Genomic DNA, 144,179 nt, shown 5'->3' with positions numbered 1-144,179 from the left:
TGCTCAATAAATTTTAATGACCAGAAGCCGCCAGAGCTTGGCACTCTGCTATTTGGCGTGTGATGATGCCCAACCCAAAGTCATTTGGTGAGTGCAAGGACCGGCCTTGGAGACTGAACTCCCTCCATCACTGCCCGGCTCTGTCTGTTCTCCGTGAAATTAGTGTAGGCAACGTGACACTGTAAAATGGCAAGTATTCTAAATAGAAACTTTTTAGCCTTTTGACAGTAGAACTTCATGTGAAAAACAGCTGATAAAAATATATTTCCATTTCCTGAACAGTGAGAGTAAAATTAAAATAATTTAATAAAAATTAAAACTAACAAGAAGTTAAGATGATGATTTTTGTTGCTGCCTGTTGGGTACATTGATAACACAATGGCTAATGAGGACTGCTCAATTTGCTTAGAAAAGTATTTTGGACTTTTTGCAGCAGTTTCTCATAAAACATAAGAGATATCAACAGCATTCTTCCTTTGTCCTATACTCCTTGGCTCCATTGTTATGAACCTCAGATCTCTTATTCTCTATTTATCTGGATATTTACACTACTAATACACACATTGCAATAACTACTCTCCAGGAAGTGCTACTAACCAGGCAATTGTCTAGGTTGCTGATTTCTAGGTTCTGAAATTACTGCTTGGTTTATTGATTGTGTAATGCAGAATTTAGAATATTGAATTTAAGTATGCTAACAAATACTTGTATAGAAGTTTCTCAATGAGAGAGACACTTCTCAACTCCCCCAGCATGCCCAACTCTTCTGGTCTCAGTCTTACCTACATCAGTTCCAGCAGTTTTCAAGTCTCCTGTTGGACCTGGAGGAATACTGATTAGTTGGAGAAAATAGGGAAGAATTGGAATGAAATCCCAGGAATGTACATGAAAGCAGAGGCATAATTTTATTTTTGCTGTAGACTTCCATGAGAAATTTTTCTATCAGGGCTATATTTTATCCATCAAATGTGTTAGGATGTAAAAAGGGTTGTGAACGGCCACTCCACAGTCCCTCTGAGTGAGATTTTGAACCACACATCTCATCCAATCACTTACCTTATTAAAATCATTCAAAAGCATCCTGTCACCTGTAGAAAAAATATCCAGTCTGCTTAGTAGGGTATAACTGTTAGTGACATGTCCCCTCCCCATCTCCCAATCTCATCTCCTACCACTCACCTTTTGGATTTTTATACTCATTATTAGCATCATGAGAGCCATAATTCATAATGGTGAGATACAAAGAGTTTGAAAGCCATGACGATTTGGGCATTGTGTTCTTGTACTCACAAAGGAGATATTTACAAATATAAGACAAAATTCTGTTGTGATTATTGGAATGTTTCCCAGATTTCTGAAAAATCAACCCAATCAGTCATTAGAAGGAAAAGCTCTAGGCAAACTTCTACAGAGAATGAGATTAAAAATCAGATCTGTGTCCATACAGGTGGTCAACAGACACATAAAAAGATGCTCAACATCACTCAGCATCAGGGAAATGCAAATCAAAACCACAATGAGCTATCACCTCACACCTGTCAGAATGGCTAAACTCAATAACACAACAGGTGTTGGCGAAGATATGAAGAGAAAGGAACCTGCTTTCACTGTTGATGGGAAAGCAAATTGATACAGCCACTGCGGAAAATCGTATGGATATTCCTCAAAAAGTTAAAAATAGAACTACTCTACAATCCAGCAATTGCACTACCACGTATTTACCCGAAAAATACAAAAATACTAATTCAAACGAATACATGCACCCCGATGTTTATAGCAGCATTATCTACAACAGCCAAATTATGGAAACAGCCCAAGTGTCCATCAATTGATAAATAGATTAAGAAGATGTGGTGTGTGTATGTACAATGGAATATTGCTCAGCCATAAAAAGGATGAAATCTTGCCATTTGCAATGACGTGGATGGAGCTAGAGAGTATGATACGAGGCAAAAATTCAGTCAGAGAAAGACAAATACCGTAGGATTTCACTCATGTGGAATTTTAAGAAACAAAACAAATGAGCAAAAGGGGAAAAAAGAGAGAGAGAGAGGCAAACCAAGAAACAGACTCTTAACTGCAGAGAACAAACCAATAGTTACCCCAAGGGAGGTGGGTGGGGGCACAGGTTAAATAGGTGATGGATTAAGGAGCACACTGGTTGTGATGTTGTGTGGAAATGTTGAATCTCTATATTGTATACCCAAAGCTGATATTACACTGTATGCTAACTAGCTGGAATTTAAGTAAAAACTTTAAAAAATAAATAAAAATCCAATCTTTGCCAGGTGCTAAGCAAATTTTTTGACACATATCTTCAAACTCATTTCAGAAGTGCTTGGAGCAAATGCAAGTTTCACCTTGTATCTATGGCGGAATAAAACTGCTACATATTATGAAAATCTGATCATAAATTTTAAACAATTTCATTAACATTCCTCAGATTTAGTCTAAGCATGTTGTAAACTTCCTCCGAGGTAAACTTATGTGATATTCAGTAAATTTCTCTGTAACATTCCTGTTGTAACTCAAATCTCTAAGTATATACTGTGTAGGGAAGTCTCATTGTCATGCCAAAGCGTTTCTTTGCATTAGTTTAAATTTTTTAGAAAAGAATTATAGCAAATAAAATTTTCCATTTTCTCCTTAAGATATCATCTGAGGTACAGTCAGCTGATATGTATTCTTGTCATTGATTGTAGATTAATGTGGCTTTTCAGTAAATTCGTGAAAATTCCTCAGATTATAGTTCTGGAGTCTCTGCCTGAACTGGAGTACTCTACTTCATGATCTTAAATAGTTCCTTGATTGCTTAAACTATCTACAAATAAAATGTTCAAAATGAAAACAAAGATATAGCTATATGTACTTTTTATTTACATTATATTTAAAATGTTAAAACTGAACTTTTAAAAATAGCAATGAAATGTTGATCAACATTAATGAATTTTCATTCCAAGTATTCTCTACCCTTCATATTATGTTTCAACATAGATTATTATATTTTAGTATTTACCATATTGGCTGCCATAGATTACTTCTAAACTCCACAATACTCAGATGAATTCTGCTAACAGTGAAGAGTTCAGCTAAGTTTTTCCAAGAGATTACAGTTGTAGAAAATTAATATTCCATTAGGTAAGTAGAATACAAGAGAAATTAAATGCAAGCAACAGGAATAAATGGATGCTACATCAACCAGAATAATAGACCTAAGGCTATTTTAATTCTAAAAATAGGTATTAAGAATGCAATTCTTTCGGAATCAAATCATAGCGACTTTAAGGCAAATTAAAGTATTATAAACTAGATTATGTCTGATTTTTCCAGTGTTAGAATGTTGTTGATAACCCACCTGTAGGCTGGGTACTACATAACATTAAATGATATGCATTTTTCCCATTCAAAAATTTCTGATTTTTAAAGATTTGCATAAAAAATATTTAGATGTCCACTTATGAGGTAAGCAAAAAAGACCCATAGTTTAGGGGCTAAGAGTGCCGTTTTTCAGAATAATAAATGCACAAATATATATTTTAAAAAGGAGAACAAAGGAGGGAAAGGAAAAGGGGTAGAAAAGCTTTTGCAAATTAGAGTAGTAGAATTTTTTATTACATAGTAAACTTGGAAGATGAGGTTAAGCAAATCTCAAATCTCCATAAGGTAAAGTAACAAAAAAGAGTGTGAAAATAGAACAGACTGGAGAATTACAAGATCTGTCCAGCACCAGAACATATAAATAAAGATATTTTGGGAAAGGAGAACAGTGGTGGGAGAGAGAGTTCACACAAAGAAGATGATGGAAAGGAAATAATTAACAAAAAATTATAATAATAACTCAGAAGTATTTCCCAGAAAATGAGAAACCACCGATCCTTGATTGAAAAACTCACAAAGGGGGCGCCTCAGTGGCTCAGTTGGTTAAGCGTCGGCCTTCAGCTCAGGTCGTAATCCCCAAGTCCTGGGATCGAGCCCCGAGTCAGGCTCCCTGCTCAGTGGGGTGTCTGCTTCTCCCTCTGCCCCTCACCCCATTTGTGCTCAATCTCTCTCTCTCTCTCAAATAAATACATAAAATCTTAAAAAAAAAGAAAAAACTCATAAAGTCTGAAAAAAAAGACTCACACCCAGACTTATCATCATGAAGCTCCTAACACTAGGAGCAAAGAGAAGTTCCTGCAAATGCCAGAGGACAAAACAGTTGACAGAGGGTCAATACCAGGCACTACTGCAAACACTTTATTTCTACCTCAGCAGCGAGTTGCTGTGAAACTGTGTGTGTGTGTGTGCGCGCACACGTTTGTGCTACAGTATAGTACCTCAGCTCTCAGGGTAGTGTGCTAACACCAGTGCCATACACTCTTATCCTATTTTATTACTATTAATTAATCTAAAACATGATTCTATTCGTAGAGGCTATTATGATTGCCGTTATACACTTGAGGAATCAACAGGACGGGGCAGTAATATCTTTCCAGTTGTCACCCAGCTAGTAAGGGGTGAAGCTGGGACCCAGACCCGAGCAGAATTCCTTCAAGGCTGTGAACCATCACATAATGAGGCATCCTTAACTTAGGGCATGAGGGAAGAGGCGTTCCCAGTAAATCGAAGAGCTAAAGACAGTATAAGAACTTTATGAAAAAATATATATAAAACAACTTACAAGAAAAAAAAACAACTTATAAGAAAATGTTTTAATAATCCTGTGACAAGGAGAGACTTATTACCAAGACACAAAACTCAGAAAGCACAAAGACAGATTTGGCTTCAAAAAAAGTTAAACCCTTCTTGTAACAAAAGGAAATTAACTAAACAACGAGACGCAATTTTTCAACTTGGAAACATCCTTCAACTTGAAAAAAAAGTAAAAGTCTAATAATAATCAGATCTATCCAACGTTAAGAAAATACTTTTCTACCCTGTATGTGGGAGTCCAAGTGAGTACAATGCAAATTGACAGTTTGTTTCAGAAACTTAATGGCATAAATCAACTATTAAACTTTTAATTTCTTTTTTTTTTTTTTTTTGGCAATGTGAAGGGTGAGAAATTACATGTGATATTTAATTATTTTATGTAATCTTAAACCAAATTACATAACTTTATTAACAAGTACAAATACGTCCTCGAGAAAAGGTCAAGGGTATAATAATACCCAGCAAAGGAAAAAGCGTGGCCTCCCTCGTCTGAAGTTAAAATCCCCTCATGCATTTTACTTATTACAGTTTGCTCTGCACTGAACTGTGTCCCCACAAAATTTACGGATTGGAACCCTCACCCCAATGTGACTATATTTGGAAATAGGGCCTTTAAGGAGGTAATTAAGGTTCCATGAGGTCTTAAGTGTGGGACCCTGATCGCGCAATATTAGTTTCCTCAGAAGAAGAGGAAGAGACCGCCGGAAAGCACAGAGACTAAACAGGTGTTTCAAAGGTTCTGCGAGGAAACAGAGCCCAGTGGGGGCTGCCAGGAGCTGGGGAGGAGGAGATGGAGAGATGTCGGTCAAGGATACAAATTTTCCCTTATCGGAAGAATGCCTTCTGAGGATGCAAGGGGCAGCTCGGTGACTTCGGTTAACAATGCGGTGTGTGTACTTGGGAGTTGCCGAGAGTACAACTTAAACATTCTCACCCCACACACGAACGAGGAATGACGTCTGTAAGGTGATGGGTGTGTTCATGATCTCGATGAGTGTTCCACAGTGTACGTGTGTATCAGATCGTCACCTGTACCCTTGACATATATACAATTGTATTTCTCAATTGTACCTCAGTTTTAATAGTAAAAGGTAAAAAATAATAATAAAAGCAGAAAAAGCCTCGTGTCTAAATAAAAAAATTTAAAAGAGACAACAAAATACAAAAAGAGAGAGATCTGTGAGGAAATGTAGCAAAACGTTGGCAAGGCTTTGGCGTCAGTCTCCGGACCTCGATCTGCCTCTGTGCTTGTCCACTTGTCAGCTTTGCAAGTCCGTAAACGCCTGTAGGCTTCAGTCTGGTTTCCCCCCCGGGAGAATGAGGATATGCAATTTCACATTATAGAACTGATATGAGGGGCGCCTGGGTGGCTCAGTCAGTTGGGCGTCTACCTTTGGCTCAGGTCATGATCCCGGTGGCCTGGGATCGAGTCCTGCGTCAGACTCCCGGCTCAGTGGCAAGTCTGCTTCTCCCTCTCCCTCTGCCCCTCCCCCTGCTCATGCTCTCTCTCTCTCAAATAAGTAAATAAATCTAAAAAAAAAAAGAAAAAGAATTGATATGAGGATTTTTTTAAATGATATTTCTAATGTACTTAGTGTAGGGTCTGCATGAAATACGTGCTCAATGGACAGTGGTTATTATGTCATGGCTTTTGCAAATCACTTTGTTTATGGGTTGAAACCCATGATCTCTATTTTCTCATTGATTCAAATGTACAGAACCTGGGCCTCAGTACCCCCAGTGAATCTATTCAAGGGTCGGGAAGAGGCGCCTGGGTGGCTCAGTCGGTGAAGCCTCTGCCTTCGGCTCAGGTCATGATCTCAGGGTCCTGGGATCGAGTCCCACATGGGGCTCCCTGCTCAGCGGGTAGTCTCCTTCCTCTGTCTCTGCCTGCTGATCCCTCCCCCCACTCATGCTCTCACTCTCTCTCTCTTTCTCAAATAAATGAATAAAATCTTTAAAAAGAAGCTACTGGGGCCCTGGAATCTCCACAGGAATTTCAGAAGCACCCACCAGGAGAGCACACAGATTAAATAAAACATAGTCCGGTTTGAACTGTAATTAGGGGGAATTGAATAAAATTCAAATAGGCTTACAGAAAAGACGTGGGCAGTGAGTCCCTGGCATAACCAGTGTGCGCTAAGTCCTTATTACGATACTTGCGGACAGCTCCTGGCCACTCCACCTCTACTCTGGTTTCCACTTCTGCCACCTGCCAGGTAAACATCCAAGTAGTAGATGCCCACGAAAACCTTCTGGCCCACGATTCTCTGCCGTGAGAGCTCATAGCAACCTCTGTTCTGCCCCCGAGCCATTCCTCCGCTCCGTCCTTCAGCGTCCCCGCCCGGCCTCCCATCTGTACCCCCCTTTCCCTGCCCGCCCTTCGAAAACCCTTGTTAAGGAAGATGGCGTCTGCTCTGTGTCTGCTCAGGCCTGATGGTTGTTGATGCCTTTCCTCTGGGCTGCCCCATTCCTCCTGAAGCAACTGTTTACTTGGCCTTTTAAAAGGCCTTTTAAAAAACATGCTTTATTATTTAAACAGATAACACCCTTCCCTCTCTTCCAGATCCCCACAAACCAATAAAACCCGTAAATTCAAATCAAGTATCCATTATTTCTTACCAATTACTAAGCACGAGTGTAATGCTTTGGGACCCTTCTGACTGACTAAAGAAACGATTTCCGTTATATTTTATGTAAAGAACACGCACGTGTTGGTAAGCACAGAAAACCAGAAGCTAGCAGAAAGGGAAAAGGAGTGGAGCAGTGCGCTTCATTCCTCAGGAAGGGCGGATATCGATAAGGTGCCATCATTCTGTTTTGTCTTCTGGGTGTGATGTGACTCTCTGGTCCTGCATCCTGATTTGGTTGTCATTTTCCATTGCATCTATGTTCCTTCTAGTTCTTTACTGGTTAGAATCTTTTAGGGTGCATCAGGAAAGATTCCCTTTTACGGCTAGAGTGACTTCTCCTTCCTTGTCCTGTGGTACTTAAGTTTCTGGAATTGGGAGGAGTCTTAAAATTTTGTTAGAATAAGCAAATGTTCTCAGTGTCTCCATATCCACTATATTTCCTTCTTTACGGAACGGAACTGCGTTCTTCAGTCTGGGGACTGTGCACATACCATGGGAAGAGGGGGAGAGGGATGTTATAAGTGTCATTTCAGAGTATACTGCAAACTGCCAGGGAAATACGGAGTTGTATTTTTTTTTTTCCCAGCTTGTCAATATTCCCTGAAAATATGAGTAGAAAGTATTATTTTCTATTAAAACAAATATGAATATACAATGGAACAGAAACAAAAATGTAAAAAGACTTTTAAGATAAACTAATAGCCATTAGCAAATTTGTTGCTTTTAAGTTCTAGAACTCCCCACATTCCCAGGGCACGTATTCGCCTCATTTGCCTTTAAGGGATGATCTGGACGGAAAGTGGAGGAAGCGTTTAAATAGTCTGTGTTTAGTGGTGTGAACAGTCCATTCTAGCAAGTGTTTAACTGAAGCCACAGAGTTGGTTTCTGCTTTGTTTTCATCAACAGTGCCAAAGGGCATAATTCAAATAAATGTTGAGAAAATGCTTAATTATTCCTCTCTCTCATTCTCATTGTTGCCATAATCAAGCAGTACTTATTAAGCCTTCATCTGCACAGTTCTGATTGAGGTATGTTATTTTTGTGATAAGCATTAAATAGCATCATTTGTGAATTGTCTGTAAAGAAATGGTTGAAGCAAAAAAAAAAAATCGTAATTTAATTTCCAGTTAGACTAGAAATTGTTCGTAGAGGAGATGAAGAATGCAACGTTGACCTTGAAGGACAATAATGTTCAAAACCCGGCACAGGGAGGGGCGGCAGGCTGACCTGGGGGAGAGAGCACAGACGTTGAGCAAGAACACACCAAAAAGAATAGGGACCCATTGGGCAGAGACAGAAGGGAGAAAACGAACATTGGCTGGGTACCTCAAGTCCTGGGCGTCTTCCCAGGTGTGTTTCACCCAATCCTCAAGACACAGGGGGCAGAGGGCAGTTGTGGTGGTGGAAATGATGTCCGCAGCTCTCTTCTCAGCCCCGTTGGTGTCCAGCCCAGATCCTAGGAAGCACAGGCTGCATGCACCCTTCTTTTGAGTTTCTTGTTGTCTCTCCTTAACCAGCCGCCATTCCCAAAGCCGCCTGTGGACTGCTTGTAAAGGCAGGGACTGTCCTTCCCATTCCTGTATCTCCCCGGTGGGGTGTTGAACTGTTTTAGCCAATGTTTGACACATAGTAGCTGCATGAGTGAATTTTCACACTCAAGATTCTAGGGTAAAAAGCTGTCTGTGCCAGACTCTTCCAAATCCACAATGTAAGCCTTCACATTTAGCCCACGAGCAATATGAATTACAGGTGTTCTCCAGTACTGTTCTCTTTCGGGTATTTCTCATTTATTTTTTAAATAAGATAAAACCAAGGCCAGGAACACTGTCTTAATATTAGAATTTCCAGCTGGTTTATGCTGATAAATGCCAGTAGCTCCACTTGTAAGAACTGTGAATTATCTTCTAGGAAGTCAATGGTAAGATAAGGAAGCAAAATTGTTGAAATGTATAAGTGATTTTTTCCATATTAGATTACTCGCTCATAACTTGGTCACATAAATATTATGTGAAAATGCCACCTTCTTCAGGAGGCCCTCCCTGACCATCCCATCTAGGTGACCTTGCTGGAGTCAATGGTGACATCCTATCTTTCCACAATGGTGGTAGCACTCAACGTGTTGGAATGAAATTAAGACTCACTGATTTCAGAATCAAATGAGTCATATAGCACCATTCATGTCATCCAAAATTTGCAGCTAAGGAAACTGAGAACCCAAGAGACAAAGTGAGTCTGACAAGGTTGGTGACTCCTACAAGTAGCAGAAGCAGCGTGCATCTCTGGTCTTCTGGCTCCGAGTTCCCCTCCCCCACCCCCCACCCCGACCTCACCTAGGTCCCCGTGATTTCTCCTCTTTTCTGCCTCTTCCCAGATCCAGTGTTCCTCCTTGCAAAATCAGGGTCCAACAGGAAACGAGAAGACATGACCAGATGGTATTTTAAGGGATTTTAAAGGACTACGTACAGTGCTGGGAGGGAAGTTACAGAACCAACAAGGAATCGTGAAGGACGGATAACAGCGGGCAGCGTTAGCACCCTCAGAGTAAGGGGGCAAAGAGACGAACTGTGGTTAGGGGGTGCTGGGAGAGGCAGGGCAGGGAGCAGAAAGGTCCAGACACTCAGAAGGACGCTGGGCTGGCAGAACCCCAGGAGCGAGCAGGAGGGCAAGGCAAAGAGGAAATGTCCATACCTCCCTCCTCCCTTGATCTGCGTGGGGAGACTTAATCTACAAGGGAATTAGGCCAACAGTGAATCTAAAGTGATTTTTATGTAGAAAGCAAGATTTCACTCTCACGATTTTTAATATTAAGAGGTTCTACCAGTTTAATTAGCCTTTTATTACCCAATTCATTTGCATTTCTCCCTGGACCTCAAGCTTCCGAAACTGCAAGGATGTTTTCCAAGTCACCCAACTAACCTGATGATGAAAACGGCTTTAGGTGCATGACCTCACAGAGGACACGCCACTGGAGGAGAAGGATGAGATGTTCCTTGTTTCTGTGAGAGCGGACTGTCTTGTCTCAATTCCTCCCGGTTGAGACCAGAAACATTATCAATCAAACTCGATACATCTTTTCCTTTGGGTGAAATACACACTCTGGAGGGCAGAGCACTCTGGGTCTAGTTTTCTTCTCTGCCCACTAAGCTCATTCTCAAGGATGAAGAATAACTAATTCCTGGTTAAGAAAAAGGATGGGGAGGCCCCTGAAAGGGTGACATTTTCTCCCTCTGTTGTCGGCATTCTGACAAGCTTCTCGGTGGTCACTTCTGTTTCCGTTTGCATTAGACAAATTTTTCATTTCAGGGATGTGTCCGAACTCCCAAAAGCATAGATAGAATTTTCCTTCAATCTGTTTTCTAGAAGATTCAACTTTCTGGACATTTTAGTAACCGTAAATGTTCATTGTTTAGGTTAATCGTATCACGAAGTGGGTTCAGTTACTCACAAACCCGACAGAATAAGTCAGGGCCTTGAAGTTTACAATTGTGAAAGCTTTTCCTGCTAATTGATGGTTACTGGTTGGGATACAGTGTAATTTGCCTGCTCAAAAAAGGTTTGAAGAAAGTGTGTAATTTGCTTTTGTATGTGGAAAGCGAGTACAAAAGAAAAGAATGCAGCTTACAGGCTCTCCATCAAAAACAGCTTTTTTTCAGAAAAGCTTTTCTTGTTTTTTTCCAGTAGCTAGGGGCTACTAGAAGTTTGAGATCTCTAGAAAATTAACCTAGCTCCCTGGCATCCAAATGTTTAACAAGACACGCTTAAGGAAAATATTGAGCCCTGAATACGTTTTTAACTCGAAGAGGAATAAAGCACCAAATTCCTCCATTTGTCACACCCGTGTGCTTACCTGGAGCTCTCTTTTGAGGATTTGTGGGCGTCTGCCTTGTTTGCTTTTTTGTTTTTGTTTTGTTTTGTTCTGTTTGCTTTTCGATATATCCCTTGGCTTTTCTCCATCTATTTCTTAGTACACCTCTCTTTCCTTCCCTTCTCTCAGGTCATGGGTTTGGTTCCTCGAAGATGTCGCGAGCACAGACATTTCCCAGCTATGCCTCGGAGCAGAGCGAAGAGACCCAGCAGTCTCTGTCCCGGTCAAGCAGTTATGGGTTCAGCTACAGCTCCAGCCTCATTCAATGACAGTCAGAGAGCCACTGCGACCGGAGAGACAGTCTGTCCGGACCTGCTGGTAGGGTCGCTGCACCCTCTGCCTCCTGGAAGACCAACTGCAGTCAAAATTGAAACGGGGCGGGTCTAGCCCCAATCCCAGTGGAAGGTTAAAAACTGGAGCTCTGCTTCCTTGACTCTGTGGCTACGTCCTTTATTTATTGAATTTCTTGGGGGTGGGGCGGGAATCTATGTTTTACAAAAATAGAATCCAAGTCGTATGAACAGTCATTTAAATGAAATTCTTTGGTTCTGACGGTAGCAGAAGCCTGGGCACCATGAGAAGTTGCCCACACCAGGTTGTGCGTGGCTGGTGGGCATGACCCCTCTCCTTGTGGCTCAGCCCTCCCGCCTGATGACAGGGTCTGTCGTTAGACATGAGGTCACCCACCACAGGCTATGTGGCTTGGAAGGTTTTGACGGGGACAAATCCTGCAAGGTCTACAAATGGCATCATAACCCTCCATATAAATAAGCCCCAGTGACAATTAAGGGAACCCGAGATTTAGAACACACTGTTGAGCGGGGCCCCGTAGCTCTGCTGTGTGTGTGCGCGCGTGTGCATCTGTAGACAAACAGAGATACGGGTATCGCTGTGTCCATCTGTAGCTAACAAGTATGTATCAAATGTGTGCTGAGGGTGACAGGATGTGCTCACTTACATTGTTGGAAACTGTAATTTGGTGCATTAACGTTAAGATTGTTATGTTGAAGAGCTATTTTTAAAATAGTGCTGTAAAAAAAAAAGGCTTCTTATTAGCAAAAGTGTTTATGTAGTCAAGTCTGCTCCTCTGACAAGTATAAATGATACATGAGAGGGAGGGACACACTCGAAAACGAAAACAAGAGAACGGGTCTAGCCGTCCTACGTGTCACGTCGCCACGCTGTCTTTCTGGTTAGCGCTCCCTTGTTGACAGTGTTTCTCTCTTTGGCCATCCCTCTGAGCTACGTGAGGAAGATCGGGTGTGACCACCCACCGGCTTCCATTTACCCTCGAGTAAAGAAAGACTTGAGATGAGAAACTGCGTTTCAAGAAAGAGATTATATATATATATATATGAACTCAGCTAATTTTGCATTTGGGAGAACAGTGGGCACAGGATTGGAGAAATTAATTAATTTAAGATTTTATAAATGCCATTCTCAAAGAGCCATTGGGCGCTTGTGATTTACTGTGTAACAAGAATTTGCTAGGCTTTACTTTCTTTCAAATGGACATGGGTTGGCTGGGATTATAAGAGAAAATGGATCAAATATGACTTTTTTCATCCCTGACGTTAGTGACAAACCTACCAAGTTTAAAGGGAAGTGAGTGGTTGACTTCCACGTGATCTAAAGAATTTGGCTAATTTAATTAGGGTCAACAAAGATATTTTTGTCCTTAATTTTGAAGTTTACTCAAGTAAAAATAAAAATTATTCTGCCTGAATTATGTGATGCCACATGCCTAAGATGGTGAGCTTGTAAATACTCCAAGGGGAATCTAAAGGACAGTGAGCCCAGATCGTATAAGATAAATGATTTTTTTTTCTTAATAGCAAAACTCTTTAACTTATTAGTCTGCTGAAGGGGTACCTGTTTTGCTGATCTGTAATAAGACTTTTTTTTTTTATCTTTATCCATAGCTCGAATGCAGACTGCAAATTCATTTCAGAGAATTACTACTGACTAGGAATGGTTCTGGGTCCCTCCTAGATAAATTTACACTTACAGCAACTACCTAGACTCTCTGAATCTCTCAGATAAGTATGAAAACCCCATCAAGATGCTAATCATAAGAGTTAATGTGGCTGTGAAAAATAATTATCTTAAGCTTTCAGGGATAAAAAGAAAATTACTCAAACTCTCTGCACTGTGAATCTTGCTGACACAGCAGAAAAGCAGATGACTGGTTCCTGATGATGATACAGCCTTCCCTAAAATCCCAGCTTGCGGGGTCACACGCCTCTAAATCACTTAGCATATTGGCGTTTGCTTCTGCAATGCCGTGCGCAAACCATACCGGAGCAACTCCCCGCTGAGACCATTGGCGCACAGCTCCTAGTGGTGCCACATCCAGAGCAAGCCTCTCGCCCGCTCACTCAGTCGAGCTGTTGCTTAGAGACCACAGTTTCTACATGGGACTTGTGGGGAAAGGCCCTCAGGGGTCCTGGTTCATGTCTCAGCTTCATTAATGTGCGAGAAGCACAGACAGCGAGTCCGGGGGTGGGGGGGGATTCTGCTAATTAGATGAGTCTGCTCTTGTGTCTGTTTGGTGGAAGACACAATACCTGCATGAAATTGCTTCCAGAACATCATTTTCTTGCGATCATTACCAGTGAGCATAACTGAGGAGATACCAAAGATGGGGCTAACCTTGGGCCAGTTCATTCTGAAAATAATGTCATTAGAAGAGTGTGTGAGAGAAATTTCCATCCCAAGTCTTTAACCCAGTCTCATCCCAATGAGGATAAGGCTATAAAGTCTCTTGTGCATTTTTGGTGATTTATTCTAGTATACTCCTCCATCTATACTTATAATTGTAGCTGAGTTAAAATTGCTAACCGAACAGATAGGAGAATTTATATTAGCCTAATACACTTGACATAAGGCAGTGTGCATTGTAATAAAAATGACAAGCAAATAAATCTTCTACAAAACCAAAGATGAAAGAAAGGTTACCATACCATTCTCCTGGAACTTCATAAAACCAATTTCATTGGAGCAATTAGAATGGATGTAGACACATATTCAATTTTCTTAAACTCATAGGTTTTTGACTGACAATGCCTCTACACTTTGAAAGTCATTTTTCTCCCTCAGAAATTTTTATCTTTCCTGCCATTGGGGTTGCTATGAACCAAAGACATCCTTTGGCTCCTTCTAAAGGTGACTCAGTTGGGGTTCCAACTGAGGCAGGTGAGTGAAGATGGTCACAGTTTCCATATTGGGTTAGAAGAGAGCAGTGGTGAAGGACCCAAACCCAAGTAATGGAGGCTCTTCTGAGAGCAGAGAAGGCCTGGAGGTGGTACACAGTTCACAGAAAGATGACACCGGGGGGGGGGTATTTTTTACATACCCAAGTTTTCTTCTGAAAATACTAATGCAATGGCACCCATGACCAACACCTGACATTATCTTTAAAATGTGGAAAAGTATAACATAACCTTGACCCAATAGTTTACCATACTGGTGGGGGAAAAAGAAAACACATCCTTCACTTATTCATTGAATGACGAATAGGCACTCAGAACTAATTTATTTATGCAGGTTGCAGATATTTATGAATCAATAGGTTCTGGCCACTGCCACAATATGAACTGAATGAAGTAAGAAATGTATATTTGCTTATATACTAGGGAAGACACTGTTTGATGGAGCATGTGAAATAAAGTGAAACCTATTTATTAAAAGTAAACCTCACTTTTTTCACCAAGTAGTAACTAGTACTCTAGTTGTACGATTGTACAATTGTACTTGTACAATTTTTCTCTGTCTTCATTGGGCAATTATGTTTGAAAATCATTTATCACCTATAAAATGGTCAACCACTAATACTTTCTGTCCAGTATAGAAACAATGGACTGATAAATAACATTACACTCTTAATAGTTTTTACAGATCCAATTTATTTATTGCATGTGGTATCTTTAGAGTAGATATTAACAACATAACCACAAAAACTGATGTCTGCCCCTCATTCTTTGGCCAATATCTCAGAAAACTTCGTAAAAACAAACAACAACAACAAAAAACCATGAGTATCCTAATCCCTAGATTATTTGAACCACTTACTCAAATCAACCATCAATGTTACAGTGAAAACAAGCTAAGCAAATTATATTATAAAAAAATTTGTAGTCCAGTTTTGATGATTATAACACAGCACCATTAATGGGCAATATACCTTCAGTGGGGCTGAGCTTTAGGCCTTTAACACATTATGTCTTATAACAAATATTATACTAAAAACTGCTCAAAGTGAAAATGATACACTTTTCTCCAATTCTATTAACATATCATGTCGATCAGTATCTTGCAATTTCAAATTACTTTATCAATCATTAACTATACTTTATAATTCCGCAACCTTGACCTTCTCCAAATAGATAAAAATGGCCACTGTATTTCCATTAATAATTGTAACACTAGGTGGTGTGCCACACAGATGAATTTCTAGTCTATGAAATGTGTGGAGGACAATTTCCCATGGAGGGGGCAGAGAAGAAGGACGGGACCCACTCAGGAGGGCAGCAATTTAGATAAAATTGTAAAGACTCCAATGAAATGTCCAAAGTAGCACTGAGACTCTACTTTCTTAACATTCTAACCTCAGTTTCATATCACAGACTCGGCCTTCTTGACCAGCTTCCCCTCGTACCAAGCATGCAATTGAAAGAAGACATGCCATGTTTTGAAGTGACCAGAGAAAGACAACACGTACCAATAAGTATGCTTCCTTGGGTTTAGTGAAAATTACTGAACATGAAAGAATGTGTAACAAAATCCCATGGTAAAATGTCTCTTTGGTGACATGAGGATCATTTCTGTGTTTCGAAATGAAGGTATCTTATCTGTGACCCTGGCTGGGGACTAAGTATGTCAGAAGAGAGCCACAGCCTCGTGCATGCATTCTCTATGAATGTATTTGCAAAATTAACCCGCATTTTTCTCCCTGGAACTACCACAAATCCTTACTTTCTTACTCGAGAATGTGAATCTTTGTTGTATCATTTCTACAATTACCACAACTTGTTGAGGCAGTAGCTAGTTTACAGACTCTCATGGAAGTATCATGAGATGTTGGACACATTTTCTAGATGGGCGGGATGCCAGCTAGCTCTGGAAGCAATCGTGTGGAATAAAGGTCCCACTTTACATTCTACTCAGGAGGAAACCCAAACCCATGAATGTTGTCATTTATTCAAAGGCAAAGAAAGAGGAACAGTTTTGCCCAATTCCAGGCTCCTGGTCCAGGATTTCCTCGGCTCCATTTTGTCTCCCATTTAGATGCAGTGGGAGTTGAGAAATGCCACATGGCCTCTAAATAAGTGGGCCCTTTCATAACATTTAAGTGTCTCCTCAGATTTTTCAGATGTTCCTAACCCTTCCTGGACTCATCACTAACTGTGTCAATAGAGAGGATTTATGAGACAATTCATTGGACTTAGAGGTCATGAGTGACTGGTATAAACTTTATTACTCTTACATTATCACCCAGTTCTTCGTTGGAAATTCAAACTTATTCTAAAGCGATAGTCAAACTAAAAAAAAATAAGTGTATATGTTTTGTATTCCTACTGATTCATCATATTGTAATTGTGATGATTATTTTGGGGACCTTTATCATTCTGTAGCACTTTGGCTTAATTCTTTATGGTGTTTGTCACAATGTGGTTAGGTAATTACATCAGGCTTACATTTTGTTTCATGTGAACTTCAAAAATGTTCCATTTTCAGCTGAAATTGGGAAATGACTTTTTTTTATAATAAAATAGGTTACATATCAAGTTTTTTTATACACTTCAGTAGACAAGTATTTAAATTAACTGAAGCCTAGATAAATAAGAAATCAGTTGAAATTACCAAGTAATATGAAAAACACATTTTACTCATGATTTTCATACACTTTTCCCTAGTTTAAGATTTTTCATATCTTGTAAACATTTAAAGGAGAGGAAAAATACATTTGTAAGAGAAATATTACAATGTCCTTCTAATAATTCTGTTTAATAAGTTTTTATTTTACCTCATCTTCTATGCCTACTACCCTATATTCCATATTCCAATTTTAAGAAGAATGAATAAATTTAAATTTTTTAATAGTTATTTGGGGCTAGTTTCAGTGGTTGATACAATTCACTTTCTCCATCTGTTCTCTACTTTTAGGATGATTTTAGACTTAAAGAGAGCATAAACTCAGCCCTTTTTTGTAGACAGAGAATCATGCATTGGGTGGAGCAAGGGTCTACCCTGACCCCGCAGTCGTGTTCACATCGGTATGTGATTGCTTCCTTAATTCACTCAAGTGATCCACAGCCTCATAAGACTTGCTTAATTTTTGGAAAACTGAGATTTAAAAGCCTAAGTTTGGGAAAAGAAGATTGAGATAATGACTTTTTTTTTTTCAAAAGTCACTACAGATTATCTCTTGAAGAAAACAATGTGAGAGGGTTTCTAAGGTGTTTTAATATTGTTAACTATTTGACAGAAGGGCTGAAAGGCAGGGAAAATGAAGAATAAAATGGCAGTAGCATCTTGATATTACATATAAATCAAAAATTAGCATGGTATAGGTCAATATGGAATCATGTGACTAATCAAATTCAGATTTACGTATCTATTGTATAATTCAAAGAACAATGCTTATTCTTATATATATGTATGTATGTATGTATGTATGTATCAGTGGGTTCAGTGGGGGAAAGGAAGCTCTAAATTTTTGTGAAGACCTAAAATAGAGAAGAGAGATTCCTCCCAGTTATAAAGCAGTCTGTATTACTTTGGCAAAGCAGGCAGAATATAAATCACAACAACGAATCCATCTACTCCCTGACAATAAATGAGCATAAAAGCCAGTGTCAACTTTATGGCAGATGACAGAACTCCCAGGACCTTTAGAGGCCCCTAGTATCTTCTCTGCACAAACCTAACACACACACACACACACACACACACACACACACACTCTTTTTTTTACTTTTGACCTACTCTGTATGTGCTACATTCGTTATCTTTTTCCTCGGTCCACCCAGAATTAGCCTACTTTCAAAATCCTTATTCTTATGGAATCTTCAAAATATATTAAATTATGTGTTATATGTTTGCTTTCTATAAATTCTTTTAAATTAATTTATATATACTTTGTGAAGTCTTCTATTGTGAAGGGATGTCATTTGTCATTGATTAGATATAATGTTTATGATTATTTTGATAAAAATAACTTTGGATGCTAGGCCCTTGTTAAGAAATAAAATATCCGTTACAAATTTGCTTCTATTGAAAGTTATATGATTTGACATACTTTATTTTTCATTACAATCTATTCCAGAAATACAGTAGTTTGGGGACGTCTGTACTTAAATACTAGTTGGGCCACCTTTGGAATGGAATGCAAAGGAATAGCTGTCCCTGGAACCTAAATGTGAATTTCTGGCAGAACAGAAAATATTATAAAAATGAGGCAATAATAAAATTAGGAAATTAAATTATTTTTAAATCTGTCTGTGTGATTTTTCCCCTTGGAAAGAACACGTGAAATACATAATATAAGAATTACTTTCTTCTGAATTCATAGTTTCTGTATCTCAATCCTTAATAGATACACCTAACAAATTGTTAGTAATGTCTGACTCATAATTCTAAGAAATTTACAACTGATATGGCTACAAAGAGGGTAATTTATAGTACTTTAAGTAATCCTCCATTACTGAAAAAAAAAGCAGTTCAAAAATACTAGTTTACACCACAACTTTGCATGACTGAGATTTTGAACATCTAAATAGATAGTTTTTACCCATGAGTTATTTAATATTGTTAGCACTATGATATTATATGATTTCATTATATTTTTATTATCATGTGATGAACTGTAACTATGTAATTAAACAGGATTCCAACAATCATAGTCCACTAACCTTTAAAATGCACTTATTCCTTCATTCCTTGGCTTGCTATTTTCAAAATAAAGTAAAAGAAGGCCCTTTATTATGTGTAGGAATACTGAGAATTTATTATGCATTCCCAGTGTTTTCCTAATCCTATGTTAAATAATTTTTACTAGGGCCACTGTGGCTTGGTGGAATTGTAGAATATTAATGTTGACAATGGCACTGGTGATCAACACTTTTATTTTCTAGTGAAGTGACATCCAGAGTTTTTAAGTGGCTTTCACAGTGTCACAAAACTCGAAAACAACTTTCCTTCCAGCACTGGGCTCGCCCTTTAACAACCAAAGATGATTACTGAAAATGAACATTTGGTAGACAAAGATTTCACCTCCAAGGTGAAATATGCACAGTCATGACCACACCAGATATTGATGACTTTATGATTTTCCATCCCATGGTATTGAACCTTAGTCACCTGGACTTAGACCTGTTTGCAGATACGTTCCCAGCGTCTGTTTCTCAAACTTTATCTTTAAATATTAGCTGGGCATTTGTTGTTGGTTCACTAGATTAATTTGTAAGGAGTATTTTTCCTTTTGTAGAGTCATGTCCTCCAGGAGAGCAAGAAGCTCCCACCTGTCTTGGACGAGCAGGGACGCCAGAGTGGGTAAGCAGGCCTGCTGCCAAAATGTCCAGCTGGGGTCGGTCTGGCCAAAGCATGAATTTGAAGCAAGCGCTGAAAACCGAGCGAGAGCTTTCAGTTCTATCAGCCAGTAGAAGTTTGGAACGTGAGGGGCAGTGAAGGGGCCCTTCTTTGCTTCTCCTGGATATGACTGTTTGGTGCCACTTTCATAATAAGTTGGTGAGGTGAACTTGAGGGATTTTTCTTCCTCTTTTTCTATTAAAATGGTGAGGACCATGAAAAGTGCAAAGGTGTGTGTAAGTTTGGAGCTGACATCAAAGAGGATTTTTAATAAATGCATGCTATAGGGCACAGCCTAGGAGCAATTCTGTTATTTTTGTAACGTAACGAAGAAAAACAAAACCAAAGAATCCCCTCAAATGGCAAAACTGCTATCTTTATTTCTAAATTAGTCAAGAAAAACATTAGACAAATTTACCTAATTTTCATATCCACATGGTGAATTAGAAAAATAAATGTTCGGGGCTCCTGGGTGGCACAGCGGTTAAGCGTCTGCCTTCGGCTCAGGGCGTGATCCCGGCGTTATGGGATCGAGCCCCACATCAGGCTCCTCCGCTATGAGCCTGCTTCTTCCTCTCCCATTCCCCCTGCTTGTGCTCCCTCTCTCGCTGGCTGTCTCTATCTCTGTCAAATAAATAAAAATCTTTAAAAAAAAAAAAAAAAGAAAAGAAAAAAGAAATGTTCGAGCAAGACCTAGATAGGATATCTAAACACTCATAGAAATACGAGTTATCCTATATGTAGGTGTTTCAGGCTGCTGCTTTACTATGATCTCCAAGGCCAATCACTAAATACTTACTGAGGGCTTGTTACCTACAAAACATGCGTAAAGGGCAAGCAGCGTCTCTTTGCTCTTGGTTCTTGCCTATTTTTAATTACTTTTGATACACATCTGTGTCAGGCAGGAGCTCTGACAGCAAACGGGTATTTGGCTTTCCACAGAAGACATGAGATGACTAGAAATAAGGGAGTTAGGGGAGGCAAGAGAGGCCAGCCTCCCCAGCTTCCTAAATCCCTTTCTCAAAGCTGTCTCTGGATTTTTCCTTCCCCCTTCTCCTCCTCTCTCTCCTCCTCTTCCTTCGCCTCCTCCTCCACCTCCTCCTCTCTCTTTCTCTTTCTTTCTGTCTCTCTCTCTTTCAAGAGTTAAGACTCTGCTTTTTTTAATCACAGGAAATTATAAGAGTTGTCTAACATAGCTCCAAAATTAGCTCCTGTTATTCAAATTGTATAAATGGTTTAAACCACCTTCTCTAAAATTCCCAACTCCTCTCTTGACACAAACTTGAGCATAGGACAAACATGCAGTCACCCACTTTTCTATGTGTGTGAATTACAGAGCTCTGTTCTACATACCTTATACTCTTCCGAGTATCTGCAAACTTCGGGTATAAGGTAGCCAAAAGAGAAAGTGCTATTTCAAGATTTAATTTAAAAACCATCCACTGAATCTTCTAAGTGGCAGGAATTCAAAATGAGCAAGAGTTGAGCCCTCCTCTAAGAAGCTCGCCATTTAGGGAAGAAGTATGCCTTTCATGTCATGAAGCAGGTACCATCGGTCTAGTGGTATTCAGCCAAAATCCCTTGACTTAGTAAACCCTTTCTTGTTCCAGGATCCATTAAAAATTTTGTTTTAGTTAGCCTGCTATTTTTGAGGTTTATGGTTTTTAGTGATTATATTTCAGAGAGCTAAACATAGAGACAGAGCTTGATGTCCAAAACAATAAGTACTAAAGCCACTAACCAGAAATAACCCTCACTCTCAGCAATATAATCTAAAGAAAAACATGCTCCAGAGGTATATTGTAGATCTTCTACTTGGGTCCCCTACCTCCTTCCCCACCACATCTGACCCTCTTTCTCAATACTGAGAGGGGATGGCATTTGAACAACTGAGATGGCATGAACCACTGAGAGCTCTGACCGGGAAACATAACTGACAGAATGAATTGTTATAAATTTAGAATTTGTAAATAGGATGTCTAGGTATTCGATGAGAAAGAACGCCCACTGCTACTTTTAATATTGTGCACAACCTAGACTGATATGGGTGCTATTAGATATCTCAGGTAAAATCGCATATTACATGGAAATATAATGCCATCCTCCATGTGACATTTCTTCTTCCTAGTTCTTCAACAGAGATATAAAATGTATAGAGATCCAAGAAGCATTATACCCCCAGAAATATATTATTGTGCTTGACATTTTAAACAATAACATTTGTATGTTTTATTTAACTGTGTGTTCAAGGTGAATTTATGAGTGCGATTTGGAGTGTGATCTCTCAAACAGTTCCGGTTACTGCTGATGACTCTTGAGTAAGGAGATCACATTTGTCCTTTTGGGTTCCTATCTAGATACTGTGTTCACCCTGAAGCTTAAATAACATACGATTCATACGATGATAACCGGTGGTTATTACTAATGGTTTTCCTAAATTGAAGGAGATGGTAAGGGGTTTGGAGTTGTTTGCTTGGTATTAGTCTAACTCAATAGAAATTTTCAACGCTACTCCCATTAACACGTGAAGAGAAACAGGGTTGAGTTTGAGAAGAAATTGTTGAATGATCTCTTTGAAAAGTTTTTTTATTTATGGCCATAGGTAGCGAAGAAATGATGAGGCAGCTCGGCCTTGGGTCCAGCTCTCGTGTAAAGTGAGTCACAGGCTCATGAGAGCGCTCCACTAACGACCACTGTGTAACAGTCCCACGGGATGTTTGGACCTTCCTTCTCAAGTCACCTTTCTGTTTTTGTTTATCTTTCCTTTTATCATGTCTTCTGTAGAAGCCAAACAGTAACTAATTATATACATAAAACACATATGTATAGGTGTTTCTTGATCATACTGTTAATGCCTTCCTTAGTTTATCTTATCCATAATTTTTCTAATTCTCATTTACCTTTTATGTGACTAATCCTTAAAATAAATTAATATTGAATACATGTGACCAGGGAAACACTTCCTTGTGACTTGCATTTCAATCCATTTTAGCAGAATCCTAAAGCAGCTCATCCAGCCTGGTGCTTCAGACCACATTCTGTGATGGATGGGTGTTGCTGACAGTTCCTCCGACTCAATTTTTGCTGATGGAGGAGACTTAACCCATCACTGTCTTCTTATGGTTTGAGATGGAATTTCTCCTTACTACCTTTTGCTTCTTTTTGGACTAAAAATTTTATGAGGCCTGATGTTGATCTGGACATAGTCAGGGGAACTGAGCATAATCTCATACTAATTTTCAGGTTGTACCCTACATTTGTGCTAAATTTTCAGATACCATAAATATTCTGTCAGGTGGATGTATGGTTTGTGAAAATGGGCCAAAGAGCAACATGGATCTGAGTCCAATGTCAGACCAGCCTAGTGAAGCTTCATAACGTCAGGAAAAAGAAACAGATCAGAAACCAAGGCACCAGAAACACATGTATTAAAACTACATGGGGAGGGGTGCCTGGTGGCTCAGTCAGTTAAGCGTCTGCCTTCCACTCAGGTCATGATCCTGGGGTCCTGGGATTGAGCCCCACATTGGGCTCCCTGCTTAGCAGGGAGCCTGCTTCTACCTGTTCTGCTCCCCCTGCTTATGCTCTCTCTCTGTCCATCAAATAAATAAATAAAATCTTTAAAAAAAAAAAAAGTACATGAGGACAGACTTGAAGGTTTAATGCTAACACATAAAGGGCTTGGAAAATGTCACTGCCTTGATTATAAGAAAAAGCTGGACAGATTAAAAATCATTGACTTCTCTTGTATCTATCAGAGAACTGAGGTTTCAAGGTTTCAAGGCAAACCCCCAAATCTGTAGAGACAGACACATCCAGAGAGCTACAGCAACCAGTATCTCCTTACCCAGCTGGAGCACTAGAACCCCAAACTCTGAGGAACACGTAAATGGTGAGCTGAGGAATTGCTGGCATATAATTGTAGGCAAGAGGATTGTGAGAAACTCATGGCGGCCATACCCTGAGAGGGACCCCACACTTCCATGGGCTCTCCCTCCAGGAAATCCACGAGATTCTCACCATGAGGACATGAGGAAGGTCCCCTCATGGTTCTGGCAAGGGAAGGGGCAGGGTCACCACTGTGAAATAAGCCAAGAGCCTTCTCAATAACAAAGACCCACTACCCTCCAGAGGAACAGACTTCACCAGAGCACAGGTCTCAAACTTAATCTGGGCTCCTGTGGTCTTCCTGTCTCACCTAAGGAATTAAAAAATAGTAATAATAACATAATCAACAGAGACCAGGCCTTCATGGAAATGGATTGAAAGCCTGACAACCAGGGATAGGAGTAAGGGGCAAAAGGGGAAACCAATTCCACTGGAGAAACGTTTGTGAATGTCACAGACCAAAGACACATCAAAAGCTGTAATAAGAAATTTTAATAACATTGAGAGCTCAAAATCTTACCTAGTCATCTGATTAAAGAATAATGGTCTTTTTCACTAGAAGTATTTTTGAATACCTAGGACAAAGGTTGTAATGAATAGGTGACTGAATCAGAAGGAGATCATCTTAAGAATGAATTTCCAGAAAGATTAAAAATCAGTTGGGATTCTTTAAATTTTGAAGAGTGAAGAAAGTTATCAGAGCTTCTCAAATTTTTATCTTACAAATATGGCTTGGCATCACTCTTCTGGGATTTGGAGAATTTTGCTTGACATTTTAAACTCAGGGGATGTTTTAAACTCATAATCCAGAAGGGACCTTTGCTTCTTTGGCCACATACATGTACAAGACAGGTGCTGCTTACTCATCGCTTTCTTCCTTTAATGTTTGTTTCTACACGTCAAGTGGTACTTAGTATAATTGTGTGACTTTTATTTTCTATTAAAACATGGACAAAGGTCAACTTCTTACCTGGAATTTTGGAGCTTATAGGTTACAAAGAAATTGATATTTTGTGTAAAAACACACCCGTCTAGACATGTTACTGTTTTAAAAATCAGTAAACTGGACTAAAGTTAAAGTAAAGAAAAATATGCAACATATCTGTTCTTTGGGAGATGGGTGAATCCTGATATCCACATCCAATCTCAACAACACTATTAAAAATGAACTGTTGGCCAACATTCCAGTACTACTGAGTGTTGATGTGAGTGTTGATGAATAGACAAACTTGTATTTGTCTATTCATCAACTTATTCAGAAACAACCCTGGATATATTTGGATACACCTGTAATAGATTCAGGTATGATATAAGGTCCTGAATTTATATTAAAGTCTATCTAAAATGTGCCATCCTGCTTGTGGACCACTGGAGTTGCCATATTTTCTCCCCATTTCCCAAGCTTTGGTGCCCTAGAACTATTATAAGTCACCCCATCATCTCATTCAAATCAATTAACTGTTTTTCTAGAACAGTCAACATCAGCTTCCAAAGATTACAACTAATACCCCCGACTCTTCCAGACACAAGCCCAAATATGATAGGCTTCTAACTGTTCTTTGTTCAGGGCACTGGGTAAACAATTTGCAATCTGGAACCTCATAGCCTTTTGTACTAGGGCATTTTCTAGACTTGATTCCAGGTTTTATGTTCTTTTGTCTTCATTTTTTTTTTCTGAAGGGAGACAAAGGATGACAGCTATGCAGAAAGGACCACTGCTTAATGACCCAAGTCAAGATTCTAGGGTAACTTTTTCAGGAAGTTAAGATTGTTGGGAATATCTGCCTCATCATAGAGAATCTGGAATCTAGGTCACTGGTGAAGAGTTTGAGATAAACTTAGGGTAAATACAAAACTATTAAGCTAAAAAGAGACAATTATTAGCTCTAGGTGAAACCAGAGTTCTGTAGGAGAGAAACATGATCATTTTTACTATTTGATGAGAAGAGTGTTGGCAAAGTCATAAAAACATAAACACCAAATACTGAAATAATCAAATTGTAATACAAATATTTTGGAAGGATGGGCACATGAGAAATGTATGCATGTGTGGGAGATCGTGGAGAAGGAAGCACCTGCATCAATGAACAATGTCTAAAATTGAAAAAAAACCCTAGGTATGATATAAGCATGCTATTCAGTGGGGGGGAAATGGAGAAGGGCAGGAAACAACTTTTTTTTTTTTTTTTTTTGCAAAAACCCCTCACATGCACTTTGATTTTGAACACGCACTTAGAAAATGCACGTATGTTGCATTGATATAGAAGTTATAAAGTGTCGGTGGCTTCAATTTTTTCTGCATTTAACTCTTTATGTTAATATTATTCTAGAGGACTTTTTCTCTACTATTCTTTGATGGCAAGTAAAACTAATGATGGTGAAACACTGCACTTTATTCATTCAAACAACAGAATTCAGTATGTTAGGTACATTGTGTGCCCTAAAAACCAGAGAATCTGAAATTACACATAAAACCGGAAAAAATGTTCTAAATAGGGTGACTATATAACTCATCATTCAAACAGGGACAATAGGCAATAAATGAGAATTAGCACAGACATTTATCACACATATCTCCAGATTAGGATTTTTATTACGGTACCTTACAACACAGTTAGTGCTTTGAATCTGAAATACTATGTAAACTAACCTTGAAGATTTGTAAAATTCCCTTAGAAATTCATTGCAGTGAATTTGAGAAGCCACAGTTCTACATATGGGTTACCAGCAATAGAAAAGTTAAAAATACTTTTTACGTTTCAGAAAAATGTATAAGAGCCTACAGACTTGACTTAGAATAATTCCAGTGAAAAGACCAGTGGAAAAGTATATTAATTTATGCAAAAGCCTGAATGGGAAGGTCAACACTTTCTAGGCACTATGTTCTAACAGTGGCCAAACTAATGATGATACTTAAATGTGTTATAGGTTTGCATCACTTTATATTTTTCAAAGATATTTTTCCACTATTGTGGAAAGAAGCTAAACATTGTACGCACAGTTTAGTGCTTCCACCTGAACTTTATAAACATCTGAGTTCTACAATACCTCCAATCTTATCTCATACAAGCAGTACAGAATATAGCACATTATTATAAATCAAGGAGAAGCACTTTGATTACAGCAATTTCTAATTACAATGTGGACTCTACCAATTTGGTAAATTACTGTAATGCAGCTGTAGGTGTGATTTAGGATAGTTCTATATAAACCAACATAACTTGAATATTCACAATGAAAGTAAACCTACGAAAGTTATTTTTATCTTCCTTTGTCTTGTATGTATAATATTTAGTAGTAAACTGACTTACTTAAAAATCCTATAAATTTAATATTTACCAACTAAAGAATACAGCCTCATCTACTGCCTTGCATCCATAAGCATAATTACAAGCTAATGACATTTCAGTTCTATTTTCTCAGTGTGCATAAACGCCTTTAAGTAATGTCTCAAGGTCTCTTCGATGATAATATAAGCAATACCTAGTCATCATGGGTTAATGTCATGTATTCTTTCCCCGACAAAACTGTATACTCTATAATGACTTTTAACAAACTTACTTAACTTGTCATCACACAGCAATTCCCTTTAATTGGTTACTTTAATGTAAATATTCAAATTTACATTTATGGCGTTCAAAGGAAACATAGATTTTTATGTAATATATTATATATCATCATAAATTATATATGTAAAAAAGAATCTTAGGAAGCATCTTGCTCCCTAAGTAGCACCTTTCAAAAAAGATTTAAAACATAATTTAATTCAATTCTGACCTTTTATTCTGTGGAGCTGTTTTGATCGGTTTCCTTAGTAACGACCAGAATAGTAGGTAGAACAGATTAGGGGGAAATGTATATGTACATATATATGTGTGTGTGTGTCACACACATACACACACACACACAATATACTATATCTACCATGTAGTATCTATATAGTAGGTAGAACATATATATATTAGGTAGAGTTATAAAACTCTAGCAAATTAGTAATAATATTAGACAATAATGAAAGTGCTTTGTTAATAAGTAAAGATGTCCAGGGAAAGAAAATTAGTGAGTAGAATTTCATCAGCATGAACAGCTGAGAGTGTAACAGGACCAGCGGCAGTGGGGGGAAAGTGGGGAGGGCAGAGATACTCCAGCAGGACTTAGAAGGGTTCCAAATGCCTGAAAAATCCTGAGCCCTGCAGAGAAAGAATACAGGAAGAAGAGGGACAGAGGATATAGTTCTCATAAATATTCTGAGTGGCAGATTAAAGAAAAAGTAAAACATTCATGGAAAAAGAGACTGGTTTAAAAGTCCTGCAGGGTCCACTGCAGAAGTCTCCCATGAGTGAAACCGCCAGGACAGTCGCATCTGGTTGTACTGAACACCCCGCCCCCCGTCATCTTCTCTGTTCAAGTGGGATTTCCATTTCCCCATATTGCATTGGTACAAATGCTTTCCTTCTCACCCATATTAGTCATTGAGAATTTGGAAACACCTCATGAGAAGTGGACATTTTTACTTTTTCCCTTCTGAGGCAGGCAGGGGCTCTCACAATTTCTGTAATTCACAGAATCACTGGACTATTGGGCGTGCATAGTAGTTAAAGCTATAGTCATAGAATATCCACTGACTCGCTTAAAACTGTAAATTACAGCTTCAAATCTGCCTACATAACAGGAGAATTTGGTTTGGGTTCTCTTAAAATCATCATAAAAATCTACAACTTTGATACTACCTGCAATTTTTGTGGTGATGTTGTAGAGATGAGTAATAAATATTTGAGACATGAATGATCGCTCTCTTTGGTAATGATCATTGTGGTTTCAAGATGGTCATGACCATTATGTGGCTTCAGAACTACTTTTCATTGTTTGACTCTGTCTAGAATTTGGACAATGGCAGGATGGCCACTAATTGCTCTGCAGTGATATCACTAGAGTTGTCTTTGGCCAAACTGTGAAGCAAGACAAGGTTCTCTCTCTATCGTCCCATTCTTTGTTCCCTGTTCCTCCTTCTCTATAGCCCCCCTCATGTTTCTACCACAACCCAAACCACACTTCCAACTAACATTCTTTTTCTTATATTCAGATTTCCCATAATTATTTTAAAAAAACAACTAATAATGCCTAGATGCCTGACTCTTTTGAGAGGATTTATATATTTAAAATAATTCTCAAAAGTAGAAACATTCAATATCAAAAACATTAAGTTATTATTGGACAATCTACTACACTTGCTCATAAAGCTAAGCCAGGGAGAGTGGCAAGAATTCCATGCAGAATCAGAGATTACCTTATTTGATAATAGAAAGGGAAGAGATTTCCCTGTCGCATTTATCTTCCTCTTGATCATTGATTCATTCTGCTGCCAACTACTCTTCTGGACAATGTGATATAGCAGATTTTAAAGTGAGGGAGAGAGAGAGCTAACCCAGATCAATCCACATATTCTCCTTTAAGCTGTCTAACAAGAGATGTTTTGGAATGGCATTGTAGTCCATGTTCACTGGTCACCAGCCCAGCTTCCAGGCCCCAACTCCCTCCTCTAATGATACTCTGAATTTCCCGGTAATGTGCTTTGGCCTCAGTCCTGGTTCTAGAGGTGAACCCTTAATTGACTTAAGCCATATCATCCTTTCCAGCCATGATGCCTGTTTAATGATGGACAAATAACCAAATTTGTTTGCTTTATCAGAGAAGTAAACTCTCTACCAGGCAAAAACAGGATTATGAATTGCCAAGAGTTGTTGAAAACACAAGGGAAATACGTGAATAAGAGTTAGGCTAACACCAATAAAGTGGATCCAACACCAGGAAAGGAGACCCAGAAACAGGTTTATGCCCATACTTAATTCTAGACATGACATTTAAACCTTGGTAAATAACCCTTGCCTGAAGCTTGATCTCCTGTGGATTGTTCCATTACATGACTCAGGAAGTTTCCCTTTATGTATACACTAATTAGAGTCAGGTTTTCCGAAATATTTCTGTTAAGAATCTTATTCTCCAGGTTATAAAGTATTTTTCTTATCAAATTAAATAAATTTAGCCAATTGGTATCCAGGGTAGGCACTGAATAGTGGGAAAAAATTATATAAAGATCTACATATATAACATTCATCATAAATTTGCTCAGATCAAGGAAAAAGCTTAGATTCTGGTCTTTGGCCTGTGAGAGAAGGTTGGGTAGTTGACATAAATATCCTCTCTTGCACCATCCGATGATTGATTGGTAGAGTCAGGATTTCTGTAATTGTTGGCTGCCTAGAAAGACAGTCAGAATGTCAATGATTCACTGCATTTCAGCAGCCAATAAAGATACTCAAAACAAATCTCTCCTTAAATCAACCACCATATAAGTCAAATTTCTATTATAATTAATTTCATAAAACATCATTGTACCGAACTTCCATGAGAAACCACATTTTTGACTTTCAGGGTTCAGAGTAAAAGATGCAACAGGAGACCACTGTAGATTATCACTTGCTATATTAGATTATGAAACACTTAGTCTTAGAACTCTCTCCCAATTTCCCAGGCTGTTTTGATAAGAACCATTAGTCTCATTTTCACATGGAAGTCTAGTATAGTATTTCCCATAGTGAGTACTCAATAATTTCTGTTGAATAAAAGCTTTAATAAACAACACTTTTAAAGTACACAGTGTCTTGTCTTGACAATAAGAATCTAAACACGATAAAAGAAATTAACAAAATAAACTGGCATTACTTTAAAGATGATGTTATATAATCATTAACATTCTCTACACTAATCAAGTCACTTTGACCACCTATATATGTAAGTGGCAGGAAATATGTAGGCATGGGTGAGAGAGAGAGAGAAATTCAGATGAAAAGAAGAAGAGAGAGAGGTCTTTTGGTGAGTAATCTAGAAACTGACAGTGGTTTTGGTGCTTGCAAGGGAAAAGCAAAAGGAAAGTTACAGTGCCACTGGTAATTCCAGAGCCTGTTGAAAACCCTGAAACAATCAAGTAGGTCTAGCTTCTTTCTTTTTCACAGTCCAACTATCTTTCTAATTATTGTTCAAAATATCATTATTCTACAAAAGTCTGAACAAGTTGAATACTTAATGTAGGAGTTGCAAATCTCCTTCCCTCCCCTGACATTCACAGCAATAAATGGGGCTTCAGATTAGCTTGAGTGGACAACAGCTAAGGACAAAGAGACCCCAAAACTGTGTATGATGGGACTGTGTTATCGCTTGCTGGAGGGGCAGATGAAACAAGGCAAGACTTCTTTAGTCTTTCCAGTTACCGTCAAAAAGCCAGCCACGAATTATTCAGAAAAAAATTTTTGTTGTGTAAAAAGTAATAGAAGAAAAAGTTAAACTGATAAATAAATAGGTAACAAACCTGAAGCACACATTTTAGATTGTCAGAAAATTTTTATTACTTGATGTTTTGGTCATGTAAAATTCAATTGCAAATAATGAAATTGAAGAGAAATGGATGTAATTTTAGATAACACTTGGGGAAATGTTTAGCTGTAAAATTTTGTAAACAGGGACGCCTGGGTGGCTTAGTCAGTTAAGCGTCTGACTCTTGATTTCGGCTCAAGTCATGATATCAGGGTCTCAGTGAGATGGAGCTCCGTGCTCAGCAGGGAGTCTACTTGAGGATTCTCTTCCTCTACCTACCCCTTTCCCCTACTCTCTCTCTCTCTAAAATAAAATAAATACATCTTTAAAAATAAATTTGTAAATAGAATCATATGTTAAAGAGAAAATCTGACCAATAGTGGAAGCAATGACCATGAAAGTAAAACAAACTGTTTCAAAGAGCCTCAATAAGAGAATATGTCAGAGAACAGGTGTTTCCTCAAACAGCGGATCCACTACATGGCCAGGTAATTGAAAGGAGAACAATAAGGTTGTCGACTGCAAAATGGACAGACTTTACAGGATATTACAATGCACAAAAGAGGGGAAATGACAGCTCTGTGAAAACTTACCTTATTCTGTGCATTCCAGGACTCTTTAAGTAGTTTTTTCTGTCTCCTTCTCCTGAGAATACACATTCAATAGAGGCATTAAGTTCTTACACTCCGGCTCTAGTGTTATTGCATACAGGATTACACCTTACCTGTACCCCAGCCCACACGCCCTCACAAATATGTTGAAGTTGCTTCATACATACCTACTCAAAATTCCCTTGACTTAACTCTTCATTTTTCACAGATGGTGAAGGCATCTAAATGGATATCCAGCCAGTGTATATTAGTAATTAATCTCAGTGAGCTTACTAAAGAATGGTTCATAGTGGATTATTGCATAAATGGCTTACTGCCTTCTCCAAATAATCTCAAGCTTAGAGGTTTCCCACAATTAAAAACTTCCTTTTCAACACCAACAGTGTAACTTCTTGGATGGCAGCAATGATAGAGTTAAGCTTTATAGAAACTTCCAGGTGTTTTACTAAACCTCCTCAATGGATTATTTCTTTTAGCTTTCATCAAGACCTCTATATTTAACTCAGATTGGGAAACTGAGGCAAGAGAGGAAGAGAAACTTGCCCTAAATCACGTGGTTAGTTAGTGGTAGTATCGGGATTTGAATCCACAGCCTTCCCTCGTGACTATTAGGCTCGCTGCTTCTGGTGCCATGTTGCCACAGTTCCATGGCCGTCTGGAGCCATGCTATTCCGGAAACTCTCCACCATTCCAATGGAAACTACAAAAACCTAACGTCAGGGGGACTCTTTGAAAATTCAAGAGAAAAGAGACTATTATAACTGAATGCACTGGATGAAACGACTCTACCCAAGTGCATGAAAATACTTATTATGGGAGATGATGACTATCTTTTTTTCCTCTCCCTAAAGAAAAGATTTTTATCAGACCACAGAGGAGATGAGTTAGATGCAAAAACGTAGGGTTTTTTTTTTTCCTTTATGCAAAAAGATGAAGTTGTAATTCCTTCATGGTTTAAAAACCAGCCAAGCTAGTCTCTCTCCAAGGAAAGGTTGTTCTGATGATGGACGTTGCTCTCTGCTAGTCGCTAGGAAATCTTCCTACTGTGTCGACATAATCACAAACTGATCTTACCCTGTATTTGTTTACTTAACGAAGAATCTTTTAGGCGATTAATCTATTTAATTTTTTGATGTGTAAGTTTATTATGTGAAAGTGATGTTTTCAGGTCTTTCATACAAATAATTTACTCCTGAAAAGAAATCTGTGAAGCAGATGCTATTACTATCCTCTTCTTACAAATGAAGAAACAAATCTATGACCTTGGATCTTAAATCCTCATTCACAAGGCTTGCTGTATCATAATATAGATTAACTTCCCCAAAGAGGTCCAAATATATATATTGTTTACATTAGACTAGAATATTCAATATGATGAAGAAAAGAGAACAAGAAATTCAGAGTCAGATGATCTGTGTTTAACTTGTGCTCAGCAATTTACCAGTTATTTGCATCTATAAAGTTCAGTCCTCTCCTCTGTAAAATAAAGACAGTAAACACTGGGGTTTGTTCTAGGTTGACCGACCATCTGGTTTGCTGGATTCTAAGGAGTTTCCCCACGTTGAGGGATTTTCAGTGCTGAAACTGGGAGAGTCCCAGGCAAAACAAAAGAGCCTATTTGACAACAAAAGAAAAAATAAGTGTCTAACATTTTGCACACTAAACATTAAATTTCTTCCTATAGACACACACGTCAATGTGTAGACTGTCTTTTGGCTCCTGCCACGCCTCACCAGTGCTACGCACGTCCACCAACCACGTTCATTTAACAGTGTTAGCATTCTGATCTCTAACTGGAGGCAACACAAACGGAGAGTAGAGAAAGTGTGGGAAGCGCCCCTGGACACACAGGCCATGGGGTACGGGGTGTGAGGGAAGGACTCCTTTTCGTTCCAGCACACTGTGATCTCCTCTGGCTTCTCCCCAAGTCAGCACATCTGAAGCAACAGGATTATATTAAATGGTCATGAAGACAGAGTTCTGAAGACTATTGTTTAAGCCCTGGGGTCATTTTTATAACATTTCCATTCTAAGTAACAACCACAAACTGATACGGGCAACAAGGTAGAAAGAACAAGCGCCTCTTCCTTTGTGATGTTTGCCCATGATTAGGCATTCAAGTCCACTAATCTTTTTATCACATTTAACCAAGTGGGACAATATATTCTACAGTTCAATTTAGCTATTCATGTAAAAGTGATGCATTTTCATGAAGCAAAATCCATCATGTCCAACATCTGTGACCCTCCGGAGAGCCGTGCTGTCACTCACTCTCTCCTACCACGTTGCCCATGTTCCCGGGTGCTCCTGCTGCCCCAGCCGCCCTCAGTGCATTTTTCATCAACCAGGGTGAAGCGGTAAAGAAATCCTTAGTGTCACTAACATCCTGGGTTCCTTCCCTCAATTTGCTAATTTGCTCAATTTCTGACCAGGGGAAGACTTGAGGGCAGCACATGATGGAGAGAAAGGGAAAACAACAGTTCTGTGTTTCAGTTTAATTAGACAAATGCTTATTGACCATTCATTATTTGGAAAGATTAGCGCTAAATGCTATCAAACACCAAGGAATGAATAAAACACAGTCCCTGTCACATCGAACAGAAGGGAGGACAGCACAAAAATGATGAAGCTACAAAGCAGGCTTCCAGGCACCTCAGAGAAGCACAATGTGATTCCGGATGGTGACATCATGTCCCTTTGCAGGGAGGAAGAACCAGGACAGACCTCCCAAAGGGGACATGTGTCCCACGCCTTGAATGAGCCACAGGAGGAAAGCCAAACATGGGGGAAACAGCACTTTGTTGGTACCCAAATGGGAAGAGCGCCAAGTGTGTTCACAGAATAAGACTTTCAGTTTTAACAAGATTTCTCAACATCGCGGGCAGTAAAGTAGAAAATATAAATGAACATTAGGTTGGGGTCCCACTAATTAGGTAGGAGTCAGAACAATGGGTGCCCTTGACACAGGGTTAATGAGTTTTAACATTATTCTGGTGGTAGTAGGAAGACAAGAAAAGGTTAAACAGGAAGGACACTAGCTTTTAGAAGAGCGCCCAGGAAAAGTCAGATGTGTTCGAAAGAAAGAGAGGAGACAGCTGGAGCTGGGAGCAGATTGGGAGAATTAACTAACATCCAGTGAGTTGTAATACAAGCTCCAAAGAGGTGAGACTGGGATATGGAGACGAGACAGAGAACCCTACCTGATATCCTATTAATTCGCATGCATGTGCGTGTGCGTGTGCATGTGCGTGTGTGTGTTTGGTAATATTGCTGGGGTAGAAGAGAAGAGGAGGTGGATGTGTTCCTTCCCTCCCGTAAGAAGAGAACACTTCAGTCGGAACACAAGAATAAAGAGTAATTTCAATTCAATATGATTACAGCTCAGATTATGACAAATACCTAGACAAGTGAGTTGGTGAACAAGAGACAGCAAGAAAGGGCAGAGTCAACCCAGAATATCCCAGCAAGTTCCCAAGTGTGCCACAGACAGTAAAAGGTAGGAAACTTTAGTAGAGGTCAATGGCCACCTACTCTCTCTAATAGCCCCTTCCAACACCTCTTTTCCTCAATAATTGTTTTTAGGAATAGCATCTACATTGCTTGTTTCACAGACTATACAACCATTTAAAAGTATGTTGTCTTGTTTATTAGAATACGCACTCCATCACGTCTTGTTCACGACTGTCACAACAGATGGGCAATAGATGAATGAATATATGAAGGCATTATTACTGCTCAACCCTCTTCTTCCCCTTCTTGGAATCCCTCCCTCCCTCCCTCCCTTTCCCCTCTCAACACACACACACACACACACACACACACACACACACACACACCGCCCTTCACCCCACACCTGTTTTCCTTGCAGGAGGAGGAAGATGGAGGGCAGCGCAGACAGAGCAGAGGCAGCAGGCAGTTGGCTGCCCAGAAGATGGAAGCTTTGCTAACATGGGAGCAGCTCCTACAAATTCTTAAATGAACTACTCTAGCTTTCTCCTCTGATAGCACCACAACTACTTCTCTCTTGTGTAAGAAAAACACTCAGAATGCTGTATGTGAGTGCTAAGGAGCTTGGCTGACTATTGGGTTATTAACAGTGAACCCCTCATATAAGGATGACTCAGCGGAAACAAGATCCAGAATGAGCTGCAGGACTCACCTGTTGTAAGAAATGATCATGCCGGTGGTAATTAGAATAACAAACAGCAACGATAAAACCGCCCCTCCGGCCACAAAGAGACTGTACCGGTTATCAGTTTTACCTAGGAGGAAAAAAATACAGTACGAATTAGGAGTTCAGCGAAAGCCAGAAAAAATGGTGGGAAAATGAGGAAAGGGAACATTAATCAAATAGAGTAATAATTCAAAACAATCCACGGACGAGATTATGGGAAAAGACAATTTTTACTTTAGAGACTTCTAAATATTTGTGACTCCTCACAGATTTTATTAGTTCCTTGATTCATCTGAGTTTAACCCCTTAAGAAGAATAAGAATAAATAGGTGAAGGGAGGGGCGCCTGGGTGATTCAGTCTGTTAAGCTTCCAGCTCTAGATTTCGGCTCAGGTCCTGATCTCAGGGTCCTGAGATCCAGCCCCGTGTCACACTCGCTCTGAGCGTGGAGCCTGCTTAAGATTCTCTCTCTCCCTTATCCTCTGCCCCTACCCACCTCTAAAAAAATATGTAGGTGAAGGGGATTAAGAGGTACAGACTACCAGTTATAAAATAAATAAGTCACAAGGATGAAAAGTACAGCATATGGAATATAGTCAACAATATTGTAACAACTTCCTACGATGACAGATGGTAACTAGACTTACTGTGGTGACCTTTCATAATGTATATAATTGTTGAATCACTATACTGCATACCTGAAACTCATTTAATATTGTATGTCAACTATACTTCAGTTAAAAATTTAAAAAAGAACAAGAATAGAAAGAATGTATGTTTGAGACAGTTATCCCTTCACTCTAAGGAGCTCCCAATCACATACATAAAATCTTTTGTAGAAAAAAGTAACCATCAAACGAATTTATAAATGAAGATTACTTCTTAACACTTCTCCATCTTAAGACATGCACACAACAGTATAATTTTAAAAGTAGAATTTAAGAAATATTTTTCACTCAATCCGAGTTAATGATAAAAAGTAATCAGAAAAAATATGTTACTCCCACTCTGTGCTGAAGCAGAAAGGACAGTGGTCCAGAAATCTGCAGTTCTCTCCCTGACTCTGTCACTCCGCTGTGTGAACTCCAGCCACTTCCTCGCCCTTCTCTGAATGCCTTTCGTCATCTGTCAAGTGAAGACAATGACAACAGTTCTACTTACATCACAGAATTGTGGTGAGACTCTAATGAGGTAATATGCAAATAAGCAATAAACTACCAGAGCAACATCCCCTCTGAAGTGAGATCGCAGTGAGGTCGGAGACCATTTCATCTTTAAAATGTCCTTCTGTCCATGACACTCCTCACCCACCACCTCCCACAAAGCTGCTTCCCAGGAGAGGAAACCCCATCAATACATGCTGTTACCAGGGGTGCCCAGGTCGCTCAGTTGGTTAAGCAGCCGACTCTTGATTTCAGCTCAGGGTTGTGAGATTGAGCCCCACGTTGGGCTCTGTGCTCAGCGGGCTCTGCTGGAGGTTCTCTCTCTCCCTCTTTCTCTGCCGTTTTCCCTCCCTACAACCCTCTCCATCTCTTTTTCTCTCCAAAATAAATAAACAAATTGTTAAAAAAAAAAAAAAGATATATATATGCTGTTGTCAGGACTGGGAGTGAATTGGAACCTGGGAGGTGTCCCCACTGCTCCCTCTCTCTGGGCAGCAAACTCACCAGTCTCTCCTCCTGCAGGAAGGGGCCAAGCTGTGGCAGATGACCAGCATGACTTCCCTCTAACCTTGAAAGTAAAGCCCAGTGCTTTACTGTTTGTTCTGGGCCCAGTGCCCAGTGTTCTGTGATTCCTACACTGCCTGTAATCCTATGGCAACCTGAAAATCATGCTTTTCATTGGATTCTCCTTGATCTTTCCCTCAGATTATTTCTTCCTTCCTGACCTATTTTTTTTCATGATAGGAGCTCAAAGTCTACATCCACTCATTTTTTGTACAAAGTGAAACTAAGTCAACTAATAAACATTATTTTCATTTTTCAAACTTGTTGAACCTATAAGGTGAATAAAAGTAGAGAAATGTGTGAACTTTAGAGACTTTATACATACAGTCTAGAATGGCTTTTGTCCAAATATGATGGAGAAAGGAAAAGCTAAGTTTATTCAGAACAAAAATACACTGAACCACTCTTACAAAGGGAACAATGAAATTTTCTCCCTATCAAATAAGAAATTAAGCTTTTTAAGCTTTTGGTACATTATAAAAAATAAATGAACAAAATACCTGAAATTATTTTGCATTGTAACACAAGACTATAAAAGGACCATACTTGCTACACTGAAATGATTTGAAGATCGCAGATGTTAAGGTTAAATCAAACAGGCAATCATGGTGAGAAAATGAAAGTTATGATTAAAATATTCATTGACAATATTCAGGGAAAATTGTTTAACCACTTTTGAAAAAGCTATTTCGACCTTTGCTACAGTAAAAAAAAAAAAATCTGGGTGGACTAGTGTTCTAAATTTTTCATGTAAACATTAGAAGAAAATATAAGGAAGTATTATTTAATCTCTAGAATGAGAAATGGCATAAAAATAAATAAATAAATAAATAAATAAATAAATAAATATATAGGATTGACCAGGTCAATTGAAAAATATCCGTAGTTAAAATGATCACAAGCAACATGTAAAGACAAAAAAAAATCCAGTACCTTTAACACATCCTTGCTATTAAGAAAAAGCTGTTGGGGCGCCTGGATGGCTCAGTCAGTTGAGCCACTGACTCTTGATTTCAGCTCAGGTCATGATCTCAGGATCTGAGATCCAACCCCCACCCCCTGCCCCCAGCGCAAACAGAGCCTACTTAGACTTCTCTTTCTCCCTCTCCCTCTGCCTTCTGCCACTCGGACACACACACACTCTCTCTCTCAAAAGAAAAGAAAAGAAAAGAAAAGAAAAGAAAAGAAAAGAAAAGAAAAGAAAAGAAAAGAAAAGAAAAGAAAAGAAGCTATAGAAGACAATATGAAAGATACAGGTAACTTACTATGAAAGAGCACATAAAGAACAAGCTTGTGTAAGAGGAAGACTGTGGTCACACAGAGCATCTCAGGCTCTCTCTGGAGGAGTAGAAAGTGCCACAACTGCATCCGGAAAGAATTCAGTGTCTGTGTGTCACACCCTTTCACGAGGCACTTACACATTTGATTAACTACTTTATTCTAAAGAAATACTTAGAAATGTGAACAAAGCATTCTGTAAAACACTTATAACAGCAAAAAGGAAATCCTTATGTCCCCCCAGTAGACTAAGAGCAAGACTGCACAGCTGTGGTTCTTTGCATCAGCTTCACCTGCGGGCTTGATAAGCTACAGATTTTGGGGCACCCCCCACCCCGAACCTCTGATCCAGAAGGTCCTGGTGGATCTGCATTTGCAGCTCCCATGCAACATCTATGTTGCTGATCTGAGGCCCATTTCTTGAAAACCTTGGCTTAGACACTTGGATGATGTGTGTAAGGAATTCCAATGACATGGAAGACTACTGACGATAGACTATAAAGTAAAACGTGAAAACCAGCACTGACAACTGCGCCTGGTAATATCTCCATCAAGTATAGGACTTGAAGTCTGCAAGGGACAAATGCCAAAACTTTAAAGTGATGATATCGAGAGCAGCATTAAAAGCAATTCTTTCTTTAGGCTTTTTGATATTTTCCAAATTCTAAAGGATGCATAGTTCTTTTATTAATCAGAAAAAAAGCATATTATAAAAATGTAAAGGTCTGCATGCTTAAAACAGAAAAATCTGACACATTCTAGTCGTGTTATTTAAAGTACAAGATGTAGAGAACTTTTTTTGTAGAAGTATATTCAGAATCCTTAAGAATTAAGATGGCGTTCCTTATTAAACTCTCAATTAAGTAGAATTAAGTAGGAACCATTGAAATGTACTGGTCGTCTGTTTCACACTATTCAGTTATAAATCCAAATTTTAAATGCATTCTTTAATGTCAACTATTTATCTCCTTTTAACCTCTTCTAGTAGTATTTGACCTGTTGGGAGTCAGGTCTGTTTATTCATTCAGGTCTGTTTATTCATTCATCTTTTAACACACAGTATCTCAAGCCGTACTAGGGCATTACAGATGAAATGGTGTGTAAAAATGAATTTGGTTCCTAAAGGAAAAACATCAACTAAAGCAAAACTGCTTCTCTACTCACGACACTGCTGACAGTAACTTCCCCCGAGCTGGCACAGACCCCACAGGGGAAAAGCTCAGTCCCACAACACTGCCCCCTCCTCCGCCTTCAGACTCCAATCACAAGTCCAGGCCTCCCTGCTCCTGATGGACGAACCAGCTATAAATCCAAGGTTCCCATCATCTCCTCCTAGGGTTCGATAATCTGCTATAATAGCTCACCGGACTCAGACAAGCACTTTGCTTACTATTACTGGCTTATTAGAAAAGATACAACTCAGGAACAGCCGAATGGGAGAGATGAATAAGGCAAGTTAATGAGGGCAGGGAGTGCAGATGGAGATTCCATGCTCTCTAGGGATGGGCCACCCTCCCAACACCTCCATGTGTCCAGCAACCCAGAAGCTCTCTGACCCGGTCATTCAGGGGGGTTATGGAGGTTCCATTACATAGGCACGACTAATTAAATAATTGACCTCTGGTGATTAATTCAACCCCAGCCCCTCTTCCCTTTTTCAGAGGGATGGGGCTTAAAGTTCCAGCCCTCCCATCATGTGGCTGATTCCTCTGGCATCAGGCCCTCACCCTGAAGTTCTCAAGGTGCTTCCAGCCACCAGCTGCTTCATTAACTCGCAAAAAGACTCTCATCGCTCTGGAGATTCCAAGGGTTCAAAAAGCTCTTGTGTCAGGAACTGGGGACTAAGACCAACTATTATAGCAAAAGATGCTCCCAGCACCCCTATTACTTAGGAAATGACAAGGATTCAGGAGTTCTGTGAAAGGAACCAGGGCAAGAGATGACATTTTTTAGTATACCCCAGTACCTGACTGATGGAGCTTACATTGTTTTGGAAGGCGCTGGATAACTTAAAAACACACACACAATGAGCATTTTCCCATGAGAGATAAGGGTAAAAGCATGGGCGTCCCGTGGAGAGTCACTCATATTCCAGAGACGCTGCAATCTAGAGCCTCCCCGCCTATAGCTAGTCCTGCTTTGAACTCCTTTCCCTGCCCCACCACTGCAGACACACGAGCAGTCAGAACCTGGAACCAGGCTGGTGTAGCCACACAACTCGCTGCGACCTGCGTGGCTAAAAACAAAAAGGAAAAGCAAAGGGTGTGCATGTTTCAGGGACTCAATCAATAGTTCCTAACACTCACTTTTGCCTAAATTCTGCTAATAGATCTTAGGTTGAGTAATGTCAGCCCTCAAGCCCCTCTCTTAAAGAAAGAATTATTGTGTATTCTCAGCAGCCACTTTTTTGCTGATTTTTTTAAATTTTCATCCCAATGCTGTCTTGATTCATAGGAGGACAAAAGTGTCGTGAACTATAAAGCCATTATTTTCCCTCCCATCAAAAAAGATAAATACAGTTAAAACAATTTAAAGCATGTCAGTGAGATATATAAATGAATAATTTACTCCAGGACTTCAACCCTCCAGGCTACGTTCCTGCCAATGACAAGTATTTATGGCTGAGTTATAAACCTTTAGAAAGGCTCATGGTAGAAATGATGCCAGGTCCTTCCCTGGGAACCAAGCGGGCAAGAGTAGGCATTTATGTCTATTGTTTATCCTTTATTACAGTTTGAGGTGGGTTAGGAAGTGAGGAAGCTAAGTGACTCAGAACCTAGGTATCTGGACCAAACGACATGCTAGGAAAAACTCATAGATCCTGAGCCTCTGGCCAGCCCCGAACAGGTCACGGTAGATACCAGTTACAATTATTCCTGCTTTCTTACCTCATTAAAAAGAGAAGCAGAAATATTAGATTTCATTCTTTGTAGACAGAATATACACAGTGTGTGAGTTCCCACGGGGTAGACAGATGTGAGCTGACACACTATTACCAGGTCGATCCTAATTTGTGATCACCATGTAACGTAACTATCCAAACTTTGTCCCACATTAGACATTGATTTGCTGAAAAAACAGAGATTGAGGAGGGAAACCTTGGGGCCTAGCTATCCTCTAATTCTTTTCTCTGGAAGACCTCATACGAGACACTTGATCTTGCAGACACTTTTTTGGCAACTGCAAAATGATGATAAAATCAGCCCCAAGAGGTGCCTTATATTTTAAGCACCATGTAATCCGGAAATTATTAATAATATACTTATATTTTGTATACATTCATTTAAATTAGGGTTTAAAAAAATAACTCATTTGTATTCTTTTCATATTGAACTAGCGGTGTGTAGCAGGACGCTTGCTCCTGCGGCTAGATACACCCTCCCAGGCAAAGGCAGAGGTAGCACTGATAAACACGTATAAAATCATTGCAGCTTTGTAGGACTGTTGGGTATAATGGTAGCCCAAAGTCTGTTGAACTTTCCGGTATGCCTGAAATATACATCAAGTGGATACTGATATGGTAATATTATTCCAAGTTTTCAAAGGTCAACTTGCTTTGTGCAAATCAATTTTATACTCTTTGTATTTCAGAACCCTTCCCCTGTTTTATAGCAAGAAGATCCTAGCGAATAAATTATTTTCAGAGAATTAAAGAACCATGACATCAGCCTCTAATCTTTCTCCTGAGTGAGGAATAGCTACTCTTCCTCAAAACAGAAGCATTATCAGATTTTAACTGAGAAACCTACAGCACACAGGAGAATCTAAAACAGAAACATGAGAAACAGAAGCATAAAAGGACATAAACAAAAATGTAAGAGAATCTAAATCATTGTCCTGGAGCAAACCAATGAGAGAAGCAAGTTTCCAACCCAATGTACAATTTTTGCTATACTGATTTTGCCTCTATCGATGAAAATATTTCCCAAATGACTGAAACACTTAAAAATGTTGTATCAGTTGAGATACACACAGTCTAAGCAAGGTAGACCACAAAGTTTACTACTCAGTATAGGATGACTGCATTTGCTCCATTTTCTGGTGTTTTTATGTGCATCATCCACTACTGTGGGCCATGCCGCTCTACAGTGACTGGTGTAGGACCAGAGCATCTAAGTCAGCACAGGAGGCATGAGGATGGTGAATATCTTTGGTTTGATCCACTTGTTGAGAAAACAAAATGATATGGCTGACTCCATCGCATACATGTCTCATTTTTTCACCCAAATATTTCTTAGTCTTATGTTACATTTCTTGAATTTCAGGAACCTCAACTTTCATGAACACATATTATTTAAAGGAGACTGTGTTTTATGCATCATAAGTCAGAATGTCAGGAACTGCACAAATCTTGCTCACTTTCTTAGTGAACTTAGTGTGCAGAAAAGAGTTAATGGAGCAGGCCAGAGACTGCTATCCCCAGAAAGGCCTGCATGCATGCAAGGTTGGCTGTTGGCTAGTGTGTGGGGACCTGGATCTTTGGAGCATTTCCACCATTCCCTAACTGCTAGAGTGGTTTACTGTGGTAAATTGTTTATACAAACCATGTGGCTTGTGCTAAATACCTGCTTTCTTTCTGGGAAACCAGTCAGTCCTTCTGACTTTGCCCCCTCTGCCTTTTACCTTTGCTGGTCTTGTTTTGCATTCTTCTGCTGCAGTAAATCAAAGCCATACCTTGGGAATGCAATCATCAAGAAAGAGACCTCCTAGTTCTGTGGGAGGGTAGGAGCCTAAGCTCCAAGGTACAAAAGTACCTTCTGGGGTAATGGTGTAAGAAGCTCACTTTTCCTTTAGATAAAGCCAAATAGCTAACACAGATGGTCATCCCAATTACCAGGTGAATTTAGGTTCAATTCTGTGTGACAAACGGTGCTGTCAAGTGCTCTTATTTGAGGACTAGTTATTGTTTACCTTGAAAACATGTTTGTAATGGGTCCTATCTGCTGGGCCCCATAAAAGGTGAGATTTCTGTCTTTGCACTCTCTTGGCAGATTGCCTGTGATACGTATCACAATTCTGGTTTAATGCTTATTTAATAATAAAATTGTTTCCTTTCTCTTTTGTAGAGCAGTTTTCTGGGGAAGGAGGAGATTTTGCTTCTAATTATAATTCCCCAACACACTGTTGTTATTACTGTTGTTTAACCAAGTGTAACTCTACACTACAGTGTCACTATTATGTGTATCCACAAGGACAGAACAGGAAATTTTTCAAATGCTGTACAGAAATCAAGATAAACATTTCTGCCATGCAATAAAGCACAGTAGGCATACCATAGCATTTAAATAGTTTATGCATTTGGCTGTTCAATATTAAGGCCCATAAATATGAGGGGATATAACTACTCAGGATATTTTAATATTGAAAGTAAACCTTCCTTTTTCTTAGGTGGTTTTGGAAGTTAAGCCTTCTCTGTCCTTGAGGGTGAGGGACTAGAATTCTGCTGGCCTATAACTCCAGTTCTGGGTTCATTGATCTTGACAAGAACAAGAGGGAGGGCAGTTATATCTACAAGAACTAGAGTGAGAGCAGGATTCGAGAGGAAGGAGAAGGAAGGAGGAACATAAAATGGAAGAAGGTTGTACTTGAAAACTTAGAGCAGATTCCCAGGAAGTTGCTCAAGGGAATGGGCTCTACCCGTCTAGTGGGCAGATCTGGTACAGACCTTGGGGCCAGGTAATTGCAAAGCCAGGAAGCCATGGGAGAGCTGAGCGATCACCAGTTCTCTCCAGCAAGGACCTCGACTCTCTTTTGTCCAGAGGCTACTCCTGAAGTTCCCCTCATGTGTTCCTGGTGTGGACTTGACTTCATCAGCCACCAGCACTTCCCTCCAGACCCAAATACCTGCTACCTGACTTTGCTTGTCCCTCATATGGCTGTAGAGAAACCTTCCCTGACACAATTTCATCACACCCACAAGCCTCAGAAAAGGGGAGAACCCCACACAGCACCTGTGATGACCTGAGCAAGCCTCACCAAGCACGCAGAGCTGGAAGAGAGTAGTGGGAGATCAAATCCCCATTCCTTTACCTACACTTGTTCTATATGTTGGGTCAGTTTGAAGTCTATTGTACCTAAATGGGGGTGGAGGGGGGACAAGGCTATGGAACTCTCCATAGCCAGCTTCCACTGTAATACATCTGTTGACAATAGTAGTGACTTTTTTCTTTCAGTTGGAGCAGTGATATCCTGCCGCAGTTAAGAACAGGAACTTTGAAGCCTTCCTGCCCTGCTGTGGATCCTAGCCCCTCTCCTTCCTAGCCATGAAGCCTTGAGTAAGTTACTCAACCTCACCATGCCCCACTTTGCTCATTCATAAAATGTAGATAATAGAGATGCGATAACTAAATGAATAATTATCCATAAATTCTTAGAGTGACAGGTGCAGATATAAGCACCACAATGAGTTTGTCATATAGCGGCCGAGACAAAGGCCTGTGACACTTAATTCTTATAACTGCTACTTAAACTTTTCCCTTGGGTCCTCAGAAATCTTCAAAATTCAAACTCAATGACATTTATAAAGGTCTATATATAAATGTGTTACAAATATCATATAGATCTTTTCAGAATATAAAATAGACAGCAAGCATTTAACTCCAAATGTTCTATTCAATTTTAATTCATTTTATTATAAAAAAATATGAAAGCCAATGCCTGGCTGGCAGAAACAAAAGCTATAGTAACAATTTCAAAAGCTGCAGCTTTCTGCTCTAATTACCCATCTGATCTCCCTTTTTTAAAAAATAGCCAATGATTAAAGTAGGAATTAAAGGACTGGACTTCGTGACTAACAACTTCATTGAGTCAGCAAGAGAAGACAGTCGTCAACATGAGAGCAAAACAACCTGTATTGATGAAAGTACTGGGGACTTGGCGTATGTGTGTTTCAGGAGTATAAAACTGCCCACGCATCCCATGTACTTACCAAATGTTTACTTATGGCGGATTGCTCATTGCTCCTCCTACTGAATGTTCACAGGTACCTTCATTTTCAAATGTACACACACACACACAAATTAAAAAGTGCAGAATTTATCCAGTGCTCCATATAAGGCATGAAAAACTGAAGGCACATCACATCATCATTATTATTGATAATAATCAATAATTCCATTTTGCAAGCCTATATTTTTCTGAACTTGTCTCCCATGTGGTCCCCCTTTGGGGTCATTGGCACACGCACTGTGTCCTTGAGCTTCTTCGGTGGGAAGCCACAGAAAACATCCCACCTTTTGTCAACATGGTCTCCTCATCTCAGTATCTACTCTGTACTTGCCATGTCCATCATAGTGATAATAAGGACTTTTCAGTCCACTCACTGTTCACCTCAGCTAAAGCCATTTCTCAGTTCCCACCAATCCAATCGAGAGCATTAACATTTCCACCTTGTATCTGTGAAATAAAGAATCTCTTCTTGTGGGTTAATCAAATAAAATGCTACTCTCACATCTAAAAAATTTATGAATATCACAGTTACTTGTGAGTTCAACTGAAAGTGAATTAATTCCAGAAATAAATTTTAGAGTGGTCAGCGAGTATTGCAATGTGTTTATTTTTAGAAAGATATCCAAAAATACCTCTGTTGAATACATGCCTTTTGGAAATCCCTGAATTGGAAACAGATAAATACTATATGATTTCACTTCCATGAGGAATCTAAAAAACAAAACAACCAACCAACCACCAGAAACAGACTCCGAAATACGAAGAACAAACTGGTGATTGCCGGAGGGGAAGGTGGGAGTGGGGGAGGGGTGAGCGAAATAGGTGAAGGGGATCGTGAGGTACAAACTTCCAACTGTAAAATCAGTAATTCATGCGATAAAAAGTACAGCATAGGGATGACAGTCAATAATATTATAATAACTTTGGGTGGTGACTGAGGGTACCTACATTTACCGTGGGGAGCATTTCATAACGCATAGAATTGTTGGACCACTATGTTGTACACCTGAAACTAATATAATATTATACATCAACTATACTTCAAAAATTTAAAAAAATCTTGGAATCATTTCAGTGTAAAGAACTTTAAGGTTTTTTGAGGTTCAAGATATGTCTCTACAAATGACAGATCTATGTTTATTCTTCATTCTCTGTCCTTTTAAATAACATAGTCCTCTGCAGACCTACTCGGTCACCTAGTGTTTGTCAATATTTGTCAGAGTCAGGTCAGCACATTTTTAAAATATTTCAGTTGAAGTCGGTAGTAGCTGTCTGACTAATCGAATCATAACACTTAAAACTAGAATTGCTATCGATGAAAGGCCATTAATCTTATATGAAGAACTATTTTTTTTTTAATTTTAAGTAATTTTCTACTTGCCTTTGGGGAAAACTTCACACAATCATCTGTGTTCAGTCCCTAATAAGGCTCTCAGAGACAACCACAAGCTGTTCACAATTCCCAGATGCTTTAAATAAAAAAATCCCACGCATGACAGAGTGTAAAAGGCTGTTTTGCAGCTGGAGTCATTAGGCAGGTGTCTCGACACGGATTTTAAGTGGGAAGAAAACCAGTACATTTGTCTGACCTCGAATTCCTAGCTGTACTCTTAAGTTTCCAGGGTGAGGAAAACTTCATGAAAATTATTGGAAATTCAGGTGACGATAAAGATCCGCTTAAAGAAAAGCAGTCCCTAGGATCTGGTGCTTTCTAATTTACATTGTTTATAGTGGTGTAAAGCAAATATAACTTGGACTCCCTTTACATGCATGAGGTAACAATACACACCAATAATGCTCCTCCGTAACAGTGTCATCGAAGCAACTAAGAGTGAGGTCTTGCAGCATTTCCTTCTGTCTGACGTTAGCTTGCCATTATTATTATTCCATTCCCTGCCTTGTTTATCTGCACAAATACGGTATGTATACAATAATGACTGCAGGCAAACATTCCAGGATTCTGTGCATTAGGAAAGATGAATAAATCAATACGTGGGGCTTACAAAACAAACTAGGTAGCTGCTTTTTTTTTTTTTTTTTAAACTCAATGTCTCCTAAAAGAACTGATTTGGGCAGAGGCAACTGTAAAGACACAGAGACATAATAGGCCATGATTGAGTAATCAATTCACTTGTGATGTCGGAAACAGTATGTTTCATCTGGATATCCAGTTATCACCCAGAATTTTAAAAACTTAACTAAACTGAGCTGAAAATTGTAGTTGATCCATTTCAGTAGAGGCTATTTTATCTTGTGAGCAGTGACACTAGTGCTTTTGGATTCTGGTGCTGTGGTTCTAATTACATAAAGAACTGTCAGGAACATTATTTTCTATGTAGGAGAAGATATTAAAAAGCTAAGTTCTTCACACTATGTCACGGAAATAAACATATCTGACATTCCAGTGCATACCAGCTCGGACAACCCCCATGCCTACAATATTCAGACCTATCATAAATTCATAAGAATGGGACAGAAGTTTCTGGATAAGTGGATCCCTTTAAAAAAAAATTCTCTTGTCTACATCTGACACTGCTCAGGAATCCAAATCACCTGGGAGCAAACTGGTTGCATTTTAGTGGAAACTAAAGACCAAAGAAACAAACGAAGCTCATTTCTCTTCCTCCGTGTTCTTCTAGTCCAACTCAGGAGTACAGAGTCCCAAAGTCAACATCCATCAAGCCACATATAGGCAAGATTTGTAACCTACAGCACCCTATTTCTCTATGCTCCTACCTGTTTGTCAACCCTATACCTTACAGAAGAAACGTATGGGAAGATACCCTTGGCTGTGGCCCCATGATTTCCTAGTGAATACTTCTGTAATTTTCATTTACAAACCCCACCCACCAGATCCAGTGACTTGCAATTACGCACCATTTATATAAAACATGCAAAATGAGAAAAATAAAGTTAAGAAAGGAAATAGGCTTTTTTGAAAGATATAAATATAAACAAAATTCATGAAGTTTTCTCCCCAAACATTGCAACTAATCTCCTTAGAGTTTAGGTTTCTTTGATCAGCAATCACTAAACCTCAAATGTTAAATGTTGATGAGGAAAACCTAGAAATAATCTAGCTAGAAAACTTGAAAATAAAATGGACACATTCTAGAGCATAAGTAAAATACATAGAAATATACTAGAATAGATAAAAATATTAACATACAAAGAATTAGTTGAGAACACTTACTGAGAATAATCTGGAAAGATATTTTGACAACTCTAAGCAAAGATGCCATAATCCCTAATCTCAAGTTATTTCTAACATAAGTCTCTGGACCACTGCAAACAAATACAATTATTAAGTGACTCAATGGCATACATTTCCAAGTTACAAAAGTTTGAGAAATTCAAAATGTTTAATAGCTCAATGGCAGGAAAGCAGTTTGGGCTAATGTGGAAGAATCGTGAAGACGGAAGAGATCTGATGGAAACTCTAAAGGAAAGGAGGTAAATGTAATGAAATTAGTAGGTTGGTTGGGAAGAGGAGAAAGTAGGAAAGTATGAGTGACTGGCAAGGCCTTGGCAAGCACTAGCTGACATTCCAATCAGACTAACCTCTCTTTGCCCTCGTCCAGGCCACCTTTGTGCCAGCGAAGGTGGGTAAGGAGCCTGTGGCCCCCCACCAAGCCTGCACACCAGCTTTGGGGTCTGCAGCAGCCTGGCGGAAGAGGCACCTCTTTCTAATTTGCCAGCCCAGAGGAGGCATCATTAGAAATTTGTCTATCTGGGGTGGGCTCCGTTTTGTGCCCCAAGATCTAATACGTGATAGAGGCAGCCTAGGATAAGACCTCAAGCATTCATGCACGGACTGTTACAACTGACTCACAGCTAGTTTCCTCGGTCTCAATTTTCTCTTTTTGATTCTGCACTCAACGATTTTACTTACACTTCCTTGCATACCATTTTGCCATTTTGGTCAAGAATCAATAGTGGCTTTCATTGCTCTTACATGAGATCCAGAACAGCACCAAGTCATCGCCTCGCTGAACCTCCCTCCTTTTATATTAACCCGGAACTCAAAATCTCTGTATCAACCTCGTCATTTGATTGCAGTCACCAACACACAACTTCCTCCTCCCCGTGCATATTTTGTGTTACTTCTTATACTCTCTTTTCCTGCTCTGATCATCAGTCAGAACTTGGTGGTTCAGCTGAGTGCCCTCATCGGTGGCTGAAGACCGGACAAAGACGTGAGTAACAGTGCTGATCTGCAGTGGCAAACAGAAGTCTGCTCAGAACTAGTCTCCAGAAACTTTCTGAGAGAGCTGACTTCATTTCTTTGATCTTCATTCTTTTTATAATCAGTAAGCTCAGTTGAAACAATAGTAGTCTCAACATCATTTAGTTCATATTGGAAGGCTTCCCAAATTCTTTTGGTGGAAACTAAGACACTTTTCTCATGGCTAATGACTATCTAGAGGACATGAAGGGCCCCAAATAATCTTGGTCACTGTCAGTATATTCACATTTCCCCCTGTTCCTTGCCCCTGGGGTCTAGACAAGTTTCATATTCAGAAAAGTCAGTCTGGAGTTATTTCAAACGACTTCCCAGGTCCTGAGTGCAAAGGACAGGAGACAAATATTTTTCACTCAGCAAAGATAGTCCATAGGAAATTCGGGTTCAACCCATGCTTCTGCCACTGTCTCCCTCTGTTTAAAATATATCAAGAACTAGATATAGGGGACACTGATTGGCATTGTGTCATCTTTTGGGTGACCTCTGAGTACCTGATACTTGTCTGAAGATGAACACAAGCATGGGAAGAGCCCCGTGTGTGTGTAGAATATGACAGTCATGAAAATCTCTCCTTTGGATCCCATAAAAGAAGTTGATGGGAGGCAACAAAAGGATGCATAGCAGTTTATAAAATTTGTGTCACAATCACCTCTCCCTTGACAGTTGAAATAAATTAAATCTGCTCCACATCTTATACCTGTCTGCTTTAATTCCCACATTGATTTTTGACCAAACAGCCTCAAGACTTGAAATAATCAAATCACATCAGAGCAAATGGAAGTGATCTATTTCTGCTTTCCAGCTGATTTTTTTATTTTCAATCTTTACTTACATTTATTTTAAAAAGGAATTAAACCAAAACATAGAGTCAACAGCTGGACATTTTCCATCAATTATAACTTTTTACTAATAAGCCCTTTTGATATTCTTTTAACCTGCCAATTGAATATCAAAAGGCCATTTTGCAAGTGTTCAAAACACATGGACACTAACAATACTGACCATTATGTTCAGTCACCTTCATATCATTTACAGCTTATGTTATAGTTTTGTGCAAGAAATTTAGTCATGTCTGGACAAGTGAAAGACATTGTTATTAATTAGTAAGAGTTAAATAACTATACCTCCTAAAAATTTATTACTTCTATTTTTTTATCATTTAAGATATTTATAATTATTTTTTCAATATATAATGTAAAAGATCTTATTTCCTATTTATTTGAAAAAGCTTCTTTATGATACTTTTCTGAATGGAAATTTTCCTTGCCTTGGTCTCTGAGAGAAAATTAATGACTTTTTTTTTCCTGGCCAGGTTTACAAAACATTTGTGTAATGCAAGGTTTTTGTTTTTGTTTTTAAGGTACAAAATATTTTCTATATATGTCTCAAGGAATGGAATCACCACTTAAAATGAAGAAACTTAATTTTTCTCCCCCACATATTCCATCACCCCTCTCTTTTACGTCAAGTTCTCAGAACAATTTGTCTCGCCCACAACCCAAACTGCCATAAGGGAAGCAAAGAAGGCTCAATGGGGTCCAAGGTGACTATGTATGAAAAAGTGCTGTCCTTTGCCAATCTCCTCCTTAGCACACACCGCTGCTGCAGATATGAACACTGTTCTTCTTCCTTTCCAATGCAGGAATAAACAGCAGTCTGCAGTATAAGCAGAGTATGTAAGAGAACAGTCAAATCCCAAGAAACCTGGGCTCTATAAGTCTACACACGGGCCAAGGCCCAATGCTGGCTGGAAGCACATGAAAGAAAGGAAGAGAGAAAGAGAGAGAGAGGTGATGGATGGAAGGAAGGAAGGAAAGAAGGAAGGACTGGAGGAAGGAAGGGAAGGAGGGAAGGAAGAAGCGAAGGAAGGAGGAAGGAAGGAAGGAAGGAAGGAAGGAAGGAAGGAAGGAAGGAAGGAAGGAAGGAAGGAAAAAGTTAATATAATTTCTGTCACCAGCAGAAATGATTTTTTCTGACATGTTCCTCTGCTGTGAGGAAACGTGCCCAGAGGCAGAACCCGGAAGACCCCAAGACCACCTTCCTTTCACTCTGTCCTAACGCAAACCACCCCCCAACACACACACACACACACACACACACACACACACACACACTGCTATCTAGGCCTCTGTGCACTTGCACGTCAGGAAGTGAAAAGTTACTTTTTCTTACTCTCACGCAGGTTCTGTGCGGCCTGCAGCTTACACAATTAGGGCTTCATTATGACACAGGAAACAAATTACTAATACAAAATTAGTGGTGGGTCTTGAGAGGAGCCTGCTCAGGCTGAAAGGCCCGGAACGCTAGTCTGTTTCTGCTCCGAGGGCCAAAAACAACTGAAGGAATCAAAGCCCTGAGCTGGCAAAGGAGTAACGTTATCAAACATTTATTAAATTCCACTCACTCAACACTGACTCAGCAAATAACAATCCAGCACCATTTTGTTATTGCTGAGGATACACGAGGATTATAAAACTTGGTCACCACCATCACGAAGCTGTAACATAGTCGAAAACAAATAGAAGTTATATAGCTGAAACTTGCAGGCTGTTGATACCATGCAGTTTTTGGACTTACCAATTTTTTTTTTAATTTCAGGAACATGGCAGGTCCAGAAACTGGACAGATTTATAACTGTTAAATCTGTAATTGATGGATTAGCAAGATAAAGAAAAACCAAATACTAACATTCAATGACTGACAGCTTACCTAAGCTCCATCGTTAAAAAATATTTGCAACAATAGAGTCACGAAAAAGACAACAGAAACCAATCCACAGTGGTTGGCTTTCCCATTTCTAACACTTGAAGACATCTATGACGTACTCACCATCGGTTATAGTCAAAGTCATCACGAACGTTTCAAAGGTTTCATTGTCTCCTGTGCTGGCCTTGAAAGAACAGCGGTAAAGTCCTGAGTCAGAGGCCATGACCTGGGGCATGATGATGAAGGTGCTTCTCATGCCCTGACTACAGTCGTTCAGTATCTGTCTTTGGTACTTTGAAGTATAACTTTTCCCTTGGGACAAGTTGCAGCTAGTCAAGAGGTCGATCTGATGGGGCTGGATCTTTTCCCACGTAACTTGGTGTACTGGCCACTTCCCTGGAAGCTGACAGGTGAGCGTGACATTTTCCCCAGCTTCTGAGATGATGTGGCTGTTTGATGGCACAGCGATCTCGAACCTATCTGAAAACAAGAAGCAAATGATTACACATAAGTCCCCAAATTTTGAGGTCCAAAGGTGGGAGCTGCCTAGAAAGGTCTATCAAAAGTATCGGTGATGTTATTTCACACAGTTTCACCAACTGTAAATGATACCTTGTAACACATTGTTTGTAAGGAAAAGACCTTTGAAAGATGCAAGTAAATAAATAGAAAAGAGGATATACTTGTTCACACATATTCTCTTGAGTTTTACATGGTTAACCATACAACAAGAAATGTCATCAAAACCCCTGGTGCTTTTCTTGGTAATGATCTTATCAAGAGGCTGAATTTCACAAGACTATTCTGTAGTAATGCTGGGCTCGTGACTCAAAGTTGTATTCTGATCCTAATCACTTATATGATTTTAATGGTCATTGAAAAGATAACAAATCATTTTCATTTGAATAAATACATACACAAACTTATCTTTCAGATATACAGGTTGTTTGAAGCATACATAGAGTTAGGGTCCACATGTTATTTAAATCCCTGGGTACCAAGAAAGTCCTTCAATATTTTCCCACTTTCCTACCACCATAGCTGAGATACCCAGCACAGAGCACTCAGTAAACAAGCACCAGATAGTTCTGGGCCACTTTCTTGACTTCCAATTGAAAAAGAAAAGAAAAAAAGATCAGAGGGGACAGGAGAGGAGAAATCACACTTGAGAGAAGAAGAAATTGAGTCTAAAACACAGTAAGAGATTTGCTGTCTACATTAAACTAGAATACTACGTCTATAACAGTTTCATCCTCACGAAAACCTCGATTCTTTTCTTCAACAAGTGGTTCCATTGGTCAAAATGTTGTTGAAAAGGGAAAACCACAGCACTCCAGTTTTTCAATTTGTAATCATACAACTATTTATCAAAGTTAACACTTAACCCACATAACAAGCACACAGGAAGCATTTTCTCTCTAAATAAAAAGTCAACAGAAGAAGAGGGGGGAAAAAGAAGGAAAGGGAGAAAATTCATAAGACATGGAAAAAATAAGAAAATAAAAGCTTAAAGAAAAAGGAGAAACTAAAATAAAATTAAGACAGGGAAAAGAAGATATGAGAAAAGAGAAAGAAATAAGAGATAATATAAACAAAAGCCTAAATCAGATACATGTACCCTGTACTGGGAAGATATAAGGAAATAAAAGAAGGGAAACAGAGAAAAAGAAGCGTCTGTGTGAGCCGTGCTCGACCCTCAGAAATCGGCGGTAGGCTAGCCCTGTCCACCCCGATGTTTGTCTTCAGGGCTGCACACCTGCTGCGTTGTTGTCTTCCTCTGTGGGGCCACCCTCCACCCATCTCAGGAGCTTGATCTGCCCATGTAACCAAAACCCGCTCTCAGGAAGCAACGCTGTGTGATGTCGGCATGGGTAAAAAGGGGGGTCCTCTCCTAGGAGTATCTGCACTGGGACAAATCCGCAAAGCAGTGAAGGCAATCTCCAATGCTGAAGAGCCAGGCCTCAGGTTCTCGGGTGGAGCTGTCCTTGAGGGAGCCAGGAAGGTTCCACAGCCCAGGCTCTACGTAAGGACCCAGACCCACCTGTCAGTAGACATGACTGGGACCGAAAGAAGCAGGCTCCCACTCACAGACAGGTGGTTCTGAAGCACAGACTAGCCCCCAATTAACCTTTCTAGATGAACAGAATAGCTGGTTAGTGTCAGATAAAAACCAAAACCCAGACGAGGTCTGCAGAGCCTGCCTGCCCTCTTGTGTTGCTTGCTGCCTGCTCGTGTAACATGACCCTTCTGCACAGCACATGTAAGGTGACAGGAAGTGACCCTGAAGACCCCCCCCCCAAACACACACACAAGAGGACCCCAGCATCCTGATGTGCTTGGAATTGGAAAGTGCATCTACTTGAAATAGGGATCAAAATGTTGTAGTTGATGGAGAAGAAAAAGTTTGATTAGAACTCTAAAAATAGAAACAAAAATAATAAATGCCAGTTAATTTTATATTTCTAGTTAGTGACGTATTAATTCTCAGCATATAGAATAAACTGTGTTTTGTTTTGTTTTGTTTAAAAGACAATTTTTTTGAGCAGTCTTATGTTTACAACAAAATTGAGAGGGAGGTACAGAGATTTCCCACATACTTCCTCCCTCCCCCCACACAGAGCCTCCCCATTATTGACATCCCCCATCAGAAGGATACATTTTATACCAAGTAGGAACCCATCTTGTCACATTAAAATCACCCAAAGTCCAGAGTTTATATTAGACTTCACTTTTGGTGTTGTACATTCTATGAGTCTGGACAAATGTAGAAGGACACACATCCGCCATGATGTCATATGGAGTATTTTTGCTGCTCTAAAAATCCTCTGTGCTCTGCCTATTCATCACTCCCTCCCCTCAACCCTTGGCAACCACTGATCCTCTTACTGCCTCCATCCTTCTGCCGTTCCCAGAATGTCAGATAGTTGGAATCATACAAGATGGAGCTTTTTCAGACTGGCTTCTTTCACGTAGTAATGAGCATTTAAGGTTCCTGCATGTGTTTTCATGGGTTGATAGCTCATTTCCTTTTAGTGTTGAATCATAGTCCATGGTCTGGATGGAACACGGTTTATTTATTCATTCACCTGCTGAAGGACACCTTAGTTGTTTCCAAGTTTTGTCAATTATGAATAAAGCCTCTGTAAAAAACCACATGCAGGATTTTGTGTGGATACAATTTTTTAATTCCCTTGGGCATATCTCAAGAAGCATGATTGCTGGATTTACGGTAAGAGTATATTTAATCGTGTAAGAAACTGACAAACTGCGTTCCAAAGAGGCCACCCCATTGTCCATGCCTACCAGCCATGAACGAGTCTTCTTGTGACTTCCGTTCCTCACCAGCACTGGGTGTTCTCAGTGTACAGGATTTTGTATGTTCGAATAAATCTGTGTGTTGTCTTTACATGATTTTATTACAGAATAATATGATGAAATTCTCTGTACTTTGTAGATGGTTTTTCTGACATGATAGCAGATCATTTTAAAAAATTATCTCAGTGCTTCATCAGCTTTTCCGAGCACCACTCAATCCCTGGGTACCCCAAACAGTCCTGGGTACACCTGTGCATCATGCCACTGCCCCGGGCCACCATCACATCCCCAGGTGCGAGTCTGTCCTCCTTCACCATTCTCACCAGGCAATGGCTCTGCGTGCAGTCTGAGCAGCCCTGCATTATCACTCACCAACTTCACAAAACCCTGAGTCCATTTATTAGAAGCTTCATAGGCCCAGGCCTCTGTACAGACCTTTACACACCACTCTAACGACCTAGGGCAGTACTTGGCATAGAGCAGAGAAGTCGAGAGATCATTTTGAATAAAAAATGTATTTGTAATTTCACTTTGTGATCAATGTGTGGTGTGTACCCACTGATCTGGGGGAGGGGGATATTTACAGCCACAGAACCTCTCATATTGCGAAATGTGTTTGAAATCATATGTATAATGCCTAAATGAATTAATTGTTCCAGGCAACAATCACCAATGTCTGCAAATTCACAAAAAACCATTCACGGCTCCACGATGCCACCTTGAGAGTAGTAGCCTTGCCAAAAGAATCCAGTCTGACCTGGCTCGAGCCTCGAAATCTAACTACCAATTTCCCGAACTACAAAGAGTGGAGAAACGTGTCCAGTGACACCCGGGCAAACAATCGGTGGGAATACGAAAACACAAAACTCCTCAGCTCCAAATAGGATCTCTCCCACCCCTGAAAACCAATTTTGGACCCTGTGGTGCTTGCTGACTAATTCCCCTCTCTTCTCTATTCACTCAAAATTCTGGAAGGAGTCCACTGCTCCCAACTCTGCCTCATTTCACGTGTGTGCTTCAACGTACTGAGGAACCACTCCTACCATTCTCCAGCACGGCAAGTCATGCATGTTCTTGACCCTGAGTCCTGGATGCTATGCCCTCCTGGAAGCCACTGACCTTCTGTGGCCCTGCATGTCCCTGTTTGTCTTCTCTCCTTTCTGACCTTCCTCCACAGTCTTACTCAGGGGTCCTTTTGTCTCTGCTGATCTTTTAAAATATTTTTGTTCCCCCTAGGGTCCCAATACCTATCCCCCTCCACTTGCCATCCCTGGGTAATGCCCCCTATTTTCAATTTCCAACCATCTCTTATGTGCGGATGTACAAATCCACAGCCCCTGCTCAGTCAGACCTTTCCCCCGGGGTTTCCAAAGCACAAGACAATAACTTGCTCTTACGATATTTAAAATAGGCGAAAAATTAAACAGCCAGAATTGCCCTGAGCTATCTTCAGGAGCACGACTATTACTCCAGCTAATTAGAAGTGATAATAGTAGTAGCTTCGCATATTCCCAACTGTGCCTAGACCAGGTATGCGCTCAATAGAGAACTTTTCTAAAAACTCTTGAAGTGGCCCATTTAAATGCAAAATAAAATGTCACCTGCATGATGACTAAGGAAGTACTTAAAGTGACCTGAGATAAAGATCTCAAAAATACGCAAGCACTTGTTAAGAGATTACATCCTCAGAGTTCTCATCAAAGAAAAAACAAAATCTCGTAACCATGTACGGTGACAGTTGTTAACTAGACTAACTGAGGTCATCACTTCTCAATACACATATCAAGTCACTATGTTGTACACCTGAAACTAATATCATGTTATATTTTATCTCAATAATAAATATTTTAAAAACTTTTTTTGTCCCTTTTAAATAAAGAAAAGTTGGGGGGGAAAAGCAAGCAAAAGAAACAGACCCACAAACTCCCAATTACAAGCAGCAACAAAGTCCGGGGAGCAGAGAAACGGCACTTTTAAAGCTCAGAGGGCCTGCAGTGCAGGCGATGCACGGAGGGCTGGAGGAGCACAGACTCAAGAGGCTAAAGGTCTCCAGGGTGACTCTGCCTCCCTCACAGTTCTGCCGGCGACAGACAAAAAGTAGAAAGGGCAGTTGTGGTGGGCCCTGAACTGCGGTGTTGGGCAGCTTCAAGCAGAACAGAAACCGGAGCAAACAGCAACCATTAGCTGAGGCCACGCAGCACGCCCCATAAATTGTGCCCGACACACTCCTGCCCACTCTGTAAACGCCCGGTGCTGCGAACATTTCAAAGGAGGGCACATATCGCATGGAGCACTGGGTGTTATATGCAAATAATGAATCATGGAACATTACATCAAAAACTAAGGTATACTGCATGGTGACTAATATAACATAATAAAAAACTATTAGTTAAAAAAAAACAAAGGTAGAAGGCAATGAAAGAGGTGGGGATGGCATTTCTCTAAAAAGCTGGAATGTTCCCATATGATGCTTGGATGGGGGATTATGGGTTGAACTGTGTCCCCCCAAAATTAATATATTGCAGTCCTAATCCCTAGCACCTCAGCATGTGACCCTATTTGGAAGGAGGGTCATTGCAGAGGTCATCAGTAAGATGAGGTCACACCAGAGTGGGGTGGTCCCCCAATCCAAAATGACCATGCCTATGGACACAGGCATGAGCACATGGAGAACGTCATGTGAAAGTGAAGGCAGAGGTCACGGCAAAGGGTCCACAAACCAGGGAATGGCAAAGATTGCCAGAAACCACCAGAAGTGAGGAGAGAAGCCTGGAACAGACCCCCCATTGCAGCCTCAGAGGGAGCCAACCCTGTGGACACCATGGTCTGAGACTTTCAGCTCCAGAACCGAGACGATACCCTCCCCAGGCTGTGGAATCTCATTGACATGGCCCTAGCACACCACCGCGGGGTGGGAGGAGGTGGGGAAAGAGTTCATCAGGCTGGCATTTCTCCTACAGTCTGGATCTTACCAGAACCTACCAGAAGCAGCAAGGCCGCCAGGTTAGGGAAATCAGTGGTCTTCACAAGCTCCCTCCCCACTACTGTCATTTCCTGTCCTTCATTTAAAGTGCAGATAAAAGGTAAAGGAACCAAACAAGATAAAAACAAGCTAAAAGATTGCCTGACTGAACAGCACAGATAAAGTGGGAAGAACCAGAGCTGTGTTCAGAGATAAAAACACAGCCTGACAAAACTGTCAGGCCAAGCAAGGCCACTTGTTTCAACGAAAGAAGTAACTAGAATCAGGCGAACAGGTCCTGAATGGCATATCAGAGACTCAGTGCAGAAGATACACATGAAGGTAAGGTTTGCAGCATGTCCAAACTGTGATGTCCCTGTCTGAGCAGAGAACACAAAGAGCACAACTCGGGCCTGGACAGATTTGTGGTTCAGATCCCACCCCCCAACCCCCGCCCCCACTTGTGATTCAAAGCAACTGCTGTGGCCTGAGCTGCACCCCCAGAGCCCAGGCTGCCCCCCCCCCAGTAGCTTTATGGAGCTCCCTGAAGCTTGAGAATATCTGTCTGAAGGATCACCACAGATCTGCATATGTAAATTTTGCTCACAGGTTTTAATTGTTAAAATGTACATTTCAACCTCTCTGTCACTGTGTGATGAGAACTACACTTTTTCTAAAAGTTGCTACCATAGGGTTTGTTGAAGTACATGAAAAAGTCTTCCTTCGGAACATTGCTGTAGTTCCTCCCAACCAGAAAAATAAATGACTCATGGGATATGAGAATTTTAAGCAGTATAGTTCTGAGGTCTTGTAAAACCGAAAGATTACAATATAGCCCAGGAGCATTGGCTTGTTTTCTACGAAAAGGTTAGCAAGTGGCCTCACTGACTTGGAAATTTAATGCAGGCTTTCTGCATGGCAGAGTTTTACAGAAAAAAAGAATCAAGAGTTAACATCAACCCTAATCATGTCCAGCTAGAGAATAGATTGTGTTAGTGAATTGTCACTGCAGACTACAGTAAGCATTTTGTTTTAGTTACTTTAAACATTTTCAACATATTTTCAAGGCAAAATAATATACCTTGAATGAGACTTGACCATGTGCCAGCATTAAAGGCATTACATGTGCTTTATCTTTTAGTCCCCAACACCAACAACCCCGAATTAAGTCACCCAGCTGGCTGGAGGGTGGCAGAGAAGGGAGTCCGTCCTAGGGAGGAGGCTCAGGGAGCTGCCCCTAAGCCAAGGCTGCCATCCCATCCCTGTGCCTGTGAGAAACTACAGGCCATAGACTCTTCCTTCCTACCTGCAACTGGGCAGGATTTCACAGAAGCAAAATAGGCTCCCAGGAAGCCCCTGTTCCTAAATATCTTATTTTATTATGCTTTAAATTCTATAATTAGAAATCAATTTCTTTACTTGTCCTTGTTAAAATGCACATAACAACCTCAGCTCCTGGCAGGCACCAACACATTAGTGTGAAGTCGTCCATTAGATTGCTTTCCAAGTGATAGGAAAGGAAGCAGTTTCCCACAGGCAAGTGGCCAGGAACAGACTGGCTGCAGAGGAGACTGAGAAAAGCCAGGAGCCAGCCATGTCCCAGGCCACAGTGCTCCCAGGGAGAACAGGGGGCAGAAGCAGGGGGCGCGCCTGCAAGGGCCAGGCGGGTGGGAGATGATCAGGAAGATAAATTACAAACAGGAGGCAACAAAATGTTACCTCTTTTGCTATTCATTCATTCATTTATTCACTCACTCATTCATTCACTCCTTCAACAAAAATTGTATGGATGTAAAGACAAATGAGGCACAGGTCTGAGACGGTGGAGAGACACATAACCAGGCCATTGCATGCACAGAGCCCCAAGCCCACGGAAACCCTGGGATGGAAAGGTGTGACCTTGGTTCCCAGCCAACTAAAAGCTATGCTGTTGGCTGACTCTGGGCTTGGCAAGTTCTGTCAAAGGGTCTCAAAAAATTACAGCTATTTTCCCAAAGAAAATCTGCTGAGGACACCAAACACAAGATACTCGATTAGCTAAATAAGCTTCGTGCACTTAGCACGTCTACTCCATGTTCAATTTCCTTCTTTCTACGTTTTCTGCCCATGTCCCTATTTTTTTACAGTATCTCCCTCACTACCTCTCATTTATATTTCCAGTTGGTTTTGTGGAGAACAAGCAAGTAGAATTTCTGATGAATGACATATGAAAAATGACTAAGAAGCAATTAGATACAATGCTAGAAATGCTAAAAATGGGGAAAATCCCCACCACGCATCACATACATATTACAGAAACACATATACGAGGACACACCTACTTCAACCTCCATAGAAAGAGGAGGTATAATAAAATTAACTGAATTGCAAAACCAATTTTTAAACTTTAAGTTTTTAAACTCACTGCTCAGAAATGTGGGGTTCACCATTTTTACCACTGTGATTCCTATAGAATTAAAATTACTATCCAATTAAAATTACTCTGAAAAACTGGAAAGCAATTTCTGTCAATTCTGCAGACAAAGATGTGACCTCAGAAACAGAAGGCATTCTCTATAAGGAAAGGGGAACATGCGGCCCTCGAGTCTCAGGACTGCAGAAATCTCTGGTCACTGACAGTGACAGCATTCAAAGCAAGCGAGCTCAGTACTCCCCCTTACAGTTCCCTCTTGAGAATCTGACTATGAGCCCTATGTCACTTAATAAAATATCTTATGCTGTCCTGACCATGGTTAAGAAAGGCTAGGATTTCTTGGGGGCTGAGCCTTTCAGACAATATTTGTGTTCTCTGTAAGGGAGAGAGGCAAAAGATGAGTGGGGAGAACGGAAAGATCAGATCCTGGCTTGGGTCTCTCTGAGTCATAAGCTTCAACCAGTCCCGCGATGCAGGGAACTCTGTGCACTTGAAAGGAGTGGCCCTTGACACAGACACAGAGCAAATGCTTTCAGGCCCCATGGGCACCCCCTGGGAACCCTCTGCTTTTGGGGCACACCAACTCGGTGCTTTCTCCTGAACAGCCGGCAGCTGCTGCTCTGCTCAGGGAGGCTGGAACCCGCTTTGCCTGGGATCTACACACCCAGAGGGACCCTTGCCCAGTGACTGACAGGGGGTCCTCAGGTGCCTCTGCCAGATGAGCTCTGGTTAACCTCCCTGCACTTTGCCTGGCCTCCTTCCTGTTCAACCCAGGGAATACTTGCTAACACGTCCCTTTCACATTTCTCCTCCTCTCTGGGACTCCTTCTGAGGAACGCCAACCTAAGGCAGGCACAGCGCTGGGACCTGACCAATATTACTTGGAATCTAGTATTTGAACTTATACCACAGCGCCCGCAGGAGGCCTCCAGAAATTCTTCTTTGGTAACAGGGCTCTCTTTTATTCGATCTTTCCTTCAAGGCCCAGCTAGCCGTCCTTGTCCCACAGTATCAGCTCCCCCTGCCCACACAGTCCCAGGCCATGGAGTCCTACATCTCTCTCTTCACATGTCTAATCGTGCAAAACAAATCACTACACTCGCGAAACATGAACTGCTGTGTTTTCTACCTTGCTTTTCTCAATTATGCTGAGCTCCTTGGAGGCAGAAATAATTTTTAAAATATTAATTTGTTGCTTGTTACTCCACCATGTTCCAAAAGTTCTCAAGGCAAATTGTACCATGTCGTGAACTGCATTTATTTCAATCTCTAGAAACACCTTATATTATCCCTTGCATATATTTGACGATCAATAAATACCTGCTAACTCATTTATTTCATCTGTAGGGGGTTAAGCACGGTACCAGGGAAATCCACGTAGCAAAATGACTTTGAAGCCAAAGAGAATGAAAATACAAGACTTAGTTCCTATATATTTCCGTATGTTTGTTCAATGGGACCATTGAAATACCTGCCTCTAGGTATTCTCTAATTCTAGCCCTTTTTCCTTCCAATTCACGCTGCATCCAAAACTATGTAGCTACAATTCAAATCTGATCCTGCCACATCTCTGCTTTAAAAGGTTCAGATGTTTCCCATTGTAACTATAGGACAAAGTGCACATTTATTAGTAAAATCTGTTAGGATTTTACCCCTGCCTTTGTCTCCAGTCTTATCTCCTACTAGAATCTACCATATACTCCAGTGTCCCCAAGAATAGCACTCACACTTATGATCTTGCATCAGCCATCTCTTCTCCCAGATGGCCTAATATACTCCTTCCATCCTGGCCCAGGAAAATCACTTCTTATCCCATAAAACTCAAATGTGACAGCACCTCCTTGGAGGAAGTATTTTCTTACTCATCCTTGGGTTAACGACTCCCTCGTCTGTTTTACTTCTGTACGTTCTATTGTGCTGTCTTTTATTTGCTGTCAGTTCTCCCCGCCCTGGGAAACTTTCAGGGCCTTGAAGATGGCATGTCTTCAATATGAGGTCGGCTCTCAGCACAATGCCAGGTGCCTTAAGTTGTTCAATAAATATTGTGGAATAAATGGATGAGAAACCATCTCTGAAGATGACACCATGTTATAAATTCAGTGGATGATCCCAAGGGCCTACAGTAATATTTTCCAGCCCAGGTCCTACATGAGTTTGGGTCTTCATTCCCACGTTTGCCAAATACAAGCACCCACAGGACCTGTTCCTTCCAGCAGATCCCCTGGGCACCAGCGAGCACTGTAGTATTTATGGCTTTAATATCTTCTCTCCAAAGAGGTCCAGGTGCTTTTCAAACCACAGTAGGACCAACATATTTCTCACAACCCTCTGAGGTAGGAGAGGCTGAAATTGTTTCGTTCAAACTATAATGAAGTTAAAATGAAAAATAGAACAGTATTGAAAACCCAGTGCGCATGTGGCTGCTGACGGGCAGAGCTATCATCATGGGACCTGCTGGAAAAGCGATCGGTCCAGAAAAGAGACACAAAGAACTGGTAGAATGAGGGAAACAAGTCCTTCCCATGTCAATTCATTGGGATTTCAAAGGAAATTTGGATATACCAATCAAAGAAACAGGTATGGCAGTAGAAGGAGGTAATAATGTATTTATTCAGCATTCAACGTGTGCTGTCTCTAAGTCAGAGGAAATATCTACAGGTCAATCCTAGAAAGCTATAGTTTTTTTTTTACAGTTAAATTCACTGGTTTCTTCTATTTAGAATAAGATATCCCAGATGTAAATGACACACACCCCTGATGGGCAGAGAATCCGGTATGTGCCATCATGGCTGGCCCAGCGTCCACCAGCAACATATTCCCTGGGTCTTTTAGGGCATCTTCCCTGCCTCCATCCCATGACCTTTCCAGAAGCAACTTACACAAGTGTGTGTGTGTGTGTGTGTGTGTGTGTGTGTGTGTAGGTGTGTGTGTAGGTGTGGAGTGTGGGGTTTCCCAGGAAAATGGCAGGCTGTGCTGGGTGGCTTCCAGTATGTGGGGAGTACAGGTGTGTCCTGATGGGGGGACAGGAAGAGGATGAGCTGGGACTCGCTGAGCACCTTACACTCAGCTCAGGGAAGAAATGGCTGAATGAGGCCCCAGGCAGGATGGCTGCTGCTGCTACTCCCTGATCTGAGGAATTCTATGGGGGATGGGGAGCTCTGGGATGAAAAACACCCGGCTGCCCTGCTGGAAGCCCCTTGCCCCAGACTCATCAGCAAGTCATCTGCTTCAGGCCATAAGCCACCTATTAAACAAAGCCCAATTCCCATCACGCTTTGAACACCCCACCCCTCAGGGTCACAGTGTGGTGGCACCTCATGTCAGAGCCCTGGGGCAGCGGTGTGTGCTTCTGGCAAGGAATCTGAGGCCCCAGTGGAGGTCTGCCAAGGTTCAAGGCCACAGCAACCCGAACACACTCTCCACCACACCTACTCGGTTGTTCCTTCCAGCAGCTGCAAATTGTCTAGAACTCATCCCAGGAGACCATCCTACCTGTTCCCGGAGACTTTCCCTGGAGAACAACCCCCAGAGCATTGTTCTCTCTTCCAGACCCACCCCAACTGCCAGCACCCTATGATGGGGGAGCTGGCCCCTCCACCCAAGCCCCTCATGGGGGAGAAGGGGGGGATCTGGAGAATATCAAGGATATTGTAGAAAGAAAAAGGAACTTGATATATTTTAGAGAATAGATTGGCAGAGCTTTAAAAACAAAACAGTCCCTAACTGAGGAGATAAACATGCTTAAAGGATTTATTATTGTCATAGGTCACAGATTATTTTGTCATTTAAATTTCTCACTTCTCGAAACAGGAAAAGGACTAGCTTGACCACAACTAGAAAAGAAAACAAACTTTTCATTTTCTTAAAAGGAAAACTGCCTGAAGCAATTAATGAAGAATTTCATTAATTTATGTTTATGCATTACAGCATAAACATTAAAAAAAAATTAGAACACCTTAGAGCAAAATTGGTAAGCCAGTATCTAGCTCTTAGATTGACAACCTCTGTCATTTACCATTAAATTCCAAGTGTGAGATAAGTGCCAACAGCAGCTGAGAAGGACACAGTCCTGGTCCCTTTGCCAGCACAGATCTCAGGGGCAGGAGGAGCTGCTGTGATCAGAGAATGCTTCTCCCAGCGCTCAGGTGTCCTAGTCAAATGTTCAGCCTGCAAGTCATCAAACAAGGGACGGGCCCAAGGGAAAAAGGAGAAATCTCAGACAGCCTCAGAAAACTGGAGGGTTCTACATAAGAAGAGAAGCGGAAGAAGATGCCTCTTATCAAAGTCTGGGAAGAAAAAATTGCATCCCATACCTTCTCTATGAATTCTTATTGCTCTTAATAATGTTTTTGGAAACAAAGTGAGTTGGGGAAAATACATCACTGCTATTAGAGACACTTACAAAATTGGGAAAGCAGTCTCGTGATTATATTTTCTTAGCATTATTTTAGAAATATGATCAAAAGTGTCCATTATTTATAATATTATTCAAGAGTTTGGTTTGTAAATATCAGGTCAGGAGGTAAAAGTCCTCTGGCTCTGAAATTCTACCTTTCTACAAAAATATTCCACCCAAAACAGGCAGAACAGCTCTATGGCTCTTCGCATGCTAGGTGAAACCCGCTAACAGGCCTTGAGAGCAACTGCATTCCCTAGCCCAGCTGAAGAGTGTGATGAGTGAGCTCTTCTTCTTTCCTTCTACTCAACCACCTCATATTAATGCCATTGGCAATGAGAGGAAGGACCAGCAGAGCTTAATTCAAGTTCATTATCACTACAAGAAATGAAACTCACAATGTACACCCTATATCAATATATATGTGTTCATGGGCCCAGGGCAAAATATTTCTTTTCTAATTTTGATTTGAACCTGTGGTTGGCAATTCTTTGCAATGGCTCTCTTGGTCCTCCAATTTTCTCACTGAAGAACTTCAGATTTCAGTATCTGTGCCAGGTCCTGTATATTGCTCTTTTAGAAAAGCATTTCTACTGCAAGAAAGTGGAAAGGGAAGGAAGGGCAAGACAGACCCAACTTTTGGCCTTTCCTCTAATTGAGAATGACAACTAAAACTATTTCAGATATGTTCAGCTGTCATTCTGTTACTCCCAATAAAATAGAAATGTTCATGCGCCAAAGAATCTGATACACCGTCAGTTGAGGACCTACTATACTTAAGATGATATTTTGAGTCCTGGGCCAAAACTTAATTACCTTCAAAGGAATTAAAACTAATAATTCAAGAGGTTCTGACTCACTTGTAAGTAAACTGGTACAAGAAAATGTACACAAAATATTTCTGAACTGTTTAAGCTTACCCTGGCTTTTTTAGGAATTCTGTTTCTGTTCAGCTTAAATCAGGGGCAATTTTCACTTTGAAGGATTAGAACTTCAGTTGTTCATTTTGAATACAGCATCATTGTTGACAGTGCCACTCAGGGTGACCAAGTCTTCAAGGGGTGTGTACTTATGCTACGTGGTGACTCTAAATGCAGGTGGACACATTTAACACTTCATTTTGTCCTCTCACAGAATAGCTCTTGAACAGGTATAAATGAAAATGCAGACTACCTTACTGTAAACTGCTTACTTGCTATTTCTCCTTTAAGTTACACTTACAGCATTAGATAAATTGTCTGTGTAGGTAGTTTTCCGTATCTATGAATATGATTTCAAAATAGTCCAAGAGTTACAAAGTACTTACGGTGAAAGAGAACATTGGATCTGACAGGGGTCAGAATCACTGCTACTTGCTTCAATTCCTTAGTAGTAGAATACATGTAAATATACAGAAATGCGTAGACATCTTAGTAAATGGCCAAAGAGACTATATGATGTATTTTAATCTAATACATGAACCCCATGTTAATATCACTAACCAAAGATCCCTGGGTGCTTTCTATTGTGCTGTAGATCTCCATTTGCTAGAATTTATCTAAGGACAACATTAAACATGTAAACACCAAAAGCAAAGATGAAATAGAAAAAAAGAAACAAAATTATTTTACAGATTATACTAGTTCTCAAATACACTGTTTGAAGCAAGGTTAGAAAGAGCTTAGATAAATATGCCCCCTTATGAATTTGTATGTCCTGTTGCTACATGCCATTTTTTAAATGCAGAAACTAATTGAAATGGTTACTTTTAAAATATTTAAACTTCACATTTGCCATTCTCTCTGGTTTTTTATCTCGCTGTAAATTCTTCCTCTAAATTAGGGATGACTTCCATTTCCCCTGTATGGTACGCACTTCTCTCCAAAGTCTGCAATTTAATTTCCACCTCCATAATTTTAAATATTTTAAAGTCATCATTTTACACTCTCCATTTTCCTCTAAAATTGCCTTCAGTAATGGCTTCCTAACTCCATTATCTTGGAATTACATTTATCACATTTATGGGTTTGCCTTTTAAAAGCAAAACAAAACAAAAAGCCATAAAATTTGGGGATCAGAGTCTAATCACAGGCGTGTCAGAGCCAGTCGTGGTGATTCCTAATACGCCCTCAGATGCTTCAATCAAGTGAGGTTTATCACACGTAAACTGGTTCATTTCAGAGGTATATGGTGTAGAGTAACAGTTAGGAAAATAAAGCATCTTTTCTGCCTGTCAATAGATTCAATTGTATTCAACAGCAAAAATCATTTACTCCCAGGCTTCAGTTAGGCGTCTAAGTGACGCATATAAATAAATCACTGGTGGCTTAAGCAACCACAGATAACCACCAAAATGGTGATTTGTGAGTTCTTTATGACACACCACAAATAAAACCAAAAACCTCACTGCATATTTCAGGGAGAGATTAATTTAGTACATAGTTACTTATAAAATCATATACGATAGGAACACCTATGTGGATCAGTTAGGTTGAGCGTCAGACTCTTGGTTTCGGCTCAAGTCGTGATCTCAGGGTCATGAGATTGAGCTCAACGCTGGGCCCTGTGCTCAGCGGAGAGTCTGTTTGGGACTCTCTCTCCCTCTCCTCTGCCTTCCTGCTCATGCTCTCTCTCTCTCTCTCTCAAATAAACACATAAATCTTAAAAAAAAATAAAATCTTGTAAGATTATAAAACAAAACCAATTTAAATAAATTTTACGAATACTTAGCCCTAGGAAAAAATTTAATATGACATTGGCCACCCACCCCTCCCCACTTTATCTGTCCCCAAATATTATTTCAACTCTGAAAATGAAATGTATCTTCTTTAAAAATAAAAAATAAAAGCTAAAAAAATAGGCTGTCAGACTAATCTGTATGAAACAAAATGTTTTCCAGAAAGCTATAATTCAAGACATTTATCATCTCAACTAGAAACAATATGTTTGATTCACAGAGTAACACAAGAGTATATTTTCTTGATTTTTAGATAAGAATCAAACCACAAAATGATATTTTCTTTGAGTCATCCCAAGTGAACTAGAGACCTCACTTCATCTTCCATAATTAGTAAACAGTTCATCAACTAAAGTATAAACCTATCTGAAGGCATGAACCATACTTTTAATACCTTCTGTATATAAGAGAATATCAGAATAGATTTTTCTACCCAGTATATGTACCCAGTGAGCATTCATTATATTCCTATCAATTGTGCTTTAAGAGATGCCAAAATAACTGTATAACTTTGCATAGGTAAATGCTGAACCTTTGCAACATAGTATCCTTCTGATGACCTCCATCTGGCAAATACACCCCACATGCATTCGGCGTGACAACACCAGCCTTCACTTCTCCCCCTGCCTACCCTTCTCATCTAACTCACCTCCAGGTTCTGTCACCCTCTCTCCCTAAGGTCCTTAGCTCTGCCCACTTCTCCGCACTCCACTCTTGCAGGTTCTTATTGTCTACCTCTCCCCAGGGTTGAAGCACCAGCCCGGTAATAGTTCTCCTACTTGTGCCCACCACACTTCTATCCATCCCTATCATAATGCCTGAGCAGTCTGTAAAAGCAAATTTGGCTCTGTAAGTCCCTTGCTGAAAATTCTTGAATGTACCCCCAAATCTTTTATAATAAAATTCAAACTTCTTAGCACATATTATAAGCCCCAGTTTCACCATGCTTCAACTTCAGTTCACCGCTCACCTTGACCCTGAACTTCCTGCCAAGACACACTTGGACTTGCCTCTGAGTCTACACTGGGTTACTCCCTCTCTCAGCATTAGCTCTCCGTCCATCCCCCCTGCCCACTGCGCTGGCCTGTGGAGTCAGGTGTGGAATCTTCTGCTAAGATTTTCCAGATAACTTCTCCAGTGCAGACTGGGTTAGAGCCCCCTCCCTCACTTTATGCCCATATTTTAACCTATATTTTCCTCTTCATTCACAGTGCTGCTCCTAAGATACACCTGTCACATGGTTGTTGATTTTTAAAAGTAAAGCACGATTTACATGTTTCCTCACCTTGGTAATTTGAGTTCACTTTCCCAAGTGGTTGCTTTCATCTCTCACCATCCAGAATATGAGGTATACCCTGGGTTTTGTGTACGAACATAGCTTTAATTCCTCATACCACTTTTTGGGGGGAAAATGTTATTGAAAAGCATCATAGACTGGCGCTCCACTCTAATAATTAATTCATGGATAACTATGCTTTGAGATAGCAGGGAGAAAGTTTGGCAAAGGAAAAGATGGGTAGTTTGGATTCTCTCGTAAAAAAAGAAAAAGAGTGTGATGATCGCCAAGAGTCCCTGCATTCAAACTTTGAAAGTGAGTTGACCCCTCGCTAAGGGGTCAAGGACTGTTCAAGGAATATCAGACAAAGCCTATGCTGCACCAGATGCAGGGAAAGAAGGGCACCCCAGGACAATCCCATGCATTACCGACTATTTGCAGGTTGTTTTGTTTTTTCTGGTGTGCAAAATTTAGAAAATTCATGTAAGCAAAAAGGAAGAAGATAAAAATCACTCATGATACCAACCTCCAAAATAATCACCATAAATATTTTCAATTTTACCTGCTCAGTCATACCACAATGGCATTTCTTTTTTCTTATTAAGATGGTACCAGTCTCTTTCCCAAACTACATTTTTTTTCAACTTAGCAATAATGCTGAAACAACTTTCCAAGACAGGTCTTAAGACCGAGGTGAGTGAATTGAGCAAATCAACCCTTAAGAGTCTATTGTAAAAAGATCTGTGAGGCAATATTTATGGGATATAAATGTGAGCAAGACCTATCCCCACCCTGCAGGAACTTACAAAAAAGTCACTTGCTTCAATCACTAATTCAGCATAAAATAGTTCTTCAGGGCCTATTCTATGAGAGGGACTGAAAATGATGTTAGGATACACTGGAAAATAAGACAGACGTGCACCTCTCCTCACAGAGCTTATGAACTAGCCAGGGCACCACGTGAGGGAGCAGATCATTACAACACATGCTGTGCTATGAGCTCCGAGACAGGACACAGTACCAGGAGCCACGTCTGGGCAGAGAAGCAAGGTCTCGACTGGACTTGGAGCAAAGCCACAGAGGTAGGCAACCGTCCAGTACACGTGATGGGAGCAGGGAATTCACTGGAAATACAGATGGAAAGTAGAGGGCCCGGACGGTGGGCCCATTCGCTTAGTTTTGTAAGGTTGAATGTCTGGGGCAGGACAGTGAGACTTCACTGGGTGCTGTGCTCTGCACGGCCACGGCCATGGCCACGGAAGCAACAGGGGGAGGCAGGAGGGAATGGGGAGTCTGCCGAAAGCCTAGAAATTGAAAAATGAGGGAGCATTTGAGAAATCATGTAGCTGCTGGAGGATCTAAAACCAGAAAAAAGAGCAAAAGGGAGAGAAAGGTCAAACACAGAAAAAGGTTCTAATTTTAGGCGGTAAACATTCTGGCTGTAGAGGCTTCAGCCACTGATTCGGATGAGTGTTGGATATTATCTCAGCTAATTTGCTGCTTCATTTCTCAAGGACAACTGAAAACTGGCTGTGGCCTCTCTGCCTCCATTATGCTCAAGGTGAGGAAGAGTACTGGAGAAACCTGAGCAGTTCGAACATTCCAGAAAAGCTGCTGGGGAGCTTTCTTCAAACACAGCGGATAAAAAAATCGACCTCTTCTATGGCTATGAAGAATATCCAAAATATTGGGAAAGAAGCCTTGAGCCAGGGGAATTTTATCACATAAGACAAAACATTTCATTTTTACCACAATATTTAAAGGATTATCTGGAAGGTAGATAAAACCCTTCAAACAATGTATGGTAGCAAAAGAAAGCTAATGACTCTACTGTTTGAAAGAAGGGAAGGCAAGTAGATTAAGTATTAAGAATAAACGCTGAAGAGACAAAGCGTATTATCTCTGTGTGAAATAAATGGCACTCGGCAAAGCATATTTTTCATCTTATTTTACTGAACAATTCAGGGCAGGATTATTAAGTCTAACAAAAGAATTGTTTATCATGACTGATTCGTAGTACTAGTGAGAGGATGGGTTGTCTGCTGAATAGTACCAGACACTGCATGAGGATTTAAAAAATTAATTCTTTCAAAAAAGAGTCAATTTGTTTCCGTAAGGAACACGCACTACTCCCTTACCTTCGTGTACTTTTGTTCTCAGTCCCTCCACATAGACTCAAGCCCATAACAGGAACTGGGAAGGATGGAGGGGATCCTAAGTGTTTTGCTTCCCCTCAGAAAGGCACTACAAATGAACCTGTTTCTCTCCGTCCTCTGGTTCTGATCAAAGGTGGCCTACCCAGCTGTCTCTCTGTTCTTCACACTTATGAACCTCAACTTTATGTGTTTTGAAACTCAGTTTTCCATAAAAACATACCTCCTGTTACTGTCAACTCTCCATTCAGATACAAGATAAAAGAAGGGAGGGAGTGGGCAGTTTACAACACAGAATCACTTCTTGTCCCACTAATGCTTCCTTTTTATCGTTTTCATATCTGAGAAATCTTCACTGTTCTCCTTTTTACTTTCTTGAAAGATATTTCCTCTGTATTTCTCTCTATGTATAGTACTACTCATAATTCTTCAGAAGAAAACAACTCAGGTTATTTTAGCCAATTAATACTAATAATATTTAATACATACTAGGTATTTATAGTTTGGCATGAGATGTGACAAACACTTCCCAGAGAATGTGAATCTCAAAACTGCCCTACATTGTAGGCACCATTACTATTGTCATTTTAAAGATATGATAACAAAGGTCATGGTTAGTGGAAGTAGAGTCAGTATTTGAACCAGAAATTTGGTTTAGTTTCTGAACCGAAAAACCAAAGACCCACTATGCACCAGAAGACTACATATACATCGGAGAGCCCATCATTGCTGCTACATTGGCAACTCCAAACTACTAATTCTAAATAAAACTACCCTCTAAATAAAAATATAATCTTGCATACACAGTATAAATCAGCTGTGTTTGCTTATGCTTTCTTCATCTACATACAATCAGTCACCACTGTCTTAAGATGCATTTTTTTTTTCACACTGAGACTATGGGAATTTATATCCATCTCTCCTCTGGGAGGGTAATCTTTCCCGGTTGTAAATCCGATCATGACCCTTAGTTTTAGCACCTCTAGCTCCATAGCGCCTCATGCAAACACAAGCTGTTGCAACCTCTCCCTTTGCCCTCATCAACCCCGTCATCATGTCTGTCCGTGACCAGCAGTCCCCATCCTCACCAGGCCACTCAAGGCCCCATGTGTTCACCACTCATATCCACTCCTCTGAGTCTTCATGCAGGCTGTTCTGTCTGCTGGAATCCCTAAAACTCCTATTCACTCTGAAGACCTCCACGAAGGTGATCTTCTGTGAAGCCTTCTCCAACTTGGTCACAAAAGTACAGTTTTACGTTGTCATTTTCCACTCCAGACATCTCTGTGAGCAGTCAACACACACCCTGTTGTGCCATTAGATTGTGAACATCCCCGGGGCAGGAGTTGCTTCTTATCATCTCATGTAAGAGGACACCCATCCTTTTACCTTCCCAACCCAATTTCATTAATAAGCCAGCACTCCCTCCTCCAGGCTGAGTCACCATGCACATGAAATACAATGTGTGCCTGGTGGGGAGACTCAAGCCTTCCTCACTTTCCCTTATCTTTTGAATATGACTTTATAGGACTTGTCTGCTCATTAGTCAACTTAAATAACTGTCAATCAAAGTTAAAGACAAACATTATATGGCTTACACACCCCAAACTTTATCCAGTGCTATGTGGCATAATTTGCTTCCATGATATTCCCGATTATTCTCTTATTACCCTAGAGACTTCTTCTCCAGGTTTTTTGCTTTAATATGGTTTGGGTGGGGTGTGTGTGTGTGTGTACTTGAGTACGTGCAAATTAAAAACAAGATCCCATTTCTGTCTTTGCATAACTACATGTAAGGGAGTACTGAGAATCCTCAGTTTGTACTACCCATTATTACCAACTATATCAAACATAAGAAATTCCCCATAATAAATAACCAGTTATTACTTACTAATTGGAGCACTAAGGTATATACAAAGCTGGAAAAATAAATGTTCAGAGGTTTTTATAAGAGCACTGGAGATACAGCAAATCTATTGCAAAATGTTTAGTCTGTTCTAAGTAAGGATACATTTTATTTATTTTTTTTAAGATTTTATTTATTTATTTGACAGAGAGAGAGACAGCCAGTGAGAGAGGGAACACAAGCAGGGGGAGTGGGAGAGAAAGAAGCAGGCTCTTAGCGGAGGAGCCTGATGTGGGGCTCGATCCCATAACGCCGGGATCACGCCCTAAGCTGAAGGCAGACGCTTAACCGCTGTGCCACCCAGGCGCCCCACATTTTATTTTTTAACACAGGGGTGTTAAAAGGGCTGAGGGCTTTTAAGGGCTGAGCAATAATTTCAGTGTCAAGAAGAAGGGCCCTACTAAACCCAGACTAGGGTAAAAGGAACAATTCCTACTGAAGTGCCCAAGATCTGATTTAGAAATGCTGGACTTCAACAGAATCCCACATTCCTCTCTCCGCTGATACCATAAACCAGGACACAGACCCAGTGGGCGTCTGCAGTGCTTGAGGACACATGGTGCTGAAGACAAGTGCCTGGGAGCGGAGCCCCTCACAGCCCAACCAATCCACCCTCACACAGGTTTAAAGCGGTGAGAGAGAGCATTACACCTAGCAGCCCCGAAGAGGAAATATGGTAAGAGACAGCAAGATGCAGCATAATGCTGGAGAGGAGGGTCCTCGCCAACCACAGAACACGAGGCTGGAGGAAGCAGGGCAGGTAAATCCAGGAGGACTGCAGTCTTGACTGATAAGAACTCCGCCAACACAAGATCGCTCAAGCCTCGCAGAAGCAGCTGCGAAAGGTGCTTCGCCTTTATGCCCGCCTTGCCCTATCAGCTCTGGACTTTTAAAACATTTGGTGTTTGCCAGTGAAGTCTCTATCAAACTCCTTATCTGGGAACTGACCAATAGAAACCTGTAACTGCACCTCCACAAATCCTAGAGGCCTAAAAAATTTAGATTGATGGAAAACTTGCAAGAAAGTGACAAGCGTGATATAAGTGACACATCTGATTCAGGGTGGAAAGAGATTAATCAATAAAAATCAATGGAGTATTGTGCCTTCAGACTAAAAAAACAATGTTTCTAGAGGATGGATATGTTATCATTATAAAGGCGGCATCCATAGAAATCATGTCTAAATACACAACTGTTACAGACACTTCAAATTTTTACAAGGAGATACTAGTTTCTTGGGTTGTGCTGCAGACCTTCTAGCAAATACTATAAAGCTAAGACGGAAACACTACACAAAATGGAACAGACTGAAAAATTAAACTGGTGGACTCCTTAGATATGCCTGTACTCAATCTTGAATTTCTCCTCTGAGAAAGCTGTGGACCCACTACATTTGGATTTCACATACACATACAACTGGTTCTTGAATCCACAAGAAATAAAAATACATTGAAATCATTGCATTGTGGAATGGCACAGACACATATGTTATGCACTTTGAGGCACCTTTCATGATCAAAATGACTAAAGGCAATTCTAAGTAGAAAGGCAAAGTCAGAAAAAAAATTCATTGGAAGTCTTGCATAATTACAAATGGAAAACGATAATAAAATGCAAATATTCTGGTTAAAAAAATAAAAGATGTAGTTGAAAAGGTAAAAATCCCAAAAGAAACCCCAAGACTTCTGAAAAACACCTTTTTGAAAGTCCAGGGAAAATATATGCTACAGATCTAAAGGGCCAGGTGCTTGAAATAAAACCCCTCATGGCTACACTGGCAAAGTCAAAGGGCCACAGTAGGATGAAGGTATCGCCAGAAAACAAAAGACCATTCAGCTGGGGAGAATGAGAAAGCCCAGAGGTACAAATAAGTAACTAAGCCAAAAGAGTATTTGAAAAATATCTCGCAAAAGACTCCAAAATAAATACTGAAAAGTTTTAACTACATCAAAGAGAAAGTGAGTGAGAGAAACTTCCAGCGCTTGAAAACAGCACACACAACAACAGAGTTGTGGAGAATAAAAAGAGAAGGACAAGGACACTGAAGGAATTATTTGGCTCTATCTTTATGAAACTATGAGGGAATTTCCAAATTTTTCTATTGGAACAGATAGGCACCACATGACTTTAAAGAAATGATGAGGACTTAACCCAGAAGCGGACAAGATGATCTCATCAGGGATAGGGAACCTGTATTCGAGTTGCTCTGCAGACACTGTAAGCCAACTTGTTTGACAAAGTGTGCGTCTGGTATTTGCAAATGGCTGCTCCACTTCAGAACAAGTATCTGTGCAATGGCACCATCTCAAAGGGGTGGCCTAGATATGGTAAGGCAATTAAGGCCCCCAAGACTCAGTCCTGTCCAGAAAACTGAGAGCAGGTGCTGAGACAGCAGCTGGTGCATAACCAGGTGTGAACTGGGATGGGCACTGCAGCAGGATCTCTGCGAAGACAAGAAACACTTAACTCACCTCCTAGAATCCCTGAGTAGACACATCTTGTGGCAAAGGGGAACAAATGGATACAACTTATTTAGATGTTCAATACCTTTCTCTTCACTTCCTATTCACAGATACCCCAAAGCCATATTCCCTCTCCTTCCCATTCTCCCCACTCGTCAGAAACCAGTATCATTCTTAATTTCTCTTCCCTTCCGCACTCATCCAGTCAGTTGCTTGTCAATTCTACCTTCTCAGTATCTCTCAAACTTGTGCTACCTCTCCCCAGTGCCCTATCCTAGTCCAGTGACAGTTCACTCCTGCCTGTATTAGCAAAATAGCCTCTGGCCCAGCCTTCTTCCCTCCAGTCCTGCTCCCATACAAACCACTCTCCTTGTGCAATCTTATCTCTCTCTCCTACCAAATCTGCCAATACCTTCTCATCCCTGGAAGAAAACTGCTGAGTGTTTGGCTCCTGCTTGCCTCTCCACTTTTATCGGTTGTATCTTACATTTCAGGATAACGGACTCCCATTCCGGATACCCCATGCACTCTCTTTACTCTGGACCTTTGCACATACTGTTCCCTGCTGCAGAGGACACACCTACCCTGTTCCTGGCGCCAACTCCCGTTTCTCCTTTCGTTACCGGGTGTCCCTCTCCGCTCCTCAAGTTGACCAATGAGGAATGATGATGGGCATCCCACGGGCTCTAATAGTCCCCCCGCCTTGGGGAAGTTATCCCCATTGGAGCATTTGTCATACAGTGATGTAATATCTACTCTTCTCCCTTACCAGTTTATAATAGAGATGTGGGCAAGAGCTATATCATCCCACTCGTCAGTTCCTAATGGGCTGCCGAGCAAGCGGTAACTGCTTAATATGTTTGTGGAAACACTCTTGAAGATTCACACTGAGTGAGAATATCCAATTCCTTAGGGAAGGTGAAAAGGGGACTCAGTAGAACCATGTCCTGAGTACGCTATCTGAGAGGTACCCACATAGGCCCTTGCATACGTTTACCTCACTCATTCTCAAGCCTGCCCATAAGGTGCATATTATTATTCTCATTCTATATATGAGTAAACTAAAGCTCAAAAAGATGAAGGGACTTTCCAAACAGCACAAGACTAGTTAGAAGGGCAGAACCAGAACTCAAAGTTCTCTGTCAACATATCCATCTTTGTACTTACTGCGATAAAGACAAACCAATAGGAATTTCTCTAAATAGAAAACTGTTAAGTGAAATCTCCTGTGAATTAATCCTGTTACTAAGCTCACTATTTTATATATATTTATATAAATGAATTTTTTAAAATTTTGGCAAAATATGCATAACATAAAATTTACCATCTTAACCATTTTTAAGTGTACACTTTGGTAGTGTTAAGTCTGTGCATATCATTGTGCAACTGATCTCCAAAACTCTTCATCTTGCAAAACTGAAATTCTATACCCATTAAGCAACTCTTCATTCCCCCACACCCCACCACCTAACAACCACCTTTCTACTTTCTGTTTCTATGAATTTGATGACTTTCGGTACCTCATATAAAAGGAACCATGCAGTATTTGTACTTCTGTGACTGGCTTATTTCACTTAGAATAATATCCTCAAGGTTCATCCATGTTGTAATGTGTTAAGAGTTTCCTTCCTTTTTAAGGCTGGATAATATTCCACTGTGTGTATGTATATGTTCTTTATCCATTCATCCGTCAGTGGAAGCCTGGGTTGTTTCCACCTTTGGGCTATTGTGAATAATGCTTCCATGAACATGGATATACTAAACTCAAAATATTCACAAATATGTGCTAATAGATATTCACAACAAAACCTTGCAAATGACACAACCCCATTCTGGGTGATAAAGTAACAAACTAGTGGGATCAATTACCAAGCTATCTCAGTAAGCTACGAATTAGGAGGAAAAGCGATAGATATGTTTCAAAGAATGCCCCATGGAAAGAGTACAGTTAGGGGGGAAAATCCCACTGTACTTATTTTTTAGAATAAAATTAAGTCAAATAATTAAGCTATCTAGAGAAATAAATCTGCACGGAAAAAATACCTCAAGATATGTTTTAAATATGATGGGCTATAAATCTGCTACCACTCAGGAAAGTACTTTACACTTCCTGGAAGGTACTTCATAAGAGGTTGATCTGTTCCACTTAATTGTATCTGGAATTAGCAGCTTTCCAAGTACTAATTAGTTAATGCTGATGATTTCCAGTGAAAGTATCACTTCTCTCTCTTCACCCCTATTCTTTTGCTGTTTTATTGAGCCAAGTCTCCTAAATGCAGAGCACTTAGTGCCCACCATTGTTGGGATCATGGAGAGGGTAATGGGATATGACCTGCCTTCAGTTGAAAGACCTGGGCCCAGGGGTGGGGGTGGGGGGTGGTCTGTGAAGAAACTGACATGGTAACCACTAGGCGGAATCCAAGAACAACGTATCTTTAAAAGGTAGCCACAAACAACATCTGGGAGAGTGGAGAGGAGACACTGTTTCTCATTTTAGGAATGGGGCAAGGTTTCCTTAGCTGTCCCTTGAAGGATAAGTAGTATATGGAGTGAAAGAGTATTTAAGGGAAGAAAAGGCACAAGCAAAGACACCAAATTCAGGAATATGGAAGATGCTTCGGGAATTAAAACTTAACCCAGTTTGGCTGAAAGAAGAATACATAAAGGGACAAGTTGGAATGTATGCAAGGACCAATCTTAGAAGGCTCTGAATAGCACTTTTAATAGGACTAAGGAGTAATTGAGTAGAGAGGGTTGCAAATTTGCAGGGTCGAGGAAGATACCAGAAATTCCTGAAGCCAGAAGGTATAGTAATAGGGAATAGCAGGGACTGTGAGAAACTCAGGAATGCATTAGTCACAAAAAGGCAGCTGCTACTCAGCTTAGAAAATGCTGCTGAGCAGAAAATACAGGTCATATTGACAGCCCCTCCAGACATCAGACGTTTATGAGTGTTTTCAATTTCCAGAAAACTCTGGTCAAATGGGATAAGTCTCATGGGCCACTCACCTGCACACTCTGGTGTGGAGAGTGAGGCATCTCTGGATCTAAAAATGTCCCTTTCATCTGCATCTACACGGCACATCCTTTGAGCAAGTCACCCTTACGTGCTAAGTGCTTTGTCTTCTTACACTCGCCGTAGTTTGTCCTTCACTCTCGGTTTTAATTCATTTTTCTAATTTTGTCTTAATACCACTATGTACTTGATAGAGGTATCGTGAGGATTAAATGAAAGAATCCATGTAAAGCCTTTCGAACCTTGCCCAGAGTTGCCAAGGAACAAACATTCAATAATCACTAGTCATTTGTGTAAAAGATCATTAGCCAAAGCTCACCGTGCACACTCATGCACACCCATGCCTTCACCGTGTTTACATCTCCAACCCAGTTGCTCTCTTGAGCTCTGACTCAAAAACCCTCCTGCCTACTAGAAAGCTTCTTTGGATGTCTAGAACCAAACCTCTCCACCCCACTCCACACCTGTTTCTCACCTCATACTCCCCCATTCAGTAAATGATATCACGATCTACCCAGGACCCCAAGTAATTCCTGTTACCATTCTTTTTTTTTTTAATTTTTTTAAAAGATTTTATTTATTTATTTGACAGAGATAGAGACAGCCAGCGAGAGAGGGAACACAAGCAGGGGGAGTGGGAGAGGAAGAAGCAGGCTCTCAACAGAGGAGCCTGATGTGGGGCTCGATCCCAGAACACCGGGATCACGCCCTGAGCCGAAGGCAGACGCTTAACCACTATGACACCCAGGTGCCCCTTCCTGTTACCATTCTTGAATTCTCCTTCTACTTGATACCTAATAGCAGTCTATAATGAAATCCTATCATTTCTCAACTCTTCTGAGCTAATTCCCAGAAGGCTGGAGTCTGAGAAGTCTGCATGCCTCGTCTGGAGGTAATCAAGAACGAAGGAGGTCAGGCATCTCTTATCTGCACTTAGAGCACCAGACAACCTGAATCATAGTCCTACCAGGTCCTGAAGAGAGTCCAAAAACTAGGGCATCAGATATTATATTTCTTGGAAGATGATGGGCTATGTTACTCAGATCAGACTTTCAGGTAAAAGCATCTAGATGATGAATCATTTAAAAAAAAATACATAGAGGTGAGAGATAATAGTACTTTATAATATAGGATGATATACATAGATGAGACATTTATTTTGAAAGTCTAGCCACTTAGAGGTAAAGAATGAGAGAAAATAAAGAGGATTTACTCTTACATTTTTGAGAAGTGGTATTATTAACTCAAATGAGAGACTGGGAGCAGAACAGATTTGGTAATGGGGGGACTGGATTTATGTTTAGAAATATGGATACTTCCATTTCTAGTAAAATATCAGACTCCATTATTAGCTTAAAATTCCTATTAAAAACAACTAAATATGTAGGATAAACTATTTTAAAAATATTAAAAGCATCGAATACCTGACAATATGGGAACTGACAGGGAAAATCTAAGTGAGAAACAACATGGAAGCCACTTTTGCCCTAGGCACACTTTGCCAATCTAAGCAAACTTGAACTCTGATTTTGAGCCTCACACAGCACAATTAAATGGATGTCAAAGCACAGGGTCTACCTGAGGTGAAGAACTGAAGAGAAGACCCTCCTCCTGTTGAGATGTGTGAGGGATATACCTTCATGGCACCAATGAACTGGAAGTAAACCTGACCTCACCTGCATCTCTGGGAAACAAAGAAAAAGAAAGAAAATCCTTGAGTAGAGCTGTATGCACAAGTCAGTTCTCGTGTGGATCTATAGTCTTAATTCCTGCAGTGTGGGTGTTCCAGAAAGCCTACAGTTAAAGTAACCCAGTGTTGCCCCATGAACTGGGGAGACCCTGGGCCCTGGTGTCTCAACCCAACCAGACTCAAAGGAATCACCAAAGGTTCTTGGTCTTGTCACGAAAAGGGATTCAAGGACAGACACGCAGCACAGCAGATAAGGAATACATGCAGGAAAGATTATTAAAGCAAAAAGTATGCTCTTGAGATATGAGAGCAGGTGAGCTCAGAAGAGAGAGTGAACTGTGTGCCCTGGGACTGGGCTTCTATCTTTTACTGACAGTTGTTAACTAGAGGGCAGAATATTCATTACTTGGCACCAGAAGCAGGGTTTTTCACTTTTTCTAATTTGGTCATGGGGTTCCTATCATGACACCCATCATCTTGGGCCTGTCTGGTTTAATTCAGCTTCTGGTGGAGTGCTGCCAGGACAGGCCTCTGACCCTTCTGATAGCTGGCCTTGAGTTCCTCGTTGTTGACTTCCACGTACCCTGTTAGAACCTAACTAACTGTCTACTATAACACCAGCACTCAACTCCTCTGTGAATGAAGGGCCTTTATTCTAGTTGTAGAGAACTCCCAGAAATGCTCTGTGAAGAGCAATGAGCAGCACACAGGCAAAACTAACCAAGAGCATAAGGACGTTAAGGAATGAGATGGACAACAGGCAGCAGGAGAAAAAACAGATCATAGAAATAGAGCCACTTTGACATTAGAGTGTCAGAGACAGATGATAAAACAACTCTATGTACCAATTCTGGAGGAGATGAGAAGGGTGTGCTGAAAAGGACAAATTAGTGTAGAATGACAGCAAGAACCAGGAGTGGCTAATGAACAAAATCCTGGGGTGGCTCGGTGGCTCTGTTAGTTAAGCATCTGCCTTCAGCTCAGGTCATGATCCCAGGGTCCTGGGATCCAGCCCCATGTTAGGCTCCCTGCTCATCAGGGGAGCCTGCTTCTCCCTCTGCCTCCTGCTCCCCCTGCTTGTGCTCTCTCTCTCTGTGCCAAATAAATAAATAAAATCTTTTTTAAAAATCCTAATAAGCTCAGTAGGCAAGGGGAACAATGCTCCAGCAATTTCTGAGCCAAAGTCCTGGCAACTGTAGTAGGTTTTTAATATAAATTCTGAATCTCTGGGAGGGAAGAAATGAGAATAATGACAACTACACTAGGAAGAATATCCCCCCCTCTGTTCCATCCCCAATTATCCTGCCTTAGCTTAATTCTACTTCCTGTCTTGTCTGGCCCATTACTACAGCCTCCGCATCAGTTTGCTCAGGCTGTCATAACCACAGACCACAGACTGGGGGGCTTCAGTGACATACATCTGGAAGTCCAAGACCAAGATGGCAGCATGCTTGATTCCGTGAGGCCCCTCTCCTTGGCCTGCATGTGGCCGTCTTCTTCCTGTATCTTCACATGCTCTTGCCTCTGTGTGTGTCTGTATCCTAATCTCCTCATCTTTCAACGATACCAGTCACTTTAGATTAGGGCCCACTCCAATGACTTCATTTTAACTGAGTTACCTCTTTGAAGACCCTATTTCCAAATACAGTTACATTCTGAGGCACTGGGGTCTAAACTTGAACATATGAATCTGGGGGGATACAACTCAGCCCATAACAGTATCCTCACTAGTCTTCCCTCTTTCTACCCTGCTTCCAGTCTCCCTTGTAGTGCTCTTGCTAAATTGCAAACCATTCACCTAACCAAAATTCATAAGGGCTCTCCATTACCTAAAGAATAAAGTCAAAACACCTGAAAATGGTGTCAGCAGTGACACAAAGATGCAATGAGGGGACTCTAGCTCTCACCCCCATCCCACTGCAAAGAAAATCCAACCTAAGTAAAAATGGGGTCTTGTTAGGTAAATATAATTCCAAGTCAAGTGTTCTGAAAACTGCCCCCACCCCTTCCGAGCAATAATCTGGAGCTCCTGCTGATAGCACATCAAATTCTCTGTCTCTGCTATCTACCCCTCCTAATTTACCACCTGGCTCCACTACCCACTTCAACTAATTTACACTCCCGCTTTACTAAGCATCCTGCAGTTTCTTAACACAACAGCCTACTTTTGCTTCAGCCATTAGCATGATTTCCCTCAAGCAGAGATGCCATTCTGCCAACAGCACAACCATTCTTCAACCAAGAATTTTCTAATCTTCCCTCACAAGTAAGCTCAAGCATCTTTTGCTCTCTGAAGTTCCCTGAATGATCCTGTTTCCCCTCTCTGCAACCATTTTTCCAACACACATACTGCCGCCGCCACCATCCTATTGCCATCAACACCTGCCCTATACACCTGCATTCTAGGAAGCATTGAATGACATTCTAAATGAACCTTGAGCTTGAAACCAGTGACTGGAACATTTCCCCATTGTACCCCCAACCCCACACAGCCCCCAACACACAGTGGACATTCAATAAATATTTGTTGAATGAAAGAGAAAGGCAATGGGAAGAAGAAACCTGAGGTGGGGGGGGATTTGTTTGTAATTTAGGAAGGAAGAGAGGCTTTGTGAAGATTTCCCTGGTTGGTTGTACACTGCTGGTGGCACCCCTGCTTATGTCAGGACTGCAGGGTCCCTTACTCTTTCTCTTGCCTATTTCTTGGTCTCCAATTTTGCTTCTCTCCTGCCTCTAAATCATCCCATATGCAGTCCCTAGAGTAATGGCTCCAAATCATGGCTGCAATCATGACCAACATGTGACTTCCACCATTTGAAAACCTTATCAATCACCAAATGAAGTCCAGAATCTAAGCTTTCCACCTGCTGCCCTTCCCCTAAACCTGGGACCAAATGTATTTTTTGTATGCTCCAAAAACAAAGAGCATTTCCATTATGTGATGATTTTTGTGACACACCTTCCTTCTAGTATCATACCTGGATTTCCTGCCTGATGCAGACACTTTCCATGGTTCCCCTAAACCGGCAGTAATCTCTGTCACCTCTCAACTCCTAAAACGTTGTTCTATGCCACTTAACAAGTATATACATACTTTCCCTATTAGATTATAAATGTCTTGAAAACAAAGACTTTCTTATTCATTTCTTCTTCTCCTCACAGCAAATAGTAAATTTCTTTTTTTGAAGATTTTATTTATTTGACAGTGAGAGAGAGTGAGCTAGTGCACACAGAAGCAGTGGGACAGCAGAGAAAGAGGGAAAAGAGGCAGGCTCCCTGCTGAGCAGGGAGCTCAATGTAGGACTCGATCTCAGAACCCTGGGATGATGACCAGAGCTGAAGGCAGATGATTTTTTTTTCAAAGATTTTATTTATTTATTTGACAGAGAGAGAGAGATAGCCAGCGAGAGAGGGAACACAAGCAGGGGGAGTGGGAGAGGAAGAAGCAGGCTCCCAGTGGAGCAGGGAGCCCGATGCAGGGCTCGATCCCAGGACGCTGGGGTCACCCCCTGAGCCGAAGGCAGATGCTTAACGACTGAGCCACCCAGGTGCCCCAGGAAATAGAAAATTTCTATTTAATAGATCTAGAAAGTGTTTACACAATTTTTAAAATTACTATTATCAATATTCATCCAATAATAGAGATTTTAATACCTCAAAGGATCATTTGAGCAACAAATTTTAATACTATGCTCTTTGGTTCAAATCTGCTATTTTCACTGAAAACATAATAGTCAGACTGATGTTAAGAATAAAAATTCAAAAACTGTATCAGCTCAAATAAACATAGTGCCAATAACTAGAAATTTTTCCTTCTTGTTTAATGTTTATTCTTTTAGGAACCATTTCTAGGATTAAAGATAAAAAGAAGGAAGAAGTGACATAATTTAACTGTTAAATAAATGCTCTTTATTTATATTTACTCACTTATTTAAATGAGCAACTATGTTTCTTACATATAATAAAGAGATATTTTGAGAAATATGATGTCAGAGCCAATGGGACAGACATAATCGTTTTGTCTGGGGACATAGTCTAACGTTACCAAGCTCTGTCTCAGAGACAGTAGTTGAATTCCTTGGCTGTCTCAGATGAAAAATGGCATACTTCCAATTGTAGATTCCAGCTTATAAAGAGAAATAAATGTACTCTATCCATTAGTGGAATGAATTAGGTGGATGACCTAAAACTTTCTGAAGGTTTGGGTTCTTTATATGTCAGGAAGGAAACTATCCTATACACAGGGAATACACACACACTCCTTCGCTAAACTATTCGGAAATAGGAATTTTGGTAGCATACGGCATTTCATGTAGCCTGCCAAGAAAGGGGCAAATATGTTCTTAAGAGCTGGTCTGTGAAATGCGAACTTTAGGTTTCTTAAGTACTCTGCTAGTTACAGGGCGCATGTAAATGTTCACAGACTTCACGCGCAGACTTCATTCTCATTGGCCGCATCATCACCCACCACAATCGGCAGGTCTGACGCGAGCAAGCTATTTACAGTGCTATTAAATGTGAATATTGCATATCGTAGCTCGATCCTTAGAAAGCTTTTTGTATGAATCTTCAATGGAACAGGGGCCTTTCTCTCTGGGCAGATTGTGAAGAAGACTGTTTTTTAAAATGTGAGTTGTGGTTAAATAGCTGAAGTCAGGGAAAATTTTCTCACATTGAGATTTATTGGATTGTGAATAATCTCTCAAGGGAAGTGCCAGAAGCCCCATCAGCGCAGTTATTTAATTAAAACTATGGTGGAGTAAGTAGCAGAGATGTTGCCTGGGGGAATAATTTCACATTGATCCCTGAAGGATTGACTTGATAGTCTTAAAATTCTTGACGGTTTCAAAATCTTTAATGTCTTCACAAATTTTCTTAGAGGAAAGGAAAAGCCATCTTGCTTGCAAGCTCCACTTCCTATAAAACCAAACAAAAACCAAAAACAGCAACAAAACCGTAGCTTAGAAACCAAGCCTTCTTTTATTAATGCTAAATAAATGGGCGCAGGATAGCATTAGCTCAAAGGGAAAGATGGAGGAAGCCCAAGCCTTTGACCAGCTCAGAGCTTTATTTTTCCTCCTCTCTTTCTGTATTTAATTTTCTTTTTGTTTGTTTTTTAAACGTCTAAAAATCCGCCATTTTTATCTTATACAATGCAAAATATCATCTTACTCTCAGTCAGTAAATCCTCTGATTTGTCAATGGGCAAATTCCCATAAGGTCTCTTTGAAAGTTCACTGATACCACCTGCTAATCTTTAAGAAGTTTCGGAGGGAAAGTGTTGGAGAACGAGGTTTGATTTCTACAGCTTTCAACCTTTGATAAGAAGAATTAAAAAAAAAATACGACACTGAATGTTCCCGGGGAGGAGTCCTGACCAACCCGCGTGGGCTGAGGATGTTCCAGTCACTTGGACAGCTCTTACACACAAAGCCGCAATCCTCACTCTGCACTAGTACCCACACCCCCGCCAGCACCCACTCTCAAGAGGAAACATGTTCCAGATACTGTGGTTGGCACCGCCGTGAGCGCTGGGGGAGATAGCAGTGGTGGTAAAGAGCGATGAAAGAGGTGTGAGTTGTCCTCGTCACTGAAAGTTAAAGAAAGGAAAACCTGAGAAATGTACGCCTCTACCTACACTAATAAGATCTTCAATGGGGCGCCTGGGTGGCTCAGTGGGTTAAGTGCTCTTGATTTTGGCTCAGATCATGATCTCAGGGTCCTGAGACCAAGCCCCACATGGGGTGCTGAGGGCGGAGCCTGCTTGAGATTCAATCTCTCTCCCTCTCCCTCTGCCCTTCCCCTCTCTCCACCCCACTGGCATGCTCTCAAATAATAATAATCTTCAAGAGCCACAGGGTAAAGTTGTTTGTAAACTTTAGCTTGTAGCTCATTCCCTTCAGGAAATTCAGCCAAGTACCTGCCCCCACCATAGGGTCATCTTAGAATAAAAATATCAACTCAAGGAAGGGAAGGGTTTGTGTAAGTAAACAAAACAGTTGCAAAGACCACAGCCAATTTCATCCCCTGCTCTGGATTGCCTGAGTACATTTTTGAATAAATCTAAAGGAAAAGTTTTCTTCTGGAGGTTGCTATGGTAGACACGTGTCCAATATTGGGCATAGAGGTAGCTAGAGGAAGTGCAGCCCTCTTGCCTTCAGATGGACAGAGGACGCTGCTCTCACAAAACCCAAACACAGACCTGTGCCTACTTGTTAAATTTTAGCAGCCATTACATTGTGAAATTTAATTATGTCTATCAATCCAGTATTGTCTTCTTTTTGAGGTTTTGGTTTCCCCCCACCCTGGCCTGTTTTTTGTCTCTTTTTGATTTTTGATTACAGAGTTGTTCCCCTAAAGCCTCAGAGTTGAATCTCATGGTGATATGCGCTCTCAAGCATGCTCTTCCCTGGCTTAGCAAATGGGAAGCAAGTCAATAAAAACAACCTTGGCTTGGGTTCTGGTAACTATTCTACTTTCAGATTCCCATTAATTTCACCCTTGAGAAGTTCAGTGACCATAACCCTGCTTTCGTGAGTCTTAAAAAACGTTCTTTATCATCTGCTTCTCTATATCCTGCTTTATTTTATTAAGGAGGGTGATTTCTAAGCCTTTGAAATGTTTCTGTTTCATCAGTTGACTATTTATTATAGGTACTATTTAATATATTTTTTCTTTCTTAAATGAAAAACTGCTGAAATGTAACATTTTACTGAAATATTTTTTATTCTTATATAAGTGTGATGTGTGTGTGTGTGTGTGTGTGTGTGTGCATACAAGAAAACTTTCATGACTTATTTCTGAGCTGGTAAGAATGGACCTTAAAAGAGAGTTTACGTCTTAATTCTTTAAAGAGTAGATTTCAAACTATTTTTTTTTTTTTTATTTCTCCACCCCACTTAAAAAACAAACAACTTCAGGGGCGCCTGGGTGGCGCAGTCGTTAAGTATCTGCCTTTGGCTCAGGGCGTGATCCCAGCGTTCCGGAATCGAGCCCCACATCAGGCTCCTCCACTAGGAGCCTGCTTCTTCCTCTCCCACTCCCCCTGCTTGTGTTCCCTCTCTCGAGGCTGTCTCTCTGTGTCTAATAAAAAAATAAATAAATCTTTAAAAAACAAAAAACAAAAAAAACCAAAACAACTTCAAAGTGATAGAGATGCATATGATGGGCAAAGCTGAAAGAAACCACAGCCCACACAAGGACAAAACATGCTGGCGTGTAGCGGTGACCCTTGTCACAGGAGGGCAAGAAAGTCTCTCCTCCCGTGGCCTTCTCAGCCCTGCGTGGAATCTCCTCTGACAGGCAAAAGCATCCTTCAGACCAAGCCTTCTCTGCCTCACTTTGCACCTGTCACTAATAGACAAGATAGTGTCATTTTCATATATTTTCTTCCTGCCTTCTGAATTTGGGAGAGATAAAAGCCGAAATCAAAGTGTGCAAATATCTTAGGATAGACTATAAAATATGATCACATCATAGATCTAGATTCCTATGCCCTTGGAAGCATTAAGTCAACATGTGGAGATAAACTAAGCCACAAATTGTGAACCAAAATAAATTGCATTAATTGTTGATCAGAGCCAAGTGTGTTGGCTCAGTTTGAAAGGTCTGGCTGTTATTGCTATTGTTATTGGTGGTGTTGTTGGAGTCATTTCTAGAAAATGAAAATTTCTTTGCAAAGTAGTCAAATCAGAGCCAAAGCTATTTTTTTTCTAGATAATATTTAAAGCAATTCTGGGGCACCTGGGTGGCTCAGTCGGTTGAGCATCTAACTCTTGGTTTCAGCTCAGGTCATGATCTCAGGGTCATGAGATCAAGCCTGCACTGGGTTCCATGCTCAATGAGGAATCTGCTGGAGGTTCTCTCTCTCCCTCTGCCCCTCCTCATGCTCGTGCCCACCTCCCCCCACCCTGCTGCCTGAAATAAATAAATAAATTTTCTAAAAAATAAATAAATAAAGCAATTCTCCTGAAATGCTACTCCACCCATCTCCATGTCCAAATGTTCTTCCTTCAAGGTTAACTTCAAATTCCCCCTTTGCAGGGAATCTATCTTGAATCTCCTGGTTGAAAGTAAATCCTGTCTTCTTCGGAACTACAATAGCATTCACTCTTTAAAATTATAATTTGCAGTATACAGCTTTTCTCTCCCCTAGTACTCTGCAAACCACCAAGAGTGGAGATCCATGTCTTCCTAGCTTCCAACCACAGACCTTATCTCAAATACAGTAGGTTCTGAATAAAGACTTGATGAGTGAATAAGGGTAAGTGGGTTCAGCTTTTACAAATCAGCACACGCAACGACACAAGCCAGACCTGGGACACTTCCCGTTTTCCAGCTTTAAATAAAATTTAAATCCTGACATCACCCCAACATTAGAAAACAAACAAGTAGCCAAAGAAAATATTGATGATGATTCCGGATTGGTCTAGGGCCCCAGTCAGGACATAGGCCAGCATGGTCTTTAGAATCCCTCCCATTATGGGATTTCTTGGCACTCCCATGAATTCTGGGGTCCCCAATATTAAAGGAACCTCTTTTCCTCTCTAGTGCCACTCACTAAAACATTTATGTGAGAACGCAAGACAACCGTCGCTGTTCTGTCAGCTGCCAGGATCCTGAGCACAGAACACCTGGACTTGAAGGGAACCTTTGAAGACAGTGTGGATGACACCCAGGGAGCCTCCATAACCCAGGGAAAAATGAAACACTTAAATGGAGAGAGTAAAGAACATCTCTGTGCCCAAGCTGAGATAAGGGGGCTGGAGAAAGGAAGATCACAGAGTGAGAACACCACCGGCATGTGCGGAACCAGAACACTAACCCTGTGCTATAAATGTGAGCTGAGGCCATTACTCACGTCTTGGGCTCGCACAGTAATTCAGCTATTCTGAGTCTCCTCCCTGCCCTTTTCTCTCTCCTCTCCCTACAGCTGCTCAATTCTTAGCATGAATGCTCCCCCCACACACACTGCAGTGTGGCTCTCCCTTAAAGCCATGGCCTTAGCCTTCTGCCCCCATCCAGTTCAGAACTTGCTTCATGAACCATCTTCTTCACATGCGCTGGGCGAGCATCCAGATGACTCCAAAATTGGTATTTTCAACCCTAAGCTTCCTTCTCGTTTGCCATTCCATAATGTCAACTGTTAGCTGGTCAAAGGCTACTTTACAACTCAATGCATCTAAAACTGGACTTTTCCCCCCTCTTTCAAGCCAAGCCAGTCTCCTAATATCCCATCTTTTTAAATGAAAGAGGATCTCATCCCTAACTTAGATAATTATCTTTGAACTCTTCAAAAACCACAATCGCATCCTTTTCCACTGTTTATATGAGAAATTCAATACATTTGAAAGAAATTTCTTAAAAAATTTTTGAGAGAAGTGGAAAATAAAACACCTGTATAAGAAAAACTCTGTAACTGTGAATTTTGAAGACCCTGTGTCCCTTCCTAATTCTGCCCCTTCCTGTCCATGTTTCAGAACTCTGCTTTTCCTTATAGCCTTACTGTACATGCTTATAAGTAACATGTTGTTCATTTTTGCATTCTTCTAAACTTTAAAGGAAAGAAATCATATCTTATGTGCTTTTCTTTCAACAAGATGTTCCCAAGATTCATCCCTGTTGGTGAGCATAGTAATCATCCTTCATCTTTTTTTGCTATTACAATCACTACTGTTATAAACATTCCCCAGCATTTCTCCTACATGTAAGCAATCCTTAGGATATTTAACAGAATGTAATTATTAGGTCATAGCATATGGGATTCCTTAACTAGCTAATCCTATGTCATTTTCTGAAATAGGTGTGATAGCAAATTTCATGTGTTAATTTGGAGGGTGTTTTGGTGAGATTAACATTTAGATTGGTGAATTCTGAGTAGGCAGATTGCCTTCTATAATGTGGGTGGGCCTCATCTAATCAGTTGAAGACCTGAACGGAACAAAAAGACTCACTTCTCCAGACAAGACGGAAATCTCCAGCAGACTGCCTTCTGACTTCATCTGCACCATTGTCTTTCCTGGGACTCCAGCCTATTGGCTCGCACTTGCCAGTCTCCATGATCACATGAGCCAATTCCTTACAATAAAATCTTTCTATATACATATACATCCTATTGGTTCTGTTTCTCAGAGAACTCCGAATATTACCAATACCAAAAATATAATAGATATACTAATGTATACTCCTACCAGCAGTGGAAAAGTGTTCCAATCTATAAAATATTACTTGTTCACCCTGACCTTAAACTCTTCCCTGCCTATAAACTACAACTAATTTAATTTTGTAGGTGGTAAAAAAAAAAAAAAATTGGTTTATTATGTGTCTCCCTCTGAAAAATGTTGGGTAGCTTCCCAGGTCTTCCCAGAGTGAAGCTCAGACTCCATGAGGCACAGCAAGATCTGGGCCAACCTAACCTCCCAGGTTCTTCGTGACATTGGGCTGCGCTGGTGGGCTCCAATTTCGTTTTTTCAACTAGAATCTACCATTATAAAACCTTACTTGGGACCCCAGCACATCACACTCTGAGCCCCTTGGGTGGTGTGGGCACCCGTTTCTTCCTCTCAGGCTATCTCTCGTAGCAGCGAGGGGCCACAGAACCCAGGGTGGGAACCACATCCTGCTGGAGCTCTGTGCTCTCTTCCTGTGTGGATGTCAAACTTCCTTTGTGACCTCTCCATAATGTCAGTGACCCTAAGATGCTTCCCTCTCTGCTCTCTCTCCTTCCCTCATCTGTCTCTCTATCTTAGAAAAAATCCTCCATGTTGTCAAGTCCAGTGCGACTTGATCGATCCTTGAGCCTCCTGGCTCACTGTGCTGGAATCCAGCTCCCCGTCATCTCATTTCTGGCACTTCACGAACATCCACTGGTCTCACCCTGGTGCTGAGACCGGGCAGCTCAGAACCTCAAGGTGGTTAATGACCCTGAACATTTTCTTCAGCTGCACAATGGGAACACATTACCTCCACCATGGTGTTTCATAAGCATTAGAGGAGATGACATTAGGTTCATACACAGGAGGCACCCAGTGAAAGTTAGGTAGTAGAGTAGGGTGGGTGGGCCACCCATCTGGGGGTACATTTCCATAAGTGTAACTACATTCGCTTTAACTGACTAGTAAGGCCAGAGACATATAGGTTGCAGTAATTTTCAATAGGATCCCACTTCCACCACAAAACTCTGCCAGGAAAGGGTTGCCTCTGGAAGGTTACCGCCCAAGCCACCCCAGCAGCTTTTCCCTCGAAGCAGTAAAATAAAGGCAGCCATTCTTACCATTAAGTTCTCCAAAACACTTCTAATTGAGAAAGGCTTATGTGAAGTTAACACACCTTTTAACATAAATTTGCATTAACAGGACCATTTATCCAGAAAAAGACTGCCTCATTTGCTCTTCAGCTCTGAGCTGAAAGCCCCAGGTGAGGGGTGGGGTGGCAAGGATGTACAATGGTTGAGGGTCCCTGTAGCTCCAAGTCCCCCAAGCTGTCATTTTCCATTCCTCACTGCAATTTTATCCATTGGGACACATACAAAGTCTGAGAACTTGCACAGATATTAGACCTCACCACACTTTAAGTACCAAGTGGTCAGTGGGGTTAAATGAGAAGATACTGACCAAGTTCCTCATACAAAATAGTCAGGTATCAGCAAAGAAGAGAAATCAGTATATTTAGAGAGCATATGGTTCAATTACTTCATCCTTTTGAAGTTCTTGCAACCAATTACACAAATTAGGATTTCTGGATTCCAACTCCAATCCTGTATTGTTGAAGAGATCATCAACTCTCCCTTTATGTTACACGTGTGTGCGACACTAATAGGTCCTGATACGATGTTAACAAAGCACACACAGAAAACTTCAAGTATATATAAGGTTAACTTTGAAATACAGCTACTATATTTTTTCAATTCATTATCATTTTTAGTTTTTTTAAAAAAAAGGAATTCCTCATGGTCTCGAAAATGAGTGGAATACTCTCACTCGCCCAACCCCACAATTTGTTATCTAAAAATATAAATGATCAATAACAATCGTCACAAAATATGCTTAAGAATTATCATCATGAAGAATTCATCTATGTGGAGAGGCGGGCGCTCCTTTCTTTGACCAGTGACTGACCGAAAATCCTACCATTGTATTTGAAAAGCCCCAGAATGCAAAGATCTCCCTTTGCCTAACTTCAAGATAAATAATACGATCAATAACTCTGGATGATAAAAGCAGGAAGTATTGCCAAAATTGTTCACATATGATGCTAAAAATCCTACCTTGGCATGGCAATCACAACTTAGTTCGCAACAATTTAGCTCTATCCTAAACTTTCAGAAGATGACAAACTGCCTGTTTTGTTTTTTTTTTTAATAAATGCATATATTTGGTGTGCCTGGGTGGCTCAGTCCATTAATCGTCTGTCTTCAGCTCAGGTCATGATCTCAGGGTCCTGGGATCAAGTCCTGTGTCATTCGATAAATATACATGTACATAGTAAAATGATTACTATAATCAAGCTAATTTACATTTCTTCTCACATAGTTACCATTTTTTTCTGTGGTGAGAGCACCTGAAATCTACTCTTAGGAAATGTCCAGTATTTAATACAATATTATTAACTGCAGCCCTCATGCAGTGCATTAGATCTCCAGGTGGAGTCATCCCATATAACTGTAACTGTGCACCCTTTGACAACAGCTCCCCATTTCCCCACTTCCCTGCGCCTAGTGACCATTATTCTCCCTGTGTTTAATTCGTTGTTCTTTGACAGAACTTGGAATTCCTGATCTGGGACCCAAACTGCAAAAGCTCGCCACACGAAGGGGAGGGGTGCCATCTTGTTCTGGCCTTGGTGGCTCAGGCCAGGTGTTGAATAGCTCACTCTACTTGAAGGCCCTTGCCAATCCTCTCTTTCATCTGCATGGCTAATCAAAAGTGTTCCATACACCAAAAACTTGCAGACAGTACTCAGCACCTGTTGTACTGTACACAACAGCGAATGAGGAGTTCAATGGCAAAATGGACTTGATAATAAATATTTCATTAAAGAGATTTTGCTAATAGACACTTTGTAAGTCTCAGTCATATACATAAAACCATTTTTGAGCTTAGCTACATCTACAGAGAAAAAGAAAACTAACACGTAGGAAATTTCCTTACCTTCTGACCATTTGCTAACCCTTGCTAACAATACTGTATATTGTTCTTTTATAATATACATCCCTTGAAAATAAGTACTCTAGCACATGTCACATGTGTTCGGCTGAATGTCCATCTGGGATATAATTTTAGAAACTCCAGACAAGAAACACACGGTTCCAAACTATTTCCTTCTCTAGACTATTGCTGACATCTGAAAATTTCATCATTAGTCATTTTGTATCAAAAGCATAGGGAATAATAACAGTGACAATAATAACACCCACCACTCCCTGACTGCCATAGGTCTTTAACCACACGATCCTTAAGCCATTCAACAAAGAGAATGGTATTATTAACTCAGTCGACTATTCAGAAGCCCGAGATGCAGAGGGATTGAGCAGCTAACATAAGGTTCTTACTCAAAGGACTAACTCACTAAGCACCAAACCACAGTTCCTAGTAAACACAGCAGAAAACATCTAGGAGATCATTTGATCCTTCTTGAAATGACACCTTGCAGTTTCTGAAGGGTCCTCTCTTAGGAACTTGAATGAAGCAAAAATGGAGCCAGTGCATAAACTCTGCTCAGATTCACTAATAAATCTAGATTTGGTGTTACACAGAGGACTCTGAACACACAGATGTTGAAGCCAGCACTGAGTGCCTAGAGGAAGGAAGCAGCACTCCATCACTGGGAGGAAGCTCACACGGGGAGGTGCCTGGTCCTGAACCCAAATGCTGCCAACATCAGTTTAGTCTAGGCTCTAGTCACTGCTGAGACAATAGAAAACCTGGGCTTTTCTCCTACTACATTCAAATTTGTGAGATGCTTATTCTACTCAGAAATGATAGCACATTAAGAAAAATGAAACTGATTCATAGAATTATTTCTTTAAGACAATAATATCATAAAATCTAGAAGTGAAATTAGAAAATACTACAAACACATGATAAAGCATTTTGTAGTTTCTACTGGCGCGTTAAGAATCAAATGTCGTGGGTGGGTAAAAAGGTAAATAAAATGTCCACTCACCTGATGCAACCACCTGGATCACCTTTTCCCAATGTCCATGTGGGAAAGTATGAAGAAAGCAGGAATAGAAGCCAACATCGGCCTCTGAGACGTTATGAAAGGACAGGGTCATATCATTAGGCACCATGGTGGAATTTAAAAAGTAAACCCTATCAGTATAGGGAGGTTTTACACTCAAACCGTAAGTAGGGCTGAAAATGGCTATGAGCTCTCTGTTCGTTGTATTGATCTTGAGCCACTCCATCTGGGTTAAGGTGTCCAGTGATGAATAGATACACTCTAGACTCATATTCTCAGCAAGTTTAACAGTTGTGTCCCAAAACATCTCTTCACATAGAGCTGAAATACACAACATCCCATTTATTCAGTTAGGCTTGATGATTGAAACACCAAATACATACCTCAAGCTTATTCTAAGCTTTCTAAGACCTAGCAAGATAAAAAACTGAGATCAGGCTAAAGGCTAACAGTTTCTACCTTAGTCTAAAAAAGGTTCCACTGCCGATAAGAGGTATTTGTAACTTGTACATTTCCTGAACAAGTAAGAAATTATCTACTAAAGAGCATTATAAATTCTAAACATGTCACACTATAAGACCAAAAAAGAAGTAAATTTTTTAAATGAAGACATTATCTTTACCTCCATATACGTGAAGAATAGCCAAGAAGAAAGTAAGATAATCCATCTCTGGAAACCGTTTGGGAGGCTGGTCTATAAAAAAAGATAGTTTTTTATAAAGTTACATGCAGAAGCCCAGCACAATGCACTGCTTCCTTCCTCTCAGATATTATCAGTAGTGTCTTCTTTTTCTGAAGTATGAACACAGGAAAAAGGTCTTAGCTTCAAAGTCAGGTTTGTTCTCGCATAAGGATGAGCAGATTTGAATCACTTCTCTCTCTCGGGGAAATAGCTTATTTTCAAGCTTTTATTTTCTACAAAGATTCATTCATTGAACAAATCTGCGAATGGCTGAGGGCATTCTCTATGCCAGACTGCTCTAGGCAATTAGAATACAACAGTAAATTTAAAAAAAAAAAAAAAGTCCTTGCCATCATGGAAATTACGTTCTAGTGGGAGAAGACAAAAGCTGAAATGAAAAAATAAAAAAGTAAAAAATACAGTAAGTTATAGCTGGTAAGTGCACAAGGAAAACACAAAGCAGGAAAGTGGGGATAGGGCAGTACGGGTGGTAGTGTTTCCCTTTTAGACAGGAAGGTCCAGGAAGTCTTCACTGAGAACTTGACATTGGAGCAGAGACTGAAAGGCAGTGGGGAGGAGCCTGGGGTGCCAGGGGTTTGGAGGTTCCACTAATGTGGACTGTGGTTGGGCATGGCCTTCCTTTTACTTCTACCTTTTCATTGACCTCAGGCATTTGCTTTGGAGGCGATGAAGGAACCACAGAAGGACCTCCAGATACAAAAATACCGTGGCTCAGGACATATAGAAATCTACCATTATGGATGATTTCTTTAAACTTTTTACTTTGAAATAGTTACAGAGTCATAGTAATTTGCAAAGATTGTAAAGAGAGCACCCTTGTATTCTTCACCCAGTTTCCCCCAATGGTTACATCTTATATAATTAAAGTACAATATCAAAACATGATTCATTTTTTAGATTCATCATTGTTCCCTTCCCTCATGTAAAATAACAGTTCAGTTTCTTAAGAACTTGTTAGGAACATATTACCATGTTAGTATAAAAATATATTATTGCCTCTATACTGAAAGGAATCGTATGAATACATTTGGCCCCTGAATAAAAAAAATAGGTAAAAATTGGGAAGTGGGGAATGTGAATCACTAAAGACAATGTTGGCTAAGGCCAACTCCGAACCTGGTTTCAATCCCAAAGTTTATCAGTAGGTGTCCACTGTTCAACATCAGTATCTAACCTGGGAACTTTTTTAGGAAGCAAGAAATCAATAGTATAAAATTAGAATGTATACATATGGTACTGTAGAGTGCCACCCTATGTTTACACAGCATTCTATTTTCCAAAAGCTTTCACATCTATGGTATTATTTGTGCCCGTAACAGCTGTATGATGTAGTCAGATGCGGTATCTCTGTTTTACAAGTAATTCAAAAAAACAATCTGTCCAAAATTTTAGTGAGCTGTGCCTGGTACCCTGCCTAGGCCCTGGAGGCGCAAGTATGAGAAAGACTTGGTCTCTGCCCTCAAGGCATGCAGTAATATATTGGGTCAGAGAGATTACAGAGGCAGTTTATTATAATAAAACCTGATAATTCTATAGAAGTCAAATTTGAGCAAGTATTGGCACAGCCCAGAGAGGTAAAAATTCATTCTAACTGGGAAAGTTTTCATAGAAAAAATGCACCAGATCCTGGGGTTTCCAACCTAACTAAGACTTTCCAAGTAGAGAAGGAAGAGAAGGAATAAAGGCATGACAGCAGAGAACATTTTCGGGAAATGGTATGACTATGGTCTAGGTAATGGGAAAGAGACAAAAATGATGTTGGGTCCAGATTGAAAGCATCTTGAATGACACCCATGGAGAAGTTCAAACCTCACCATCAGAAACCACAGCATCCTGCTTACATCTGTAACTCCAGCACCAAACACAGGCCCTGGGACACATGTCTATGGCATAAATAAACACAACTCTGACAGCAACACAGAGCCACTAAATATCTCATGGAGGCAAGTGATGTGGACAATTCTGCATTTTTGAAAGATAACCTGGATATCTGTGGAGAATGGACTGAGGTGGTAACTATAGGACTTCCTCTTGATACGTACTGACAAAAAACTATAAAACCAGAGTTACACCCAGTCCCAAGAATTCCTGAAGCCCTCAAGAAAGTGTCCTCCTAACTAGCCTCCCTTGTACTGTGCCTTGCCTTAGAACTGTGTCCCTTCACACACACACACACACACACACACACACACACACACTACCTGGAGTGATCTTGTGACAGACACCATATGAACCATACAGTTCAAAATACTTAATATCTTTTACTATCAATAAAGTGAAAAGACAACTTAAAGAATGGGAAAAAATATCTGCAAATCATATATCTGATAAAGGTCTAGGATCCAGAATATATAAAAAACTCTCACAACTCAACAACAAAAAAGACAAACAACCCAATTTAAAAATGGGCAAAAAACTTGAATAGACGTTTCTCCAAAAAAGATGTACAAATGACCAACAAGCACATGAGAAGTTGCTCGACATCATTAGTCATTAGAAAAAATGCAAATCGAAACCACAAAGAGACCACTTCATGCTCACTAGGATGGTTATAATCAAAAATAAAGAAAATAATAACACTGACAAGGATGTAGTGAAGTTGAAATCCTCGTACACTGCCGGTGGGGATGTAAAATGGTGAGCTACTGTGGAAAACAGTTTGGTGTTCCTCAAAAAGTTAAACAGAATAACCATATGACCCAGTAATTCCAGTTATAGGTTTATACCCAAAAGAATTGAAGATAGATACTCAAACAAATACCTGTATACCAGTGTTCATAGCAACTCCTTCACAAGAGTCAGAAGGTGGAAACAACCCAAATGTCCATCAGCATAAGAATGGATAAACAAATTGTGGTATGTCCACACAATGGCATATTATGCAGTTATAAAAAGAATGAAATACTGATTCAGGCTATATCATGAATGAACCTGGAAAACATACTAAGTGAAAGAAGGCAGTCACATATTGTAAGATTCCATTTATATGAAACACCCAGAATAGGTAAATCTGTAGATTTGATTGGTTGTCAGGTGCTTAAGGGAGAGGAAACCAGGAGTGACTGCTTAAGGTACAGGGTTTTGTCTTTGGACAATGAAAATGTCTTAGAACTTGATAAAGATGGTACTTGTAGAACACCATGAATGTACGAAATGTCATTCAACTATACACTTTAATTTTATCTTGTATGAATTTCACCTCAATAACAAAAATTACCGCTAGTGAATAGCAGGAGTCCAAATTCACCTCCGGTCTTTCCAACTGCACAAGCCACCACATTTTGCTGTTGGCCTTGCATTTATTGACAGCACGTGGTCCCTCAACGACCCTGGTCTGCAAATGCACATTGAGCCTCACAATACATGCTGAGATGGAGTCTGGTCGCATGCCTATGCCACAACTTCACAACAGCTAGAAATAGATAATTCCGAAGAACATAGTCCAAGTGGTCAGAGAAATGATTCATAAAGAATCACTAAGTGCTTATTAAACACATGCCGAAACATTACACGCATTTATATTAATGTTTATATATTTATTAATGCATATATGTATACAAATACATAGATAGATAGATAGATAGATAGATAGATAGATAGATAGATAGATACACACACACACACGGCGTGTGTGTGGTCAGGGTTGGGTAGGTTGATAGAGGCGCAGGTAGAGAAGTAAGATGAACAAAGGGACCCAGCAGATCTCTGCTACAGCATACTGGCTGCAGATCCTACAAGAATTAGATGCAACACATCATCCACCCTCAGAGGCTCCTACAACCCTCAGTGAGCTTCCTCCCTGGCAGCAAAGAATCAGGGGTGTGGGAGGATTATGAGAAAAGGGGAATAAACTGATAATAGTGTGCAGTGGCCCCTTCATTCCCAAGGCATCCAAAGCCAAGTTCGTGGAGAGATGAGGAGAGCAGACGCACACTTGCATTCTGCAGTGACTAAAACCAGGGGCCCTGGAGGCTGCAGATCCAGACGGAAGGTGCAGAAAGACATGCATCTGAAGATAAAGTTCAGCTCTTACAACTTTGCTAAGGACGAGCCCTATTCATCAGCATCTAACCAAAGACAAATAGAGACTGCGCTTGAGCTATTTCTGTTGTGTAGGGAGCTGTTTTTTGCATGATTTATGAAGGAATTTTAGCTTCAGGTTTTTTTCTAATAGAGCTGTCTGTATAGAAGAGCTTCATCCTCAAGGAAGTCATTAATCAAAATATTACCGGACTTCTCTCCTATCGAACAGGTCTCAGCTAACCACATAAGTATGAAATTCATCTCACGAGATCACCTCACACCACCGGCTCCCGGGTGACCTGGCTGGGTGACAGCCTTCAGACACGTGGTCTCCTTCTCTTAGGCTGTCCACACACATGGACACTTCTCCGTCCTCAGCTTCATTGCTTCTGCTATCTATAATATGTTCTGCTTTCCCAGCTGTCTGCTTTTTCTGGAGGATTCTATTCTCTATGCAGTCACCCAGACACCGCGTGTCATGCTGGCCCCCTGGATGTGCCTGCTGGAGATGTGGCTCCCACTCTGCTCCCGTTCCATGCTTGCTCAGGCAACTGCTGACATGCCGAGGGCTGCAAAACAGAAAGTCTGTGCTAGACTTTGAGAAGAAGGGACTGAGGCTGGGAAGATTTGGAGCATTCCTCCTTTATTTTTTTCCAGATGTCAGAGTTTGTATGCCTTTGGCTGGGATGTCCTTGCTGTTGTGAGGCTCCTACTTCCAGCAAGACTTCAACAGGAGTGTTTTAGTCTAGGTTTCTGCTCCCTGCCTCAAAGTGTCTCTTCAGGAGAATGTTACTAATGAAGGACATGTGGTTTCCCTCAGACCACCAGTCCCTTAGAACTTCGGCAAGTCACAGAGCTGCCCCAGGAGTTAGATTACCTTTGAGGGACCATCCTTAAAGGACTCGCTTGCATTCAAAGCAGAGACTTCAGTTTGGCTTCAGTAGAGATCCTCCAGGACAGGGTTCTGCAAACTATGGCTCATGGGCCAAATCCAGCCTCCTGCCTGACCCTTTCTAAATACTCCATTTGGACTCGGCCACGCTCACTTGCTTACACATTGTCCGGGGCTGTTTCTGTGCTCTGATGAATAGCTGTAAAAAGACTACATGGCCTACAAAGACCAAAATAGTACCTGTGTAATCCATGACAGAAAAAGGTCACCAACCCCTGCATAGGGTAATAAATACTTAGCTAGCAAGCATTTTTTATTTAAGTTCATCCTTGCTCAGTCTTGCTTGAAGGAAGGAAGGTTAAGCCTGATAGTGTGGACACTGGTAAAATTAGCTCAGTTTTCTTATTCTCAAGGACCATGCCATCAGGTCCTTCTTCTAGAATACAAATACAATTCTTCTAGACACAGACTCAGAGAAAGGACCTAAACAACACCCTCTTACTGAACTGTGCCCATCGCTGAACTTACAGGTTCACAGGACATCAGCCATTCAGCCAATGACAGCTCTTTTCCTGCTGNATCTACTTGACACCATTTCATCGGCAGTCTCCACTCCGCTGCACAAGATTTACCTTATAGGTGTGAACTCAGCCACATCCACTCTTTTTTCCAGAAAGTTACTAACCTTGAGATGTTAGTTCTGGTCACTCTAACTCTCCTTTCCCGACGTGTGTCTGGTTAGGGGCTTCCTCTTTGTCGTGGCCTCCTTACCTCGCCCCTTCCCGTCACAGGCAATCTCCCTGTTCTCTTCCCTCGGTTGGCACAGCAGGAACAGCTGGGGCTTTTGTCCCCGGGGCCCGGAGTTCTTGGACTCTTCTCTCTTCCAGAGCTCCTCCAGGTCGGGGCTGAAGTAAAGCACTAATATTTCACTAAGCAGGGCTTTTTGGAGGATTAAAACCAGTCAAGAAGTGTATCTGCTTCTGGAAGCGTCTTCACCATTGTGGCTACTCAGACTCATTCCACATTCACATCAAGTTCTGTCCCTCTCTTCCCCATCCCCCTAAAATTCTACCGTTGGAAACGATGTGCTTCTCATCCTCTGTTCTAACTCTTAACTCGAAACTACACACAAAAACTTTCAGTTGGTTACTTTGCCTTTTCTTCCCCATTTGTTTTCCTGCCAATCAAAGCACTTCATATTCAGAAGTCTGAAGTGCAGGCGGCTTCTTATCTCTGCCCAAATCTGAGTGTGTTTCCATCCTGCCTTCTAGATACTCTTCTTGGTTTTGTGTTTTACTCTCCCGCTCTGACATAGAAAGCACACAAGTTGGCATTTGCTAAGAACTCTCCCTGCAAGTTTAGCAGCTTCTATGTTTTCAAAACACAACCGTTTCTAAGTTGTTCCGGAGGACCACAGAGTTAGTTTTGTTTGTTCTTTGGATTCCTAGGTAATGGAGATGCCTCGTCGGTTAAACCACCACAAGGGACTGTGGCTGAGGTGGAGCTGGGGGAGTTCACAGAGATACTGGGCAGAAAGGCCAGGGTTTGCGGAGAAGGCATTCTGCAGGCCAGCCAGCCCCGCACATTTTCTGATGCATCACACGAGCAGGGCTGGCCCCTTCCGCGGACCACGTGCGTGTCTGAAAGCACAGAAGAAGAAAATACAGGGGTGCCTGGTGACTCAATTGGTCCAGTGTCGAACTCTTGATGTCGGCTGAGGTCATGATAGGGTTGTGAGATCAAGCCCCACATCAGGCTCCATGTTGTGTGGAGACTGCTTAAGGTTCTCTTCTCCCTCTCCCTCTGCCTCTGCCCCTCTCCCATACTCTCACACTCACTCTGAAAGAAAGAAAAGAAAAGAAAAGAAAAGAAAAGAGAAGAGAAGAGAAGAGAAGAGAAGAGAAGAGAAGAGAAAAGAGAAGAGAAGAAAAGAAAAAGAAAGAAAGAAGAGAGAAAAATAGAAGCTATCTTTCATTGCACAAATAATTCTTGAGCACTTATTGTGAGGCAGAGGAAGCCTTCTAAAAGATCTATCTGACTCATGTCACTCTATTCGTTACATCAGCATCCTCAAAAGAATATTCAAACTTCTTACTGACTTACAAGGTTGGACAAGATTGATCTCTATCATTTTTCCAGCCTCATGTCTTAGACTTCGCTCACCCCCATTCTCCACTCCAGGCCCACCTGACAGGGCAGAGGCTTTGCACATGGGGTTGCTTTGTTTTGACTTCTCTTATCCCCTCCCATAGGGAGGCCTCAGCTCAGACATCGCTTATTGGGTACCCTGACTGAGCCCCCCACGCCTGGGGTAGGTGTTCCTCTTGTGAGTTCCTTAAGAACCCCAGGTAATCCTTACTGAAGCACTCCTTTGTAACTGCCCATTTATTTGCTGCATTTCCCATGATAGCCTAATAGACCCCTTCAAGTTGAGGAGAAGGTCCTGCTGACTCCTCTATCCACAGAGCCTTGCATGGCACCCAGCATGTTGTAGGTGTCTGTTAGATCATTATTTGTTGAAAGCAGGTGAAGGCATGGCTTCTACCTATGAGGCTTCACCGTATGCGGCCTATATGCTCATCAAAACCCAGAGGCCATCCTGTTTCCAATGTGTGGTTTTTTTCTTTTGTCTCCTCTTTTTATTTCTCCAATGAATAAGACAAAAAAATTGCCTCGATCCAAAAGGCACATAAATTTTTGCAGGACAAACTCGAAGATAAATGTTCCTGACTGGGGCCAACTCTTTCTCAAAATGATTCAATAGGCCCTGAACTGAACCTCAAACACTGGCTGAAACAGTCACTGTCTACCCAAATGATTCACATCACACTGAATGTCAGAGCCTATTTCAGTAGATGCTACTTACATCTATGGGGCCAGGCTTAAAAACTGCTTTTTTTTGGCTTACTCCCTGACTTACAAATCCAGATTTATATAGGCTAGGTGCTTTTCCTAAACTTTTCTTTTATAATCATTTCCTAATTTATCATCCACATGTAAACACACACACTTCATCATCATCAACATCATTATCATCATCCTCGCTATCCCCCATATCCCATTATAAAGTTATTGCTATTATTAAATAAGTAACAATGGAGACAGCTTTTTTGTTTCTCTGTAGGGTCCATCGCTTCTGGTTTCCTTATTCTCCTTGGAGCTCCTGAAATCTTGCAAGATAAAGAACCAAAGAATTAGCTTTGGGTGTGTTCCTGAGGGATACAGGCATCCCAGGATCTTGGCACCAGGAAGGCAACATTGTTCTCCCCAACATAAAGTTGCATAATCTTATGAAGCAATGAGGGGAGATGTTAAAAGATCACATGATCAATAATGAATCCCCAAACAAGAAAAACATCCTGAGACAAATGAAACTGTGTTCACATCCAGAGAACAGTCTTCCTGTGTTCCAACCAGGAGAACAAATGGAGGTGAAGACAAGGAAAATTAGTGGGGCAGAATGAAGATTATCTACCACTCACAGAATGAAGATTATCTACCACTCCCTCCAGTGTTTTTTCATGACCCTTATTAAGGGCCTTTTCAAGAGTTTAAAAGTAAAAATACTCTAACATTATCATTTGTTGACAGAAATAGGAAACGCAGATAAAATCATCACATCACTGGATGGAGTGTTACATTAGCTACCTCCTGCCTCTTTGGGGTCACCAGAGCACCAACTTGTTATTCTAGCACACGGTAAGTGAAGGGAAGAGCAAGCATTTATCCTGCCTTCTCTGTACAAATTGCATTTCAGGGTGACCTAAGTTTCCTTTTATAGAAAAACTCAGCTACTAAGTGGAAAAACAATAATAGATACTGTTTTTAATTGCTATTTTGTTACTCTTATTAAAATAATAGATGGAGACCATTGTTACTAGGTGCTAAAGCCATTAGATGGAAGGTTAATGGGAACTTTATAATGAAATATACTGCTGATTGACAATACATGAACCCGCTGATCAACCCTAACCTCACACTAAAATGCTACAACCAGACAGCAGGGGATTCAGTGATACAGCAGGAAGAAAACAGCACCACCCAGGAAGATCTCTTACCAAAGTAACTGAGCTGAATGCAGCTCAGCCTCTAGAATGAGCTAGTAGTGTCTAGGAGATACAGGAAAGAGGAGTTAAGAGCACCATGAGGAAGCAAAAAACACTACAGAACAAATGTCTGGGGTTCTCAATGAACAAATGGCAATTAGATTCACATAAGAAAATATAACCAGTCCAGTAATTGCCAAAAGGCACTTGACAACTTTAAATATCCTTTCCTGATAAAAACTCAGAGTAATTTTGGAATTTGACCAGAATAAAGAAAACTGGTTGGAAACTAAGGGCAGACTTGATGGTATAACCCTAGAAGAATCTAGGTTAAATTCCTAAGACAAGAATGACCACTATCACTGCCAAAATTTAACATTGCCCTAGAAGTTATAACATATTACAGAGTTAAAAAAAAAAAGAATAAGAATTATAAATATTGAAGAATTATTTTGACTTTATTATTACTTGTAGATGATCAACCTAGAGAACACAAAGGAATCAAATACAAAAGAACTGATAAAACAATAAAGTGTTGAGCAAAATAGTCTTGTAAGACTCAACAGCTTTATTTTGTCATATCCAAATTAGAAGCAAAAAGTACACATATATGTATGTATGAATATATAAGAATGTACCTCAAGAATTTGTAGCAATTATACAAAACCTACGTATTGTATCAAAGGAAGTAATGTAAGTCTTGAATAAAAGGTAATATATTATGTTTCTCTATGAAAAGATCCAGTTTGGGGAAAACACATCATAAAATTTTTATTTACCTGTAATTTTATAATCTCTTACATCTTTGAGCAGGTCAGGCTGTGAAAGACTTCATGACCACACTCTATAAGAGATGGTGAAGGCCACAGGAGGTGGCGGGGTGCTTTTCCTCAGCATTAGCATGGTTTGTGTGTATGAATGTTCACAGAATAAAGATGTTCTTGATGAGCAAAAGTTTTGTTTAAATGCATAACAGCAAACTGCATTTTTTTTATATAGGCTCCATGCCCAGCATGGAGCCCAATGCAGAGCCTGACTCATGACCCTGAGATCAAGACCTGAGCTGAGATCAGGAGTCAGACACTTAATCAACTGAGCCACCCAGATACTCTGCACACTGTACTTTTAATAAGAAAAATGAAGTAAGGCACCTTGCAGTACCAGATATTAAAATGGATGATAAAGCTTACAACGTTAAAGTGTTTTATTCTATAAGAATTGAGAGTTCAAAAGCAGCCCAAAGAATTACAGATTTTCAGGGGTAGATGAAAGAAGAGCATTCATGCTGTGAAACAGTGGCTGAGTGCATGGTCCTGGCCAAATGCTGGGTTGCCAAGAAGACTTGAGAGAACTTCTCTCTTGAGGCCTTGTCGGGCCAACACCCTCCTCCACGTCACATCTAACACCCTTTATTTCTCCAGCAGATTGCACGTGGGCCAAGGGTTCCATCATCCTGGTCTGTACATTAGGAAAATATACCCACTTCACCTCTCCAATAAGAAGACATTCAGATGTTACAGTCTGCTGATTATAAATGGCAGCCATGGCAAACTATAAGAAGATGGAAAAATAAGGAAAATGTGTTCACCAACAGAGATGTTGGGGAATTATGCAGATACTAACCACAGAAACCCAGAAACACAGCACTTTCTGAGACAGCCCACTGAGCTCCGTTAGCCAAAGGCCCTATCACTGAAGAATGTTATTTATTCAGTGAGAACAAATGGCATGCTTGTATTCACACAACAGTTATGGATTAAAGGTGCTACTTACCTAAAAATAAAGATGGTTTAGTGACCTTATGTGGTCAGTTGGCCATTCTGAGTGGAAAACAGGATCCTTTCAATGATTTCAAAACAAATCTACCTCCACAGGGACAGGAGGCAATCTGTTATGTTCCTTTGTTTGGCCACACAACAGTAAGAATATCTGCACAGGCATCATGTCGCCGTTCTGATAGAATCAGGCTTGAAAGCAACAAACCATACATATACCAAATACAGAAGGTTTTCATCTGAGTTCCCTGCTGCTGAAGAGTAAGTTGGTGAAAGAAGTAATTAGATCTGTGGCCAGGAAGCCAGAGTAGGACTCATTCAGGAAGAATATCAAGGATACTGCCGAGCCAAGGAAGAGGCCTCTACGTACATACTAGATACTTCAAATAATTGTGGAATATAAAATAGTCTCTTCGTTAAAATGGCTTTGTCATATGTGAACGTTTTACCTTCTTTTCAACATTAACATCTAATTTTCTGTGTCACCCAGTGTTCTGGTTGATGAGGATTGGGTAGATATTTCACCTATGTGTAAAATGTTTTCTCGCAATTAATTAAAGAGGCATCAAATAAAGTATAATTAGGTCACATGGAAAAAGATTGTTCAGTAATGAATAGAGAGTGAATGGCTACTCTGTAAGTCAGGTTGTCAAATTTTTTTTTTTAATAAACCCAGAATTAATTTTGGGTTAAAAAAAGAATTATAGATTTTCAGCATATGATAATGGTGACATTTCTGTTCAGCAGAGAAAGAATGGCTTGTCTACCACATGCTGTCAGAGAACCTGACTCACCAGTGGGAAAAGCTGAAGTCAGCTCCACAGGGTCATTGGCCATTCCCCGGGGCAGTACCACCTCGACACACCCACTTCAGGGTCCTTGCAGCTTGCATCTAGGCGTGGGACCTAGGCTCTGCCAAGTACATCTATACCCTAAGAATTCACTTCTGAAGCTTGGGAGTGCAGCAGGGAAGCAGCAGGGCTACAGGGCCCATTTGGACAGGAGGTGTGTGGGTTTGTGGCGCACGAGCTCTGCCAGCAGCAGTGGAGCGGACGTCCTGGTGTGCACAGTAGCAGACAACAGTGCCTTGCTCAAGCAACGGCTGCAGGGATGTGCTCACCAGGCCAGTGGGCGGCCCTGGCGGACGCATGGTAGGCCCAGGTACACTGAGCAAGCTTCTCCCCACCCATTCATTCTGTGACCTGCTCCGAGTCCCGTATCCTACCTTCCCAACTTAGAGGGAAGTCGTTTGGGAATTTACAACTAAGAACCCTGATCAGTACACTCACCTGTTGCAGCAGAATACATTTCAAATGTATTAATAATTTGAACAAGAAAAATACTCTAAAAATTGGAGAATATGTTTCATAAGCCTGAGGACAGAGATGAATTTTTGACTTTGGCATTACACAGATATATATAAAATACATTAAGATACATACATATTAAGGTATATATATCTTATACCAAAGTCAGGGAAAATGTGATAGCTGTTTCTACATAAAAACTTAAAACTAGGGGGCACCTGGGTGATGGAGTCAGTTAAGCATCTGACTCTTGGTTTCCACTCAGGTCATGGTCTCAAAGCCATGAGATCAAGCCTGGTATCAGACTCCACATTCAGCGGGGATTCTGCTTAAGATTCTCTCTCTCCCTCTACATCTGCACCCCCACCCTGCTCACTCTCTCTCTCTAAAATAAATAAACAAATCTTAAGAGAAAAACCTTAAAACTGTGGCATGGCAAACATTATACACTAACAAAGCAAAACAGGCAGGACAATCAGGAGAGGGATATATGAAAGGTATGAAACACAGTGTAACATTTTCTAAGTGTAAAGTGCTTACATATCAGTGACCAAAAAAATCCCACAAATACCCCAACAGAAAAACAGGCAATAAACATTAAGTATCAATTCACATAAGAACAAATACAAACAGAAAAATGTGAAAAGGTATTTAATCGAAATGAAAATTAAAACAATGGCATATTAATTTTTGCACATCAAATATGCAAATATATAAATGAAGAGAATGATAGTGACCATTGTTAACAAGAGTGGGAGGAAACACGGATAGCCAAACGCTGCTGTGGACAAGTCACTGGGTAAGCATTTTCTATAAGTAAGAGTTAAGCAATGTATATGAAAAATGTGACTTGTATGTCCTCCGACCCAGCCAGGCTGCCTCAAGATATGTATCCTAAGGAGGAATAAATTTAGCCAAGTTAGCAAAGATCTGGTTTTTTTGTTTGTTTGCCTGTTTTAAGCAGGCTCCATGCCCAGCATGGAGCCTGACAGAGGGCTTGAACTCGCGACTCTAAGATCAAGACCTGAGCTGAGATCAAGAGTCGGGGACACTCAACCAACTGAGCCACCCAGGCGCCCCACAAAGATCTGGTTTTTAAATGTGTAAATGTTTATCACAGCATTATTTTTATGAATAAAATTGGGAATTATCTGTATTCCCATATCTAGCAGACTGCTTCAATTAGTTTATTGTGGTCAATCCATAGGAGAGGATGCTCTGCTGTTCTTCAGCGATTATGCAGATCTATAGACATGTAAAATTCCTATGACACACTAAGTGAAGAACTTTTTCAACACACATATGCCCATAAAGATAAGACAATGAAAGAGCCATTCTGAAAAGCAATAGCTGGAGTAAGAGCCCACCCCGTGCTTCTCACCTGGTTTTAGCGTCGGCCGGGGCTCAGCAGGTTGTACTCAGGACTCGTTTGGCCACCGTCCTCTATCTTCCTGCTCCATTGATATCCTTCCCTCTCCTGATGGTCTCAAGGTTTCAAACTAATAAATACTTAAACATTATCAGGACTCCTGACCTCAAGTATCAGACCCTGGGAAAAACTAAATTCCTCTTTGTTCTAAGCTACCCGAGGAAGCAGCAGACAACCACACTCCATGGATGGACAGGGACTTGGACGTATTTACTATCTCCTCCCCTCAGCCGTCCGGACAGAGCTCATTCCTTTCTCCTCTATATCCCCTATTACTTTGTGCTGCAATTTGATAACATTCCCTCTGCATTATGGTTAGTGAGAGAGCATGAGAGCTACTCTCATAAAGAAAAGAGTATGGGCTTTGCAGAGCACTTGTGTTCAAATCCCCATCCATCTTGGACTTGCTGTGGGGCCTCCAGTCACAAGCCCTTCGGTGGCAGCACAGATTGCCGAGCCACAGTGGAGCCCCCAGGCAAACTCCAACCTCGTGTTACAGGGCCAAGGGCACCCCACCCTCGGCAGGGCCCAGCCAGGCCTGTTCAAGACACAAAGTGCTGAAAAGCTTATTTGGACTCTCACACCGTCAATACCATTGCATCCCAAGTAACTTAAAGGAATTTTTACCTTCTGAAATAGCACAAAACATAGATGTGCTTCAATTAAAACTGATACTTGCTAGATATTTTTATTGCAAATTTCTAAACTTTTCTTGTGGTCATATGGTCGTTCTCCTGCTTTGCTGGTGCCCTGAAGACAGTTTTGTCTGTAGGTGGGTAATGTAGCTCATATTTGAGCTGTTTAGTTAACATTTACACCACAATCACTGTCCCCATAGTCTGTCACCATAGCAGGGTCCTGCATAAGGGAAGGTCTCCTGCCTCAGCTGCACAATGCACCACACTTTCTGGAATTTGAACCAGAAATAAACACAGTCTAATGTGAATAGAGTTGCATCTCCCAGGCTCCCTGAGATGGCCCCAACATACACCGGGTTGAACTGGTGTATTTATCAATATCCCCCCCCCCCATTTCACTCTGGAATGTCTTGGTTTGGATGATAAACTCTATGTTCACCCTAAAAGGCACCCTAGTTTGCTGTGGGTTTAAAGTCCCATGTCCCAGGACACCCTTCAGTCCTGGACAAATGAGAACAGGTTGGTCACCACTGATACAGCCATGACCAAGACCACCTGGGTATGAGAGATCCCTAGGTCCTGGGCTAGGTCTAGCCCACATTTGCTTCCAGTCGGCTCACTTGGGAGCTTGTGCTGTCTTTTCTACCCAGTCCTCAATCAGGATTACCCTGATCCATCAGAAAGCGACTAACAGTGCTGACTCTCAAAGAGGCAGGGCTAGAGTCTCCATCCTCCTCTTCCTGGTGCATGTGGCCTCTTTGAAAGGTTACAGACCTGTCCCAAAAGCCACCAGTGAAGGACAGGCTAGGTAAGCCAGAACAACATCCCTTCTATTCTCTTACCTCAGGACAATGGTAACCTACCCACTTGACATGTACCCATCTGAGGAGGTAAGCAGTGATCCTTCTGGAAGCAAAATTATGTCCTGGGGTGGCCCTCTCTTTTGTCCACCAGGTAAAAAAGGAGCCATCTCCTTTTTCAAAATGAACAGGTGAACCAATATATAAGTAAATACTTCATATTCCTTTTAAATTGATGCCACATTATATATAATATTATGCCTTTCATTTTTTTTCTGTTTTGTGTCTGTTTCTGGACCCCCAACTTGAACGTGAGTTCCTTGAGTGCAAAGGCTGCCTTGTTCACTATCGTGTCAAAGCCCTTCTGGTTTTCCCAGAACCAGGCAGTTTCCCAGGACACAAGACTTTTGGTGCTAAAGCCAGAACAGTCCCAGGCAAATTTGGATAGCTGGTCACCCAGCTGTATCCCCAGTCCAATAGCAGCGCCTAGTCTGTAGCAGGCATTCAATAAACAACAGTCCTGTAACTATAATCAGATCAACTCTTATTTTGCAAGTTTGTTTTCAGAATTAAAAGAGGGAGAAAAGGTGCTAAAAGACACATCAGGACCTTGGTAAATATGGTGTCAGCTCATAGGGAGAGGTGATGCCTTTCTCCTGCTGGGCTCTCATTCTGTCCTGGGAGGAGACAGGATGCTGTGGTTGACCACACATGCCAGCTCATCTCCTGGCCAAGCAGCACCACTTTCTTCTTCCATGGTAGCCCCCCTGTCTTTCTGGGGCTGGAACATAAGGCACTGCATTTACCAGACCCCTGCCAACAGGATTCTGAGTTAAATTTTGCCAATGAAAGGTACTTGCATGAGATCTGTAAATCAAAAAGAGAAGTAGGATTTCATTTCTACTGGCTGACGTCACACTGTCTATAAATTTGTTTACTGTCATCCTTCAGTGGTAGTGGGCAGCTGTGAGGGCTTTGCAGGTGGGAGGTATGAAGCAGCCTCCATGCTAGGATCTGTCTGGAGGTCCCCTACAGCAGTGCTGGAGGCAGCCGTGAATGGGCCAGCAGGGCCCTTGCTCCACCTCCAAAGTCAGCAATGTTGCATCTCTGACCATTCTTCCCTAGTCTCACCTCCTCTGATTCACCTCTCTGCTTCCCTCTTCCATTTTTAAGGAGTCCGTGATTATACTGAGTCGAACTGGACAATTCAGGATAATCTCCGTAACTCAGGGTCTTTGACTTGAATCATATCTAAGTCTCCTTTGCTATGAAAGGTAACATACTCACAGGTTCCAGGGATTGGGACAGAGACATCTTTGAGGGGCCATTAGTCTGCGACCATGAGAGCCAAATACAAATTAACTGACTTCTTTTTTTCTTCCCAAAAGCATTTACTCTGATTGATTCAAAGCCTCCGTACTTGGCACAGAAATAAACAGTATTATCTGAGAAAATTCACTCATGGTGTTCAGTGCCATGATATCCTGAGGGCTAATGGAAAAGATGATTTTGAGGAAAAGATGATATAAAGCTGAGATAGAAAGAAGAAAATTTTTAAATTTAAGTTAAGCAATACACAAATGCATGTACACACATTTAATTTATTAACTAAAATACTAAGGCATTAAAATACTTCCTGTTGAAATGTTTTTAGACTTGTTACCTTCTGGTAATGGCATTCTGGGCTCTAGTTGGGTTACCAAAGGTTAGGATCTAAAGGCACTATGCCAAAAAATGAGAAATAAGATGAAAACAAAATTGGGCTATATTCTAAGTCCATAATTATGCATACAGTGTGTTAAATCTTGGGGCACCTGGGTGGCTCAGTTGGTTAAGTGTCCAACTCTTGGTTTCGGCTCAGGCCATGACCTCGGGGTCGTGGGACCTCATCAGTGTGGAATCCTCTGGTGATTCTCTCTCCCTCTGCCCACCTCCAACCCCAGCTCATGCACACTGGCCTTCTAAACAAACAAACGAACTCTTTTTTAAAAAATCGTATACCTTTGGCTTATCTTAAGTCATTTTACCAAGCTGCCCTCTTGCTTAAATGTTCTCTGCTATTGCAACCACATTTTCCCTTCTCCCATTCTTTAAGTTATACTCATTGATTTCTCAAAGGACCTTTTCAATTCTTCTTTCTTGCATTGTTTCTCTCCTTCGTTCTCCGCACCAGCATGCCTTTCTCTCTCTTAATTTCCTCTGAGGAGCCATTCCACCACTTCAGTGCCCCAGATAAAAAGCTGAGACGTTCTCAAAGTTCAAAGTTGCATCATGGGCATAATTCTCTTTGTAGTAACTGCATAATCAGATCGCTCCTTTACCAACACTGATCAGATTTCAGTTTTGCATAAACAGCAACGCTTTATTTTCCTGTACTTGTTAAAACCAGAAATTAAAATATTTATTATTTTTTAACTACAATGCCAAAATCATCTGGCTTACTCATTAATATCCAGGACAGACTTCATTCCTGGTGACTACAAAATCCATTTCCCTAATGCCAAGGCTCAACCTTGTTGTCACCTTTGAGTCATTTTTTTAAACCCCTTGTATTCAGTCACCGAATACTGAAGAGTCCAAGAAAATATTTTGAAAGCAATCTTTCCACTGGCACTCTCACCATGCTGGTCCTCAAAGCATTCAATGTGGGACCACAGACTCACCTGCCCGTAACTCATCCAACTAGCCCTTGGGTCCACTTTCCTAATAATGACATTCTGAGTATTGGTGCTTTTCTGATCATCTCACTTCATCCTTCAACTACAAACATCATAGGTAACAACTATTGGATGATTACTATGTGCCTTATACGTCTCTAACACTTTACATGTTTCATTCACTAAAGCTTTCTAAAATCCTAGAGAAAAGGAATTGCTACTATTCTCACATTACATTTGAGAAAACTGAGGCACACGGTGGTTAAGCAACTTCTCCAATGTTCCCCACACCTTCTAGGTGAGCAAAACCAGGATCTGAACCAAAATACTTGACTATAGAGCCCACACTCTTCATCTCCACACCTCACTGCCATCATGGAAGTCAGATTTATTCCCTATTCAACAGATCATGAAATGATCCTTCAGCTGCTAGGAAACCTGTCTAAAGTTCCATGTGCTTGGCCACCATAGCATACTGACTTTCTTCTATAATACTCCCCAGATCAGAAATTTTCATTCGAAAAATTATTTCCTTTGGCAATTGTCCCCAAAGTGAGTCTTCCCGTTACCATAGACATTATAGAAAATGTAGATTTTGTGGATAAACTGGATTGGGAAACCTTATTATACACTTTATTCCCCTTTTGGAAAGACAGAGATCACTCGATGCAGCATATTAAAGGCTCTAATAAGTCCAGCAGTAAAGAAGTCTATTACACTTATTTTAACTCAGTTTCTCAAATTAGTAGGGACCATGAAACTACATTTTAATGTCTCCACTATTACCATATGTCACAGAATATACTTTGAATAAAGCTATGCACTAGACTCAAATCTAAACACCCTGTCTTTCATTTGTTAAGACTCTGCTAAGTCTTACAAAGTCTACTCCCTTCTTCACTTGTCCAAAGTCGCTTCTCATTTGAAAACCAAATCAATAAAGTTCAATATAACAACCAGTTAAAGAAGAAAAATCATGTGATCATATTGATTGACATGGGAAAAGCATCTAACAAAATTTAACACCCACCCACAATAAAAACCCTTAGAAAATTAGGAAAAAAGGGGAATCACCTCAACTTAATAAAGATCATCTGCAAAAGACCTGTAGCTAGAAGGACTGAATATTTTCCCCTTAAATTGAGGAAAATACAAGGAAGTCTGCTCCCCACACTGCTATTCAACATAATATTAGATGTTCCAGCCACTGCAATATGGCAAGAGAAAGAAATAAAAGGCACACAGATTAGAAAGGAAGAAATAAAACCTTGCTAACTGCAGATGACATGATTATGTAGCAAACGCAAGAAATCTAAAAATTTTCTAGAATAAGTGAGTTCAGCAAGTTTTTAGTAAACAAGATCAACACCTAAAAACCAACAGCACTTCCGTAGGTTAACAATAAAATAGGGAAACTGAAATTTAAAACATAATACCATTTACAATCAGTCCAAATAAAATAAAAGACCTCAGGATGTGGTACATCTATACCATGGAACACTACTCAGCAATAAAAAGGATCAAACTATTGATACACATAAAAACTTGGATGAATCTCCAGGGAATCATGCTGAGCAAAAAAAATCCAATCCCAGAAGTTACATAAAGAATGTATTCCTTTTTTTTTAAGATTTTATTTATTTATTTGACAGAGAGAGAGACAGCCAGCGAGAGAGGGAACACAAGCAGGGGGAGTGGGAGAGGAAGAAGCAGGCTCCCAACGGAGCAGGGAGCCTGATGTGGGGCTCGATCCCAGGACATGGGATCACGCCCTGAGCCAAAGGCAGACGATTAACGACTGAGCTACTCAGGCGCTCCGAATGTATTCCATTTATATAACATTCTTGAAATGACAAAATTTAAGAAATTCAGAAACTTTAGAACAGGTTAGAGATTGCCAGGGGTTAAAAATAGAAAGTGATGTGGGAGAGAAGTCTCTCTGTAGATTGTCACAGGCAATATGAAGAATCTTCATCATGTTCAAACTGCATAGTATCTTGACTGTCATGGTAGATATGAAAACCTACATACATGAAAAAATTGTATAGGACTTAATGCAATATTCTTTTATTAATATGATATGCTTGTGCATCTTATGCAGCTTAATACAATAGAACAATACATATGTGCACCCCAAGCAAATGAGTTCAAGTAAAAGCTGGGAAAAGCTGAATAATGTAGTAGGTTATACAAATGCCAAAATTCCAGTTGTGATATTGTACTATATTGTGTAAGATGTTACCATTAGGGAAAACTGAGTAAAGAATATATGAAATCTCTCTGTATTATTTCTTAGAACTATATGTGAATCTACAATTATCTCAAAATTTTCAATTAAAAAAGAGAGAGAGAGGGGCACCTGGGTGGCTCAATCAGTGAAGCATCCAACTCTTGGTTTCAGATCAGGTCATGATCTCAGGATCATGGGAATGAGCCGGCGGGGCTCCACGCTCAGCTGAGATTCTCTCTCTCCCTCTCTCTTTGCCCCTCCCCCCCCCACTCTCTCTCTCTCGAAAATAAATAAATCTTAAAAGAAGAGAGAGAGAGAAGGCAATGACGTATCAAAACTTTCACAGTTCTTTGGTGCTTTGCTGCCAGGAATCTCCTGCCTGCCAAGAGTTAGAATGGGGAAGTCACTCAAGTTTTAGGCACCATCAAGAAAGGTATTCAACTTGGGCTTTTGAGTTACAATTCCTGCAGTGCCTGTTACTCTGCCATGGAAAAGAGACTGTGATATAAGTAGCAGAGCATTTACGAAACACTGTCATTCCCTCTTCTCCAAAACTTTAAGGAAAGCTGAGGGATTGTCCAGGCTGCGTCCAGGAGGTTACGTAATACTTGAAGCAAATGCCATCCCAGCTGTAGAACAGTGGTGAGGGTCTGCTTTTCTCCCCTTACTGCCCGGGGTTTGAGGTTTGACTTTAATCTTACTCAATCTCATTCTACAGATATACTATTCTTGGCGAAGCTACACTTGCTATATGCTGGAGGAGTCCTGCTTCTTGAACCAATTTTTAAAAGCATGTAACTAAATATTACTGCAAAATTCTGCCTTTTAGGATAGAGAACAATACACGTAAGTGTTTACATTTGCTCTTTCCTTCATGTGACAAATTTTGGAGAAATGCAAATATAAAACTACTCTGATTCATTGTTGACCCCATTACAGAAAGGATTCTAGAAATATTTTCTTCCATGAATTCCCTCCTCTACTTGTATTCTAAGAATTCTTTCCTCTCCTACCATGTTAGCATTCCCATTGACTCTACTCAGGGAGTTGTCCTAGTCTAGTCTGACACCTCTTACAACACCATTTTTTATGCTGGGGTATTCTGTTAGCAAAATGTACTGCGCACAACCAATGAGACAGGGTATTAGTTTGTAATAATTTATCTGTCCAGAATTTAAAGTTCTAGATTTTGAGACTGTTACTTATCAATTCATTCCACGAGTACTTATTTATTGCACATGCGCTTGATGAAATATTATGCAGTCACTAAAACAATATTAACAGTGGATCACAGCATAAAAGCTTAAATATATACATAGAAAGACTAGGAGGAAATATATGCCATTGTCTTCAGGTGATAGAACATGAATGGTATTTTCTTTTTTCTCCATAACAAAGTATGCTTTCATTTGATAAAGGAGAATTAAAAAAAAAAAAGTGGGGGCGCCTGGGTGGCACAGCGGTTAAGCGTCTGCCTTCGGCTCAGGGCGTGATCCCGGCGTTATGGGATCGAGCCCCACATCAGGCTCCTCTGCTATGAGCCTGTTTCTTCCTCTCCCACTCCCCTGCTGTGTTCCCTCTCTCGCTGGCTGTCTCTATCTCTGTCAAATAAATAAATAAAATCTTAAAAAATAAAAAAAATAAATTAAAAAAAAGTGAATCTGACATTTTTCCTCCCACTACAGAATTACTTTGTTGAAGGATTAATTAAATGAAAATTATACTGAGATGGTGGTTATATTGGGTTGACTCTTAAAGGCAATCTTTATATTTCTATTCATGAATCTCTTTATTTTACGAATTTCATGTAAAAATGTATTATTTTTACAATCAGACAAGAAAGTTTTAAATGAAAAAGAAAATGAATAATTATTTATTGTATGGATTGGTAAATGTTGCAGTCAAATCTTGTAGAGCCTACTATGTAGCACAATCCATGAAAATACAAGCTCTTCAATAGGTACTGATTGACCTGATCAGGTTCTGAATGAAGGCAGGTGAGCATTAAGGTATGTGAATGTGCTTAGCAAGACAGAGTCATTACTAAAGTCAATTTCAGAGAGATAACAATGTGTATAATTCAAAGCAGTTCATTTAGACCATGTGGCTCTGAACACAGGTCCCACATGAAGCAGACACTCTTACTTGAGTTTGTATTTTGCAAATGGCATAGATGCCCTTCACAATTTGTCCATAGTGGACCTTTATGAGTCCCTAAAGTACACACTCCAGTCATATTTATAGCAGAGAATTTCAAGTTGTTCTCTAAACCATTCTCTTTTAACCTCGGTGATTTTACATTAAAATCCCTCTGGTCCTGGTGAACTTATTTATATCCTTCATGATGAGGAGAGACACAGGGGCTAGATGTGGCAGTTGTCATCCACAATATAGGAAGTGTCTTACAGATGCAGGAGAACTCAAGGAGGCTGCAGGAAGGTAGGCCACCGCCTAGCAGCCTCTCCTACAACACCTGTAGGGAGACAGTCCTCCTATATACTCCAGGGTGGGGACGGTAGGGGGAAGGGGAAGGCAATGCCCCAACAAAGGAATCTGGAAACAGCTAACTACATAGGCATTTACTCTTTGACCCACCAATTATACTTCTAGAAATTTGCTCTGAATATATACCTCTGCAAGTACAAATCAACATAGGAACAGGTTTTCAACAATTGTGGCATTATTTTAACAGCAAAATATTGCAAACAACTTAGTACTCATCCATGAGAAAGTGACTGAATAAACTATGGTACATCCATATAATGGAGTGTTGAAAAGAATGAGGAAGATACCTCTGAACTCATATAGTGATTTCCAGGACATACATACATATATGTGTGTGTATATATATATATATATTTTTCTATTTTTATGTGTATATATATATATATATGTGTGTATATATATATATATATNNNTATATATATATACTTTTTTATTAAAGATCTTATTTATTTATCCGAGAGAGAGAGAGAGTGAAAGTGTGCACAAGCAGGGGGAGGGGCAGAAGGACAAGCAGACTCCCTGCCCAGCGGGAAGCCCGACACAGGGCTCCATCCCAGGACCCGGAGATCATGACCTGAGCTGAAGTCAGACACTTAATCGACTGAGCCACCCAAGCACCCTCAGGATATTTTTTAAATGAAAAAAGTACAAAAGAGTATGTACAACATGCTGCCCTTTCTGTTAAGAAAGAAGGGATAATTTAAATATATACATAAAATATATGTATATATTTATATATCTCTATAAAATATATATCTCCTTTTTTGCAGAGAGAAACAGAGGAGATCAATTGTAAATCATTGACACTATTTATATGTGGGGTGGGTAAGAAGCAGGTGGGGTGTATGGATAGGAAGGAGACTTCTCAGTCTACCTACTTACATGATTTTGACTTTTGAATTATGTGTATTTTTTCATATTCAAAAGAAAAAATTAAATGAAAGGATGAAAAAAAATCACACTAGAACTACTACAAACAAAAAAATTGATGTAAGTGTATATTAAATATATAACCTGACTGTAAACTTTGGTACTAGGGCTGTTATTATAAACACCAAAATAATTGAAAAAAAAGATCAAACTTAGTTGTAAAGTTGAACCAACCTGCTGCTGGAAGTGACACTCGAGTGATTCTGAAACTTTGTTCATGTTGTAGGACAGACGAAATAAGGAGATATATTTACTCCGATGTAGGGAACCAGGGTTCTCACTATGAGGAGGAGAAATACAAAATAAGGAATCAGGAAAGAACTCTGTGTTCCTAAGCTAACAGTACAATCATTCGTGTAAACGCATGTTCCCTGGCTCTGTCCCCTGAAAGGGCCTGGAAGCAGTGACAGGCCAGCAGCTATGTGCAAAGCTACCCACCCCCACGACTTGCTTTCTAGATCTCATTTCCTATAAAGAAACCAGGGCTCCTTGAGAAACTGCTGATAGCAGCCCCGGGACAGGGAAATACAAGGCCATACTCTAATCCTCTCCAGTCAAAGACAAAACCAAGTCCCTGCACAAACCACAACAATTACCAAACCCCTCTCCCAGGTAACTCAAGCGACTGCTGTTTCTGCACCAAGTATGGCTTTAGCTTTTCTCCACTGTCCCTCCTCCCATCATGAAGTCCCCAGCACCCAATCCAGAGCAAACCCCCACTTCCTTGACATTCCCCCATCTCATAACACAAATTAAATTCCTACAATCAGGCCATGCTAACATCTCTCGCTGCAATGCCCTGCCGGCTACCATGGCGTGTGGTCTCCTGTAACTGCTGCAAGCTGTCTCCCTTACTGACTCTGTCACACTGCAGGCCGTGTTTCTAGTCATGTATGAGGGCTGCCAACACCCCCCACCACCCACATGAGATAAGACACTTTGTAAGTATATGTACTGAAGCACCTTTTGTCAGTGCTTGAGCTGGACCACATTTCTAGAACCTCTTCTCATAATTAAACAGCACAGCCAGATGGCACTTCAGAAACTTGCTCTACCCTGTGCCTCCTCACCTGGCTCTTCTGGCCCCTACAAACAACAATTCTCAAATCTTCTGGCTGTTTTTCTTATGCCATATCCCTAAATAATATGCCTATTCTGTTACTTATTGATTTATCCATTTTAAACATTATCTCTTACCATCCTTCAGCATACTATCTCTCTTGTACATGTGAAGAAAAAATTTATTCAGACTCAGAGGAAAACGAAATGATAATTGCTTGATTTTTTTTGAAATGCTTAAGCATTTTCTCATAAACCTGTTTGGCCCTCATCTGACACTCTTGGGAAATGTAACTTTACTTTGTTCACCAAATATTCGATTAATAATCCAGTTGATGAAGGGGTTTTCCTTCACACACATCCATATTCACGTCCTCCTCCTATCCTCCCAACATATGATAACGATGAGTTTCAAAACTTGATCACGAGGATTGGCATGATTATGATTATACAAATGTTGATCATTCCTTTCTTGAACACTTTCTTTCACCAAGTGCCACCCCGCTCCCTCTCAAATGTGGAGAATCCCCTTTTCTGGGCCATAGTGTCCTCTCTATGAAGGACCATGCTCTTGACTCACCCTGAACCTATCCCAACGTGGTTCTGCAGTCAAGTTCCACAGCAGAGATGGGGGGAGCATCTGCTGATGACCAGGGACCATCATGGTACCCCACACAGCCTACCACAGCATCTCTGTAGAGTGACCTGAGGCAGCCTGAGCATGAGTCTGGTTGAAATGCTCAGCTCACCCACTCATCTGTGTTCAGCGATGAGGAAGAGCTGGATTTAGACAATCTAGCCTCGCTGTTTAAGTAAACCTGGCATTAGATAGAACATTAATTCCTTCCCTCTTATATCATCACTGGAATGAAAGAAAAGGGCTTACACCATTTTTATGTGAGCTATGTAGGTACAGTTTTATCCTTATTTTGGAGAGTTCGAAATATGTTAGCATCATTATTTATTTGATTATATAACCAGATACTGAGGGACCGTTTAGTGACCCACAGAATGAGGTCAGGTTAGTTTTCTGAATCTAATGCTCTGAGGCCCTTGAAGAGGAAGTAGGGGTAGACAATGAAGACGGGCCCATTCTTGAGAGTGTTCTGGGAACTAGCCATTACAAAACACACTCAGTGATGCTGTAATTTTGACAAGGTCAGTGGATATGAGAGTGCAAAATTATTCCCCCTGAAAATGTGGACACATTTTAGAAGAGGAGACAAACATGAACCTCTAGTAGCATATTTTATTCCTTTTCCAACTCAATCCTTTTTCTGTTCATTATTTCTCAATTTCCATAACTCTCCATAAAAATCTATGGACAAGATGACCCAAAAAATTCCCCAAATTGCCTTTAGCAATTCTCTGCAGTCTGCACGTTGTGCCATGACTATTTGTCAGTGAATGAGGTTGTGTGATTCCTGCCATGTCAACTTGAGCAAACCACAGTTACAGGGATGGCATGGAATGTGGAGGAAACATTAATGCCTCTGGGACAGGCCGCTACTTAGCTGTAAAATGATATGAGAAATCAGGCCTCAAGGGAGGCTGATGGAGAGCGGGAAGGAAGAGTAGGAATGAGACCCTGGTTTACAAGTAGACCCGGGTCTTCCCATTACATATAAGAAGTGAAGTCAGAGGAGGTGATATGACATCTTGGGGAAAGTACACAGAAGAAAGAGGGCTAAAGAATGTTTACAGCAAAACTAAACCAAATGTAACACCAAACCAAAACGTAAACCCCAAATTCTAAAGGGTCCTTGAAAGTTCAGAAGACAGATCTTATGGTGGGCTCAAATTCTCAGAAATGAGAACTAGTTCGTAACTGAGTGGAAGTAAAAGTGAAACCCTTGTCACAAATGTTTTCAATTTAGCTACCATTCTAGAATGGTATCTAGCTGAGAAATATTATTTATTCTTTATTTATTCTCTTCTATAAAGTACCAACAAAGTATGCTAAAAAAGATCTGGAGATTAAATAATAAACGTTTAGCTATCCTAAAATGCTAGAAGAGTAATATTAAGGCTCCATCACACACACACACACACACACACACACACACTCATACTGAATTCAAATATATGAAATGCCTCACCCAATAAATCAGGCAAAAGGAAGGAAATTAGTGACTGCTGTCTGAGTACTTGAGATCTACAATTCTCTGAATATGGAATAGAAACAGATTGGCAGTCATTTTCTTTTCAATTTAATAACCACATTAACTTGATCTGTGCTTTTATCAGCTCTAAGCAGAGGGGAGACAGACCTTTAACTTTCACTGGGCCATAGAATGATAACACACAATTCAGACTTCTCAGAGAGTGCGGTTGTGATTGAATGTTTGGTGTCTAACTGTAAAACTAGTTTCAAGATCCCTGTATAATTAGAAATGGCCTACCTGTGGGAGCCAATGGACATTCAGTCTGGTGTCATGGCCCAGGGCAAGGTGATGGGGGCCAGTAGGAAAGTGTGCAGGTGAGGGCAGCCCTGCATGCAGCTCTGGAACCTGAGCCATGTGGGGGTACTTCTGCACAGGAGTGCGGTCCAGCCCAGCTCAGGGCATCAGAGCCCAAGCAATGATGGAGCCTGATAAGGGTGTTAAGTGATCAATTTGAAGGTGTATGTTGCTTGGTATCAATCCTTCTCTAAGTCTCTTCTCTAAACTCTGATAGATAGATAGATAGATAGATAGATAGATAGATAGATAGACAGATAGATAGATATATCCATGGTGTGTGTGTGTTGTGTGAGAGGGAGGGGTCCACTTTCTCCTGCTCTAGAGGATACTGAGGTTGAAATCCACATAACTCCAAGTCCATCCAGAAAAAACTTCTTTCATGTCTACTCTTCTCCTTTGAGATTCAGGTACTTTTATACCTCCTGTGGTTTTGTCTGAATGTAAGTTTAAATAGTACTGCTTTTCTAATTTCAGAAATAACCCAAACACAATGGTAAGCTGAGTTAGTTTTAAGATGTCCACTGAAGTCAATATTAACTATGCAGCAAGTGACATTTTCAACATTAGAGGTCTAGAGCAACGTAAAGTGAACGACCTCATCCACTGGCTTCTAAGAGGACACAGCTGTTATATTTGCCATCTCAACTAGCAACTAATGTGTGTACGTGTTTGTCTCTGCCCTGAAAGCTGTAAGCTGGTTGACCAGGAACTCAGTGTCTCACAGCTTCGTGGCCTGGTGCATTGTGCTGCACTGATACATGGCTAAGCCTGGGAAATGCAAAGCACAGCACTAGTATATGGCAATTGTTTTTTTGAGATTTGAGACAATGAAGCTCCAAATTCCAGGTATGCTAAAGTAACAGTGAAATCTGAGAGGTTCTTTCTATATTATGACAGCAGGTCAAAGGCTTTTAAAAAAATTATTTTTCAATTAATGAAATGTTGGCAGTGGGAGCTTTTTTTTTCCCCCAGAAACATACAATTTCTATCTTTCGTATTCTACCAAATTTTTTCTCAGTTTGTTTCCAAGTCTTGCATTAAATAATGCTTTTCTCCTATGCTATTCATATGAGACTGGAATGAGACTAGAGCAGTCTTAAATTGAACAGTCTATCAGACACTTGCAACCCATACGAATATATATTATCAGGTTTCATTCTGTGTGTTTGTAACATGTGAACTTCTTTAAAACCCATCACACAACATTATACGGCTTGAAAGGTAAACTAAAGAATTGATTGTACAGAATCAATGAAATAAAAAGCTCCAAGTGACTACATTTGCAATTCACAGTTCAAAAGGAAAAGAAAAACTTGCACTCTCAGTGCATATATCAAATCTTACCCCAAAACCCTGGTCAGCCCCTGTAGACAAGGGTGCGTGTTGAGCAAAGTTTGGGTCATGCCTGCCATAGCCACTAGAATCAGTATGATTCCAATAAACGGTGATGGAAAAACTGGATATCCACGTGCAAAAGAATGAAGTTGGACTCCTACTTCACACTGCTCACAAAAATTAACTCAAAATGAATTAAGGGCTTAAACATAAGACCTGAAACCATAAAACTCCTTAAAGAAAACACAGGGAAAAAGCTCCTTGACTTTGGTCCTGGCAATTTTTTTGGAAATGATACCATAAGCACAAGCAAATTTCAGTAAGTGGGACTACATCACAGTAAAAAGCTTCTACACAGCAAAATAAATGATCAACAAGATGAAAACACACCTTACCTAATAGGAGAAAATATCTGCAAACATATACCTGATAAGGGGTCTATTTCCAAAACATCCAAGGAACTCACACAAAACATCCAAGGAACTCACACAAAACATCCAGGGAACTCAAAGAGCAAAAAAACAATCTGATTAAAAAATAGGCAGAGGTGGGCACCTGGGTGGCTCAGTTAGTTAAGTGTCTGCCTACAGCTCAGGTCATGATCTCAGGGGCCTGGGATCAGGTCCCGCATCAGGCTGCCTGCTCACTGGGGAGTCTGCTTCTCCCTCTACGCCCTGCCCCTACTTGTGCTCTCTGTCTCTCAAACAAACAAATAAAATCTAATTTATTTAAAATTTAAAAAAACAGGCAGAGAACATGAATAAATATTTTCCTAAAGAAGACACGCAGATGGCCAACAAGCACATGAAAAAGTGCTCAACATCACTCATCTCCAGGAAAATACAAACCAAAACCACAATGAGCTCACCTCACACCTCTCAGAATGGCTACTACCAGAAAAGCAAGAGATAACAAGTGCTGGTGATGATGGAGAGAAAAGAGAACCCTGGTGCACTCCTGGTGGTAAACTGATACAGCTGCGGTGGAAAATAGTATGGAGGTTCTCAAAAAAGTAAGAATAGAACTACCATAGGATCCCACAATTCCACTTCCATGGATATGTCCAAAAATAAAACCACTGTCTTGAAGAGATATCTGCACTGAAGCATTAGATTATATATATTATATATTATAGTATAGGAGATACTGCTGTGGCTATCTTTGGAAAATATAATCTGCCTCATAAGTATCCTTGTCTATTCACATGGTATTATGCTACATTTTGTGTCTTTAAAAATATGCCTTAATAAACATTTTTAATTTTCCCTGTGGAGGTAGTACATGTTTTTGGTTAGATTTACCACTCAGTACATTATATTCTCCATTATTATTGTCAATTAGGTCTTCTCTTTAAATGTTCTTAGTTGCTTGTAATGTAAAGAAATGCAACTGATTTTGAATCCAGGCACCTTGCTACCTGCTGCAGATAATACTTTTATTTCTCCTTTCTAATCTCCATGATTTAGTATATTTTCGTATCTTATTGCACTACATATGATCTTTAATAAAACTGGAATAGAAGTGGTAATAGCAGTCCTCCTTGTGGCATTCCTTAAGTATAAGGGAATACATACGTCTACTGTTTTTCCATTTAGAATGATAGTGCTCTATGTTTTTATACATAATCCTTACTGGTTAAGGAATTCCCTTCTACTTCTAATTGGCCAAGAGATTTTATCATCAATTATAATAGAATACTTTAAGTACTTTTTCTACATCTACTAAGAATACAGATTTTTTAATATAGTGTCTGATTTGCTAATAATGTCATTTAGAATTTTTGCCTATATTCGTGAGAGAAATGGGCCTATACTTTTCCATTCTCATACTGTATTGGTTTGGTTTTGGTACCATGGTTATACTTGCCTCATAGGTTGAAGTGGTATTCTTCCATCTTTTGATATAATTAAAAGAGTTTAAATAAAATTGGGATTGTCCTTGGAATGTTTGTTAGAATTTGCCTATAAAACCAACAGTCTTGTGTTTTCTTTGTGGGAAGATTATAATCACTACTTTGGCTTCTTTAATAGCTACAGGACTACTGAAGTTTATTACTTTTGGGGTCAATTATAATAAATTATATTATTCCAAGAATTTGTCCATTTCATTTATGCTTTCAAATTTGCTAGTCTAGAATTGCTGATAATATTCTGATAGTGTATCTCTTTAATTTCTACTTCATTTCTATTTACGTCTCCCTTTACATTCATTATAGCATTTGTGTCCTTTTGTTTTTTAAGTTGATCATTTTTGGCAGAAATTTACCTATTTTTTAAAAAAAATTTTTTTTTTGCTTTGTTGATGTTCTATATTGTAATATCTTTGATTCTATTTCATTGACTCCTGCTCGTTTTTTACTCCTCTTCAACTTGATTTAGATTTACTCTGTCATTTTTCTAACTTCATAAAAGATAGACAACTTGACTCATTAAGTTGGAAGCCTTCCTCTTTGGACAGATTTAAAGCTAAAAATTTCTCTCAAGGATAAAAAAAGTGAGAGAACTTTCACTTTTGCTGCATCCCACAGGTCTTTATATGTAGAGTTTTCATTATCATTCAGTAAATTTCCATTGTGGTTCCTGCTTTAACTTGTGGGTTTCTTAGAAGTGTGTCTTTTAAGTTCCAAATATACAAAGACACTTAACATTTTGTTATTAAATCCTAACTTAATTACATAGTAATAGTAGTAAGATTCTTGGTCTATATGGACCTATCTTTGAAATTTATTGAGGCTTTCCTTGTTGCCTAATCCTTGATCAAGTAAACGCTTCATATGGACAGAGGTGAAAAAATGTGTTTTCTCTAATTCTTGATTGGAGAATTCTTTATATATCCATTAGACTAAGGTTATCAATTGTTATTCAGGTTTTCTATATCTTTTTTGAGTTATTGACTGCTCAACCTATCCAAAATCAAGAGCGTGACTTGAAAGCTACTCCTGTGATGTCAGTTTTATCAATTTATCCTTGTAATTCTGCCACTTTGGGCTTCATACATTTTGAGGATATTTTACAAAATGTATGTTTAAAATTGCCACATCTTGATGAGTTTAATCTTGTATCATGATGGTGATCTTTTCCAGCCCTAAATTTTTTTTCTTAAAGTCAGTTTTATTCTACATTACTCTGTTTTATTCTGATATTAATTTTTTATCCTTTCATTTAAACGTTTTAAACTATATATATTAGATTTTAAAAATTCAGTCATTCAAGTTTATCCTTCACTTTGAGTTTTTTACTTTTATTGATATATTTGGGTGTGTTTTTGTCATCTTAATTTCTTCTTTCAATTTTTCCCCCTTTCTTTTTTGTCTTCTCTTACCTGAAAAAAGATATCTGTATTCCCACCCCAATAACAATATATCATTCTTTTATATCCTTTGTTCTTCCTCTCACTAATGTCTATCATATTATCTAAACTTAACATGTCTTATTGAAGTATAATATACAGATAGTGACATGTACAATTTTTAAGACTTTTTACCTATGCACGCAGCTGTTACCACAACCTAGATCAAGATATACAAGCCAGTCAACACACTCTAAAAGATTAACATTATGAACTTCTGTCACTGGAGATGAATTTTGCCTGGTATTGAACTTCATATAAGTAGAATTATCCAGTGTGTTTTCTCTTTGTGTCAGGCTTCTTTCCCCAATGTAATGTTTTAGACATTTATTCGTGATGTGCTTATTAGCATATTGCTATTTTTTTATTGCTTAGCAACATTTCATTGCCTAAATAAACCACAATTTTTTAAAAAGATTTATTCATTTATTTTAGAGAGAGAGAGAGCACAGCGGGGAGGGGCAGAGGAAGAGGGAGAGAGAGACTCAAGCTGATTCCGTGATGAGCACAGAATCTGATGCGGGGCTCGATCTCACAACCTTGAGATCATGACCTGAGCAGAAACCAAGAGTCAGACCCTTAACCAACTGCACCACCCAGGTGCCCCTAAACCACAATTTTTAAAAACTCTTCTCTTATTGTTGGGCATTTGGGGTTGTTTCCAGTTTAGCGTTATTATGTTATCATTTCTCTTGGGTACTTTTTTTTGTCTCTGATGTTCCTAAATTTTGCAGTAAGGAGTGGTAGAGAGTCCAGGACAACAAATGATCATAGTCACTCACCCCCCACTGCAAAAACAAGCCCTGGTTGGTGAGAGGCAGCACTGGGAAGAGACACTTCTAAGACTGTAGTGCCTTGGCTGGGGGTCTGACGTGGCAGAGAGCAGAAGGGCCTGATTGGGGGTCAGTGCACTCTACCTGTTTTCTCAGCCCTTCATGAGTACAGGGATTCTGTGTGGCTGCCTGGAGTTTGCAGGTGAGCTCCCTAGACCCAGAGATCTGAACAACCAAGGGCAGGAATTGTTCTTCCCAAGGCAACTGCTGGGAAAAATGAGAGCAAATCCCCAAGATCTTCTGCTTTCCCTCACAATCCTTGCTGAGCTGTCTCCTGCCACTGACCAGAAGGACCCCCACCACAACAGTTCCAGCAGCTCACTGTGATGCCGGGGCTCTCTCACCACTCTCTCTTCCCTCCTGAGAGTGAATCTGGGAGGAGGATCAGCAGTCCTGACAGTTCCATGTTGGTCAGTTCCAGCCCCCATATTCTTAACAATTTCATATTTAAATCATAAGAGCAAATGCTATACACATTGGATCTATCCATTTTGATTCAGACTCTGTATGCTTAAAGCTTCCCCATTTGGGTCAAAACCACGGCACACGAGCTGTGGTGCGCTCACCCTGCAGACGGAACTGTGCATTATCAGCTGCGGATAAGAAATAGGCATAAGAGACTAAAAGTGATGCAATTAGAGATGTCATTCCCTACTGCAATGGTGCCAGAAGCAGTATTTTCCCCAATTCTCATTAGGTCAAACTATTGAAAGTTTCCTTTCAGCCTTTACCACTGCCCCCTGCTCTCTTTCCGTGCAAAGCAGTGTCATGTTTATCTCAGTCAAAGTCAGAGTCTTCAGTGCCTGCTGCCAAACGTGGGCACTAAGAACGAAGCACGGGAAGGAAGCTGACAGGTCACCTGACGATTGGTGCTTCTCACTCAGCATGGGTGATACAAACTGGCTTCTTCGGCTTCTTCCACAGTGCTGGAGCCGAAGCTTATATAGCTCTCAGAATTCACGGTTCTGTCTTCAAAAAGCTGAAACCTATACTCGACCGCCCAAAAAGAATATCCCAAGTAAGACTCCTAGGAAGGCACGGATCTTGAAAGTTTAAGATTAGTGTCATTGTTTCATGTTGGTGCTAGTTATATTTTCAAAAAGTATCTAAAATATTGGGTTTTTTCCTCTTTCTCTACTGAACTAAAAAAATATTCTAGGAGTTTATAATATTTGTAAACAGCACTTTTTCTTTCATTATTTTTAGAACTTAAAAATCTAGTCTCATAAAGGAAACACTTAACAGTTGTGCATATTTTGATAGTAAACAGAATTTTTACCCTAATTTACATTGTGAAATTCTGAAGCTTCTACTAATAGAGTATTTCCCATATTCATTCATTCATTCATTCATTCATTCATTCATTCATTCAAATAAATATAAGTTGTGCATCTCCTTCAGGCCAGGCATTGTGAGAGGAAGAAAATCAAAGCTCAATCTTGAAGCTGCATCTAAGCAGATGGTGGGAACGACTGTATGCAAATCAGCATAATACAAGGAAAAAAAAAAAAACAAGTGATATCAAAGCTTAAAAAAAAAAAAAAACTAAACTAAAACTGGTGTGGAAACTCAAAGACTAAAGAATTTCCTCCCAGCTAGGGAATCTGATGCAGCTTTGAGGGAGAGGTGACATTTGATCTTGACCTTTTAAAAAAGCAGAAATGGAAACCTGAGGGTGGGTGGAAGCACCTGATGGAAGAAAGTTAAAGAATTAAGTCACGGAGGTAGGAGAGAAAGGGCAGGGGTAAGCAAGCTAGAGAAGGTGAGGGGGTAAAGGGTGAGTTGGGAATAACGTTGGGAAAGTACCCATACCCTCTAACCTCTGGCAATCTTTCACTGTACATAGGGAGCCAGGCAAGAATCAGCCAGTTAAGAAACAAGAGGAAGGTCTAAGTTACAAGAAATACTACAGGGGCGCCTGGGTGGCACAGCGGTTAAGCGTCTGCCTTCAGCTCAGGGCGTGATCCCGGCGTTGTGGGATCGAGCCCCACATCAGGCTCCTCCGCTATGAGCCTGCTTCTTCCTCTCCCACTCCCCCTGCTTGTGTTCCCTCTCTCGCTGGCTGTCTCTATCTCTGTCGAATAAATAAGTAAAAAAATCTTAAAAAAAAAAAAAGAAATACTACAAGCTTATAGTGTTATAGAACCTCTCTTAATTGGCCCCCATGGAACAGATTTTCTAAGATTGAACAATCTCCATCCTCCTGATAAACACAGTGGCTGACAGCGGAGCCCGTGTGCACGGGGGCTGGCGGACCCCTCCAGCACAGGCCTCTGGCTTCCACTAGGCAATTTTCATGCTGACCGAGATCTGGCTATACCTGTTACTAAACAGTATGAACCACTTAGACTCATTACAGAAATTACAGAATTTGATTAAAGAGTAATGACAGAAGTGAGGTAAAAAATATTTATTTCTTTAAGAACTGAGTTGAATGTTTTGCAAATAATTGGTAACAAGCAGTCCCTTACAAAGGGCTACTGAATCTGGTATGGTGAGATAACAGGGGGGAAAAAAAGCCAATAGTAGTAATTACCAAAAATAGTAAAAATCCAGAAGAATTCCTGGATAAAACGGTAAACAGAAAAAAACAGGAAGAGGCTGGGGTTTAGATTGCTTAATAAGTGTCTTAGTTCTTGCTCGTTTCTAGAAACGAACACTGGAGAGCTAAGGCTTCCATGTCGTGGGGATAAACTCCACACAGCACATCTGGCTTCACGCTAGAACGTCATCTTACTTTGTTCTCTCAAATTAGTATTTCTGGTTCTAAAAGAAACTAGAATTAATCACAAAGTCTAAATGCAGATTGAATAAATTCAATCAGCATCTAATCTCTAATTTTTTATTTGGGAGGCAAATACTTTTACCCCTAATTATATCACATTTTTCTCTTAAATTGACTAGAACATTGGCCTGTGGGGCAGAGACTGGTGGTTGCCTAACCAAGCCCCTCATCCCTTCCTGACCAGCAGAGTCCTGAGTCACTAGATATGGCAGTGAGTGCACCTAAAGGACTGCATTCCACCACCCTTGCAGCCGGGAGTGACCATGAATGGACTGTGTTCTGTCCAAGGAGATGTGAGGGCAGGTTGTTGGAGTGGTTTTTTAGGAAGGATCCTTAAAAGGGCAACAGACAGCTGGGGACATCTTTTTCCATCCTTTTCCTTTCTGGCATTCATGAGGTAACCTGCTGAAGGAAGTGTGCTATCAAAGACAGGCGAGCAGAAGGATGGTCACTTGAGTCCCTGAGGACACTGTCAACAAAGGAATGGCCCCCTGGGGGCTTCCTACATGTGGGAGAAAACCCAACATAATAGAAAAAAAGAAAAAGAAAATCCTCTTTTGCCAAAGCCATTATTATTATTATTATTATTTTAGAGAGAGATAGAGCGCATGCTCGCACATGTGTGGGGGAAGGGGGCAGAGAGAGAGAATCAAGCCGACTCTGCGCTGAGCATGGAGCCAATGGGGGGGGGTTCAATCTCATGACCCTGGGATCACAACATGAGCCGAAACCAAGAGTCAGATGCTTAACCAACTGTGCCACCCAGGTGCCCCGTGAAGCCATTATTACTTTATATTTTCTACTCCGTGCAATCACGGCTTTCCCTAACAGATACAAGCTGTAAATCAGGTATCATATCCATAAACAGATTATTTGCAATCCAATCTTTATGAGTTTCATCAGAAAATGATTAAAAGTAGTAGTTCTCCCTTTTATAATCTTTTTATAATCTCTTTCCATTGCAAGGCAAGGGAAAAATGTTCTAATAGAGTATCTGAGGAAATCATGTTTTCAGAATTTGTCCAGAGCGGCAAGCAATCTGCTTGCCACCAGAATGCTGAGATTTGCTGCCCAGATGAACCACATGGGACACAGACGCTCCAAAGGCACAGCCATGGGTAGAGGTAAAACCACAGGGAAAGACATTATTGAAAAAGGAGAAATGCATGAAGGCATTTGTTCCTTGGAGTCTACATTAGAACACATATTTTTCTCTTGGCTTTCATGCCAAATTAGTTAAAGAGAAATTTATTGAATGTTACCTTATGGATCTTTTGTGAAACATTATTTTAAAAGAGCATTTTTTTTTTTCTGAAGCAGATTTCTCAAATGCAGAAGGAGCAAATGAAACGCAAAGATGAACGTTGTTGGTAAGATTTAAAACAGGATCACACTGAGCTTGTCATGTCTTGCTGCCAAATCTCCGAATCCTGGGGTTTTGGCATAGTCTTTCATACATCCTGAGCCTTGAGGTCCAGCATTCTCTCACTCAGTCCCAGTTGACTTACTATTTGAATTTTATAAGGAATTTCCCATGAAGAATAATTTTTAACTTAGGAAGAATAAACCCTAAATTGCCCATTCACAGAAACAATGCCATTTAATCATCCAATTCCCTTGACTGTTTGGATCACACAAGTCAACAATATGCAGACAGAAGAAAATGGCTATCCTCAAACTGATGGATTCTATAAGCTAAGGTTTTCTTTCATATACTAAAGTTTATATTTCTTGCATTTTTCAAGTCAAATTGGGGAAGAGCAATATTTCACCAATTCACAGTCAATCCAGAAAACCTGACAAGCAGAATAAAATGTATCACGTCCACCCAGCTGCATTTAATACCTCCACACAGTGCTTTGTAAGACTTACGCTCTCCATGATGACTTGGTGAGTGTCCATGAGCTCAGTGTGAACACATCCCCACTAGAAACTGACAATCCTTTTGGAATGTAGAAACCTCAGTTCTGACAACATAACTCACTTTCCAGCCTATGCCCCTCCCCAAAGAAATAGAAGGGTTGCAAGGACACAAAGGATTTAATGCTTTAATGAGGGAGAGATCAATCTTCGAGAACTATATAAGAATAATTAATCACTGATGACATCCAAAGGATAATCAACTATGTGCTAGGTATTGTGCTGGGCACTCCGACCTCTCCCCAGCTTTACAAGGCACCCCCAGGGCTGCCACTGCTGTGCAGGAATGAAGCCAGGGTTGACACCAGGTCCATATAGCTCCAGAGCCCAATACCTGTAACCACTCCGTTATGCTCTCTCCTTCCCTAAGAGAACCGTATGCACATCTGGCTATGGCAAGAGCAGCAATGCTAATCATTCATTATTCCTATTGATCAATTTGCCAAATTTGTGGAACATCATGAGTCAAGAAGCAGATCTCAGGAAATGGGGGTAGACAAGGTGCAGCCACAAAGACTAATGATGTAAGATTACTTCAGATGATGAGTATATTTAATGCTACAAAGGAAAATTGATGACCTGCAGTTAAACAGCAAATACTATTTTCACTTCATTCTTTACAGAACACCAAAGAAAAATACATCCAGTTACTCGTTTTTTAAAGTGATTTTAGGAAGAGAATGAAAAGTCTCCAGCTAGGTCTGCTAAGATTCTACTTGTTTCCTCTGTTTTCGAAACCAAAGGCTGCCTCCTCCTGCAAACCGCTCAAGGTCTTAAATTCAGAAGCCTCTGTAAATGTCTGCACATCCTGGTTAAAAAGGTACAGGCTTTGTCTGCATTCATAGCACACAGACAGTACTAACCCAATTTAAAAAAAAAGGCCACAGGATGGGAAATTTGGAGACCACAGGCATGAACTGGTCCCCTATACCTATTTTCTGGATCTCTGCTTACAACTAGGGATGTGTGATAGAAAACACACCTGACTAGCATTCAAGACACCCATAGTCAAGTCAGATTTCATCAGTAAGTAGTTGGGTAATGTTAAATCATTTTCATGTTTAATCAGTTCTCTGTAAAATCAGGGGTATTAATTATTGGTTCTCAAATTGTGGTGAGAGTAGAAGCTCACTAACAATTCTCCCAGACATAGGCCTAAGACTCCATTTCAGTGAGTCCAAGAATCTGCATTTCAACAAACATCCTAGGGGATTCTGACGCTGGTGGGTCCCCAAGTTAGCGCCACAGCAGCTGCTGAAATAGTGGGCCAGTGACCTCAGGAATCTTCCACTTACCAGTTTCCCCCCTGGTTGTCTGGACACAATCTGAAGAGATGCAGATGGGAAGGGCTGCCGTCCAGGACCATGAAGACGACATGCCTCTGAGGCTCGTGTCCCTGAACACCAACAGGTGACAGTGCAACTTTTCCTGAAGCCGTTAGCTCTGCTCCTCTTCCAGGGCTGGCAGTCCTTCTGGGCATCAGCAGGCAACATCCCCGAGTGGTTCAATCTACTGCGCTACAAATCCCCCCAACAGCACTACCTTGAACTGCTAGGGAAAATAATCAATTACAACTCTTCCTGATTTCAAAATATGAGGCAAGGGATACCCTGACATGTCAATTAATCAATCAATGAACCATAAAGGAAATGATCACTTCCCTGGAGAGATCTGATTTTTGTAGAAAAAATGGTAGTTATCTATAAGATCCAAATACAAAGACAGGAATTCCAATGAGAAGAAAGAAAAAGGAGAAGGCACAGCACAGACAGACAGGCAGCCACAGACAAATTACAGACAGGCAGCCAGACTAAATAATAAACATTCTGAGAATAATGCCTGTGGCCTAGAAAGAGCTTTTAAAATGGAAGTTACAGAGAAATCCATGCCATTATTCATCAATGAGAACTTATAAGGTAATACCAAGAAAATGGCACAGGATATAAGAAACCAGGAGAAAAGGTAGAAATAATTCCTGATTCCTGCTCTTAGAATTGGTGAATTTTTCAGAGTATTGGCATGTCCATTTCTTTGAGTTAACTTGGGTAGCCCAGGAACTTCTGAACTTCCAAGATCTATTGTTAAGATTTCTAATCAATAATTTTCAGACACCACAAATTTATCTACTTCTATTTCAATATTTAACATCTATTCTGTCCTCATGCTTCTAGCTTAAATAAAATCACCTGGCTTGTTTTAGTGATGATAGCAATTTGCTAAAGCATTTTAAAAATGTTATTTTGCTAACCATAATTCAATTAGAACATTTTGCCCTAAATAATGAGTCTGTACAACTGTGTATGTGTAAATAATGAGTGTGTATAGCGATGTGTTTTTCTTTTCTTAGACACAATTTTCTTTCTTTCAAAAGTGTTGGGAAAACTGCTGTAATTGATCACTACTTGAATGATATTGGTGTAAGTTCTCAGTTCAAAACTAATGTTCATTAAGAGTTATTTCATCATGAATACTTGACAGAACTTATTCCTGCTAGATTTTTTTAAGTCTTCATGATGTGTTGGGCTGAGCTAGAATTTGAACCCAGGCCTACCTGATCATAAACTCATTTCTTCTTTATTACACAGCATTTCAGAAGTTGAAAGGTGAAAATAATAAAACATAGCAAGTTTACAAATCATATGGAAATCAGTTAATATCACTAAAAATTGCATAAAGAAGCTACTGACCAAATTATAGACATTTATATACAAGTATCTCTTTACCGATGTGTATGTTCTGGGCAATATAAAGGTTTGAAAAATAAGGATTTGTACTGACAAGAGCCAAATTCCATGTAAAAATTAAGGGAAGAAAGGAAATCAGAACACCCTGTCTTCTTCCAATTACTAAAATTTATATTCATGAGACTGATAAAAGTCTGCAAGCAGCAATTATTAGTCAATTTTTAGTTTCTAAAAATATTTTATTAAATAACTATTAAATATGATTTTTACAAAGCAAATTGCACAGAAAAAGATAAAAATGTTTATGTTCCCAAAACTTTCTATGCCTTTGGTCCATCATCTTCTTGTCAGCTGCTCTTACTCAGAGAGAGCTGGTACAAAGGGACAGAGCTGAGATGTCCCAGTTTTATTTCTCACCAGGCAGGACAGGCACAACACCTTGCAGAGATTTAGCATGTCTCCAGGTAACAGTTGCTACACAGAGCTTGCTTCAAGGTTGGCTCACCTGTCTGGCGGCCATCAGTTTCAGGGAGGAGAATCTCACATCTCTCAGGAAGAGTTAAGAAGCTGAACGAGGTTTTCAAGACATTTCAAGTAATAGGCATTTAGAGGGGTTTCTTCTGAGTTTGAGAAAGCTGAGAGAGAAAAATAAGAGTACAGAAGAGTAAGTTTATTAAATTTAGTACTGCACTTAAGAACAGACAGAATTCACATTTATTTTTATTTATAGTTTAGCCAAAAAGTATAAACAAAAAACAATACACCTCCATAATGGCCGCCATTACCTATGACCCCAAATGAATGCCTTGCTTTATGTTCTATACCATCCCTCCAAATGCACAAATTCTAACATAATTACCTCTAGAAACTCATGGTCACAGTGAGAAACAGACCAAAAAATCCACAAACCACTTATAAAAAATCAGACTATAAAAGTACAAATTAATAACCAACAGACTTAGTACAGTACAAGAAAGACACGGTACAGCGCCTTAGCATAAAAAGTGCTCAAAGAATAATGCTCAGTGAAAACTGGTGTGACTTAAAATGAAAAATGAACTGTGAAAAGAAAACCCTGCCTCCTATCATGATCACATCACAGGGCTGAGAGGATAGAGGGGCAACTCGATCTATTCTCGGAAGACTGTAATTCAACTCCCTGATGTTAGATCAAAGTTTTCTGTTCAAGGTCAATTCTAATTGGGCCCAGTTCTTATCACCTCAGAACACATTATAGCACGGCGGTAGCCACTGGCAAAGGAAGTTTAGTGCACGAAAAAGAAAATGAATTGGAGAAAGATCAAAGACATGTTTTAAGAAATTATATCTCAAACCTTCATCTATCAAAACAATTTATTATTTAAAAAGGTGATATAATGAAAAGTATGGACCAGATACCAGCACATTTTATAATGCTTCGATAAAAAAGCTTCTCAAACATCAGTGTAGAAAACGGTCATCTTTCTGTGAACTATCCCAACGATTCATTAATCAGAGAATTCACTTAATAGCTTCCAAGTTTAACTGTAATCTCTTTCATAATAAAACTTACTTTTCTTTGCTAAGGAATATGCTTCATCCACTCTTCTTTTTATTGATGGATTTTTCAAAGTTGTTTTTGCCTGCAGATAACGTAGAGCAATCCATTAATTAGATTTATTTCCACATGCTATGGATCAAGATACTGCAATACTAATGTTGCCACTGCTGACCACAGCACTGAGCAGAATATTACAAAGTATAACGACAGAGCTGGGGAATTATGAAGGAGAACATCCCGCTGTGCCCTGGCTGGCCCACAGCCTTCCCTCCCTGGCTCGCTTCTTTCTCTGCAGCTCCACGTGCTTCTTCCCTTGCCCTTCCCTTTGCCCCTTCTCCCCTAATCTCAAGTCTTACAGGAAGACTTAGTCTGGGTTTCAATATTTCACATTCCCTCAAACCTCAGATTTCAGATGAAGTATATCAAACAGTACCAGTCGGTCAACAAATATTCACTAAGTAACTGCAAAGTGTCAACTCCTGTGCTAAGCCCTAGGGATACAGGGTGAAAGCGACAGCGCTGCCTCTTTCCTCCTCTTTCCTCGTGTACACTGTCGCCAGCCAGCCAGCGGGGGGAACGAGCAGCACAGACAAGGGACAAACAGCATGGTGCCTATCCTAACACTATCACTTGGCCACTTGTTAATTGCTAGATATACAAGGGCATTTCTCTCAGGAATGAGATGTCTGCAATGAAAGGGAAGCCCAAAGGCCAGAGAGAGCAAGTCCAAGTCCGCATCCGCCGATGCGGACCTGGGGCTGGCCCTGAGCTACAGCCTTACAAGAACCAAGTTTTTTCAAAACTTAGTAACGGCACATGCTAGACAAAGAGGAATCATACAGCTGGATAAAACATCATTATCTGTTTTATTTCAGGATGCATTTTTCCTTAATACATCTTTTAGCAGAAGCGATCTATACTAACATTAAACCAATATGCCAAATCAATTTATATCGACAGGGAAAATTCACCAAAAGAGACACCCTTCTGAAATAAGACATCCTGTTAATTAAATGAAAAAGATTTCAACTGATGGCTCACTAATTGTATAAATGCACAAGGCAACAAGGTCTCTGAGTTCATTTTTTTCTCTTACTGACACTCCTCCGGCGTCCCTGGGTGCATCCTCAGAGGGTTGGTGTGTGCCCCTGGCTATAACAAGGACTTTAAAAACTGACCTTTTGATAATTGTGAATCAGAGCCCAAAGCGCAGCTGCTCCAATCCTCTGAGCATTTTGATTCTCGCTTTCCAGACAGGCAGCTAGTACACTGATGACTTTTTCTAATAATAAACACATTAGGAAAAAAAAAAAAAAAGTTCAGTCCCAGACATTACAATGTATTCTGATCTTGGACTAGTCAAATACTCCCTTTTTCCTCATCAGAATACATACAAAAATACACAGTCACTAGACTATGGCAAAAACAATCTTGTATACCATATGTGGGAGGACAACCTCAAAACAAATTATTTTCATGACAGGCACAGAATAGTCAGGGAGGCCATGGCAGCCTAATTTTTTTGGCCCTAATTCAACAACGGCACATTCATTTAAACAACAATAGTGCAGAAGTAAGTAATTACACAAAGAGTTGTATAAATGAGCTGTTCAATTATAGCTCACATTTTCGTGTACAGGAAAACAGATTTGCTCTTATGATAAATTATAAAGACTACAATAAGAACTTCAACAGCATGGGTTACTATAGAAAACAATAATCAAGAAATACAAAATTGGTTAAGCCTTTTAAAAAAGGACTAAACATTTTAGAGAAATGTTTTTGTGTATGTGTACGTCAGAGGGAAAAGTGATTTAAAGGCACATCAACACACGAGATTAGCTCCCTTTTTGCAAAGCTCGCCAGAGTAGGAAATCCAGACTTACAAATCATCTGCAGCGGCCTACTCACTTTAAGTGCAGATGCAAAGAAGTCCAATCGCAAGGAAACTCTCAGGGCATTTCTGACCAATACATGAACCTATCTTATTACTTATTTTTATGTATCATTAAATTGTAGCAAATTATTTTTCCTCTAAAATGTATGTTTAAAGACAGGTAGCATTCTTAAGGGTTGTCATGGGAACTCTCCGTATGTGTAACCACCCCCACGCTACTGGATGCATCTAATTACACGTAACCTGGTTCAGGGCAAAGTGTGTGTCTGCTCACTGATGAATATTCCAACCACAGTGCCAGTTTATTTTAGGGGCTCAATAAATACTAGTTGGATGAAAGATTCCATAATTAAGGCAACAAAAACGCTGCTTCAGTAATTCTGTTTTGTTTTTAAAGAAATTTTAAGGAATTTTAAATCTTTTACAGAGAAAAAAAAAAAGCTACTCCATAAAGTAACTTCTGACCACTGGAGGGACAGTGTGGAAGGTATATGTGGGTACTGAGCTTTCCTGCCAACTAGCCCCTACTCCTTACCACCTCCTCTACATTCCCTAGTTCACTTGCTTTTCCTAGACCCTAACTTTCCCATAACTAGCCTATATGGTTATCTGATGGAATTGGTTATGTGAGGTTGTATGTGGCAGCTGGTCCTCTTAGGGCACGTCATGAAATGAAAGGGTGGTTCCCATGTGTTTCTTCTGAGTATCATCAAGTGATATTTTTATATAGTGTACTAAACACAGAACATATAACCCATAATCTAAGTATAACAACTCCCTCGACTAGTTACTATCTCTTAAGCATTCTTTTTAAAGATTTCATTTATTTATTTGGGAGCGAGAGAGCACAGAGCAAGATTGAGAGAGCATAAGCAGGGCCAGGGGCAGAGGATGAAGCAGACTCCACACTAAGCGGGAAGCCCGATGCGGGGCTCAATCCCAGGACCCTGGAATCATGACCTGGGCCAAAGGCAGACACTTAACTGCTGAGTCACCCAGGCGCCCATCTTAACCATTTTTAATAAAGTACATATATAGATCAATTAATGTCATGTCCCCAATGATGATGCCACTGGATCAATTTTTAAAAAATACATTTCATTGTGAAATATAGCATGCATACAAAAAAGGCACATTAAACATTTTTAAGTTTAACTAATAGGTTGTCCATCAACAGATGAATGGATAAAGAAGATGTGGTATATATATACAACGGAATATTATGCAGCCATCCAAAAACGAAATCCTGCCGTTAGAAACGACCTGGATGGAACTAGATGGTATTATGCTACGTGAAGTAAGTCAGTCAGAGAAAGACTCTGATCAATCTGATATGAGGAATTTAAGAAACAAGGCAGAGGATCATAGGGAAAGAGGAAAAAAATGAAACATGACGAAACCAGAGAGGGAGACAAACCATAAGAGACTCTTATTCATAGAAAACAAACTGAGGGTCGCCAGAGGGGAGAGGCAGGGGAGATAGGGTAACTGGGTGATGGACACTGGGGAGGGTATGTGTTGTAATAAGCACTGGATATTATATAAGACTAATGACTCATAGACCTATACCCCTAAATAATACACCATATGTTAATTAATTGAATTTAAATTAAAAAATTAAAAAAATTTTTTAGAGTTTAATAGGTATGAAGTGAGCACCCACATACACCTATAAATAACTTCAAGAGAAGAGATAACAGTAAAATGTAGCTAGTAAGTAGGAAATGATGAGTTTTAAATACTTATTACCTTTCCTCTTAATATAATTGAGTTAATTACAAACTTAGATGGTCATATTGCTAGCTTGAATCAGCTATTTAAGAGTATTTACACCATGAAAATCAACAAATGCAAGAAACCAGAGCTGAATTAATGATAAAGCTAAAAGAGATTTTTTTATGACTATATTTTGCATAAAGATGAGAAATAGTTTTAATAGCATATTACAAATTAGATTTAATGACAATACACTGATTGGGAAAAGAGGTGACTGGGATGCAATTTTATTTGTCAAATCATGAAACTGCAACCACAGACTGGCTAGAGATACAAGAGTTCAGCAAAAGTCTCCCATGTTGTACTCCCATGTTGGGTACATATACATTTATAGACTTGTTTAATTATTATTTCAAATCTTTCAATTTTTCACTTTCCTATCTCCTGCAAACGTTTCCAGGCTTGTCACTTACTTATCTACATATGGCATAAATAAATTTATCTTTAAATCTGGGTTTCCTAATTCCAATACCAGAAGCCTAGGCAGACGAGTCGGTGTATTTTCTCTGCTGGTTCTCACTCATGTTGCCATGGTTCTTGCTGTACTTGGTCACATTTAACCACACCCTGGTTACCACTTTTGAAAAACTGTGGAGGTTTCTCTGAGACCCAGTATGCACTTGTCCTCCAACCATCAGAGTGGCAGATTGCCTCTGCTAAACACCCAGAGGCAGTCAATCGAGGTTCAGCTCAAACCAAGGTCACAGGCCACTGAGGCTCTACATTTCTGGGGTACAGAGCTGTGAGGAGCAGTCTGTGGTGCCCACTCTCACACTTGTTTTTTTCTTTTCTTTATAATCACCTGGATAAGGGTTGGGGGACCAATTTAATTTTGATTCATCCTTCTCCTGAGAGGTTAATTCTTTGGTGTTCCACCTTACTACAAACAAGATGGCCCATAAACTCCCTATCTTGGACACTCCGTTGTTCCCTGACTCCTTGGCATGCCTGAACAAAAACCAAACATACAAAGTTGGCAAATGTCCTTGAAACAAAAACTATATACTTCATATATATATATTGTGTCTCTCTAGGCACAAACTTTCAATCAAAATTGGCCTGGGAGTTTCCCACTATCTTTTTAGTTCTTTGATTTTTTTAACGTGAATTTTGATATATTTTATCTAGCATAATTTTGTCGTCTTCAGAGGAGTCCTTGCCTGAAATTACCAAAAATAAGGAATACTCTAGCTCTATTTTCACCAGTAAGGTCAAGCCCCACAACCCACTCCATTTCTGACAATCAAAACGAGAGGTTTGGGCACTAATGAGCAGAGTTTTTGCAGTCTTACCTGGTAGATTTTTAAGCTAGCTGACTCTGCTAAGCCCTCCCTCTGGATCCCCAGTTGGAAATGGGAGGCAGTACTCGTGACATGTCTTCAAAGGCCTGTACAAAAACTGCACAGTTGCTGCCTCCTATCCCTGCCTCGGAGGCCCCTGATCGCACGTCTCTGGGGCTGAGGAAGCTACTTCTTACCAAAATTTTGTCCAACTGCTTTAAGTTAAGGAAGAAGAGAAAGCATCGCTATTACAAAGAAATGCTAAAAATAAATCCAGAGGGAAAATGTAGACTTCTCCTTGAATTCCCTAAAGCCCATCCTTTTTCCAACTCTCTCAATAATAAAATTGCAGTGAGAAGTCCCAAAGAAAAACTTCTGAGAAAAATGAAAAACAAATAGGTGATAGCAGGCCTGGGAACAGATACCTCACATATGCTATCTCACTGCCCTATGAGGTAAGGCCTATCATTAGCCTCACTTTAACGAAGTGAGGCCTGAGGCACACCCGCATGGCAGCCAGCACAGCATCAGTGGAAGAGCTCATATCCACAGTTCATTCCGCTAAGTTAAAAGCTGACCGAGCTTCTAAAATCATCCCTGTATTTCCGATAATTCCATAATTATCAGAAAAAGAGAATCACCACTGTGTACACAGCAGGACGTATGCAGAATCATTGCCACTCACTTAGAAAACTCCATGTGTCACAGAAAAACACCACTAAGAAAGATTAAGTAAAAAACATGAACAGAAAACAGAATTCATCTATCTGGAGCATCTACCACGTACCATAAATGGTACTAGGCACTTTACGTGTGTTTATAAACTGATTTCTACCAAAACCAAGAAAGGAAGCGTTATTTTACAGATGAAGAAACTAGACCCAGGGAAGCTGCCGCAGGTGATGCTGGAGTGAGCACATAGGGTTGGCATCCAACACCAGGTGTGTGGAGGTCTAGAGACCGCCTCTTTTTTTTTTTTCCTCCAAAAACAATGCAATGTAACCTTATAAAACTCCCTCCCTATAAAATTCACACTCTCCTCACAGAAACAGCACATGGATGCAGAAACAGAGCTTTCCATTGCCCTCCTTCTGCTTCAAAATTTTTCTGGATCCTTGCCTCATCTGTCCCACATCTCAGAGAATGAGTCTCTGTAAGGCTAATTTCACCATTTGGTCTTGGGTTCTGAATTCTCCTGCCTGCTCAGGAGCTCTCTCAATCACTGAACACTCACTGAAGTGCTCATAGTAACAGGCACAATTCCAGATGCTACAGATAGACGTGAAGAAGACAGACAAAAGCCTCTTGACCTCATGAGAGCTAATATTCTAGTGTGGGCAGACTAGGAATAAACGGATACATGCTGAAAACATATAGTATCTCAACTGCTGATAATGTTATGGAGAAAAATAAAACAGGAAGGGGAGACAGTGAATGACAGGGAAGGAGACGAAGCAGGAAGAAGGATGTGGGGACCATCATGCTGACAGTGTGATGGGTGTGGAAAGGCTTCACTGAGGCAGCATCTGCTCAGAGATCTAGAGGAGCGAGGGGAAGAGAGATGGAAGCAGTCAGGGTGAGGCCAGACAGCGCCCACTACAAGCTCCTCCTTCCTGCTGGATCCAGTGTGGCCACCAGAGGCAAGACCTGCTAACCCCGAGAAGATTCCTGGCAGTCCCTGGAGGGCTGGAGACACGTCTGGTTCACCTCTGAGGACGGAATCACCCCTGATTCATTCCAACAGCCTCTATGCTCCCACAGTGCCTTAAACACAGTGGTGCTTAATGAATATCTGACAAATTATTTATAAAACAATTTTGTGTTGTAATCAGAATGGAATACCCTAGAAATGACCACATGTATAAAGAGATGCCCATGTATGTGTGAGGGGGGTATAATGTGAATACTCACCATTAGCCAGGATCTTGGGCTTATTGGCAGGACTGAAGCAAATATTATGAAAGATAAGAAGTGGTATATAAGGGCTGGTCTTATGCTTGTATTTGCTCATCTCTGTAAGTAAGTCTAAACAGCCATCCAGCCTCAGGATCATTTGTTGCCCATCTTCTCCAAATGATATATTCAGGAGTAACTTCAACCAAAGAATGGTCAGAT

At 40.4% G+C, this 144,179-nt stretch overlaps 2 protein-coding genes across 3 annotated transcripts in view; both read right to left on the bottom strand.

The window, feature by feature from the left end:
* Positions 1–26,039: 26,039 nt before the first annotated feature.
* Positions 26,040–109,616, bottom strand: CD226 (CD226 molecule). 2 transcript variants are annotated; one of them, XM_008685886.2, is made up of 7 exons: positions 109,338–109,616; positions 95,833–95,904; positions 95,193–95,531; positions 52,848–53,204; positions 35,809–35,911; positions 31,632–31,683; positions 26,040–29,925 (listed from the first exon to the last, which is right to left on the bottom strand). In XM_008685886.2, the coding sequence occupies exons 2-7, from the start codon at positions 95,876–95,878 to the stop codon at positions 29,812–29,814; spliced, it is 1,011 nt and encodes a 336-aa protein (XP_008684108.1). In that variant the 5' UTR covers positions 95,879–95,904; positions 109,338–109,616; the 3' UTR covers positions 26,040–29,811. The 2 variants fall into 2 exon arrangements, with proteins under 2 accessions (XP_008684108.1, XP_008684107.1); XM_008685885.2 differs by lacking the exon at positions 109,338–109,616 and adding an exon at positions 101,514–102,004.
* Positions 109,617–135,789: 26,173 nt separating this feature from the next.
* The window catches only part of RTTN (rotatin), a 144,141-nt gene continuing 135,751 nt past the window's right edge, over positions 135,790–144,179 (bottom strand). Inside the window, exons 46-49 of the mRNA XM_040632443.1 lie at positions 143,976–144,179; positions 138,290–138,393; positions 137,124–137,193; positions 135,790–136,206 (exon numbers count right to left, since the gene is read on the bottom strand). The exon at positions 143,976–144,179 is cut by the window's right edge and continues 64 nt beyond it. Of these exons, the coding sequence (XP_040488377.1) occupies positions 136,121–136,206; positions 137,124–137,193; positions 138,290–138,393; positions 143,976–144,179 (464 nt within the window). The 3' untranslated portion in view covers positions 135,790–136,120. The remainder of the gene's footprint in view (positions 136,207–137,123; positions 137,194–138,289; positions 138,394–143,975) is intronic.

The sequence above is a fragment of the Ursus maritimus genome, unplaced genomic scaffold (assembly GCF_017311325.1).
Source record: "Ursus maritimus isolate PB19 unplaced genomic scaffold, ASM1731132v1 scaffold_18, whole genome shotgun sequence".
Taxonomy (NCBI): Eukaryota; Metazoa; Chordata; class Mammalia; order Carnivora; family Ursidae; genus Ursus; species Ursus maritimus.
The sequence above is the reverse complement of the archived record's forward strand: the minus strand, read 5'-3'. Positions and strand labels throughout refer to the sequence as shown.

Bases quoted from the DNA above. Each gene is read 5' to 3' on its own strand.
- CD226 (XM_008685886.2), bottom strand. From the start codon at position 95,878: ATGGATTATCTTACTTTCTTCTTGGCTATTCTTCACGTATATGGAG. The intron at 53,205-95,192 runs GTGAGTGGACAT...TCTTGTTTTCAG, and splicing joins GATCCAGGTGGTTGCATCAG to ATAGGTTCGAGATCGCTGTG. The intron at 29,926-31,631 runs GTAAGTTTTCAC...CTGTCTTTCTAG, and splicing joins CCTGGAATGCACAGAATAAG to GCAGCCAACAATTACAGAAA.